The 143241-nt window shown below is 49.5% G+C and overlaps 3 long non-coding RNA genes and 2 pseudogenes across 12 annotated transcripts; 3 read left to right on the top strand and 2 right to left on the bottom strand.

Annotated features, from left to right (window-relative positions):
* Positions 1–49108: 49108 nt before the first annotated feature.
* On the bottom strand, positions 49109–53962 carry LOC133041710 (uncharacterized). Its single transcript, XR_009689300.1, has 3 exons — positions 53841–53962; positions 51654–52317; positions 49109–50497 (listed from the first exon to the last, which is right to left on the bottom strand). It is a non-coding gene; the product is annotated as an uncharacterized LOC133041710 (long non-coding RNA).
* LOC133041709 (uncharacterized) lies at positions 52063–97027 on the top strand. 9 transcript variants are annotated; one of them, XR_009689296.1, is made up of 7 exons: positions 52063–52191; positions 52418–52557; positions 54160–54176; positions 54376–54470; positions 89331–89425; positions 95821–96201; positions 96375–97027. It is a non-coding gene; the product is annotated as an uncharacterized LOC133041709 (long non-coding RNA). The 9 variants fall into 9 exon arrangements; XR_009689297.1 differs by lacking the exon at positions 54160–54176; XR_009689295.1 differs by lacking the exons at positions 52063–52191; positions 52418–52557 and having other exon boundaries at positions 54032–54176.
* Positions 97028–97965: 938 nt separating this feature from the next.
* LOC133040029 (ubiquitin carboxyl-terminal hydrolase 17-like protein 6) lies at positions 97966–105575 on the bottom strand (annotated as a pseudogene).
* A 3799-nt stretch (positions 105576–109374) lies between these two features.
* On the top strand, positions 109375–110198 carry LOC133040028 (small ribosomal subunit protein uS2-like; annotated as a pseudogene).
* A 2094-nt stretch (positions 110199–112292) lies between these two features.
* On the top strand, positions 112293–120677 carry LOC133041708 (uncharacterized). Of its 2 annotated transcripts, XR_009689290.1 has the most exons (5): positions 112293–112485; positions 114449–114465; positions 114665–114759; positions 116774–118076; positions 119024–120677. It is a non-coding gene; the product is annotated as an uncharacterized LOC133041708 (long non-coding RNA). The 2 variants fall into 2 exon arrangements; XR_009689289.1 differs by having other exon boundaries at positions 114449–114759.
* Positions 120678–143241: the final 22564 nt, after the last annotated feature.

The following is a 143241-nucleotide window of genomic DNA, read 5'->3' as shown; positions in this document are numbered from 1 at the left end:
TAGAAACAGCATTCTTTTCTCAGTGCTGCACATAATCTTCCTTGTTGCAGAAACAGCAAATCTAAACCTCTCCTATTCTGTAACATTACTTCAGCCAAGGAGCTCAAGGATTCTTGGAGGTGCGAAATGGACTGTTCCCTTGGTTTTGCAACCCCAAGCGGCGCAATAAAAAGAGTCAATTTCCCCACATTTTTCATTTTGGTTCTGATCCCTTCTTCTCCCCCAGGCAGACACAGACAGGCACCTGTTCGTAGTACTGTGGGCCTTTTCACTCACAGTTACAGGTGAACAGACTGAAAGAGCCATGGGCAAAGAACTTGGTCAGTTGGTGGGGACCAAACCCATTACCGTCAGCCACCAGCACGCACAAATCAAAGGTCAGTACTGGCCACCATGTCCCTTTGGGGTCACGTTGGAGCTTGAATTAAGCATTTCTCCAGTCTCAGGATTGTAGATTACCCAAGTCAGGTTAGCTGGCTGATGGGGGTTGTGGCTGGTTCCTCCTGGGCCAACGAAAACTGTTATCAGCAGGAGAGTTAAGAGGGCTCCCGTCGTACGAGTTTCAGTTTCAAAAGATTTGACGGGTGAGGTCTTGCCTCCCATTCTGCTTGCATCTTCTCCTGTTCTTCTGGGGTGGCTTGCCGCACGTGATTGCAGTGAACCTAGGGCCCGATCCCGTCGACCTTAACAGCAGTAGGAGTGGTAAGGAGAACAACATAAGGGCCTTTCCATCTAGGTTCTAATGCTTTAGATTAGTGTCGTTTTACCCAAACCCAATCACCCGGGCCAATATTATGTGAGGAGATGGTCCCCTTGCTTGGACCCTCATGTATCAGTGTTTGCTGAAATTGTCCCAAGGTAGGGGGTGGTAGGCATTTTCCCTCGAATATAGGACACACAGGAGGGGGTCTTCTATACAGAATCTCAAAAGGGGTAAGATTCAGCTTATAAGGGGTGTTACGCGCTCAAAAGAGCGCGAAGGGAAGGAGGGTCACCCAGTCCCCGCCAGTCTCTATTGCCAACTTTGTCAGAGTTTCTTTTAGGGTCCGATGCATTCTCTCAACCTGTCCTGAGCTCTGGGGATTATATTCACAATGTAACTTCCATTTTGTCCCCAGAGCTTGGGCCAGCCCTTGTACAATCTGGCTCACAAAGGCAGGTCCGTTATCAGAGCCCATAGTCACTGGCAGCCTGTATCTAGGCACTATCGCTTCTAAGATCTCTTTAGCAACCACTGTTGCTGTCTCCCCCTTAGTGGGGAAGGCTTTTACCCACCCCGAGAAGGTATCTACCAGAACCAACAGATAGCGATACCCGTACTTGCCTGGTCTTACCTCAGTGAAATCTATCTCCCAGTGTTGCCCTGGCTCTTCCCCTCGGTACCTCGTTCCAGTGTGCTGCCTTTTCCCTGTCCTCATCAGCTGGCATGCTTTACAAGCCTGGATTATTTCTTGTACAGTTGCATTTTGTCGAGGGAACCTCAGGCAGGCTGTCTGGAGAAGAGTCAAGGTCTTTTTCTCTCCCAAGTGTGTAGTTGTGTGCAGATGTTCACATAGGTGACGGCCCAGGATGGCAGGCAATATCAGGTTGTTGTTTTGATCTCGGTACCATCCATCTTTGTTATCCTTCTGGAGGGTGGTATCCTCGTTGATCCAAATGAGGTCAGGGAGGGAATAGTTGGGGACTGGAGGCAGAGTCCCCGTACCAGGAGGTGGAAGTCCCATGGCTAATATGGGGGCGGCATAGTCCCGGCTGGCCGCTTTTAGTAGGGCCCGTCTGAGTGTCTGGAAAGCCTGTTTCATTGGCTCAGTCCAAGTCCAGTTTGGGGTCTCCTTACTTCCCTCATATAAGGGCCGGGCCTTCTCAGCAAACCCCATGATCCATAGTCTACAATATCCAACAGTCTCTAAAAACTCTCTCACCTGGCGGGGGGTCTTGGGCTCTGGTACCTGCAATATTGTTTCCTTCATGGCCTGAGTTAGCCACCTTTGCCCCTGCCTGATCTTATACCCCAAATAGGTGACCTCTTGCCGGGATATTTGCACCTTCTTTGTGCTAGCATGATATCCCAAGGTGCCTAGAGCCTGTAAGAGGTCACCGGTGGCATGGCTGCATGCCTCCTCTGTGGTTCCAGCCAACATAAGGTCATCCACATATTGCAGCAGGATGACCTTTGGGTGGCGAGTCCAATATTCATAGAGGTCTTTACTCAAAGCCTCGTTAAACAAGGTAGGGGAGTTTTTGAACCCTTGTGGGAGGCGGGTCCAAGTTAGTTGTACTACCGGTTGGCCTTCCCCCTCAGTCCACTCAAAGGCAAATATTTCCTGGCTCTGGGCCACCAGGGGTAGGCTGAAAATAAGCATCTTTCAAGTCCAACACAGTGTACCAAGTGTACTCAGGCAGCAGACTGCTCAGGAGGGTATACGGGTTGGAGACAGTAGGGTGTATGTCACTCACCCGCTTGTTGACTTCTCATAGGTCCTGGACAGGTCTGTAATCCGTATTCCCCAGCTTCTTCACCGGTAGTAAGGGGGTGTTCCAAGGGGATTGGCACCGCTTGAGAATTCCGGCATCCATGAGCCATCGAATGTGGGGAGTGATCCCCCACCGAGCCTCCTGGCTCATAGGATATTGCTTCACCCTCACAGGAGTCACCTCGGGTTTTAGTTTGATGACGACCGGATGTCTCTGTTTAGCTAGTCCCATTCCTGCCATTTCTGCCCATGCCAACGGGTATTTGTGGACCCACGGTTGTATATCTGGTGCTATAACCTCTGAGGGCTTAGGCACAAAAAGTCTGTATTCATCTCTTAAAGCTAGAGACAAGACATGTATCGGCTGTCCAAGTCCATCCGTGACTGACATTCCCCCAGGGTCAAAATGGATCTGAGCATTAACTTTAGTCAACAAGTCCCGTCCAAGTAGAGGGGCAGGGCATTCTGGTATCACCAAAAACGAATGGGACACCTGATGGGTCCCCAAATTTACTTTCCGTTCTGTGGTCCAACAATATCTTTTTTGTCCCCGTGGCTCCCTGCACCAAGCTGGTTTTCTTAGACATTGGTCCCAGTTTTTGATTTAAAACAGAGTGTTGGGCGCCAGTGTCCACCATGAAGCCAACGGGTTTCCCCTCTACATGTATGGTTACCCAGGACTCGGGGAGGGGTGTCGAGTCTTGACTCCCCTAGTCACTGTCTTCCCCCGCATATAGAACTCAAGTTCCAGGGGAAATTCTTTCTCTGGGTTGTTCTTTTCTTCGGGTCCCTCTTAGGGCATTCATTTTTCCAGTGCCCCCGTTCTTTGCAGTAAGCACACTGATCTTTCTTTAGGGCCTGCCTTTTTGGTCTCTCTGTTTCTCCCGTCTGGGGGTCTCGAGGCTCCCTCAATTCTGTTCCGGCCTTCATCCCCGCAAAAAGAATCTTGGTTAGCTCTCTCTGGTTCTTCCGGTTTTCTTTTGCCCTATGTTCCCTATCCTCTTTCCTGATCTTCTCAGCTAGTTCCCTTTCCTCCCGACGAAGTCGTTCCTCCCTTTCTTCTGGGGTCTCCCTATTATTAAATACCTTTTCAGCTGCTTTCAGTAAGTCTTGTATTGTCTGCTCTCCTAACCCCTCTATCTTTTGTAATTTCCTCTTAATATCTGGGGCTGCCTGATTCACAAACACTAGTAGAACTGCAGTGCGTGATTCCTCAGCCTGGGGGTCCATGGGTGTATATTGCCTAAAGGCTTCCATTAGCCTCTCTAGGAAGGCTGACGGGCTCTCAGTGGGCTCTTGCCTTACTAAATTTACCTTTGCCAAATTTGTCGGCTTCCTAGCTGCGGCCCGCAGGCCAGCCATTACAGTCTGGCGGTACACTCGGAGACGCTCCCTACCTTCCACTCGCTCAAAATCCCAGTTAGGCCGCAACAGAGGAAACCCCTCGTCCACGAGATGAGGCTGGGCGGTTAGGCTCCCGTCGACCCGCGGGACCCGTTTCCGTGCCTCTGCCAGGATTTGCTCCCATTCTTCCGTGTTGAAGAGCACCTGCAACAGCTGCTGGCAATCATCCCAGGTGGGGTTATGAGTGAACAAAATGGGAAAAGGGCCAGTATTGATAGGTTCACTCTCCGTCCGGGTTAGCTGGTCCCACCCGGACGGGGAGTGCCTGTACAGTAGATGAAGGTTCCCCATGATCCTGCTCACCCCTATTTCCTCTATTCTTTCTCCGGGGTCGGGATTCCCTTGTCCCTTCTGATTCATTGGGGGGGGGGGGGGGGGGCTCTTCCCCCCGGGGGAACCTGCAACGGAGGAGGGGCATATGGCGGGGGCCTAATTTCTGTCTCCAAGTCAATCAGGTTCTGGTCCGAGGATTCCTGCAAGACCGGTTTTGGGCCCTTATTCTTCTTGGCTTCCTCTGGGGCAGTGGGAGTTTTCCTAACCAGGGCCTGTACATTCGGAGAATCAGGGAGTTTGTGAACAAAAGGTTTTAACCATTCGGGCGGATCTTTTACTAGATCTTGCCAGACCATAACATATGGGACTTGGCTCGGGTAGCCCCAGGGATCAGGAGCCATAACTTTTTCTTTTTCACTGCCCGAATAATAGAAGGTTGAAAAGTTTCTTCTGAAGGCCATCCAACCTGGAAGGCGGGCCACTCTGCAGAGCAAAAGGTTATTAATTTACTCTTTGTAACCAGTAGCGACAGATCATACGCTCTAGCCCTGACATCCAAGAAATGATCAGTCATGAGAGAGAGTGAGGTAGATTTTCTTGCCCCATAGCGAGAGTCAGAAGAAAGTCACCGAGAATTACCACCAATAAATCCTATCGGGAGTGGTGGCGGCCAGGAGGTTGGGCTTGTGGTATGCTTTGTGGAACTATTTGAGTGCCTTAGTCATTGCACGGAAGTTTTCTTGCTGGGGGCGGGCACCCTAAGGGTTTCTAGCCCGTTCCATGACGCCTTTATCCTTTCACGGGAGTCTTCCAGTGGCAGGCGCCCTATCGGCTCTTAAGTGCCTGTCCCGTGCCCACACAGACGGGTTTTTATTTGGCCAGATTCTCGGTTTAGAATACGAGAAAAAAAGAAAGGAGTTTCACCCTCTCGGGCTCCCGTTACTGGGGCTGACTTGTTGGGAGGCCTTCAGAATCCGCCAGGGAGTAGCCCTGGCCGGGACTCGTCAGTTGCCCCGACAACTGTCTGCCTGTTCACTGAAACTCCCAGAAACAGAAATGAGCCTCCAAGGCTTTATAGGAAGAAGTAGACGACGACACACCAGAGAACAACGAGACAGGAGACAATGCCGGCAGTTATACAGAAAAACACACAGACAGACATACATCGGCCGACGACACAGATCCTCTGGAACAAGGGTCTCCTTACCGTATGGTGTCCACTGTTCTCCAGATTCGGGCTTAGGAGAGGAGGTCTCCTTCCCGCAGAGCTGGCTGCCTCCCAGCGCGCTCGCTGGCCGCGGCCTCACGCCAGGAGGAACAGCCAGTCCATTCCCTCATGGAAAGCTTTCCCTAACGCCAGACACCTTCCCGCTTCACAGCAGGGCCTCGGGTTTACTCTGGTCTTTTTCTGCGCCAGACACCTTCCCACTTCATAGCAGGGCCTCGGCTTTACTCTGGTCTTTTTCTAAACCTGCCTGAGCACCGGTGCTATTCCCTATCTTTTTTTCCCCTTTGTTCCAAAGAGCGTTCTTCCCCGGTCAAGGGATCCCGGACGAACCCCCAAATGTTCTGCCCGTAGTCCGAGTCCCCGGTCGGGAAAGAAGACTCCTCGAAACAATGCAACTCGCAATAGGGGAATTTATTACTGACTCAAGCCAGGGCCTCCCGCCCTCACCAGGTGTGTGAGGAAGAAAGGCCCCGAGCCCCAGTTCTCTCGGGTATTTATTAGGTCAAAATAAGCAGCAGGTAGTTGGCACAATCAGATTGGTTACACAGTGGGTAGTTGGCGCAAGCTGATAGGTTACACAGTTGCAAGGTAATTTTTGTTGGCCCAACGTGGGGCTTTCAGCTTTCCCCTGAGAGGTTCCCTTTTCTCTGGCTAGGCATCTGTTGATTGGCTGGCTCTAGGAGGCCTGATTATTATGTTACCCTGGGAAACCAGGCCTACTCCTAATCTAGGCTGCCTGCCATGGCGTTAGCCGTGACAGCCTCACAAAAGGACCTACACCTGGGGAGGCCCTTCTGGGTTACTGGTGTGGGTGCAATGTGGTCCCAAGGGTCCTCAGAAGTCAGAGAGGGAGTCAGGAGGGTCACAGCTGGCGAAGGAGACGTGCGGACACGAGCCACAACAGGACCGATGTGGTTGCTGGGCCCACAAGTGAGCAGTGCGGTGACCCCTAGAAAGAACAGACCCCGATCCTCCAGAAGGAACGCAACCCCGCCGACGCCTCGATGCACACACAGCGAGATCCATATTGGACCTCTTCATAGGGATGAGAAAATGAGCTTGTGCTCATTTGTTATACCAGCAATAAGAAATGAGCAGGCAGGGAAATGTATCTTTTTAAAGATATATGGGCCCCTACTGGTAGGAAGAATTTCTTCAAAATTTAACATTTTTTCTTTAAAAAATGTATCTTTTTAAAAGATACATGGCCGCCCTAGTGGTAAGAAGAATTTCTTTGTATCAGGGAGTTAGAATGAGGAAAGGTAATTCGATAATATGTATCCCCTGAAAAGCAATTCAGAAGCCACTCTCCTGAGAAAGAGGGAAGGGAAGATGTGCATAGATAAGAAAGCCCTCCCCATGGGCAGGAAGGGACTGCAGGCAGAGGTGCCTCAGGGAAACAGTGGGAGGGCTGTGTGCTGACTCTCTCACTTAGATCTGGAGATGCTCTGGAGACAGCTGAGCTGAGAGGGTGATGCCCAAGAGGGCTCCTGAGGCCTTGCACCTGCATCTTGACCACCAGCCAAGCACCGTCTGACAAAGATGAGCATCCAGAACCAGGGGGATCAGCACTGGAAGAAAACATTAACCAGGGGGAAAATGACCTGATATCACAATGTGTCCCATGTAAACTTAGTTTTCCATCTTTCTCTTCCTTCTGATACCTAGTTGAAAGTGACAGCAAAATGTTGTCAAATGCTGAAGTAAGAAGCCAGTCATTCTAAGTTAGTACATTTTTAGGAGAAGAAAGTTTAACATTACATCATTTTGTCCCTCAGGAAACCAGGGTGTTTCCAGTAACTTCTTTGTGAGTGTCTTATATATTATTTTCTGGTCTAGGGCCTATTGACATTTTATGACCTTAGTGAATGCAAAGCTGTTTTCCTGTAATCTGTTCTTTAATGAACACAAAGGTTAGTCCTTTTGCAGAAGTTATTAGTTGAATTTATCTAAAAGGTTTACAACACAGAGACTCTGCAGCTCTGGTGAGGCAGCCCCTGTTTAGCATTCCTGGTTAAAATGAACAATTCTAACCACTTTTAAAATAATATTTTCGGGTTACATTAATACGCATTTGCCAAGCAGGCTAGAATGCCATCAAAGGGGTCTAAATTGAAACACTCCTTTCATCCTGGATAATCTTATAGGATACCACCATCTGGGGGACATGTTGTTTAAAGTTCTAAGTTGATTCTGTTTGGAGAGAAATCGGGGAAGGCCTTCTACTTGTATTACAGAAATTAGGGAGTAGTTTAATATAGCAAGCATCAAAAAGAGAGAGATCATCCTTAAGGTGAGCGCTGGGGCAGCTTTTCGAAATTCCTGAAGTCCTGATCTGCCTTGCTTGTCAGGCCTTCTCCTCATGACCTTGTCATGGGTGGGATCTCGTGTGCTGGCTCCCGGCAGCTTACAGTTCCCACAACCCAATCCCCTGCAGAATCTCCCTTCTGGTTGTTCAGGTTGGCCTGCGGCCCTGCAACTTCGCGGGGAGGGCCTCTCCTCCACCGCAGCCTCCCGCTCTCGCCCGCCCTCGTCTGTTGCCGGGGCCGCTGCGCGTCGCCGCATCGCGCTGTTCGAGCCGGGCGCCCCCTCCGAGGCAGAGGCCCCGGGTGAGCTCGGGTGTTCGGGCGGCCGGTGCCGCTGCGGCCTGCCGGCGACGGCGACTCGTCCCGTGGACGCTCGAACCGGCTGTCGGGCGCCCCTGGTGGTGGCTTTCAGATTATCCCGTCCCTTCGGCGACCTTCACAAGGGCTGCGATTCAGCCGGCAGATACGGAGCAGAGCTCCACACTCCGGCAGCACTGGCGGCGGTAACCCCGGTGACGCAGAGGCCTGAGTAGATCTGCTCCTGCTGAAAATTGCTCCTGCAGGCTTGTGTGAGGCGCTCTGACGCTACAGGCCAAAGAGTGGGGCATGACGGTTGCTCTGGTCGACCAGTATTTCCCCACGCTTTTTCATCCGTGGGGGCTCCGGAGAGAACTGGGAGAGAGAGTCTTCACGACGGAGCTCCTGTGGCTCGGCGGTCGGCCACCTGTGTCGCTGTTAGGCGTGTTCATTTCCCCTCATCGATCTCCAGGCTCCGGGACTGGGCAAGCCCGACCAGGTGCGTGCTCGGAGAGCTCGTTAGCGTGTACGCCGGGGCCTCGTCTCCGCGGACTGGACGCGTCTTACTCCCGCTGGTTTTGAACGTACCGATTTGTGTGGCGAGAACGGGCTGTGACCCTCACAGCTGGAAAGCGGTCCGGGTGTTTCCTCCGCCCGCGGGGGCCCCCTCGGCTACTGCTTGTGGCCAGGAGTGAGTGATCGTGCCCGGTGAGGAGTTCTGTGTCACATTTTCCAGTTTTCCCGTCTCAGCTAGGAGTAGCAGCCGTGTGTCTCCATCTGCGGACGGGGCTGGGTTTCGCCAGCCTTTCCTGGATTCCGGGCGTCCTACCGCGGAGTTCGGCAAAGCCGGATGCTCGGAACAAAGCGGCACTGGGCTGCGTGCACGGCCGGCACCGCGGTCCCTGGGCTTGTCTCCAGGCCGCACATCCTCGCCCCCTGGGGTCCCAGGTTCGCACCAAAGCCGGGCGTCGTGGAAACTGCTCCACGACGGCCGCTATCGTGTCACCGAGCTCTGTGATAGTCCAAGGCCGGGCTGCACCTTCCCGTGGAGCCTGTGGCCCCTTGCGGGCCCGGAAGTTGTGTGAACACACACGGTTTTCACTGCAGGTGACAACACGGAATGTCGCGGGTGAATAGGGCGATCGCCCAAAGCACGGCTCGAGTCCTGCCCGGTCGCGGTGGTCAGAGGCGCCAAATATCTGAGGCCCAGAAAGCGACCTGTGCCGTCCGCTGAGGTACCAAAGAGACGCGAGCCTGGCGCGGTCTTTTGTGCCTGAAGAGCTTCTGAACTCGCGTTGATGAGAGAACGCGGGAGACATGTATATGCAATCTGCAGGGGACTCCGAGGAAATGAGTGAGGAGCGGGGGTACCGTGCCTTTGCATCCCTGCAGCGGCTTTGTCCTGGTGGCATTTAGGCTATTTGGTCGTAACCAGGTGATCACCGCTGAAAGGTCGACCAGATAGCTTGTGGCTTTGAAATTTGCCATATTGTGAATAATAGTTGCTAAGATATTGAAATTATAATTAACATTACTATTATTACTCAGCGTTACTCTATTACCATTGTCTGTAATTAATGATGAAGTTTACCCACAGAATAGCGAGCTGACTTGTTGAAATGACGAAAGAGGAGTTTTGGTATGTTTAAATATTTGTTCAAATGCAAAGAAAACTCTCCCTACAACCCACAAGGCCCTGCCCCATGCCCGGCAGCAGCAATAGGCCTTACGGCCAGGTGTTGGTGGGGGGACTGTTTCCTCCGGTATCCTTCCCAATTAGAAACAAACTGGGGGAGAGAAACGCGGTGGGGAGAAATACGTTCCTCTCAGCAATCCCATGGGTGCCCCTCTTCCCCTCAGCCTGCCTCCAGCTTCCCTACATCACAAGCCCTGAGAAGGACATGCCCTTCCTATTTTGCTATCACTCCTATGTGTACCCTTAGTCTCAGCCTGATGCAAGTGGTGCTGGCTGACCCCTTGCAATGCAAAGAGTAGCTACTAAATGCACTTACTGATCTGTATTTTAAAATCTTCCTAGACATGATAATAGAAGCATAATATCGAGTCAGGAATGTGTGACATTGTTAATGGATTTCCTTACTATTTGGACAATAAATACAGGGCTCCTTATAACTTTCCCATCCTAAAACTAAAGCTATTCAAGGAGGGGGACGAGGCTCAAGAAGCAAGTGATATATACAAATATCACATAAATAAATATGGCTAATTTGCTCTGTTGTAGGGCAGAAACCAACACAAAATGGTAAAACAATTTCCCACCAATGGTAAAACAATTTGCCACGAATTAAAAAAAAAAAAAAATTTAAAGAAAGAATACTAAAGCTATTTGAATACCTTTTGTATGCAAAGACATTTTCACATTACTTTTTTCACTTTCTTAGTAGAATTATGACAAGAATGGGGTTATTGATATCTTTTAAAAATTGCTCTCTAGAAATGTACCCAACGTATGTGTGTAATGCTCATTAGCCTTCATTTAATTGCCACATTTTGAAAAAAAGAAAAAATTAATGTAGAAGGAATTGGTTTATTTCTTGCTTGTGAGACCAGTGTTTTGTTTTTGTGTTTTTATTCACTATGGAATCACCTGTGTGTCCTTAGACTGATATTCAATAAAGGCTAAAAGAATCATCAGGCAGGTGTGGAAGTTTCTGAGTTGCTTTCTCTTTTCTGCTGTGCTGCCGCACAGATTATAGCCTCCCTGGCGTCCCAACTCACCAGTGTTCTCAATTCAGGCTTTTGCCAGATTGTTTATGGAGCCTACTACCTGCAGCTGTCAGGTTGACATGTGTGTTCACTTTCAGTCGAGGAACCTAGCCCTGGAACCCTATCTGCCTGCTGTTCAGGGTATGAGAAAAGTTGTTTCATGTATTTTGTTCAGCTTTCTCATTCCCAATGGTAGATGAAAGTCTAGACACTGTTCCTCTTAGCGTTGCAGGAAGGGGAACCCTTTCCAGGGCCCTACACTGGGTTCACACATGCTGACCCTTGCTGCATGGCATTCAGAGTGAACATCAGAAACTCGTGGGCATCTTCCTGCTGGTGTCTGTGCAAGCCCGGCAGCAGGTCCTTGTGGGGCCGGATCACCTCTCCCGAGTGAAGGAGGACTCGGGTCACGTGAGCTCACACGGCACTGAGCGTGCAAGAGGTGCTGGCCAGACAGAGGGTGACGTGCTGCTGGGACACCATCCAGCTGGCCAGGGGTGGCGTGTGGCTCAGACACTGCAGCGCTGCATTCACGTAGCAGGTGTTCCCCAGATTCTGAAGCCAAGCCCTGACCCCCCACGACCCCTCCAACTCAGGGCGACTTGGTGGCCAGGCGCCAGCCCTGCTGACCCAGGAGCCAAGTCACCCCGCTGGGGCCGCCCGACCACCGGCGACGGCCCCTCAGGGACAGGGTCCCCGAAGGGCATCCGCACCGTTGGCGCTGGGCCGACAAACATGCCCTCCGGGGAAGACATGGAAGGGAGATGGACACGCACCTCCCCCGTGCACAGAAGCAGCCCCCGGGTCTCTGCAACAAGGCCCACAAGTGTTTCCATCTCCTACCTGCCTCTGCACGCCGACGCCTCCTACCCGCAGATGGTGCTACTCTGAAAAGGGCCTGGGCCCCGCCCCCTCGGGCCTTTCATGGCTTTCCCACAGCCCCAACCCTGCAGACGCAAGCTCCTCATTGGCTGAGGCGTCCCAGGGCGTGCTCACTCCCACTCCCGACATCCCACCACAGACACTTTTCTCGGGGAATTCCCCATGACGAAGCCCCGCACGCACTTCCGATCTGGCCCTGGACCAAAGGGCTCAGGATGCCAATGATTCCCGGGGCCTTTGGCCTTCCAGACTTGCATGCTAGACAGTCACTGCAGGGCTTCCAAGTTCAGCACACACATGCGGGCTGGGGAGGAATTCCGTGGCCTCGCCCTTCAGATCCTAACACACTTGTGGGAACATATGTCTGCCCACCTACCCTCTCCCCTTGAGGGCTCTCCCCATCCCAGTCCCCTGCCTGAGGACAAACCCTCCTCGGACAACAAGAAACCCTTGCCTCAACTTTGCTCTCGACTGAGGTCCACTCCAATTTCTATGGTTTCTCACGAGCCACTCTTCTAGCGTTCAGGGTCCTAGCACCAAATGATGCCTCGAGTGAGGCACATATGCTTTTCTCCCTTCAGGGCCGTTGGTCATGGTCCAAAGCCAGCTCCTTCAGAAAGCCATAGGCTCGCTGCAAATTTGGATTCATTTCTTCAGCTCCTTTTCTACCTTAGTTGTCTTGTCCTTTATTTCTTTTTCTTTTCTTTTTTTTTTTTTTTTTTTGCGTATTCGTTCTTTTTTTTTTTTTTTCTGTATTTTCTATTCATTTTATTATTATTTTTTTGCTTGTTTTTATTCTCTGTTTCTACTTTATTTACACTAGTTGACTTCTAGTGACATGTTCCCAATGTAGGGTCTCAAAACGCACTATAACTTAAGGTATAAACAGATTTCCCTCCTGGAGGAGGATGACTGTTGCTTTCCTTCTTGGTGTGTGACATGTATGTTTGTTTGCTCTCCCGACCTGGATATTATGCTTGCCTTCCCACACTATGGGCATTCCACAGTCCATGGGGTTCCCATAGCTGATGTGGTGATTCCTTTGATCCTTACTAGGAAAAGACGGTCCTGACCCCATTTTCTTCCTTAGCCTATTGCACTCCTCCCACCTCCCGCTGCCCCATCCCATCCCAGGACCCTACTGCTTTGAGCTTTATGACGCACGTGCTCACACACTTGCTGTCCTTTTGCCTCCTTCCTATGGCACAGAGAAGCCAGATCAGCCAGTATTTGTCTCTCTTTTGCACGGATTTCCCCCAGCATCAGGCAACATTCCCATTCCCTCTGCCACGCCATTCCAATCACCGTTCTTCTCCTTCTTCAACTTCTTCACCTCCTTCTCCTTCTCCTTCTCCTTTTCTGCTCCTTCTTCTCCTTCAGAGGGTGTAGATGGGACAAGCAGTAAGTTCATTTGAGGCGATGGGGCAGAGGAAGATTGGTGGTGATCATGAGGGCGGTCTGTGTGTGGCTCGACTTCCTCGTCCAGGGCACGCTTGTTCGTGTTCTTGGGCGAAGATACTGCTCATCATTGTTTTTCCTCTCTGTGTGTGGTGGGCACGGTGCTTTGTAGGTAATCGAGTGGGGGTAAAAAGCCAGCAGAACGTTCTCTGTTCCTTGCTGAGCCGACTAGCGCGGTCTGGAGCCACAGTTGTCCCTCTCGGTCCGAGATGCTACATTGCTAATTCCAGGTCCACCGTTTGATGGAGGGTTTGGGGTTTGAATCCGGCAACCAGGAGAAAGAAATCAACCACAAGAGGGGATCGATAAGGGTGCTCCGGCGCCCCTGCACAAGGTCACGGGGTCACGAGGCAGGCGGGAAAGCAGCTAGGAGAGGACAGTTTCCCCACCGCCCCAGACACTTCAGAGGCCGGCGGCGTCTCATCGGGTCCAGCGGCGTTTGTCCAGAGCCAAGCTGGACGAGACAACTGACTGACACATAGGATGGGCAGATTCGGATGTCCAGTTGTCTTGCTCTCACAATCTAGGGCGGATTGGGCCTTTCCTCAGTGCAGGGAGGACCTTTGCTTTCAGAAAGCAACGGTTGCATGACCCATCTCCACGTAGGCACCTGTGACATGCTGGTGGAGAAGTTTCTTTGGGACTCCATGGGTCGCCTTTCTCTCCTTGGCCTTCGTGTTGGTGCCGGTGGTGCTGGTGCTGGTGCTTGTGGCACGCTGAATCGCTTCTCCCATTTGGCACTTGGAGGTTCTGCAGCACACGCCTTGCACCGTAAATGGAGCCCAGGCAACTCTGCACACGAGCATCCCGCCGGTGATGAGCACATCCCTTCGTCATTCCTGCCGGAGGTGCCTTTCCCAAGTAACACTACACCTCCCAAGGACATTGCACATATAGAGCCTGGTCACCCATCTTCTCCCCGGACCCTGCTCGACGTGTGGGGTGTTTTCGAGAGCCTGACCGGCCAGAAGGAGATGATTCACAGACCTGCACCCGCTCCTCCCTGCCCCCCGGAGGGCTCAGGAGATCGTCTCCTTGTTCCATTGGCTGTGGGCATACTGGGAGGCGTCTCCCTGCCGCATCACTCACCAGAGGCCAGCGGTGCGGCCAGAGAATGCAGACGGGGAAAGAAAGGCAAACCCACACCCAAAGTCCCGTCCAGAGAGGACTCTCCCACCCCCGCAGAAGTGCGAGGCCCTCGGATCGTGCTCAAACGCGGTCACGCACCCCATCCTCTCCAGGAACTTCCCAGCAGAGACAGCCCTCGAGAGCTCGGCTGCTCAGCGCGAATCAGGTGAACACCATGGCCCCGGGCACACTGCAGGCCCCGCCTTTTTCCAGGAGGCTGCACCAGCCACACCGCCAAGAGGAACTCGCTCGGCGCCGGAACACTTGGTGGGTCACACACGGCGTTCCGCAAGCAGAGTGTGCCTGGGCGTCTGCACGCAGGTGCCTCAGAGCCTACCTACCGCCACAGCCCCAGAGATGGCCGCGGCTTCTTGTTCTTCCTCTTGGTTGCTCGGGCCCTCCCGCTGGAACAAGGGCCGTTGTCAACGCTCGTGAGGCCCGGAGGCGGGCTGTCCGTGCTGGGACGGCCGGGCCGGTCGTGCTCCTCTTCAGGCAGCTTGCCATTTCTCCCTCTTCCGTGGTTGGACTGGTGAATCACGACTGCTCCGGCAGGCAGGGCTGACTGAATCTTCTGGAGGTCGAAGGCCGGCTTCGGCCGCTTGTGCTCTTGGAGGCGTCTCCACTGCTCTAAGCTGATTCCTTCGACCTCTGTGTGCCCCGGGGACACCTGCGACCCAGGAGCTCTGCCGCTGGCGTCTCCTGCAGGCTCCCCGGGGCCGCAGGGGTCAGGCTCCACGGGGTGTGTAGGGTCAGCCTTGAGGGGGCCGCTGCTCCTCCCCCAGCTCCCCCTTGCCACGCACCCTCCCGGGAGTAGAAGAGCATGTAGGCGCTCAGGCTCAGGGCAGCACTCTCGTCACAGGCGCTCACCTTGGCATCGTCCATCTTATACCACTGGCCGTTGCCCGCTCGCATGTAAGAAAAGTAGTGTCCTCGCTCACAGCTCCACCTGGAGTGCACCAGCACGGCATAGAGCACGTAGCCCAGTGGCCTGCCTTGCGCTCAGACGTGTAGGGCTGCAGGTCGAGGCACTGGGGAGAGCGCACTTCCTGAGCCCTTTTGGCCCCGCTCACCTGTGTGAACCGCTTCAGCACCAGCACCAGGACCTGGGACGTGCTGTGTAAAGTCAACCTCTTGGTGGCAGGCACCTTCCGGAGACAAACGCCACAGTCATAGGCGTTTTCAGAGTCCAGCTTCTCGGGCTTCAGAAGCTCTCTCAGAGCTTGCTCCACACTCTGAGCCGCCGTGATATCCATGCTGATGTCCAGGTAAGGATCGAACATGTCCGAGACTCCGAGGCTGTGGACACACTGGATCTGAGTCCTCCAAGTCTCGCCGAAGATCTGACGGATGAGGGTGGTGTCCTCGGCGGATGGCCCGACGGCTGAGATGCACTCAAGCACCCTTGCTTCATGGCATTCAGAGTGAACATCAGAAACTCGTGGGCATCTTCCTGCTGGTGTCTCTGGAAGCCCGCCAGCAGGTCCTTGCGGGACACGATCACCTCTCCCGGGTGAAGGAGGGCTCGGGTCACGTGAGCTCACACTGCACAGAGCGTGCAGGAGGTGCTGGCCGGACAGAGGGTGGCGTGCTGCTGGGACACCATCCAGCTGGCCAGGGGCGGCGTGTGGCTCAGACACTGCAGCGCTGCATTCACGTAGCAGGTGTTCCCCAGAATATGAAGCCCAGCCCCGAGCCCCCACGGTCCCCTCCAATTCAGGGCGACTTGGTGGCCAGGCACCAGCCCTGCTGACCCAAGAGCGAAGTCACCACTCTGGGGCCGCCCGACCGCCGGCCACGGCCCCTCACGGACACAGGGTTCCCAAAGGGTATCCACACCAGCGGCGCTGGGCCGACAACCTTGCCCTCCGGGGAAGACGTTGAAGGGAGAAGGACATTCACCTCCCGCGTGCGCAGAAGCAGCGCCCGGGTCTCTGCAAACAAGGCCCACGAGTCTTTCCGTCTCCTACCTGCCACTGCACAATGAAGCCTCCTTCCCTCAGAGGGTGCTTCACTGAGAAAGGGCCTGGGCCCCGCCCCCTCGGGCCTTTCATGGCTTTCGACGGCCCCACCCCCGCACGCGCAACATCCTCATTGGCTGAGGCGTCCCAGGGGGTGCTCACTCCCACTCCCGACATCCCACCACCGACACTTTTCTCCAGGAATTCCCCATGACGAACCCCCGCACGTACTTCCGATCTGGCCCTGGACCAAAGGGCTCATGATGCAATTGATTCCCGGGGCCTTTGGCCTTCCAGACTTGCATGCTAGACAGTCACTGCAGGGCTTCTAATTTCAGCACACACATGCGGGCTGGGGAGGAATTCCGTGGACTCGCCCTTCAGATCCTAACACACTTGTGGAAAGACATGTCTGCCCACCTACCCTCTCTCCTTGAGGGCTCTCCCCACCCCAGTCCCCTGCCTGAGGACAACCCATCCCCGGACAACAAGAAACCCTTGCCTCAACTTTGCTCTCGACTGAGGTCCACTCCAATTTCTATGGTTTCTCACGAGCCACTCTTCTAGCGTTTAGGGTCCTGGCACCAAAACATGCCGCGACTGTGGCACATATGTTTTTCTCCCTTCAGGGCCGTTGGTCATGGTCCAAAGCGAGCTCCTTTAGAAAGCCACAGGCTCGCTGAAACTTTGGATTCATTTCTTCAGCTCCTTTCCAACCTTAGTTGTCTTGTTTATTATTTCTTTCTTTTTTTGGGGGTTGGAGGGGTATTCGTTCATTTATTATTGGTTATTTTTTTTTGTATTCTCTGTTCATTTTATTTATTTATTTATTTTTTGCTTGATATTATTCTCTGTTTCTAGCTTAATTACACTAGTTGACTTTTAGAGTCATCTTTCCAATGTAGGGGCTCAAAACGCACTATAACTTAAGGTATAAAGAGATTTCCCTCCTGGAAGGGGATGACTGCTGGTTTCCTTCTTGTCGTGTGACATGTATGTTTGTTTGCTCTGCCGACCTGGATATTGTGCTTGCCTTCCAACACTACGGGCGATCCACAGTCCATGGGTTTCCCATAGCTGATGTGGTGATTCCTTTGATCCTTACTAGGAAAAGACGGTCGTGACCCCATTTTCTTCCTTAGCCTATTGCACCCCTCCCACCTCCCGCTGCCCCATCCCATCCCAGGACCCTACTGCTTTGTGCTTTATGACGCACGTGCTCACACACTTGCTGTCCTTTTGCCTCCTTCCTATGGCACAGAGAAGCCAGATCAGCCAGTATTTGTCTCTCTTTTGAACGGATTTCCCCCAGCATCAGTCGACATTCCCCTTCCCTCTGCCACGCCATTCCAATCACTGTTCTTCTCCTTCTTCTCCTTCTTCAACTTCTTCACCTCCTTCTCCTTCTCGTCCTCCTTCTTCTGCTCCTTCTTCTTCTTCTTCTACTTCTTCATCTACTTCAGAGTGTGTAGATGGGGCAAGCAGTAAGTTCATTTGAGGCAATGGGGCAGAGGAAGACTGGTGGGGATACTGAGGGTGGCCTGTGGGTGGCTCGACTTTCTCGTCCAGGGCACGCTTGTTCGTGTTCTTGGGCGAAAGTACTGCTCATCATTCTTTTTCCTCTCTGCGTGTGGTGGGCACGGTGCTTTGTAGGTAACCGTGGGGGGTGGGAGGGGGAAAGCCAGCGGAACGTTCTCTGTTCCTTGCCAAGCCGACTAGCACGGTCAGGAGCCACAGTTGTCCCTCTAGTCCAAGATGCTAAATCGCTAATTCCAGGTCCACCGTTTGATGGAGGGTTTTGGGTTTGAAGCTGGCAACCAAGAGAAAGAAAGAAACCACAAGAGGGGATTGATAAGGGTCCTCGGGCGCCCCTCCACCAGGTCACGGGATCACGAGGCAGGCGGGAAAGCAGCTAGGAGAGGACAGTTTCCCCACCGGCCCAGACACTTCAGAGGCGGACCGCGTCTCATGGCGTCCACCCGCTTTTGTCCGGGGCCAAGCTGGACGAGACAACTGACTGACAGGTAGGATGGGCAGAGTCGGATGTCCAGTTGTCTTGCTCTCCCAATCTAGGGCGGGCTTAGGTCTTTCCTCATTGTGGGGAGGACATTTGCTTTCAGAAAGCAATGATTGCATGACCCATCTCCACTTAGGCCCCTGTGCCATGCTGGTGGAGTAGTTTCTTTGGGACTCCATGGATCGCCTTTCTCGTCCTGGCCTTCATGTTGTTGCCTGTGGTGCTGCTGGTGGTGCTCGTGGCACAGTGAATCACTTGTCCCGTTTGGCACTTGGAAGTTCTGCAGCAGACTCCTTGCACTGGAAATGGAGCCCAGGCAACTCTGCGCACGAGCATCCCGCCGGTGATGAGCACATCCCTTCTTCATTCCTGCCGGAGGTGCCTTTCCCAAGTAACACTACACCTCCCAAGGACATTGCACATATAGAGCCTGGTCACCCATCTTCTCCCCGGACCCTGCTCGACGTGTGGGGTGTTTTCGAGAGCCTGACCGGCCAGAAGGAGATGATTCACAGACCTGCACCCGCTCCTCCCTGCCCCCCGGAGGGCTCAGGAGATCGTCTCCTTGTTCCGTTGGCTGTGGGCATACTGGGAGGCGTCTCCCTGCCGCATCACTCACCAGAGGCCAGCGGTGCGGCCAGAGAATGCAGACGGGGAAAGAAAGGCAAACCCACACCCAAAGTCCCGTCCAGAGAGGACTCTCCCACCCCCGCAGAAGTGCGAGGCCCTCGGATCGTGCTCAAACGCGGTCACGCACCCCATCCTCTCCAGGAACTTCCCAGCAGAGACAGCCCTCGAGAGCTCGGCTGCTCAGCGCGAATCAGGTGAACACCATGGCCCCGGGCACACTGCAGGCCCCGCCTTTTTCCAGGAGGCTGCACCAGCCACACCGCCGAGAGGAACTCGCTCGGCGCCGGAACACTTGGTGGGTCACACACGGCGTTCCGCAAGCAGAGTGTGCCTGGGCGTCTGCACGCATGTGCCTCAGAGCCTACCTACCGCCACAGCCCCAGAGATGGCCGCAGCTTCTTGTTCTTCCTCTTGGTTGCTCGGGCCCTCCCGCTGGAACAAGGGCCGTTGTCAACGCTCGTGAGGCCCGGAGGCGGGCTGTCCGTGCTGGGACGGCCGGGCCGGTCGTGCTCCTCTTCAGGCAGCTTGCCATTTCTCCCTCTTCCGTGGTTGGACTGGTGAATCACGACTGCTCCGGCAGGCAGGGCTGACTGAATCTTCTGGAGGTCGAAGGCCGGCTTCGGCCGCTTGTGCTCTTGGAGGCGTCTCCACTGCTCTAAGCTGATTCCTTCGACGTCTGTGTGCCCCGGGGACACCTGCGACCCTGGAGCTCTGCCGTTGGCGTCTCCTGCAGGCTCCCCGGGGCCGCAGGGGTCAGGCTCCCCGGGGTGTGTAGGGTCAGCCTTGAGGGGGCCGCTGCCCCTCCCCCAGCTCCCCCTTGCCACGCACCCTCCCGCGAGTAGAAGAGCACGTAGGCGCTCTGGCTCAGGGCAGCCCTCTCGTCACAGGCGCTCACCTTGGCATCGTCCATCTTATACCACTGGCCGTTGCCCGCTCGCACGTAAGAAAAGTAGTGTCCTCGCTCACAGCTCCACCTGGAGTGCACCAGCACGGCATAGAGCACGTAGCCCATCGAGCACGTGGCCTGCCTTGCGCTCAGACGTGTAGGGCTGCAGGTCGAGGCACTGGGGAGAGCGCACTTCCTGAGCCCTTTTGGCCCCGCTCACCTGTGTCAACCGCTTCAGCACCAGCACCAGGACCTGGGACGTGCTGTGTAAAGTCAACCTCTTGGTGGCAGGCACCTTCCGGAGACAAACACCACAGTCATAGGCGTTTTCAGCGTCCAGCTTCTCGGGCTTCAGCAGCTCTCTCAGAGCTTGCTCCACACTCTGAGCCGCCGTGATATCCAGGCTGATGTCCAGGTAAGGATCGAACGTGTCCGAGACTCCGAGGCTGTGGACACACTGGATCTGAGTCCTCCAAGTCCCGCCGAAGATCTGACGGATGAGGGTGGTGTCCTCGGAGGGATGGCCCGATGGCTGAGATGCACTCAAGCACCCTTGCTTCATGGCATTCAGAGTGATCAGAAACTCGTGGGCATCTTCCTGCTGGTGTCTCTGGAAGCCCGCCAGCAGGTCCTTGCGGGACACGATCACCTCTCCCGGGTGAAGGAGGGCTCGGGTCACGTGAGCTCACACTGCACAGAGCGTGCAGGAGGTGCTGGCCGGACAGAGGGTGGCGTGCTGCTGGGACACCATCCAGCTGGCCAGGGGCGGCGTGTGGCTCAGACACTGCAGCGCTGCATTCACGTAGCAGGTGTTCCCCAGAATATGAAGCCCAGCCCCGAGCCCCCACGGCCCCCTCCAATTCAGGGCGACTTGGTGGCCAGGCACCAGCCCTGCTGACCCATGAGCGAAGTCACCCCTCTGGGGCCGCCCGACCGCCGGCCACGGCCCCTCACGGACACAGGGTTCCCAAAGGGTATCCACACCAGCGGCGCTGGGCCGACAACCTTGCCCTCCGGGGAAGACGTTGAAGGGAGAAGGACATTCACCTCCCCCGTGGGCAGAAGCAGCCCCCGCGTCTCTGCAAACAAGGCCCACGAGTCTTTCCGTCTCCTACCTGCCTCTGCACAATGAAGCCTCCTTCCCTCAGAGGGTGCTTCACTGAGAAAGGGCCTGGGCCCCGCCCCCTCGGGCCTTTCATGGCTTTCGACGGCCCCACCCCCGCACGCACAACATCCTCATTGGCTGAGGCGTCCCAGGCCGTGCTCACTCCCACTCCCGACATCCCACCACAGACACTTTTCTCCGGGAATTCCCCATGACGAACCCCCGCACGTACTTCCGATCTGGCCCTGGACCAAAGGGCTCAGGATGCCAATGATTCCCGGGGCCTTTGGCCTTCCAGACTTGCATGCTAGACAGTCACTGCAGGGCTTCCAAGTTCAGCACACACATGCGGGCTGGGGAGGAATTCCGTGGCCTCGCCCTTCAGATCCTAACACACTTGTGGAAACACATGTCTGCCCACCTACCCTCTCTCCTTGAGGGCTCTCCCCACCCCAGTCCCTTGCCTGAGGACAACCCCTCCCCGGACAACAAGAAACCCTTGCCTCAACTTTGCTCTCGACTGAGGTCCACTCCAATTTCTATGGTTTCTCACGAGCCACTCTTCTAGCGTTCAGGGTCCTGGCACCAAAACATGCCGCGACTGTGACACATATGATTTTCTCCCTTCAGGGCCGTTGGTCATGGTCCAAAGCGAGCTCCTTTAGAAAGCCACAGGCTCACTGAAACTTTGGATTCATTTCTTCAGCTCCTTTCCAACCTTAGTTGCCTTGTTTATTTTTTCTTTCTTTTTTTGGGGGTTGGAGGGGTATTCGTTCATTTATTATTGGTTATTTTTTTTGTATTCTCTGTTCATTTTATTTATTTATTTATTTTTTGCTTGATATTATTCTCTGTTTCTACCTTAATTACACTAGTTGACTTTTAGAGTCATCTTTCCAATGTAGGGGCTCAAAACGCACTATAACTTAAGGTATAAAGAGATTTCCCTCCTGGAAGGGGATGACTGCTGGTTTCCTTCTTGTCGTGTGACATGTATGTTTGTTTGCTCTGCCGACCTGGATATTGTGCTTGCCTTCCAACACTACGAGCGATCCACAGTCCGTGGGTTTCCCATAGCTGATGTGGTGATTCCTTTGATCCTTACTAGGAAAAGACGGTCGTGACCCCATTTTCTTCCTTAGCCTATTGCACCCCTCCCACCTCCCGCTGCCCCATCCCATCCCAGGACCCTACTGCTTTGTGCTTTATGACGCACGTGCTCACACACTTGCTGTCCTTTTGCCTCCTTCCTATGGCACAGAGAAGCCAGATCAGCCAGTATTTGTCTCTCTTTTGAACGGATTTCCCCCAGCATCAGTCGACATTCCCCTTCCCTCTGCCACGCCATTCCAATCACTGTTCTTCTCCTTCTTCTCCTTCTTCAACTTCTTCACCTCCTTCTCCTTCTCGTCCTCCTTCTTCTGCTCCTTCTTCTTCTTCTTCTACTTCTTCATCTACTTCAGAGTGTGTAGATGGGGCAAGCAGTAAGTTCATTTGAGGCAATGGGGCAGAGGAAGACTGGTGGGGATACTGAGGGTGGCCTGTGGGTGGCTCGACTTTCTCGTCCAGGGCACGATTGTTCGTGTTCTTGGGCGAAAATACTACTCATCATTCTTTTTCCTCTCTGCGTGTGGTGGGCACGGTGCTTTATAGGTAACCGTGGGGGGTGGGGGGGGGGGGCGGGGAAAGCCAGCAGAACGTTCTCTGTTCCTTGCCAAGCCGACTAGCACGGTCAGGAGCCACAGTTGTCCCTCTAGGTCCGAGATGCTAAATCGCTAATTCCAGGTCCACCGTTTGATGGAGGGTTTTGGGTTTGAAGCTGGCAACCAAGAGAAAGAAAGAAACCACAAGAGGGGATTGATAAGGGTCCTCGGGCGCCCCTCCACCAGGTCACGGGATCACGAGGCAGGCGGGAAAGCAGCTAGGAGAGGACAGTTTCCCCACCGGCCCAGACACTTCAGAGGCGGGCCGCGTCTCGTGGCGTCCACCCGCTTTTGTCCGGGGCCAAGCTGGACGAGACAACTGACTGACAGGTAGGATGGGCAGAGTCGGATGTCCAGTTGTCTTGCTCTCCCAATCTAGGGCGGGCTTAGGTCTTTCCTCAGTGTGGAGAGGACCTTTGCTTTCAGAAAGCAATGGTTGCATGACCCATCTCCACTTAGGCCCCTGTGCCATGCTGGTGGAGTAGTTTCTTTGGGACTCCATGGATCGCCTTTCTCGTCCTGGCCTTCATGTTGTTGCCTGTGGTGCTGCTGGTGGTGCTCGTGGCACAGTGAATCACTTGTCCCGTTTGGCACTTGGAAGTTCTGCAGCAGACTCCTTGCACTGGAAATGGAGCCCAGGCAACTCTGCGCACAAGCATCCCGCCGGTGATGAGCACATCCCTTCTTCATTCCTGCCGGAGGTGCCTTTCCCAAGTAACACTACACCTCCCAAGGACATTGCACATATAGAGCCTGGTCACCCATCTTCTCCCCGGACCCTGCTCGACGTGTGGGGTGTTTTCGAGAGCCTGACCGGCCAGAAGGAGATGATTCACAGACCTGCACCCGCTCCTCCCTGCCCCCCGGAGGGCTCAGGAGATCGTCTCCTTGTTCCGTTTGCTGTGGGCATACTGGGAGGCGTCTCCCTGCCGCATCACTCACCAGAGGCCAGCGGTGCGGCCAGAGAATGCAGACGGGGAAAGAAAGGCAAACCCACACCCAAAGTCCCGTCCAGAGAGGACTCTCCCACCCCCGCCGAAGTGCGAGGCCCTCGGATCGTGCTCAAACGCGGTCACGCACCCCATCCTCTCCAGGAACTTCCCAGCAGAGACAGCCCTCGAGAGCTCGGCTGCTCAGCGCGAATCAGGTGAACACCATGGCCCCGGGCACACTGCAGGCCCCGCCTTTTTCCAGGAGGCTGCACCAGCCACACCGCCGAGAGGAACTCGCTCGGCGCCGGAACACTTGGTGGGTCACACACGGCGTTCCGCAAGCAGAGTGTGCCTGGGCGTCTGCACGCATGTGCCTCAGAGCCTACCTACCGCCACAGCCCCAGAGATGGCCGCGGCTTCTTGTTCTTCCTCTTGGTTGCTCGGGCCCTCCCGCTGGAACAAGGGCCGTTGTCAACGCTCGTGAGGCCCGGAGGCGGGCTGTCCGTGCTGGGACGGCCGGGCCGGTCGTGCTCCTCTTCAGGCAGCTTGCCATTTCTCCCTCTTCCGTGGTTGGACTGGTGAATCACGACTGCTCCGGCAGGCAGGGCTGACTGAATCTTCTGGAGGTCGAAGGCCGGCTTCGGCCGCTTGTGCTCTTGGAGGCGTCTCCACTGCTCTAAGCTGATTCCTTCGACGTCTGTGTGCCCCGGGGACACCTGCGACCCTGGAGCTCTGCCGTTGGCGTCTCCTGCAGGCTCCCCGGGGCCGCAGGGGTCAGGCTCCCCGGGGTGTGTAGGGTCAGCCTTGAGGGGGCCGCTGCCCCTCCCCCAGCTCCCCCTTGCCACGCACCCTCCCGCGAGTAGAAGAGCACGTAGGCGCTCTGGCTCAGGGCAGCCCTCTCGTCACAGGCGCTCACCTTGGCATCGTCCATCTTATACCACTGGCCGTTGCCCGCTCGCACGTAAGAAAAGTAGTGTCCTCGCTCACAGCTCCACCTGGAGTGCACCAGCACGGCATAGAGCACGTAGCCCATCGAGCACGTGGCCTGCCTTGCGCTCAGACGTGTAGGGCTGCAGGTCGAGGCACTGGGGAGAGCGCACTTCCTGAGCCCTTTTGGCCCCGCTCACCTGTGTCAACCGCTTCAGCACCAGCACCAGGACCTGGGACGTGCTGTGTAAAGTCAACCTCTTGGTGGCAGGCACCTTCCGGAGACAAACACCACAGTCATAGGCGTTTTCAGCGTCCAGCTTCTCGGGCTTCAGCAGCTCTCTCAGAGCTTGCTCCACACTCTGAGCCGCCGTGATATCCAGGCTGATGTCCAGGTAAGGATCGAACGTGTCCGAGACTCCGAGGCTGTGGACACACTGGATCTGAGTCCTCCAAGTCCCGCCGAAGATCTGACGGATGAGGGTGGTGTCCTCGGAGGGATGGCCCGACGGCTGAGATGCACTCAAGCACCCTTGCTTCATGGCATTCAGAGTGATCAGAAACTCGTGGGCATCTTCCTGCTGGTGTCTCTGGAAGCCCGCCAGCAGGTCCTTGCGGGACACGATCACCTCTCCCGGGTGAAGGAGGGCTCGGGTCACGTGAGCTCACACTGCACAGAGCGTGCAGGAGGTGCTGGCCGGACAGAGGGTGGCGTGCTGCTGGGACACCATCCAGCTGGCCAGGGGCGGCGTGTGGCTCAGACACTGCAGCGCTGCATTCACGTAGCAGGTGTTCCCCAGAATATGAAGCCCAGCCCCGAGCCCCCACGGCCCCCTCCAATTCAGGGCGACTTGGTGGCCAGGCACCAGCCCTGCTGACCCATGAGCGAAGTCACCCCTCTGGGGCCGCCCGACCTCCGGCCACGGCCCCTCACGGACACAGGGTTCCCAAAGGGTATCCACACCAGCGGCGCTGGGCCGACAACCTTGCCCTCCGGGGAAGACGTTGAAGGGAGAAGGACATTCACCTCCCCCGTGGGCAGAAGCAGCCCCCGCGTCTCTGCAAACAAGGCCCACGAGTCTTTCCGTCTCCTACCTGCCTCTGCACAATGAAGCCTCCTTCCCTCAGAGGGTGCTTCACTGAGAAAGGGCCTGGGCCCCGCCCCCTCGGGCCTTTCATGGCTTTCGACGGCCCCACCCCCGCACGCACAACATCCTCATTGGCTGAGGCGTCCCAGGCCGTGCTCACTCCCACTCCCGACATCCCACCACAGACACTTTTCTCCGGGAATTCCCCATGACGAACCCCCGCACGTACTTCCGATCTGGCCCTGGACCAAAGGGCTCAGGATGCCAATGATTCCCGGGGCCTTTGGCCTTCCAGACTTGCATGCTAGACAGTCACTGCAGGGCTTCCAAGTTCAGCACACACATGCGGGCTGGGGAGGAATTCCGTGGCCTCGCCCTTCAGATCCTAACACACTTGTGGAAACACATGTCTGCCCACCTACCCTCTCTCCTTGAGGGCTCTCCCCACCCCAGTCCCTTGCCTGAGGACAACCCCTCCCCGGACAACAAGAAACCCTTGCCTCAACTTTGCTCTCGACTGAGGTCCACTCCAATTTCTATGGTTTCTCACGAGCCACTCTTCTAGCGTTCAGGGTCCTGGCACCAAAACATGCCGCGACTGTGACACATATGATTTTCTCCCTTCAGGGCCGTTGGTCATGGTCCAAAGCGAGCTCCTTTAGAAAGCCACAGGCTCACTGAAACTTTGGATTCATTTCTTCAGCTCCTTTCCAACCTTAGTTGCCTTGTTTATTTTTTCTTTCTTTTTTTGGGGGTTGGAGGGGTATTCGTTCATTTATTATTGGTTATTTTTTTTTGTATTCTCTGTTCATTTTATTTATTTATTTATTTTTTGCTTGATATTATTCTCTGTTTCTACCTTAATTACACTAGTTGACTTTTAGAGTCATCTTTCCAATGTAGGGGCTCAAAACGCACTATAACTTAAGGTATAAAGAGATTTCCCTGCTGGAAGGGGATGACTGCTGGTTTCCTTCTTGTCGTGTGACATGTATGTTTGTTTGCTCTGCCGACCTGGATATTGTGCTTGCCTTCCAACACTACGAGCGATCCACAGTCCGTGGGTTTCCCATAGCTGATGTGGTGATTCCTTTGATCCTTACTAGGAAAAGACGGTCGTGACCCCATTTTCTTCCTTAGCCTATTGCACCCCTCCCACCTCCCGCTGCCCCATCCCATCCCAGGACCCTACTGCTTTGTGCTTTATGACGCACGTGCTCACACACTTGCTGTCCTTTTGCCTCCTTCCTATGGCACAGAGAAGCCAGATCAGCCAGTATTTGTCTCTCTTTTGAACGGATTTCCCCCAGCATCAGTCGACATTCCCCTTCCCTCTGCCACGCCATTCCAATCACTGTTCTTCTCCTTCTTCTCCTTCTTCAACTTCTTCACCTCCTTCTCCTTCTCGTCCTCCTTCTTCTGCTCCTTCTTCTTCTTCTTCTACTTCTTCATCTACTTCAGAGTGTGTAGATGGGGCAAGCAGTAAGTTCATTTGAGGCAATGGGGCAGAGGAAGACTGGTGGGGATACTGAGGGTGGCCTGTGGGTGGCTCGACTTTCTCGTCCAGGGCACGATTGTTCGTGTTCTTGGGCGAAAATACTACTCATCATTCTTTTTCCTCTCTGCGTGTGGTGGGCACGGTGCTTTATAGGTAACCGTGGGGGGTGGGGGGGGGGGCGGGGAAAGCCAGCAGAACGTTCTCTGTTCCTTGCCAAGCCGACTAGCACGGTCAGGAGCCACAGTTGTCCCTCTAGGTCCGAGATGCTAAATCGCTAATTCCAGGTCCACCGTTTGATGGAGGGTTTTGGGTTTGAAGCTGGCAACCAAGAGAAAGAAAGAAACCACAAGAGGGGATTGATAAGGGTCCTCGGGCGCCCCTCCACCAGGTCACGGGATCACGAGGCAGGCGGGAAAGCAGCTAGGAGAGGACAGTTTCCCCACCGGCCCAGACACTTCAGAGGCGGGCCGCGTCTCGTGGCGTCCACCCGCTTTTGTCCGGGGCCAAGCTGGACGAGACAACTGACTGACAGGTAGGATGGGCAGAGTCGGATGTCCAGTTGTCTTGCTCTCCCAATCTAGGGCGGGCTTAGGTCTTTCCTCAGTGTGGAGAGGACCTTTGCTTTCAGAAAGCAATGGTTGCATGACCCATCTCCACTTAGGCCCCTGTGCCATGCTGGTGGAGTAGTTTCTTTGGGACTCCATGGATCGCCTTTCTCGTCCTGGCCTTCATGTTGTTGCCTGTGGTGCTGCTGGTGGTGCTCGTGGCACAGTGAATCACTTGTCCCGTTTGGCACTTGGAAGTTCTGCAGCAGACTCCTTGCACTGGAAATGGAGCCCAGGCAACTCTGCGCACAAGCATCCCGCCGGTGATGAGCACATCCCTTCTTCATTCCTGCCGGAGGTGCCTTTCCCAAGTAACACTACACCTCCCAAGGACATTGCACATATAGAGCCTGGTCACCCATCTTCTCCCCGGACCCTGCTCGACGTGTGGGGTGTTTTCGAGAGCCTGACCGGCCAGAAGGAGATGATTCACAGACCTGCACCCGCTCCTCCCTGCCCCGCGGAGGGCTCAGGAGATCGTCTCCTTGTTCCGTTGGCTGTGGGCATACTGGGAGGCGTCTCCCTGCCGCATCACTCACCAGAGGCCAGCGGTGCGGCCAGAGAATGCAGACGGGGAAAGAAAGGCAAACCCACACCCAAAGTCCCGTCCAGAGAGGACTCTCCCACCCCCGCCGAAGTGCGAGGCCCTCGGATCGTGCTCAAACGCGGTCACGCACCCCATCCTCTCCAGGAACTTCCCAGCAGAGACAGCCCTCGAGAGCTCGGCTGCTCAGCGCGAATCAGGTGAACACCATGGCCCCGGGCACACTGCAGGCCCCGCCTTTTTCCAGGAGGCTGCACCAGCCACACCGCCGAGAGGAACTCGCTCGGCGCCGGAACACTTGGTGGGTCACACACGGCGTTCCGCAAGCAGAGTGTGCCTGGGCGTCTGCACGCATGTGCCTCAGAGCCTACCTACCGCGACAGCCCCAGAGATGGCCGCGGCTTCTTGTTCTTCCTCTTGGTTGCTCGGGCCCTCCCGCTGGAACAAGGGCCGTTGTCAACGCTCGTGAGGCCCGGAGGCGGGCTGTCCGTGCTGGGACGGCCGGGCCGGTCGTGCTCCTCTTCAGGCAGCTTGCCATTTCTCCCTCTTCCGAGGTTGGACTGGTGAATCACGACTGCTCCGGCAGGCAGGGCTGACTGAATCTTCTGGAGGTCGAAGGCCGGCTTCGGCCGCTTGTGCTCTTGGAGGCGTCTCCACTGCTCTAAGCTGATTCCTTCGAACTCTGTGTGCCCCGGGAACACCTGCGACCCAGGAGCTCTGCCACTGGCGTCTCCCGCAGGCTCCCCGGGGCCGGAGGGGTCAGGCTCCCCGGGGTGTGTGGGGTCAGCCGTGAGGGGGGCCGCTGCCCCTCCCCCAGCTCCCCCTTGCCACGCACCCTCCCGGGAGTAGAAGAGCATGTAGGCGCTCTGGCTCAGGGCAGCCCTCTCGTCACAGGCGCTCACCTTGGCATCGTCCATCTTATACCACTGGCCGTTGCCCGCTCGCACGTAAGAAAAGTTGTGTCCTCGCTCACAGCTCCACCTGGAGTGCACCAGCACGGCATAGAGCACGTAGCCCAGTGGCCTGCCTTGCGCTCAGACGTGTAGGGCTGCAGGTCGAGGCACTGGGGAGAGCGCACTTCCTGAGCCCTTTTGGCCCCGCTCACCTGTGTCAACCGCTTCAGCACCAGCACCAGGATCTGGGACGTGCTGTGTAAAGTCAACCTCTTGGTGGCAGGCACCTTCCGGAGACAAACGCCACAGTCATAGGCGTTTTCAGCGTCCAGCTTCTCGGGCTTCAGCAGCTCTCTCAGAGCTTGCTCCACACTCTGAGCCGCCGTGATATCCAGGCTGATGTCCAGGTAAGGATCGAACGTGTCCGAGACTCCGAGGCTGTGGACACACTGGATCTGAGTCCTCCAAGTCCCGCCGAAGATCTGACGGATGAGGGTGGTGTCCTCGGAGGGATGGCCCGACGGCTGAGATGCACTCAAGCACCCTTGCTTCATGGCATTCAGAGTGAACATCAGAAACTCGTGGGCATCTTCCTGCTGGTGTCTGTGGAAGCCCGCCAGCAGGTCCTTGCGGGACCCGATCACCTCTCCCGGGTGAAGGAGGGCTCGGGTCACGTGAGCTCACACGGCACAGAGCGTGCAGGAGGTGCTGGCCGGACAGAGGGTGGCGTGCTGCTGGGACACCATCCAGCTGGCCAGGGGCGGCGTGTGGCTCAGACACTGCAGCGCTGCATTCACGTAGCAGGTGTTCCCCAGAATATGAAGCCCAGCCCCGAGCCCCCACGGCCCCCTCCAATTCAGGGCGACTTGGTGGCCAGGCACCAGCCCTGCTGACCCATGAGCGAAGTCACCCCTCTGGGGCCGCCCGACCGCCGGCCACGGCCCCTCACGGACACAGGGTTCCCAAAGGGTATCCACACCAGCGACGCTGGGCCGACAACCTTGCCCTCCGGGGAAGACGTTGAAGGGAGAAGGACATTCACCTCCCCCGTGGGCAGAAGCAGCCCCCGCGGCTCTGCAAACAAGGCCCACGAGTCTTTCCGTCTCCTACCTGCCTCTGCACAACGAAGCCTCCTTCCCTCAGAGGGTGCTTCACTGAGAAAGGGCCTGGGCCCCGCCCCCTCGGGCCTTTCATGGCTTTCCCACGGCCCCACCCCCGCACGCGCAACATCCTCATTGGCTGAGGCGTCCCAGGGCGTGCTCACTCCCACTCCCGACATCCCACCACCGACACTTTTCTCCGGGAATTCCCCATGACGAACCCCCGCACGTACTTCCGATCTGGCCCTGGACCAAAGGGCTCAGGATGCAAATGATTCCCGGGGCCTTTGGCCTTCCAGACTTGCCTGCTAGACAGTCACTGCAGGGCTTCCAAGTTCAGCACACACATGCGGGCTGGGGAGGAATTCCGTGGCCTCGCCCTTCAGATCCTAACACACTTGTGGAAACACATGTCTGCCCACCTACCCTCTCTCCTTGAGGGCTCTCCCCACCCCAGTCCCCTGCCTGAGGACAACCCCTCCCCGGACAACAAGAAACCCTTGCCTCAACTTTGCTCTCGACTGAGGTCCACTCCAATTTCTATGGTTTCTCACGAGCCACTCTTCTAGCGTTCAGGGTCCTGGCACAAAAACATGCCGCGACTGTGGCACATATGCTTTTCTCCCTTCAGGGCCGTTGGTCATCGTCCAAAGCGAGCTCCTTTAGAAAGCCACAGGCTCGCTGAAACTTTGGGTTCATTTCTTCAGCTCCTTTCCAACCTTAGTTGTCTTGTTTATTATTTCCCTCTTTATTTGGGGGGATATTCGTTCATTTATTATTGGTTATTTTTTTTTGGATTCTCTGTTCATTTTATTTATTTATTTATTTTTTTGCTTGATATTATTCTCTGTTTCTACCTTAATTACACTAGTTGACTTTTAGAGTCATCTTTCCAATGGAGGGGCTCAAAACGCACTATAACTTAAGGTATAAAGAGATTTCCCTGCTGGAAGGGGATGACTGCTGGTTTCCTTCTTGTCGTGTGACATGTATGTTTGTTTGCTCTGCCGACCTGGATATTGTGCTTGCCTTCCAACACTACGGGCGATCCACAGTCCATGGGTTTCCCATAGTTGATGTGGTGATTCCTTTGATCCTTACTAGGAAAAGACGGTCGTGACCCCATTTTCTTCCTTAGCCTATTGCACCCCTCCCACCTCCCGCTGCCCCATCCCATCCCAGCACCCTACTGCTTTGTGCTTTATGACGCACGTGCTCACACACTTGCTGTCCTTTTGCCTCCTTCCTATGGCACAGAGAAGCCAGATCAGCCAGTTTTGTCTCTCTTTTGAACGGATTTCCCCCAGCATCAGGCGACATTCCCCTTCCCTCTGCCACGCCCTTCCAATCACTGTTCTTCTCCTTCTTCTCCTTCTTCAACTTCTTCACCTCCTTCTCCTTCTCTTCCTCCTTCTTCTGCTCCTTCTTCTTCTTCTTCTTCTTCATCTTCTTCAGAGTGTGTAGATGGGGCAAGCAGTAAGTTCATTTGAGGCGATGGGGCAGAGGAAGACTGGTGGGGATACTGAGGGTGGCCTGTGGGTGGCTCGACTTTCTCGTCCAGGGCACGCTTGTTCGTGTTCTTGGGAGAAAGTACTGCTCATCATTCTTTTTCCTCTCTGCGTGTGGTGGGCACGGTGCTTTGTAGGTAACCGTGTGTGTGTGTGGGGGGGGGGGGGGTGGGGGGGGAAGGCCAGCGGAACGTTCTCTGTTCCTTGCCAAGCCGACTAGCACGGTCAGGAGCCACAGTTGTCCCTCTAGGTCCAAGATGCTAAATCGCTAATTCCAGGTCCACCGTTTGATGGAGGGTTTTGGGTTTGAAGCCGGCAACCAAGAGAAAGAAAGAAACCGCAAGAGGGGATTGATAAGGGTCCTCGGGCGCCCCTCCACCAGGTCACGGGATCACGAGGCAGGCGGGAAAGCAGCTAGGAGAGGACAGTTTCCCCACCGGCCCAGACACTTCAGAGGCGGGCCGCGTCTCATGGCGTCCACCCGCTTTTGTCCGGGGCCAAGCTGGATGAGACAACTGACTGAAGGTAGGATGGGCAGAGTCGGATGTCCAGTTGTCTTGCTCTCCCAATCTAGGGCGGGCTTGGGTCTTTCCTCAGTGTGGGGAGGACCTTTGCTTTCAGAAAGCAATGGTTGCATGACCCATCTCCACTTAGGCCCCTGTGCCATGCTGGTGGAGTAGTTTCTTTGGGACTCCATGGATCGCCTTTCTCGTCCTGGCCTTCATGTTGTTGCCTGTGGTGCTGCTGGTGGTGCTCGTGGCACAGTGAATCACTTGTCCCGTTTGGCACTTGGAAGTTCTGCAGCAGACTCCTTGCACTGGAAATGGAGCCCAGGCAACGCTGCGCACGAGCATCCCGCCGGTGATGAGCACATCCCTTCGTCATTCCTGAAGGAGGTGCCTTTCCCAAGTAACACTACACCTCCCAAGGACATTCCACATATAGGGCCTGGTCACCCATCTTCTCCCCGGACCCTGCTCGACGTGTGGGGTGTTTTCGAGAGCCTGACCGGCCAGAAGGAGATGATTCGCAGACCTGCACCCGCTCCTCCCTGCCCCCCGGAGGGCTCAGGAGATCGTCTCCTTGTTCCGTTGGCTGTGGGCATACTGGGAGGCGTCTCCCTGCCGCATCACTCACCAGAGGCCAGCGGTGCGGCCAGAGAATGCAGACGGGGAAAGAAAGGCAAACCCACACCCAAAGTCCCGTCCAGAGAGGACTCTCCCACCCCCGCAGAAGTGCGAGGCCCTCGGATCGTGCTCAAATGCGGTCACGCACCGCATCCTCTCCAGGAACTTCCCAGCAGAGACAGCCCTCGAGAGCTCTGCTGCTCAGCGCGAATCAGGTGAACACCATGGCCCCGGGCACACTGCAGGCCCCGCCTTTTTCCAGGAGGCTGCACCAGCCACACCGCCGAGAGGAACTCGCTCGGTGCCGGAACACTTGGTGGGTCACACACGGCGTTCCGCAAGCAGAGTGTGCCTGGGCGTCTGCACGCAGGTGCCTCAGAGCCTACCTACCGCCACAGCCCCAGAGATGGCCGCGGCTTCTTGTTCTTCCTCTTGGTTGCTCGGGCCCTCCCGCTGGAACAAGGGCCGTTGTCAACGCTCGTGAGGCCCGGAGGCGGGCTGTCCGTGCTGGGACGGCCGGGCCGGTCGTGCTCCTCTTCAGGCAGCTTGCCATTTCTCCCTCTTCCGTGGTTGGACTGGTGAATCACGACTGCTCCGGCAGGCAGGGCTGACTGAATCTTCTGGAGGTCGAAGGCCGGCTTCGGCCGCTTGTGCTCTTGGAGGAGTCTCCACTGCTCTAAGCTGATTCCTTCGACCTCTGTGTGCCCCGGGGACACCTGCGACCCAGGAGCTCTTCCGCTGGCGTCTCCTGCAGGCTCCCCGGGGCCGGAGGGGTCAGGCTCCCCGGGGTGTGTGGGGTCGGCCGTGAGGGGGGCCGCTGCCCCTCCCCCAGCTCCCCCTTGCCACGCACCCTCCCGGGAGTAGAAGAGCACGTAGGCGCTCTGGCTCAGGGCAGCCCTCTCGTCACAGGCGCTCACCTTGGCATCGTCCATCTTATACCACTGGCCGTTGCCCGCTCGCACGTAATAAAAGTAGTGTCCTCGCTTACAGCTCCAGCCGGAGTGCACCAGCACGGCATAGAGCACGTAGCACATAGAGCACGTGGCCTGCCTTCTGCTCAGACGTGTAGGGCTGCAGGTCGAGGCACTGGGGAGAGCGCACTTCCTGAGCCCTTTTGGCCCCGCTCACCTGTGTCAACCGCTTCAGCACCAGCACCAGGACCTGGGACGTGCTGTGTAAAGTCAACCTCTTGGTGGCAGGAACCTTCCGGAGACAAACGCCACAGTCATAGGCGTTTTCAGCGTCCAGCTTCTCGGGCTTCAGCAGCTCTCTCAGAGCTTGCTCCACACTCTGAGCCGCCGTGATATCCAGGCTGATGTCCAGGTAAGGATCGAACGTGTCCGAGCCTCCGAGGCTGTGGACACACTGGATCTCAGTCCTCCAAGTCCCGCCGAAGATCTGACGGATGAGGGTGGTGTCCTCGGAGGGATGGCCCGACGGCTGAGATGCACTCAAGCACCCTTGCTTCATGGCATTCAGAGTGAACATCAGAAACTCGTGGGCATCTTCCTGCTGGTGTCTGTGGAAGCCCGCCAGCAGGTCCTTGCGGGACCCGATCACCTCTCCCGGGTGAAGGAGGGCTCGGGTCACGTGAGCTCACACTGCACAGAGCGTGCAGGAGGTGCTGGCCGGACAGAGGGTGGCGTGCTGCTGGGACACCATCCAGCTGGCCAGGGGCGGCGTGTGGCTCAGACACTGCAGCGCTGCATTCACGTAGCAGGTGTTCCCCAGAATATGAAGCCCAGCCCCGACCCCCCACGGCCCCGTCCAATTCAGGGCGACTTGGTGGCCAGGCACCAGCCCTGCTGACCCATGAGCGAAGTCACCCCTCTGGGGCCGCCCGACCGCCGGCCACAGCCCCTCACGGACACAGGGTTCCCAAAGGGTATCCACACCAGCGACGCTGGGCCGACAACCTTGCCCTCCGGGGAAGACGTTGAAGGGAGAAGGACATTCACCTCCCCCGTGGGCAGAAGCAGCCCCCGCGGCTCTGCAAACAAGGCCCACGAGTCTTTCCGTCTCCTACCTGCCTCTGCACAACGAAGCCTCCTTCCCTCAGAGGGTGCTTCACTGAGAAAGGGCCTGGGCCCCGCCCCCTCGGGCCTTTCATGGCTTTCCCACGGCCCCACCCCCGCACGCGCAACATCCTCATTGGCTGAGGCGTCCCAGGGCGTGCTCACTCCCACTCCCGACATCCCACCACCGACACTTTTCTCCGGGAATTCCCCATGACGAACCCCCGCACGTACTTCCGATCTGGCCCTGGACCGAAGGGCTCAGGATGCAAATGATTCCCGGGGCCTTTGGCCTTCCAGACTTGCCTGCTAGACAGTCACTGCAGGGCTTCCAAGTTCAGCACACACATGCGGGCTGGGGAGGAATTCCGTGGCCTCGCCCTTCAGATCCTAACACACTTGTGGAAACACATGTCTGCCCACCTACCCTCTCTCCTTGAGGGCTCTCCCCACCCCAGTCCCCTGCCTGAGGACAACCCCTCCCCGGACAACAAGAAACCCTTGCCTCAACTTTGCTCTCGACTGAGGTCCACTCCAATTTCTATGGTTTCTCACGAGCCACTCTTCTAGCGTTCAGGGTCCTGGCACAAAAACATGCCGCGACTGTGGCACATATGCTTTTCTCCCTTCAGGGCCGTTGGTCATCGTCCAAAGCGAGCTCCTTTAGAAAGCCACAGGCTCGCTGAAACTTTGGGTTCATTTCTTCAGCTCCTTTCCAACCTTAGTTGTCTTGTTTATTATTTCCTTCTTTATTTGGGGGGGTATTCGTTCATTTATTATTGGTTATTTTTTTTGGATTCTCTGTTCATTTTATTTATTTATTTATTTTTTTGCTTGATATTATTCTCTGTTTCTACCTTAATTACACTAGTTGACTTTTAGAGTCATCTTTCCAATGTAGGGGCTCAAAACGCACTATAACTTAAGGTATAAAGAGATTTCCCTCCTGGAAGGGGATGACTGCTGGTTTCCTTCTTGTCGTGTGACATGTATGTTTGTTTGCTCTGCCGACCTGGATATTGTGCTTGCCTTCCAACACTACGGGCGATCCACAGTCCATGGGTTTCCCATAGTTGATGTGGTGATTCCTTTGATCCTTACTAGGAAAAGACGGTCGTGACCCCATTTTCTTCCTTAGCCTATTGCACCCCTCCCTCCTCCCGCTGCCCCATCCCATCCCAGGACCCTACTGCTTTGTGCTTTATGACGCACGTGCTCACACACTTGCTGTCCTTTTGCCTCCTTCCTATGGCACAGAGAAGCCAGATCAGCCAGTTTTGTCTCTCTTTTGAACGGATTTCCCCCAGCATCAGGCGACATTCCCCTTCCCTCTGCCACGCCATTCCAATCACTGTTCTTCTCCTTCTTCTCCTTCTTCACCTTCTTCACCTCCTTCTCCTTCTCTTCCTCCTTCTTCTGCTCCTTCTTCTTCTTCTTCTTCTTCATCTTCTTCAGAGTGTGTAGATGGGGCAAGCAGTAAGTTCATTTGAGGCGATGGGGCAGAGGAAGACTGGTGGGGATACTGAGGGTGGCCTGTGGGTGGCTCGACTTTCTCGTCCAGGGCACGCTTGTTCGTGTTCTTGGGCGAAAGTACTGCTCATCATTCTTTTTCCTCTCTGCGTGTGGTGGGCACAGTGCTTTGTAGGTAACCGTGGGGGGTGGGGGTGGGGGGGAAAGCCAGCGGAACGTTCTCTGTTCCTTCCCAAGCCAACTAGCACGGTCAGGAGCCACAGTTGTCCCTCTAGGTCCGAGATGCTAAATCGCTAATTCCAGGTCCACCGTTTGATGGAGGGTTTTGGGTTTGAAGCTGGCAACCAAGAGAAAGAAAGAAACCGCAAGAGGGGATTGATAAGGGTCCTCGGGCGCCCCTCCACCACGTCACGGGATCACGAGGGAGGCGGGAAAGCAGCTAGGACAGGACAGTTTCCCCACCGGCCCAGACTCTTCAGAGGCCGGCCGCGTATCCTGGCGTCCACCCGCTTTTGTCCGGGGCCAAGCTGGACGAGACAACTGACTGACAGGTAGGATGGGCAGAGTCGGATGTCCAGTTGTCTTGCTCTCCCAATCTAGGGCGGGCTTAGGTCTTTCCTCAGTGTGGGGAGGACCTTTGCTTTCAGAAAGCAATGGTTGCATGACCCATCTCCACTTAGGCCCCTGTGCCATGCTGGTGGAGTAGTTTCTTTGGGACTCCATGGATCGCCTTTCTCGTCCTGGCCTTCATGTTGTTGCCTGTGGTGCTGCTGGTGGTGCTCGTGGCACAGTGAATCACTTGTCCCGTTTGGCACTTGGAAGTTCTGCAGCAGACTCCTTGCACTGGAAATGGAGCCCAGGCAACTCTGCGCACAAGCATCCCGCCGGTGATGAGCACATCCCTTCGTCATTCCTGCAGGAGGTGCCTTTCCCAAGTAACACTACACCTCCCAAGGACATTCCACATACAGAGCCTGGTCACTCATCTTCTCCCCGGACCCTGCTCGACGTGTGGGGTGTTTTCGAGAGCCTGACCGGCCAGAAGGAGATGATTCGCAGACCTGCACCCGCTCCTCCCTGCCCCCCGGAGGGCTCAGGAGATCGTCTCCTTGTTCCGTTGGCTGTGGGCATACTGGGAGGCGTCTCCCTGCCGCATCACTCACCAGAGGCCAGCGGTGCGGCCAGAGAATGCAGACGGGGAAAGAAAGGCAAACCCACACCCAAAGTCCCGTCCAGAGAGGACTCTCCCACCCCCGCAGAAGTGCGAGGCCCTCGGATCGTGCTCAAACGCGGTCACGCACCCCATCCTCTCCAGGAACTTCCCAGCAGAGACAGCCCTCGAGAGCTCGGCTGCTCAGCGCGAATCAGGTGAACACCATGGCCCCGGGCACACTGCAGGCCCCGCCTTTTTCCAGGAGGCTGCACCAGCCACACCGCCGAGAGGAACTCGCTCGGCGCCGGAACACTTGGTGGGTCACACACGGCGTTCCGCAAGCAGAGTGTGCCTGGGCGTCTGCACGCATGTGCCTCAGAGCCTACCTACCGCCACAGCCCCAGAGATGGCCGCGGCTTCTTGTTCTTCCTCTTGGTTGCTCGGGCCCTCCCGCTGGAACAAGGGCCGTTGTCAACGCTCGTGAGGCCCGGAGGCGGGCTGTCCGTGCTGGGACGGCCGGGCCGGTCGTGCTCCTGTTCAGGCAGCTTGCCATTTCTCCCTCTTCCCTGGTTGGACTGGTGAATCACAACTGCTCCGGCAGGCAGGGCTGGCTGAATCTTCTGCAGGTCGAAGGCCGGCTTCGGACGCTTGTGCTCTTGGAGGCGTCTTCACTGCTCTAAGGTGATTCCTTCGACCTCTGTGTCCCCCGGGGACACCTGCGACCCAGGAGCTCTGCCGCTGGCGTCTCCCGCAGGCTCCCCGGGGCCGGAGGGGTCAGGCTCCCCGGGGTGTGTGGGGTCAGCCGTGAGGGGGGCCGCTGCCCCTCCCCCAGCTCCCCCTTGCCACGCACCCTCCCGGGAGTAGCAGAGCACGTAGGCGCTCTGGCTCAGGGCAGCCCTCTCGTCACAGGCGCTCACCTTGGCATCGTCCATCTTATACCACTGGCCGTTGCCCGCTCGCACGTAAGAAAAGTAGTGTCCTCGCTCACAGCTCCACCCGGAGTGCACCAGCACGGCATAGAGCACGTAGCCCATAGAGCACGTGGCCTGCCTTCCGCTCAGACGTGTAGGGCTGCAGGTCGAGGCACTGGGGAGAGCGCACTTCCTGAGCCCTTTTGGCCCCGCTCACCTGTGTGAACCGCTTCAACACCAACACCAGGACCTGGGACGTGCTGTGTAAAGTCAACCTCTTGGTGGCAGGCACCTTCCGGAGACAAACGCCACAGTCATAGGCGTTTTCAGCGTCCAGCTTCTTGGGCTTCAGCAGCTCTCTCAGAGCTTGCTCCACACTCTGAGCCGCCGTGATATCCATGCTGATGTCCAGGTAAGGATCGAACATATCCGAGACTCCGAGGCTGTGGACACACTGGATCTGAGTCCTCCAAGTCCCGCCGAAGATCTGACGGATGAGGGTGGTGTCCTCGGAGGGATGGCCCGACGGCTGAGATGCACTCAAGCACCCTTGCTTCATGGCATTCAGAGTGAACATCAGAAACTCGTGGGCATCTTCCTGCTGGTGTCTGTGGAAGCCCGCCAGCAGGTCCTTGCGGGACCCGATCACCTCTCCCGAGTGAAGGAGGGCTCGGGTCACGTGAGCTCACACGGCACTGAGCGTGCAGGAGGTGCTGGCCGGACAGAGGGTGGCGTGCTGCTGGGACACCATCCAGCTGGCCAGGGGCGGCGTGTGGCTCAGACACTGCAGCGCTGCATTCACGTAGCAGGTGTTCCCCAGAATATGAAGCCCAGCCCCGACCCCCCACGGCCCCGTCCAATTCAGGGCGACTTGGTGGCCAGGCACCAGCCCTGCTGACCCATGAGCGAAGTCACCCCTCTGGGGCCGCCCGACCTCCGGCCACGGCCCCTCACGGACACAGGGTTCCCAAAGGGTATCCACACCAGCGACGCTGGGCCGACAACCTTGCCCTCCGGGGAAGACGTTGAAGGGAGAAGGACATTCACCTCCCCCGTGGGCAGAAGCAGCCCCCGCGGCTCTGCAAACAAGGCCCACGAGTCTTTCCGTCTCCTACCTGCCTCTGCACAACGAAGCCTCCTTCCCTCAGAGGGTGCTTCACTGAGAAAGGGCCTGGGCCCCGCCCCCTCGGGCCTTTCATGGCTTTCCCACGGCCCCACCCCCGCACGCGCAACATCCTCATTGGCTGAGGCGTCCCAGGGCGTGCTCACTCCCACTCCCGACATCCCACCACCGACACTTTTCTCCGGGAATTCCCCATGACGAACCCTCGCACGTACTTCCGATCTGGCCCTGGACCAAAGGGCTCAGGATGCAAATGATTCCCGGGGCCTTTGGCCTTCCAGACTTGCCTGCTAGACAGTCACTGCAGGGCTTCCAAGTTCAGCACACACATGCGGGCTGGGGAGGAATTCCGTGGCCTCGCCCTTCAGATCCTAACACACTTGTGGAAACACATGTCTGCCCACCTACCCTCTCTCCTTGAGGGCTCTCCCCACCCCAGTCCCCTGCCTGAGGACAACCCATCCCCGGACAACAAGAAACCCTTGCCTCAACTTTGCTCTCGACTGAGGTCCACTCCAATTTCTATGGTTTCTCACGAGCCACTCTTCTAGCGTTCAGGGTCCTGGCACCAAAACATGCCGCGACTGTGACACATATGATTTTCTCCCTTCAGGGCCGTTGGTCATGGTCCAAACCGAGCTCCTTTAGAAAGCCAAAGGCTCGCTGAAACTTTGGGTTCATGTCTTCAGCTCCTTTTCAACCTTAGTTGTCTTATTTATTATTTCTTTCTTTTTTTGGGGGGGTGGGTATTCGTTCATTTATTATTGGGTATTTTTTTTGGATTCTCTGTTCATTTTATTTATTTATTTATTTTTGCTTGATATTATTCTCTGTTTCTACCTTAATTACACTAGTTGACTTTTAGAGTCATCTTTCCAATGGAGGGGCTCAAAACGCACTATAACTTAAGGTATAAAGAGATTTCCCTCCTGGAAGGGGATGACTGCTGGTTTCCTTCTTGTCGTGTGACATGTATGTTTGTTTGCTCTGCCGACCTGGATATTGTGCTTGCCTTCCAACACTACGGGCGATCCACAGTCCATGGGTTTCCCATAGCTGATGTGGTGATTCCTTTGGTCCTTACTAGGAAAAGACGGTCATGACCCCATTTTCTTCCTTAGCCTATTGCACCCCTCCCACCTCCCGCTGCCCCATCCCATCCCAGGACCCTACTGCTTTGTGCTTTATGACGCACGTGCTCACACACTTGCTGTCCTTTTGCCTCCTTCCTATGGCACAGAGAAGCCAGATCAGCCAGTATTTGTCTCTCTTTTGCACGGATTTCCCCCAGCATCAGGCGACATTCCGCTTCCCTCTGCCACGCCATTCCAATCACTGTTCTTCTCCTTCTTCTCCTTCTTCAACTTCTTCACTTCCTTCTCCTTCTCTTCCTCCTTCTTCTGCTCCTTCTTCTTCATCTTCTTCAGAGTGTGTAGATGGGGCAAGCAGTAAGTTCATTTGAGGCGATGCGGCAGAGGAAGACTGGTGGGGATACTGAGGGTGGCCTGTGGGTGGCTCGACTTTCTCGTCCAGGGCACGCTTGTTCGTGTTCTTGGGCGAAAGTACTGCTCATCATTCTTTTTCCTCTCTGCGTGTGGTGGGCACAGTGCTTTGTAGGTACCCGTGTGTGTGGGGGGGGCGGGGAAGCCCAGCGGAACGTTCTCTGTTCCTTGCCAAGCCGACTAGCACGGTCAGGAGCCACAGTTGTCCCTCTAGGTCCAAGATGCTAAATCGCTAATTCCAGGTCCACCGTTTGATGGAGGGTTTTGGGTTTGAAGCTGGCAACCAAGAGAAAGAAAGAAACCGCAAGAGGAGATTGATAAGGGTCCTCGGGCGCCCCTCCACCAAGTCACGGGATCACGAGGCAGGCGGGAAAGCAGCTAGGAGAGGACAGTTTCCCCACCGGCCCAGACACTTCAGAGGCGGGCCGCATCTCATGGCGTCCACCCGCTTTTGTCCGGGGCCAAGCTGGATGAGACAACTGACTGAAGGTAGGATGGGCAGAGTCGGATGTCCAGTTGTCTTGCTCTCCCAATCTAGGGCGGGCTTGGGTCTTTCCTCAGTGTGGGGAGGACCTTTGCTTTCAGAAAGCAATGGTTGCATGACCCATCTCCACTTAGGCCCCTGTGCCATGCTGGTGGAGTAGTTTCTTTCGGACTCCATGGATCGCCTTTCTCGTCCTGGCCTTCATGTTGTTGCCTGTGGTGCTGCTGGTGGTGCTCGTGGCACAGTGAATCACTTGTCCCGTTTGGCACTTGGAAGTTCTGCAGCAGACTCCTTGCACTGGAAATGGAGCCCAGGCAACTCTGTGCACGAGCATCCCGCCGGTGATGAGCACATCCCTTCGTCATTCCTGCCGGAGGTGCCTTTCCCAAGTAACACTACACCTCCCAAGGACATTCCACATATAGGGCCTGGTCACCCATCTTCTCCCCAGACCCTGCTCGACGAGTGGGGTGTTTTCGAGAGCCTGACCGGCCAGAAGGAGATGATTTACAGACCTGCACCCGCTCCTCCCTGCCCCCCGAGGGCTCAGGAGATCGTCTCCTTGTTCCGTTGGCTGTGGGCATACTGGGAGGCGTCTCCCTGCCGCATCACTCACCAGAGGCCAGCGGTGCGGCCAGAGAATGCAGACGGGGAAAGAAAGGCAAACCCACACCCAAAGTCCCGTCCAGAGAGGACTCTCCCACCCCCGCAGAAGTGCGAGGCCCTCGGATCGTGCTCAAACGCGGTCACGCACCCCATCCTCTCCAGGAACTTCCCAGCAGAGACAGCCCTCGAGAGCTCGGCTGCTCAGCGCGAATCAGGTGAACACCATGGCCCCGGGCACACTGCAGGCCCCGCCTTTTTCCAGGAGGCTGCACCAGCCACACCGCCGAGAGGAACTCGCTCGGCGCCGGAACACTTGGTGGGTCACACACGGCGTTCCGCAAGCAGAGTGTGCCTGGGTGTCTGCACGCATGTGCCTCAGAGCCTACCTACCACAACAGCCCCAGAGATGGCCGCGGCTTCTTGTTCTTCCTCTTGGTTGCTCGGGCCCTCCCGCTGGAACAAGGGCCGTTGTCAACGCTCGTGAGGCCCGGAGGCGGGCTGTCCGTGCTGGGACGACCGGGCCGGTCGTGCTCCTGTTCAGGCAGCTTGCCATTTCTCCCTCTTCCCTGGTTGGACTGGTGAATCACAACTGCTCCGGCAGGCAGGGCTGGCTGAATCTTCTGCAGGTCGAAGGCCGGCTTCGGACGCTTGTGCTCTTGGAGGCGTCTCCACTGCTCTAAGGTGATTCCTTCGACCTCTGTGTCCCCCGGGGACACCTGCGACCCAGGAGCTCTGCCGCTGGCGTCTCCCGCAGGCTCCCCGGGGCCGGAGGGGTCAGGCTCCCCGGGGTGTGTGGGGTCAGCCGTGAGGGGGGCCCCTGCCCCTCCCCCAGCTCCCCCTTGCCACGCACCCTCCCGGGAGTAGCAGAGCACGTAGGCGCTCTGGCTCAGGGCAGCCCTCTCGTCACAGGCGCTCACCTTGGCATCGTCCATCTTATACCACTGGCCGTTGCCCGCTCGCACGTAAGAAAAGTAGTGTCATCGCTCACAGCTCCACCCGGAGTGCACCAGCACAGCATAGAGCACGTAGCCCATAGAGCACGTGGCCTGCCTTCCGCTCAGACGTGTAGGGCTGCAGGTCGAGGCACTGGGGAGAGCGCACTTCCTGATCCCTTTTGGCCCCGCTCACCTGTGTCAACCGCTTCAGCACCAACACCAGGACCTGGGACGTGCTGTGTAAAGTCAACCTCTTGGTGGCAGGCACCTTCCGGAGACAAACGCCACAGTCATAGGCGTTTTCAGCGTCCAGCTTCTCGGGCTTCAGCAGCTCTCTCAGAGCTTGCTCCACACTCTGAGCCGCCGTGATATCCATGCTGATGTCCAGGTAAGGATCGAACATATCCGAGACTCCGAGGCTGTGGACACACTGGATCTGAGTCCTCCAAGTCCCGCCGAAGATCTGACGGATGAGGGTGGTGTCCTCGGAGGGATGGCCCGATGGCTGAGATGCACTCAAGCACCCTTGCTTCATGGCATTCAGAGTGAACATCAGAAACTCGTGGGCATCTTCCTGCTGGTGTCTGTGGAAGCCCGCCAGCAGGTCCTTGCGGGACCCGATCACCTCTCCCGAGTGAAGGAGGGCTCGGGTCACGTGAGCTCACACGGCACAGAGCGTGCAGGAGGTGCTGGCCGGACAGAGGGTGGCGTGCTGCTGGGACACCATCCAGCTGGCCAGGGGCGGCGTGTGGCTCAGACACTGCAGCGCTGCATTCACGTAGCAGGTGTTCCCCAGAATATGAAGCCCAGCCCCGACCCCCCACGGCCCCGTCCAATTCAGGGCGACTTGGTGGCCAGGCACCAGCCCTGCTGACCCATGAGCGAAGTCACCCCTCTGGGGCCGCCCGACCGCCGGCCACGGCCCCTCACGGACACAGGGTTCCCAAAGGGTATCCACACCAGCGACGCTGGGCCGACAACCTTGCCCTCCGGGGAAGACGTTGAAGGGAGAAGGACATTCACCTCCCCCGTGGGCAGAAGCAGCCCCCGCGGCTCTGCAAACAAGGCCCACGAGTCTTTCCGTCTCCTACCTGCCTCTGCACAACGAAGCCTCCTTCCCTCAGAGGGTGCTTCACTGAGAAAGGGCCTGGGCCCCGCCCCCTCGGGCCTTTCATGGCTTTCCCACGGCCCCACCCCCGCACGCGCAACATCCTCATTGGCTGAGGCGTCCCAGGGCGTGCTCACTCCCACTCCCGACATCCCACCACCGACACTTTTCTCCGGGAATTCCCCATGACGAACCCTCGCACGTACTTCCGATCTGGCCCTGGACCAAAGGGCTCAGGATGCAAATGATTCCCGGGGCCTTTGGCCTTCCAGACTTGCCTGCTAGACAGTCACTGCAGGGCTTCCAAGTTCAGCACACACATGCGGGCTGGGGAGGAATTCCGTGGCCTCGCCCTTCAGATCCTAACACACTTGTGGAAACACATGTCTGCCCACCTACCCTCTCTCCTTGAGGGCTCTCCCCACCCCAGTCCCCTGCCTGAGGACAACCCCTCCCCGGACAACAAGAAACCCTTGCCTCAACTTTGCTCTCGACTGAGGTCCACTCCAATTTCTATGGTTTCTCACGAGCCACTCTTCTAGCGTTCAGGGTCCTGGCACCAAAACATGCCGCGACTGTGACACATATGATTTTCTCCCTTCAGGGCCGTTGGTCATGGTCCAAACCGAGCTCCTTTAGAAAGCCACAGGCTCGCTGAAACTTTGGGTTCATGTCTTCAGCTCCTTTCCAACCTTAGTTGTCTTGTTTATTATTTCTTTCTTTTTTTTTGGGGGGGGGGGGTATTCGTTCATTTATTATTGGTTATTTTTTTTGGATTCTCTGTTCATTTTATTTATTTATTTATTTGTGCTTGATATTATTCTCTGTTTCTACCTTAATTACACTAGTTGACTTTTAGAGTCATCTTTCCAATGGAGGGGCTCAAAACGCACTATAACTTAAGGTATAAAGAGATTTCCCTCCTGGAAGGGGATAACTGCTGGTTTCCTTCTTGTCGTGTGACATGTATGTTTGTTTGCTCTGCCGACCTGGATATTGTGCTTGCCTTCCAACACTACGGGCGATCCACAGTCCATGGGTTTCCCATAGCTGATGTGGTGATTCCTTTGATCCTTACTAGGAAAAGACGGTCCTGACCCCATTTTCTTCCTTAGCCTATTGCACCCCTCCCACCTCCCGCTGCCCCATCCCATCCCAGGACCCTACTGCTTTGTGCTTTATGACGCACGTGCTCACACACTTGCTGTCCTTTTGCCTCCTTCCTATGGCACAGAGAAGCCAGATCAGCCAGTATTTGTCTCTCTTTTGCACGGATTTCCCCCAGCATCAGGCGACATTCCGCTTCCCTCTGCCACGCCATTCCAATCACTGTTCTTCTCCTTCTTCTCCTTCTTCAACTTCTTCACCTCCTTCTCCTTCTCTTCCTCCTTCTTCTGCTCCTTCTTCTTCTTCTTCTTCATCTTCTTCAGAGTGTGTAGATGGGGCAAGCAGTAAGTTCATTTGAGGCGATGGGGCAGAGGAAGACTGGTGGGGATACTGAGGGTGGCCTGTGGGTGGCTCGACTTCCTCGTCCAGGGCACGCTTGTTCGTGTTCTTGGGCGAAGGTACTGCTCATCATTCTTTTTCCTCTCTGCGTGTGGTGGGCACGGTGCTTTGTAGGTAACCGTGCGGGGGGAAAAAGCCAGCGGAACGTTCTCTGTTCCTTGCCAAGCCGACTAGCACGGTCAGGAGCCACAGTTGTCCCTCTAGGTCCGAGTTGCTAAATCACTAATTCCAGGCCCACCGTTTCATGGAGGGTTTTTGGTTTGAAGCCGGCAACCAGAGTCCTAGCGTTCAGAGTCTAGCGTTCGGAGTCCTAGCACCAAAATATGCCACGACTGTGGCACATATGCTTTTCTCCCTTCAGGGCCGTTGGTTATGATCCAAAGCGAGCTCCTTCAGAAAGCCACAGGCTCGCTGCAACTTTGTATTCATTTCTTCAGCTCCTTTTCAATCTTAGTTGTCTTGTTCTTTATTTCTTCTTCTTCTTCTTTTTTTTTTTTTTCTCTAATTTCTGTTCATTTTATTCTTATTATTTTTGCTTTTTTTTTATTCTCTTTTTCTACTTTAATTACACTAGTTGACTTCTAGAGTCATCCTTCCAATATAGGGGCTTAAAATGCACTATCACTTAAGGTATAAACAGATTCCCCTCCTGGAGTAGGATGACTGTTGGTTTCCTTCTTGTTATGTGATAGGTAAGTTTGTTTGCTCTCCCATCTTGGACATTATGCTTGCCTTCCAGCACTACGGCCTGTCTCTGAAGAGGTGACATTTTAGATAGGCTCCAGGCCTCTTTCACACTTCCCCTTTCACCAGAGCCAGGCAGCTATGATGGCCGCTAGGACCACATGCACTAGTCAGTCCTGAACCTGAACACCAAGCTCACTGTTGCCTCCTGAGGAGTCACAGTAAATGACCCTGTACTGAATATCCCTCCCTCCCTCTCTGCGCAAGTCCGGTCCTGTCCTGTGTGGCCCAACACGTGGCCTGTCCGTCTATTTGGGAGCTGTAAGCCATTAACTCTCTTTTCAATGACAGTTGTCTCCTGATCTGTTTGCCTTATTATGTCTCAAATTTCCTATTAATACACTATATTTTAAAGTAGCCAAGAATCACAGCAGACTCTAGACAATTACATGTGGACAAGTGGAGAACGAAGGAGTATGACTTGATGCCATGTACTCGGTCAGTTTACTATTTTATTGTGTGTTAAGTGTGTTTTGTGTTTTCCTGCCTGGTTAGGTTCCTCTGGGTCAGCTGTGCTTTCATCCACCAGCTGTTTGTCCTCACAAAGTTACTTGCAAGCACAACTGAAATTCAGAATATGTTCAAATTGTTCCCTATATGGCAGGCATCTTAGAGCAAAACTTAATGCGGCACTGATAAGGAGTTCATGTCTTTCTCCAAGTTGGCTAAGAATGAGCATAGTAGTAGGGATGTAATGTTAGTCCCTCTGTTGTGTCCAGCTCTTTGTGACCCCTCCTTTGAGAGAAGCCTGGCAGGCTACAGACCCTGGGGTCCCAAAGAGTTGGACATGACTCTTTGAGATACTATATATTCTTTCAGATTCTTCCCCATTATTGATCATTGCAAGATATTGAGTATAGCTCCCTGCACTATACAGTAGGTCTTTGTTGTCCACCTAGTTTATATACAGTAGTGTGTGCATATTGATCCCAAACTCCTAATTTACCTCTCCCCACATCCCCCGTGATCCTCTTTGGTAACCATAAGCTTGCTTTCTATGTCTGTGAGTCTACTTCTGTCTTGTAAATAAGTTCATTTGTATCATTTTTCAATATTCCACAAATGTGATATCATACGATGTTTGTCTTTTTCTATCTGACTTACTTCACTTAATATGAAATCACCATATTCATCCATGTTGCTGTGAATGGCATTATTTCATTCACTTTTATGGCTGAGTAGTTTTCCATTGCACATATATTCCATGCCTTCTGGAGCAAGCACTTCTTAGAATTTACAACTTGACTTACTTTCAAAGAACAAAAACTGTGAGTAAACCTAAGTTTTTTAGAGATGGAGAATTTCTCTGCAAATACTCTTATATATTTATTAGTATTTAACAGATTAGGATTTTGAGGCCAAGAATAGCAGGTAAAATTGGTGTGTGCTTTTGTTTTATGTCACTTACGTCAAGTTCTGACAGCAGGGTTAAATTATATTCATAAAATACAGATTTCTTCTGTTCTTCTATTCTTGATTATCTAAAACTATGTGGTACTTTTGTAGCCAGTTGTTCTTTGCTTGCATAGCTTTTACATGATTTTCAGAAGTAATTCTCAAAAAATTTTTATTTGATAGCCTTCTTTGCTTATTTTTCTTTTGCTTTAGTTGCTTTAATTAATGGTCTTGACAGTTCATATTTTTCCAAAAAGTAGTCAATTTCTTGAATATTCTAAAATATTTGAAGCGTATATAAAGGGGTTTACATTCACTTTTTATGGGTGGGTATGAGATAATATGAAACATACATCAGACCTGCTGTCTGACACAGGACTCCTAAATGTCTTAAAGCTTCCTGGGTGATAGAAATGCTTTTGTTTTGTTTTATTTATATGTTTTCTGAAAGTGTTGATTTATTCTCTCTCTCTCTCCCTCTTTCTTTTCTTTTTCTTTTTTTTTTTTTTTTTTTTTTAGTTTCATCTCTAATACATGCATTTTTTGTGCCTTGGTTTAATGCCCCGCATATTCAAGGAGGTTTCTTCACTCTGGCTGATGAGGACTCTCAGTCCGACATGAACGTTGGACATTATTCAATGCATTAGAAATTTATACATTTTCCTGCAGTGGAATAACATAGGCTAAGGTTATGCATTACATTGTTTTTTGTGATGTCAAGATGTAATTGAATATTAGTGTTTAATCCAATGTGGACCAGTAAAGTGTCTTATAGTACCTCATCCATTCAGTGGACTGAATTACAGGAAATAGTGTCCCAAGAGAGAGTTTTCCCCAAGATATTGTCAGCTGAATATAAGCAAGATATAATAAAACATTGTGCACAGTACACTACTATTTATGTCTTTAAATGTGGTTGTGTGCTAAGACACTCAGTCATGTCTGACACTTTGTGACTCTGTGGACTGTAGGCCCACAGGCTTCTCTGCCCCATGGAGATTCTCCAGGCAAGAGTACTAGAGTGGGTTGCCATTTCCTTCACCAGAGGATCTTCCAGACCCAGGGATTGAACCCGAGTCTCTTCTGTCTCCTGCATTGGCTGGTGGGTTCTTTACCACTAGCACAACCATGTAGAATGAAGAAGAAACGATATTCATAGCTGCTTGTGTCTGCATAAATGGCATTCTGGGACATCTCTCCTGGTCCAGTGGCTAAGACTCTGCACTCTCATTGTAGGGGCCTCAGTTCAATCCCTTGTCAGGAAACTAGGCCCCACATGCCACAGCTAAGAGTTCCCATGGAAAAGGTCCCGCAGGCCACAGCTAAGACCTGGCACAGCCAAATAAATAATTTGTAAAAAATTCAAATCTCTGGAAAGATTCCTGGGAAATGAAACACCATGACTGACCATCAAAGCAGCAGAGCTTTCACAAGAAGGGAGGGGTAGGAGGAACAATGTAATATAAAATATTTTATATTTTTAGGTTCTTGAACCTTGTACATGTATTATAAGTTTCTCATAAATGTCAAAATATTATTTAAAAAAATGTTAAACCTCTAAAGAGTAAAGCTCATCGTGTTATTTCTACCAACTGAATGAAAGTCAAGTTTCTTTTATCAGAAAGATTATCTGGCTTCTCTAAAACATCTTCTCAGGCTTTTCCCACACTACCCAGACAGTGGTCCATATGGCACTGTCTGGATTCTTGTCATACCTTGAAGTGAATCTTTTACACTATTCTGGGTCCTTGATGCCCAGCAAATGCAGGGGGACATCATCACGTTCCTTGCAGCAGGAGCCCTTAGATGGCACCAGCCTTTACTTCCCAGTGGAGCAGTACATCTACAGAAGGAAAAGTGAGGGCGTCTACATTAGGAATCCAAAGAGAACCTGGGAGAAACTTCTGTCGGCAGCTCATGTCATTGTTGCCACTGAAAACCCAGCTCTGTCACCGTTGCTTCCTCCAGGAACCCTCGGCAGCGAGCTGTGCGGCAGTTTGCTGCCGCCGCTCCTGTGGTCGGCCGCTTCACTCCCGGAGCCTCCACTAACCAGACCCAGGCAGCTTCCAAGAGCCAAGATTCCTGTGAACTTCTCACCATCGGTCTGCGTGACAGACTCTCCTCTGCATTCTGGAGACGACCCATTCCCGGCACAAACGGAGCTCAGTCGGTGGGTCTGATGGCGGGTGCTCACCCGGGCAGTTCTGCCCGTGCGCAGCACCGTTTCCTGTGAACACTCGGGAGGTCGTGTCTGATCGCCACGTCTGCACATTCTGAAGAGATTAAAAGGGAAAGGCAGGTGGCAGTGAGCAGGCTCTGACCAAGGAGGACGTCACGGTGAATGGGTGACGTCAGCAACTGAGTGCAAGGCTGCTCCATCTGAGGTGGTGGCGGCCTAGTCCACAGGCGGGCAGGCGAGCTCGCTGCCCACTCTGCAGTGCCCCCGAGGGCTGGCCTGCAGCGCCCACTGCTCAGGCCACGGGGTGGGGAGGGACAACACGGAGTGGGCTTCGGCTGGTCTTGCACAGGCTCTTTTCTTGGGTGGGGCTGTGCTGGGTCCTTGCTGCTGCACGGGCTTTGCTCTGGTTGCGGTGAGCGGGGCGCACTGTCTGGTTGCGGGGCACGGCCTTCCTCTCACAGCGGCTTCTCCTGTCATGGGCTGCTGAAGTGGCAGAGCGTGGGCTCAGCATCTGTGGACCCCAGGCTCCAGACCACAGGCTCAATGATTGTGGTGCAAGGGCTTAGTTCCTCTGACGCACGTGGGATCCTCCTGGACCAGGATTGAAGTCATGTCCCCTGCATTGGCAGCATTCTTTACCATGAGCCATCATGGAAACCCCACAAACTCTTAAAATGGAAGTAGGTTGACAGAAAATAAACAGTTTATAAATAAATAAATATGTCTACTCATGAGAATGTTCTGTGACTTTTGATTTTTTCCTTTCACATAAGAGGAAAATTTCCTAATTCATAATTCATTATGTTCTTCCCTCAAACAACTTTAACCACTGCTAATTTTATTAGCTAAGCTCGATCCAATTTTTAAAATACTTTTCTACCACTTTCCCCTATACACTGTACATTGATTATGAATTGGGATAATATTTTACCATTGCTCAGTCACTCAGTCATGACCAATCTTCCTGACCCCATGGACTGCAGCACACCAGGCTTCCCTGTCCTTCACCATTGCCCAGAGAGTATATTTATATACTTCATACGGATAGGACAATCATTTGACTTCATACTTGAATTATTTCTCTGAATCTGACATATTAATACGCTAGTAAGATATAAAACACTTGACTGACTTCAGCATAATAAAAAATATTAGATCAGGTGACCATATCTTAAGACTGATTATCAAACCAGCAGCCATGTTGATGAGGAGCAGTGACACATGCCGGGACATTTTATGTGGTGAGAGAGTGGAGCGCTGTCCTTGGGGATTTAAAGGGCTGTTTGAAAACAGAGTAAAACTAGGCTCAGTGGTTGGACCTCATGGGAATCACTTCCCCAGGACACATGGGATGGAGTCCTGAGCATCTTGAGTGCCCCACAAGGTGGTCTGAAGTGATGGCCAGAGCACCCCTCTGTGTATCAGTGGAGATGGTAGTTGTATTGTGTGTCTGTACAAGTCTGTATAAGGTGATCTGGCATGCAGAAAAGTAAATTTGACTAAATGGCAGATGACCTCAGCTCTAATAATAAGATCTTTTCTTGAATCAATTTGTTTCTCCTCTCAGCTTCTCCATCCCAAAGGAGTTACTCTTCATGAGACCCATTCTCTTTTAATTCCATTCTTCAAAGCCTCAAACTTTGTAGCTTTCTTTCAGTATCTGTCCATGTTTATTCCTCAGACAAGATAAGCAAGAGTAAAATTTTCTCATTGGGCTTTAAAGATAAACAAATACCTTTAGAATTAGACTTTCTAAAAGTTCTAAATTCATTCCTGTTCTCACATTAGTATGTTCAATCCTAAGTCTGTAATGAGCATTTTTACCTGATTCAAACACAACTCTGGAGAGTAGATCGGTGGTGGGACTTCACAGACCACTGGAATCTTGAACTCTTGACAGTTAGATCTCTTTTTACAGAAATGTTAGCAGCCAATAGAACAAGGAGCATATAGTGCCAGAATACAAGGCTGACAGCAAGGAAAAGACAGTTTATTGATGACAGAAAAGATCTACCTTCTGACAAGCAGTCGCCTCTCACGGTGAGGCAAACCGGAAGTGCCTGCAGTCGCAGAGACGCGCGCGCAAGGGGCAGGACGCTTCAGCCACGTCCGTTATCAGCACAGCCGGAAGTGGGTCCTTACTTGACTGACTCATGCTTCCTGTCTCTTTAGCTCCCTCGAGCTTCGGGGCCGCTCTGCTGAGTTGGACTCCCCTTTGCTTTTCTAGATCTCCTTGGGGCCTTCTCACGACGCCAGGCAGCAGGCAGGAAGCAGCAGGCCGTTGGGCAGGGCTGCGCCTATAACTCGTCTGGCAGCCTTGTGGCTGGGATAGAGAGCTGAGCTTCCACCGTCCCTCTCAGGGGTGAGGCTGTGATGGGACCAGAGGTTGGAATGGGAAGATGGAAGGGCTGCCTTTGTTTTCTTTCACTCCCGGGCCAGGAGCTCTTAACCTGAGGGATTTGGAGAGCCCAGGGAGCCTGAGGCCGCCCTGAAGTGATGCATAAAATGAGTCAGTGCACAAGCTTTTGTTCAGATAAGATTAAATGCCCTGGATTCACCCCTTCAGAATATTTCATCATTGTTCCCAGTCTGTCCAGATCCTGTGCATTGGAGCAGAACACTGCTGCAGTGATTTCATCACACTTCCATTGCTACCAGTCCCTAGTAAACCCAGCTTTCAGAATCAAGAGAATCTGGTGGCTGACAAGGCTTAAAAACATCCTATGAGGTACCTAAAATCAACAGCATTTGATTGTACTCTACTGGAACATTTTATGGTCTAGTAGTTTGTTTTTCACTCGAGAGCAGCTGGGTCAAATTGTTTCCAAGCAAGAAAAACCAAACTTTATAAAGTCTAGGTGTCTGACCAGGGTTACAGGGCACAAACTAGTTTAGGACAGGGCCTAGGTCGACCTGAGATTCTGTCATTATCAGAAATTAAAGTAGCAAACAGCATTTGTGACACAAACACCAAAAGCATTTTATCCTGGATAATTTGGGTTGGGAAGATTCCCTAGATGCCGAGGTCCAGCCCTGGCAGAACCAGGAATACCCAAGGGATGAGTGGCATCGGCGAGGAAGAAGACAGACACACACAGAAGTTTGGGTAGAAGAGGTAGCTTTTTTTAATTTTTAGGATACCTCAGTTTGTAAAGAATGAACGTTACCTCCCCCTTAAGTCACCACATATTACATCCGATATAGTTTCGTGCATCTGTCAATATTTTTCTTTCCCATGTTTTTCCCCTATGCATTCATCTAGAAAGTTTCTGATTACAAAGTTTATTTTTAAATGTCCTGTACATAGTATTCTTGCCTCAATGGCCTAACATTTTCACTCTAACAAAAACAATGTCCTACAAATCTCAGGTACAGTGTAAATTCTTTGGACAATAAAACAATACATGGAAAGGGTCACAGTAACATGTTTGACATTTCTGAGAATAGTACCATGAGAAAAACCTGATATTTTTCTTTACCTGAAACCACAAAGTCTCAATTTACAATGATTAACTATTAAACAGCAAAAACACCTCTAAAGCAGCAAAACACCTCTATTAATAGTGAGATAATGGCAGTGAAGCTGGTTAATATAAATCTTCTATTGAAATCTATCTACCCCATTTCCTAACTCTACAAAAATACCCATAATATCATGTTGTTTAAAGAAAGGGAAACAATGAACAAATAGCAGCAAGGAAATAACAATAATGAAAACCCTCTCAACCAAGGAGCAAGTAAACTGATGCAGTACATCTACTTCTAAATCTAAATGCCTCTACTCTTTTCTATTCTAGAACATTATAATCTTTTAAGCAAGCAGCCAGACTATACCTCTGACCTTTTCTTTGCTGACTTGATGTTTATGGTCATGTCCTGAGCCAGAGCAATCATGAGCATTTCCAAAAAAGGCTTGGACTTTTCCAGGGAGGCCTTATTACTATATATTATATTTCCAAAAATTAATAGAAAGCCCAACAACAGTAAGACAGAAGGAAGAAAGGGACATACCGGGCCCCCGGGACAACCTCGAGGGGAAGAGCTGCTTGCAGATTCCTTTCTCATCCTGGCGGCTCCAGAGGGGACATATTGGGCCCCTGGGGCAGCCCCGTGTGAGAAAGAGCTGCCTTGCAGGTTCCTCTCTCATCCCGTGACCTTGTCACGGTTTGGGCACACCCCGGGGGCTCCCAACACCTAGAGAAGGGAATGGAAACTCACTCCAGCATTCTTGCCTGGAGAATTCCATGGGCAGAAGAGCCTGGCGGGATTACAGTCCAAGGGGTCACAAAGAGTCGGACATGACTGAGTGACTTTCACTTTCTTTTTGCAGTTTGGATCTACAAAAAGGTAAAGTCTTTTCTGTGGTTATTTGTAAATGCTTCCTATAGATTCAGTTAAATGGCTTTGTGTTCTGAAATTGTTCCCAAGACATTGATCTGGACTTCATACATGTATGTACAAAATGACTTTGTTTTCTGTGCAATGGTGGTAAAACAGTTAAAAAGCAAGCAAAGAAGCCAAAGCCGGTGAACTGTTTTTTAAACAGGCTGAAAGTGCCACCTACTGTCCACTCCGTAGAAATGCCCAAAGAATGTAGTCTGAGCCTTATGGACTGAGAGTCACAGGAACTAGGAATTTAAGGTAAGTTAAACTCACATCTAACTACACTTTCTACTTGTATGCTATTTATAATGAGTTATGTCATCATATTTATGCTCTCTCCTGAGCATTCTCAATATTTGCTTACAGAAAGTAAGATATTGAGAATCTTTGAACTGTGGCAGTTGTAAGAAACATTATCAGGCTATCATACGCTTTCCACAGGTCCAGATTATCCAACACCAAAATGCCTTTAGAATTCTGGAGCAAAAATGCTCTTTGCCACTTTAACTCCTAGTAAGGGCTGAGGCCCAGAGCTCCTTGAGTAGCAGCTCCTGCTGGGGACTCCATTGTATTTATTTTGCATGTGTTTAAGAGATGACAGAAAAAGAGAAAGCTCTAAAGTGGCAAAAACTTTAAGGTACACCACAACGGTGGTTTTAAATGTTGGTTTCAGTGTTTTGTTTTTAATGAAATAATCCATTGTAAGACAGGCCAAAATAACTTTTGAGAATAAAGTGTACATATTCTTCCCCTCAGAGATACTGGCAGCCAAATTAGTTAAGACATGTCTTTCCTATGGGCCTGGCATAAATTTTGACTTGCCTTGGACAGGTAACTGATTTCCAGGCTGATTTAAACCCAGCAAGTGTTCAAGAGATGTTCTAGTGACTGGAGGAGACAGCAGTGTGCAGCTCGCATTTCATTGATTGTGCTGCTCGTGTGCTCATTCTGTCATTAACCCTTCAGCCAATATTCAGTCTCTTCCACATAGCTTATCATTTGTTTGACTCTGAAATGCATTGGTTCGGTTTTTATGATAAGCTAGTTCTGTACAATCATATGTAAAGTGTTTATTTAATACAAACAACATACACTCTAGTTCAAGTTCATCCTGAATTAAAAGTACACAGAAAAAAACTGGATAATTTAGAGTAAAAGTAAAATTTCTCTTTCATCCCTATCAAGGTACCTATGGTTCATTTGTATATATTCCTCCAGCTTTTTAAAAAACATTTTCAAATATATATATATATATATATATATATATATATATATATATATATATATATATTACAGAGATAATGTAGTATCATGTTTTAGTTCAGTTAGACAAATAATGTGTGTTGTTTTACAACTTGCTTTTGTCATGTAACAGTATGACTTTGAGGTGTCACCATTTCCTGTTTGGGGGAATATAAAAATCTTTGTTTAGAACAATATGATTCTGCTCTAAGCAAACTAGGTTCATCTAGCATCCACATTCAGGGAGATGCAGAAATGTCTTTAGTTGCCCTGCACATCTCAGCATCTGGAAGGGAGGAATCTGAGAGCAAGGAAAGCCTCAGTAATAAACCCCAGGCACCCCGTTAACCCAGCTCTCAAGGAGGAGGGCGGGGCAAGGACAGCTCACTGGCTGGAGGGAGGTCTTGTGATGCCTGCGTCTCCAGCCTGGCTGGTAGCAGCCCAGAGAATCAGGAAGGGAAGGAAAGAGAGCCGGTAGAACAGTGGAGGGCAGTGAACGGGCCTGCTGGCAACAAAGGACAAAGGTCGCAGCAGAGACTGGGGAGGATGAGAGGGTCCCCGGGAGGAGCCGGAGGAGAGACACCTGGAGGAGGCTTCCTCCTGCTCAGCCTCCCCAGAAGGGGCCAATGGGCCGGGTGAGGGGTCACATCCGCTCCCCTCACTAAGACTGCAGTTCAGGTTGGTCTCGGGAGCACACTTCTTTCACTTGAGTGATTCAGTTGTGTCTCCCCTGTAATTTCAGGGTCTTCTCTGCCTGCCTTCCCCTCACTTTCCCTCTGGCCTCAGTCTTCATTTTTTTCTGGCAAACAAAATATAGTCAGTAGGAAGAGCTGACGATACAAAAGGCAAAGGCCTGCCTCTGAGGAGTAATATATACGCATATTGTTATGCTAATTTATTTATAATAATTTAATTTATTTTAACATAATGCTATATAAACATATGTATATATAATGCAAGTAAATATTAAATGTGATGCACTATTATTATTTTATTATAATAATATCTATAAACCAATAATATATGTTAATATTAATAACATGTAGGCTGATTTAGTTAACGACACCCCTGGTGAGAAGACTAACGAAGACTAAAGAAATCAGAAAAATTCAGAAATCTGAAGATCTTTGAGAACTCCATGCTCACGATGTAAATGGCGAGACGAGCGTGAAGGTTCTTAGCCAGGGCTCCTCACAGGCTTTTCCAGGCCCCTGTTACGGGTCAGCAGTGAACCGGGTAGCGAGTGTCGGGGCAAAGCCCCCAGGCTGAGGCCAGGCCGGGCCTCCCACCAGTCTCCTTCCTTCTGTCACTGCGCGTCACCTCCTCACTTACACTAGTGTAAGCGAGTGTTATCACTTCTCCTACAGAATGAAGGTGTGTGTTGCAGGAGAGCTGGAGCAAACTCACTGGTCACATAAATCTTAAAACTACAGCAAGAGGGAGATGGAGGGAGGGAGACAGATAAACAGACATCACGTGCCGTGGCTTCAGTCTATAGTGAAAAATTTATGAAAACAGAAAATGATATTAAAACAGGTTAGCCTTTAGCTTGTATTAAACAATTGATCAGTCACCTAAATATCATAGATTCTAAATCATAAACTAGGATTTTGAAACACTGTAGTTTTCTGTGTTACCAAAATGTACTTTTGAAGCCAATGTCCAAATCATCCAGTGTCTTCGTGAGTGTTTGGTCACGTGTTGTTGTCTTTTTAACTTTTGCCTTGTATTTGAGGTATAGCCCATTAGCAAACAGTGCTGTGATAGTTTCAAGTGAACACCAAAGGGAGCAATTCAGCCATACACATCCATGTGTCCTTTCTCCCCCAAACTCCCCTCCCATCAAGGCCGCTACATAGCTTGGAGATCCATGTGCCAAACAGTGAGTCCTTGTTGATTCTTAACCAAAGCGGACATCTGTTGCATCATCAGAGACCGTGTCAGAATGTTTCCCAGAGGTTAGAGAGGAGTTTCCTGGAAAATACTCAGCGCACCCCCTGTTGCCAGATGAAGGCTGTTTATATCTGGGTGCTAGTTTTGAGAGAGCTTGGTGAGCTGGACCAGCTCCTACAGAGATGGAAAGAGCTTGTCACCATCAACATTCCCCAGTAGGTTCAGCCTCCCCCGAATGCGCCCTGAGTCCTGACCGCTGAGCAGGCCAAGCCCGGTCCTCCCTCCGCCCCCAGCGCCTCCTCCGGCAAGAGCGCGGGCCGCAGGAGACAGAGGGACTGACCGCTCGTCCCCTCCTACCCCCCCACTCCCAGGCATGGACGAGCCCAGCTCCCTGCTCTGGTTGAAGGAGGAAGAAGGTCCAACAGCAGCCCCAGAAGAAGCGCAGAGGGGCCCCTCCATTCCCAGGACTGTGAGCTCATCGAGCAGGGCCGAGGGGACACGGGGTGGGGAGAAGCCTCAGCGCCAGACACTGTGGGAGCTTGTCTGCTGAACAGACTCAGGGACTGTCTGCTGGCTGTGGGATCTGGGGAACGGGAGAGGTTTGGATGGATTGGGGCTAGATGGGAGGGTTTCTCATGTCTAAAGCACAGGCTGTGTCTCTCTGGGCTGAAAATATTAACCTCTGAGCACTAGATCCCACCAAAAGCAGAGTATTGGTTAGAGGTGTCCTGAGACATGAGAGTTTCTCAGGGAGATGAGAGGAGATGCTAGGAGGATGTGAAATGCCTCGTAGAGCCTGAACCAAACACCCAGGCTTCTGACCCCAGTTTTGGGAGTAGCAGTTTCTTATGCATGTCTCTGGTAGCTCAGATGGTAAAGAATATGCCTGTAATGTAGGAGACCTGGGTTTGATCTCTGAGTCGAGAAGATCCCCTGGAGAAGGAAATGACAACCCACTCCAGTATCCTTGCCTGGAGAATCCCATGGACAGAGGAGCCTGGCGGGCTATAGTCCATGGGGTCGCAAAGCCTCAAACATGACTGAGAGCCCTTTCAGGTGAGGCAGCTGGTGTCCTCGGGCCTGATCAGGGAGGAGCCCAGCTGACTGTTGCTTCTGACAGCCCTGTCTGAGAGAACAGCCCAGACAGGTGCCCTGGGGAGTCAAGACACAGGCTGCTTAGTCAGCAAGACTGTGAGGGGGTGGAGTGTGCACCCCGCGGGCCCTCTCCACATCGCCCCCGTGTGACTGCAGTTCTGAGCTTTGGCCTGAATGCATCATAGACAAGGACCCTTCATAGTCTACCTATTATGAGGTAACAGCTAAAGGAATGTTGCCTATATGCTTATACATAAAGTTCCATCTCTGGGAACCCTGCATCCCAGGTAATGAGCACCAAGCTAAAATAGCTTTGTTCAGTTCACAGGAAACCTCCTGACCAGACTCTCCTGTGAGTCACAGCAGGGAGGCAGAAATGAACACATCCCCTCTGGAGGATGATTGGAATGAAGAAATATTTGACTTTCCTCCCCCCCTTCCCCCCAACACCTTTTTGTATAAATAGAAAAGAAGCCTGAATTCTATCTCAGGTAAGATGGGTCCTTGGTGCAAGAGTCCCGGGTTTCTGAATAAAGCTGCTGTCCTTGCCCCAACAACTCATCTCTCAGTTAATTGGCCTGTCATGAGGTGAGCACTACAAGCTTGGACTCAGTTACAGAAGAGCTGGCACTCTTGCTCTCTCAGGAAGAGTTCTGTTTTCATTCATCATGTATTTGAGTCCCGCTCAGAGCCAGGCCCTAGCTAACTGATCACTCACCCTTGGAGACCCAGCTCAGATCTCACCTGGTCCACAATGCCTTTCTCCATCCCCTGCTCTGCCCGCACCATTTTCTGCCTCACCCAGGGCCCCTCAAGTCTTTAACCACACTTTAATGAGCTCTCCAGCTTGTGAGCCCAGTGAGGACCTCGACAATGCAGTATGGGGCTCAGAAAATGTGATGATGATGAATGATCAAATCAATGAGGTGGTTAAACACAAACCAGGCTTAGGTCACATTCACCAAAGGTGTCATCTTCTTCTCCCTCTTTCCAGGGCCAGAGTTTCAGGGAGGCCTTTACCCAGAGCGCAAGGATCTTCTCTGACACTAACCTCATCTAAAACATTACCTGTCTGGATGGATTTTATTTTCAGTTTTATTTCTTTTTACACTTGATGTCACTTCATGACTATTCCACTGAATATTGAGTAACTGAATGATCACTTCTGTTGTGTCTGGGCCAAGCAAGCCCAATACAGGTTATGATATTGAGGAGGAGAAGGTCAGGGGAGCGGGGGGTGGGAAACCAATGGAAGCAGGCAGGTCCCATCCTTGTTCCCACAGCCCCACCACACACACTTGGTCCTTAACCAACCCGACTGTGATTACAAGGGGTCAGTTTGTCTCCTCGCTACATGGTCCATCCTTTAGAGACAGCTGTAGAGGTCACAAGACAAACCTAAGTTCTAAGGCCTCAGTGTGATCCAGGAGCAGTCGCTTGTGCCTTCAGAGGGTCAGTTTCTGACCCACAGTGATGCTCTCCCAGAGTCGAGGGTGAGTTGTGGCCAGCCCTGCTCACCATGAGACGCTGCAGCTCTTGCTCTGCCCTGAAACCCCTCCCTGCAGCCTGGCTGTATTTGAGGGGACGCCTGGAAAAAGCAAGGCTTGAGCGAGTAACAGAAAGTGGGTGCTTCAGGAGCAGAAGAGATACAGAGAAACTTGGTCTCACTGCGGCCACGTCCAACTGGTCCCAGCCTAACGCCGCTTGTCATTCACCCTGAGTGGACATGATCTCCTGGGAGCTCAGAGGACTCTCCTGAGAGCTGGGGATGTGGAGCTCTGGAGGGTGTGGCTGGCATAGCCCCCCACATGAGGCTGGGGCTCTGGGGCTCTGCAACTGGCCCAGGGACTGAAGCTGGGCCTGGCAGATTTGCAGTGTAGACTGTCAGGTGTCTGGCTGAAGCTGCTGGCATCCACGGTCACACCTCCCCACCAGTCTGACCGGTTTTGGCCCCAGCGGTTAAGTAGGGCTGGTCTGGCGAGCATGCGACTGAGACTTAGGAGCTCAGCATGGGAGGCTCTTCTACCCGCCTCTCCTGTCCTTCTCCTGGGTCTCTCTCTCCTTTGCCACCACTGCCCACCCCCCATGGAGTTCTCTTCTTAGGCCACCGTGGGGAGGCCTGTGTGGAGTCCTAATCAGGTGGGTGGTATGGAGGGTCCCGAGACGGGGTGTCATGGCTGAGCTGGTGTGCTGTGCTAGCTGGTGGCTCAGGGCCGGTGCAGCAAAGAGGGTCCCTGCACAAACACAGTTCTTAGTGACGTGGACTGAGCACATAACATTGCCATAATGGAAATTTTATATCCTGTGAGTTTTTCACAATTAAAAAGAAAAGAACCTGGTTGTGTGTGTGTGTGTGTGTATTATAATGGCCTAGAAAGGAAAATTCTCAAGTCAAACAGAGGAATGAATCATGTGCTAAGCCATAGGTGGGTCTCAAAGACATAGCACCACGTGTAAGAAACCAGCATACATGGCCACTGTTGTACAAATCCATGCACTTTAAATATGCAGAACAGGCAAATCATTAGGGACAAAAAGCACACAGATTGTCAGAAGATTGGGGAAGGTGGAAGGGGAAGTGACTGTTGAATAGATAGTGGCTTTCTTTGTGAGGAGATGAAATGCTCTGATTTAGGTAGTGGTGATAGTTGCACAACTTTGTAAACAGATGATAGATCATTCAGTTGTACATTTTACAGAATAAATTTTATGTGAATCAGATTTCAACTTAAATATTGTGATAGATAAAGGATTGTTGTTGTTGTAGTTGTTGTTTAAGATTTAACACAAGCAGCGTATATTGTCCTGACTTTTATTTGGTTCTCACTCTTCTAACATCTGTAGGCAAACACAAATCGCCCTAAAGAGAACGAGCACTGTTTATTGCACTCTTGCTCCATAATGTGAAGGAGTCAGTTACCACCCTTTTTGTTCAGCAGAGACTTGGGCATTGTGGTGGTTGTTGTTCAGTCACTTAGTTGGGACCAACTCTTTGTGATCCCATGGACTGCAGGACACCAGGCCTTTCTATCCTTTGCTATCTCCCAGAGTCAGGCATAGGCACGGGAAAGTTTTCTGGTAGAAAAAGGAAGCACATTGTGATCAGAGATTGTGATGCAGGAAAGCTGGGGGAGGACTGGATAGAAGATGGGCCTCCTCTATATGTGTTTGAAGGACATATTTGGTTTCCCCCTTTTGCTTCTAAATAGGAAGGATGATTAAAATAAGGAAGCTGTCAGTCAGTGATTAAAGTCTGACTCTCCCTGGGTCGGGAAGATACCCTGGACAAGGAAATGGCAACCCACTCCAGTATTCTTGCCTGGAGAATCCCATGGATGGAGGAGCCTGGTAGGCTACAGTCCATGATGTCGCAAAGAGTCGGACACTACTGAGAAACTTCAAGAAGAAGAAGAAGAATTGAGGTTTAATACTGCAGGGGTTCTGACTGGGCTTTCTGGGTTGGTTGCTACAGATTATGGATTAAGGCTTCACAGATTGGGCTGAGAAGTTCCTTGGCTCCAGGTGAATTGAGAAAATTCTCTATATTGAAGCTGTTGTCAAAAGCCAGAGCTAAGAGTGTTCCCAGAAAAAAAGATGATCCACACCTCCTGGCTCTCCACCCATATGCACCATATGTCAACTTCAATTATCCAAAGCAGGAGTGGTGGACACTTTCGTATTCTTATACTGACTATAAATGTCTGAAAGCAAAATTATGGGATTATATTTAATGTATATACATCTTGATGTATGTACATCTTGGTGACTCTAGTGGTAAAAGAACCCACCTGCCAATGCAGGAGTTGTAAGATATGCGGCTTTGATTCCTAGGTCAGGAAGATCCCCTGGAGGAGGGCACAGTAACCCATTCCAGTAGTCCTGCCTGGAGAATTCCATGGACAGAGGAAGCTGGTGGGCTACAGTCCATAGGGTCACACATAATCGGACATGACTGAAGTGACTTAGCATGCGGGCACAAATGTATATCTTGAAATTCTAAAACAATGCTTGAGAGAGCATGCTGAATGTTTCTTAAATAAACAAATGCATTTTTTATCTTTTCAAATATTAAAAAAATTTTTTCTATTTCAGAATTTGAAAGAATTTTTAGTTTATTTTTTATTCCATAATTCTGTAAGTTAAAGTTACTCACTATAGCGTATAAACAAGAAAATATCAGTTGCATGAACATCATACAATCTTACCTTTACTTGAACATAGGCTTTCAAATGTCAAGTGACTCTGCTTGTTGATTTCCTTTCAACAAAAGGATTCAGGGGCCATGGTACCTTTGAGTTATAGGTTTGTCATCAACAACCGGTGGTTTCAAATCTGGCCCTGGCACTGGGTCTGTTCCGCTCAGCTAGAAAGGGAAAAGGATGCCTTGTGGGACATTTTCAGAGGCCAGGCCTGTTCAGAGCCAATGGAAGTTCTACTCAATTTAGCTTGGCCAGAACTCATGGGCATGGCTGTCCCTGGGAACTGGGTGGCTACAACAAGAGTCTATTGCATGTTGAGTTGCAAAGAAGTGAGAAGCTTGGTGATTAGGACTCTACACTCTGTGTACAAATATTAATGTTAAAACAAATTTCTTTCTTATCCACATTTCATCTGATGAAAAATGTGACTCACTCTCTGATTCTACTAATTAATCCTGGGGAAAAGATCTGTGGGAAAAGACCAAGCATATCAAACAATGCTCTCTGAAAGGAAAAGTCACACTGATTCCCAAGAGTAAAGCTGGAAAATGTCCAAGATTAAAGCTATCCAAAAGATTTTAAAAGATATGATGAATGTGTCTAGAAATATTTAAATATGAGCTGCCCTTGGTGCAATAGAATGGGAAAGACTAGAGATCTCTTCAAGAAAATTAGAGATACCGAGGGAACATTTCATGCAAAGATGGGCTCAATAAAGGACAGAAATGGTATGGACCTAACAGAAGCAGAAGATATTAAGAAGAGGCAGCAAGAGTACAAAGAAGAATTGTAGAAAAAAGATCTTCATGACCCAGATAATCACCATGGCGTGATCACTCACCTAGACCCAGATATCCTGAACTGTGAAGTCAAGTGGGCCTTAGGAAGCATCACTATGAACAAAGCTAGTGGCGGTGATGGAATTCCAGTTGAGCTGTTTCAAATCCTAAAAGATGATGCTGTGAAAGTGCTGCACTCAACATTCCAGCAAATTTGGAAAACTCAGCAGTGGCCACAGGACTGGGAAAGGTCCGCTTTCATTCCAATCCCAAAAAAGGCAATGCCAAAGAATGCTCAAACTGCCACACAATTGCACTCATCTCACTCACTAGCAAAGTAATGCTCAAAATTCTCCAAGCCAGGTTTCAATAGTACATGAACCATGAACTTCCAGACAGTCAAGCTGGATTTAGAAAAGGCAGAGGAACCAGAGATCAACTTGCCGACATCTGTTGGGTTATCGAAAAAGCAAGAGAGTTCCAGAAAAACAGCTGTTTCTGCTTTATTGACTACGCTGAAGCCTTTGACTGTGTGGATCACAACAACCTGGAAAATTCTTCAAGAGATGGGAATATCAGATCACCTTACTGCCTCCCGAGAAATCTGTAGGCAGGTCAGGAAGCAACAGTTAGAACTGGACATGGAACAACAGTCTGGCTCCAAATCGGGAAAGGAGTACATCAAGGCTGTATATTGTCACCCTGCTTATTTAACTTCTATGCAGAGTACATCATGCAAAGTGCAGGGCTTTTGCATGACTTAAAGATGAGTAAATAATTATTTATTTGTAAATATACTTTTTTTTTTTTTCTTTTTGCTGAGTGCATCATGCAAAATGTCGGGCTTTTGAATAACTGAAAGATGAGTAAATAATTATTTATATATTAAAATTGAGATAAAATACACATAACCTAAAATTTAGCCTCTTAGCCACTTTAAGTGGCCGGTTCAGCTGTGACCTGTACATTCACATTAATGTGTAACCCAGCTCCAGAACTCTTCTTGCAATACTCAAACTCTGCACCCACTGACCCAGTCCCCATTTCCCTATTCCCAGCCTCTGCCCACCACTATTCCACCTTCTGTGTCTATGAATTTCTCTACTTTGAAGTACTCTAGGTACCACATGGGCTTCCCTTGTGGCTCAGCTAGTAAAGAATCCCCCTGCAATGTGGCTGATGTGGGTTCGACCCTGGGTTAGGAAGCTCCCCTGGAGAAGGGAAAGGCTACCCACTCCAGTATTCTGGCCTGGAGAATTCAGGCCATGGGGTCTCAAAGAGTTGGACATGACTGAGAGGATTTCGCTCCCTGGGTATTTTATATAAGTGGACATAAATGTTTACCCTTTTGTGTCTGGCTTATTTCATTTAGCATGATGTTCTCAAAGTTCATCCATGCTGTAGCCTGTGCCAAAGTTCCCTTTATGTTTTCAGTCTGAGCAATATTCCAGGTTATGCAGTCTGTTTATGCAGTCATCTGTTACTGGACACCTGGGTTCCTTCCACCTGTGGGCTATTGTGCATCACACAGCTATGAACCTTGCTGCACAAATATCTGTTCGAACTTCTGCTTTCAGTTCTTTTGAATATACACCCAGAGGTGGAATTCCTGGATCATGTGGTAACTTTAGTTCCAGTTTTTTAAGGACTGGCCATGGTGCTTTCCACAGTGGCTGTACTATACTATATTGTCAGCAACTCTGCACAAGATTCCGTTTTCACCTACATTCTCACCAACACATCTTATTTCTGTTTTTGATCATTGCTACCCTAATGGGTAAGAAGTGGTATCTCATTGTGAGTTTTATTTGCATTGAGCATTCTTCTCTGTGCTTGTTGGCCATTTGTATATCTCCTTAGAGAAATGTCTATTGAAGTAAGTCCTTTCAGATCTTCTGTGGATATTATATTTAAGTTGTAGTGAGAACATTCAACAGTAGTCTAGTGAGATGTACACTCTGAACAAATTTCTAAGTGTAGAACACAGTGTCATTGGGGCTTCCCTGGTGGTCAGTGGTGAAGAATCTGCCTGCCGGTACAGGAGACTTCAGTTCAGTCCCTGGATTGGCAAGACACCCTGGAGAAGGAAGTGGCAACCCAACCCAGTATTTTTGCCTGGGAAATCCCATCACAGAGGATCCTGGTGGGCTATGGTCCACGGGGTCACAGAGTTAGACATGACTGAGTGACTACACAACAACAAAGTGTCATTAGTTATAGACAAAGTATATACAGCACATCTCCAGAAAGTGTGTATCTTGCAGAACTGAAACGTCTTACCTGGTGAACAGCAGCTCCCCATTTTCCTTCTCCTGCCCCCGGCAACCACAATTCTACACACTGCATCGATGAGTTTGACTATTTTATTCATCGTATACATTATACAGGATTTCTCTTTCTGCCTCTGGCTTTGTTCACTTAGCATAATGTCCTTCCTGGTTCATACATGTCCCTGCAAAGAGCAGGGTTGACTTCTTTTTGAAAACTGAATAATCTTTCAGTATATGTGTGTATGAAGTGAAATGAAGTGAAAGTCACTCAGACGCATCCAACTCTTTAAGACCCCATGGACTATACAGTCCATCGAATACTCCAAGCCAGAATACTGGAATGGGTAGCTGTTTCCTTCTACAGGGGATCTTCCCAAGGCACGAATTGAACCCAAATCTCCTACATTGCAGGTGGATTCTTTACCAACTGATCCACAAGGGAAGCCCAAGAATACTGGAGTGGGTAGCTTTTCCCTTCTCCTGTGGATCTTCCCAACACAGGGATCGAGCTGGGGTGTCCTGCATTGCAGGTGGATTATTTACCAACTGAGCTATCAGGGAATATGTGTGTATACACCTTATCTTTGTGCATTCATCTGTCAATGGACAACTTGGTTATTGTGAATAATGGTAAAGTCATTGGCCCATTATTTTAGGTCAGTTTGGTCACTTGTTTATTTCAATTTCTAATGATCAAGCTTTTAAACACTTTCATAGCGTTTGTGATGATCATAACTGGGTTACAGTAATGTAATTCATGTTAGTTTTAAAATGCAGCCTTAGTTGGGGAGCTGATGGAGAGTAGCATCTGGGGAAACACTGGACAGAGATTAGAGCTCAAGTCTTTCCTCCTGCAGGGACTGACTTCTCTGAGCTTCCCTTCATCCCCAAACAACGAGGGTCCTCAGCATCTGGAGGAGCTGCTCTCCATGTTCCTACAGTCCTGCCTCCTCCTTCTCCTCCTCCAGGACTGGTCTGAAGGGCTTCCTCCCTCCAGGTCTCTGCCTCCTGAGTTCAATCTGGGCTCCTGTCACTGGCGCTCTTGGTGGGCTCCTGACAGCCCTCTGGCTACAGCCTCTCTACCTCACGTTATCTTTCTCCCTGTGATAACTCATCTGCTTTAACTGGTTCTCTACTAGTAGCATCTGAGTGGCTTGTATCTCCCTTGGAAGGAGAGTGGCATCCACAGCCAGGCTCTGACGGTCTTTCACTCTCTCCCCTGCCCCCTTCCTTGGCCAGCCTTCACCCGCTGTGTCCACCTCACAGTCCACGCCGCCTCTGACATCACCCAGGAGTTTAGATGAATGCTCTGCCTTCACATCTGCCTTTTTAGGGGGTCTTCCTCTCTCTGTTGCACCTACCGCTGGCCCCTGGCTCCGGGTTCCTGGCTGCTGAACTGCATTTCTCCGAGGCCTTGGCTTGAAAACCACCGCTCTGCTGATTTCCTGTGACTCCCTCAGGCTGTGCCGTCACTCCTTGTCTTTCTTCTGGCCCTGTGTGGCTTTTCTCGGTGAGCACCTGCCACAAGCTGGGGCACTTATGTCTTGCCTGATGCCCCTCTGAGGCCCAGGGCTTGCTGAGGGCCGGAATCCAGTCTCCATGACTCGCTCAGGCCCAGAGGTGCTCACTGTTCACCTGCTCAGAGACTGAGGCCTGCAGCTCCCCCGTCAGGCTTGCAGGGCCATCTGGGTCTCATCTCAGGCCCTGTCCATGCTGTGGGGGAGCAGCTTTCGCTCTAGGAAGGCCCCCTCCCCATCTCCCCATCTCCCAGCAGAGCCCCTCGCTCTCCGGTGCACCCACCCCGGCTCCCTCTCCCGGTCACTCTCCAGGGTCTGCTGCCGCTGGGGCTTTGGGGGCCCAGGTTCACCGTGTGCAGAGCTCACCAGCCCTGCCTTCCAGGGGCTTCCAAGCCGGGGAGGGACAGAGAAGGGACCGACAGATGGAAATGCCCTGTGCCGCTTCACACAGACCCCGTGTACAGGCCACCCAGACTTCGGAGTGAGGACAGGCTCCAGGACTTGCCCCCCTGCCAGCCTGCCAGCGGAGAAGGTGGGCAGGAAGAGGGCAGTCCTCTCGGGGTGTCAGGGGCCAGCTGCGCCCCGAGCCCCACGGCACCTTCATCTGTGGAGACGGCCTCGGCCAGAGCCTCCCCACGGGCTCCAGGGGGCTGCTCAGGGCCCAGAGGTCACACACCTCTTCTCTTTAAATAACTTTTTTTGTTCATTTATTTTGGCTGTGCCGAGCCTTCACTACCGTGGGGGCTTTTCTCCAGCGGTGGGACACGGGCTTCTCTTCGCGGCGGCTTCTCCTGCTGCAGAGACAGGCTCCGGGAGGCACGGGCGGCAGGAGTCGCGGCTCCGCGCTCTACCGGCGCGACAGTCGCGGTGCGCGGCCTTAGCTGCTCCGGCGTGTGGAGGCTTCCTGGGCCGGACCTGTCTCCTGCGTTGGCAGGCAGATTCTTTACCGCTGAGTCCTGCCCGAGGTCACACACTTCCGACATCTGCCAGCTTTGTTGGGGCCCAAGGACTGTTGAAGCATCAAGGGACCGTGAGAAACACCCCAGAGCGGCCGGGCCGCTCATCTTACCCCCGTGGACGCTGACCCCAGCGAAGCGCGGGGATGCTGTCCCTCGGCGCGTGGCCCAGCCCGAGCCCGGGGCCCTCACTCCACGCCCAGGGTCTCTCCTGAGCCCACCGCTTCCTCCCCCAGGTCAGAGGAGAACACGGGGGCCCACACCAGGCCTCTCAGGACCCGCGGCCCTCGGGAGGCGTGTCTGAGGGTCTTGGGGGTCAGACAGAGCCTTTATCAGAGGAGCTGAGAGTGCGAGGAGCTCGGCTGGCTCCTCTCCTGTGGCCCATCTGTGTCTTCTGCAGGCTCACTTTCTACTCCTCACGGGGACCAAGAACTTATAGATTCCCAGGGAAGTCCCTGCCATATTTTAACAAGTGTAGTAAAGGGTCCTTCCTATGTCATTTATGTTTTACTTGCCACCAGGGCTTTGGAGAAGCAGTGACACACTCAGTCAAGCCCTCATGTAATTGTAGACACTTCTAAGAAGGGTTCCTGCTGAGCCCTCCAAGATTAGTTCAAGATAAAACTTGAAAATAAATAAATAAAAGATTAGACGCAATCCAATCAAAAAAAAAAAAAAAAGATAAAACTTGAAAAAAACTCCCAGGCAATTGAACCACTTGAGCTGTGGCATAAAATCATTTTGTTTTAATCTAGTTTATTTATTGTGGATAGCATTCCAAAATAATAATTAAAAAATCGTAGTGTTATTTTAGCCTTTCTTTCTGAAGGTCTTTGCTAGTGGGCTCCATGTGTCTGCAGAGGTCGGTATATGAACATGAAACCACATCATTTCTAGACTGATGAAAGTTGCCATCTTCCTCTTCTCTGCACAAGGAATCGCCACCTCAGCTCACCCCGCAGCTGTTCACACTGTCAGGAATGAAGGCCAAAAAAAACCCTGTTCTGTACTCATCATAATTGTAACGGAATCCCTTAGAAACCAGCCCAGTTAATCTCCACCCTCAGGAGCTTTAACACCTTGCTACTCAAAGTGCAGCCAGGAATCTGTAGGAATTGGCATTTCCTGGGAGCTTATGAGAAATGCAGAACCCCAGGCCTATCCCATCTGCTGTATCCAAGTCTGTACGTACCCTTTCCATTGATGAGAGGAAGGAAGACTGTAGACCCTGATGCAAAGCTCAGTGCTTAATCTTTCTCAGCAATTGTGAGAGTGCATATCGTCCTTCCACCTTTTTCTTGTTTTTATTAATTGATGCATACTTTTATTTTATGTTAGCTTTCTGTGTGCAACATAATGATTCCTTATCTGTATATATTCTGACATTATCACCATGATAAGTCCATCTCATGCCCATCATCTTACATAGCTAAAATTTCCATGTGTGTTATGAAGACTTTTTAGATCCACTCTTTTAGGAAATTTAAGTGCACAAAATAAATAGTATTATTAGCTATAGTTGCCATGCTACACATGATGACCCCATGAGTTACTTTTCTATAATTGTGAGTCTGTTCCTCTGACCACCTCCGCCCACTCCTCACATCACTACAGCCCACCCTTTGAAACCACCAATCTGTGTCCTGTATTGATGACCTTGGTGCTCTGTTTTTTACTTATTTATTTATTTTAAGATGCCACGTGTAAGTTAGATCACCCTTTTTCTGTCGGCCTACAGGGCTAGTGCAGGTCTTAGGAGGTCCTGGATCAGTTACCCTCCGAACATTCCATGTGGAGTCTTGGGGCTGCCTGTGAGAATGATCATTCAGTGGATGGTAAACTCGCTGAGATAGGAATATGATCCCCTCCCACCACCTGTCATGGGGCAGATTCCCCCAGCCCTAGTGTGTGGCTCTGGGGCATTTCCACTCCACATCAGAAAAGGGTGTGGTCATTCAGTAATGACTCTGTTTCCAACAATGGTGATAACGGACATCACCTTTGATTAAACACGGCATTAATTAGAGCAACTGTTTGGAAACACAAGTTCACACTTGAACCTCTCCCCTTATAGTATCCAACATCTGGCAGGAAAACAACTCCCTGAGAGACTTTCCCCAGATTTTAGCCACAGAGTCAGCTGACCATGTGTTCTATAGCACTTTACAGAAGGTTGTTTTCACATTAAACCACAAGAGTGGGTTTGAATCTGCCCTAATCTTAGGTGATGCAGAACTGACTTCTGTAACTCAGGAAACATTAATTGTGATCTTGGAATCTACAGAGAGATATGAATGAGAATCCACTCATATAAAAAGCCACAAGCAAATTTTAATTGCAAGTATAGCTGGCAGAGTTTTACCCTGTATGTTCCCCATTTCAGAGGATGTTGAAAGCTTTGAATAAAGTGACATTCCCATGGAGAGGATCCCTTGTGTTTCTAGAGTACAAGTTTTAACCTGCTTGATTAGTCCCCTTGGAGGGTCATCTATCCCTTTCCAGTGTCTATATTTAACAAAAGATAAAAACTGCCATAAGTTAAGTTCTCCATTGGCCAAATGTGGCTAGTTCCTAGACCTTCAGAGATAACACTTGGTTCTTTGGCTATAGTAATTTAGTACCCAGGAAATTATCTGGCCAAGTGCATGACTATGTGATTGTGGTGGCTATTCTTTGAATTGTGTAACTTGAAGAAGATCACAGAAATTATGTAGATTATTTTATGTGTGTACTTATCTGCAACCAAACTGCTGTCCCTTTTAACTTTTTTATCCACAGCCTAATCTTGAATCTCAAGTCACTGAGTACAACCAATGTTCAACCAAATATCCAGGAGCAAATGGAACAGGCTTGGGAGTAAGCCCAAAGATTAATACATGTCAGAGCTGATGAATGTTAGAGATTACCTAGGTCAATCTCCAAATCCTCCAAAGATGTGTGGCATCTCCAGATCATCGCAGAGCCAGGCCCTTTCCAGCACACCCCTGTCACTCATCCTTCAATCATCCATTCAATAGTGACAGAATCAACTCATGTCAGGTGCCAGCAAAGGACCATGAGCAAGACATAGCCCTGCTTTCGCCGCGGGGCAGGCGACTCGCACGGAGGGCCCGGGGCCGGGCGCGATCCGGAGTGCCCTCCCCACAGGAGCTCTGGGCCCCTGGCCGCCGCAGCGGACGCAGGAACCTAGCAGCCGGGTGCACCCCAAGCAGCCGGGAGGCGGCGAGGAGAGAGCCGGGCGGCCTCCGGGCCCCGGAGACGGTCCCAATCCCCCGCGGGCCGGGAAGGAGGACCCGGGGGCCCTGCCGTCAGCACAGCGGCTCCTCTGCCGGGCTAAGGACTTCCGATCTAACGGGCTTGGCCCCGAGGGAAGAAACTGCACCAGCTGCCCGCACGCGGCCACCGACGGGGCCGCGTGTCCCCCGCCCGCTCGCCTCCCCGGGCCCGACCTGGGGCCTCGGCCGCCTCCGCGGGAAAGTGCGGGCGGAGGACCGGGAGAACCGGTGCGCGGCCTGTCCCCGAGCTCGGTCGCGGGGCCCAGGGCTCAGACTTGCCGGGCCTCCCCCGCAGAGGACCCCAGCGGGAAGCTCCGGGGCTGGGGATCACCGAGGGGCGGGGTGGGAATAGTCCCCTGGGCTCTGGGCTCAGCGGTGGTGCTCCGTTTCTCACGTGCTTCTTGATCTCAGCGTCCCGGACCGCCCTCTGCAGTCCCTGCCAGGCTGCTGTTAAAACGTTGTGCTTTTGTGTTGAATGGACGCTACAGATCAGGACACGCAGTAACTAGGAGTTAAAGATGGTGGGGCACTTGCACAAATAGGTGGTGAGAAGCCTCAGCATCTCAGGGACCCCCACACCCGCAGCCACATCCTGCCCACCCACCTCCCGCCCTAGTGTCTGGGGCTCCTCCTGCCTGAACCCTCGGCAGGCCTTGCTGTTTGGTGGATTCTGGGCCTGCGGTCACTGGCACCTCTCCGGGCTCAGCCCCATCTGTGCGCACCCCACACACCCTCCCCGACCTCATGTTTCAGGACATGGCCCTGACAGGTGTCATCCAAATACAGTCTGATCATTGTTTCTTGCTGGTGAAAAATTAGGAAAGCATTCTTCTAGGCCTGTTTCTTCTGACCCGCATTATGACCCAATTGTTTTATTACCTGTATATCATATTTTAGTAGTTGATTATACTCTGAGCTGTTGTGAAGTTACTTTGCAATTGTTTAAAGTAATTTTCTTTCAAGTTGTGCAGAACGAATACTGTGATCAACAGCTCCCCTCCCCCCAAAAGATGTCCGGGTCCTAATCCCCAGAACCTGTGACTGTGTTAGCTCACATGGCAAAAGGGACGTGTGTGGGTGTGGTTACAGAAAGGACCTACACCTGGGGAGGCCCTTCTGGGTTACTGGTGTGGGTGCAATGTGGCCCCAAGGGTCCTCAGAAGTCAGAGCGGGAGTCAGGAGGGTCACAGCTGGCGAAGGAGATGTGCGGACATGAGCCACAGCGGGCCTCAAGTGGTTGCTGGGCCCACAAGTGAGCAGTGCGGTGACCCCTAGAAAGAACAGACCCCGATCCTCCAGAAGGAACGCAACCCCGCCGACGCCTCGATGCACGCACAGCGAGATCCATATTGGACCTCTTCATAGAGATGAGAAAAGGAGCTTGTGCTCATTTGTTATACCAGCAATAAGAAATGAGCAGGCAGGGAAATGTATCTTTTTAAAGATACATGGGCCCCTACTGGTAGGAAGAATTTCTTCAAAATTTAACACCTTTTCTTTAAAAAATGTATCTTTTTAAAAGATACATGGCCCCCATAGTGGTGGGAAGAATTTTTTTGTATCAGGGAGTTAGAATGAGGAAAGGTAATTCGATAATATGTATCCTCTGAAAAGCAATTCACAAGCCACTCTCCTGAGAGAGAGGGAAGGGAAGATGTGGGTAAATAGGAAAGGCCCTCCCCCTGGGCAGGAAGGGACTGCAGGCAAAGGCACCTCAGGGAAACAGTGGCAGGGCTGTGTTTTAATGATCTCACTTAGATCTGGAGATGCTCTGGAGACAGCTGAGCTGAGAGGGTGATGCCCAAGGGGGCTCCTGGGGCTTTGCACCTGCATCTTGACCACCAGCCAAGCACCATCTGACAAAGATGAGCATGCAGAAACAGGGGGGATCGCCACTGGAAGAAAACAACATTAGCCAGGGGAAAAATGACGTGATATCACAAAGTGTTCCATGTAGTTAGTTTTCCAGCTTTCTCTTCCTTCTGATACCTAGTTGAAAGTGACAGCAATATGTTGTCAAATGCTGAAGTAGGAAGCCGGTCATTTTCAGCCCCCAAGCCTGTGCTTGTGTGAGTCGGGGTGAATGCATTTAGAAACAGGGATGCTGGGCGGATGGACACAAGCTGGCTCTGAGTTACACAAACTTCCACCTCCTTTGGCTACCCTGTCTACTTGTGTGATTTTGGACAGGACACCTACTGTCTTTAATTACCTGTTTCTTTACTTCTAGAGCAGAAATGACAATCCTATTGCATCATAGAGCTGTGTGGGAAATTACATGAGGTAAGACATATATTGGCACTTATATGAGGGTAGCTCAGTTTGGTTCAGTCACTCAGTCATGTCTAACTCTCTGTGACCCCATGGACACCAGGCCTCCCTGTCCATCACCAACTCCTGGAGCTTACTCACACTCATGTCCATCAAGTCAGTGATGCCACTGAATCACCTCATTGCCTGTCATCCCCTTCTCCTGCCTTCAATCTTTCCAAGCATCAGGGTCTTTTCCAATGAGTCCGTTCGTCACATCTGTGAGGGTAGCTAGCAGAGTGAGGGTTTCCTCGCATACTGAGGGTAGCTAGCAACCCCCCAAATCCCAGGGAATGACTCATGATACTGAGCACAGAGTGAGCATGCTTAGCATCCTTTGGATTCTGGTCCTGTTTGGATTCTTTCCATCTCTCTGGCCTGTTTCTACTTCTGTATCCCCCCTGATTCAAAAAGACCTTATTACTCTCAACTTTAAAAATCTACTTCTCACTGTACAAGGTTGGAGGAGTTGGTGAGAAGCAGCCTTTCTCTGTGCCCACACTGAGCCCTTTGAATTCCAGAAACAAGGTTCTGAGGCAGCTGACGAAACTCAGACTTCAGCACTTTCAGAAACCCAGCCAATGTTGCAAAGCAAGTGAGAGTGACCACGGTTCAGATGCAGATGGCCCTGTCCTGGCCTCAGACCCACGGGAGGTCCACTTCCCAGTCTACTCAGACCCCTCAGCAGTTGCTTTCATGTTGCTTTTGAAGTGACTTTATAGACTTCTTGGGCTTCCCTGGAGGCTCAGCTGTAATAAATCTGCCTGCAGTGCAGGAGATATGGGTTCCATCCCTGAGTCAGGAAGATCCCCTGGAGAAGGAAATGGCAACCCACTCCAGTGTTCTTGCCTGGGAAATCCATGGACAGAGGAGCCTGAAGGGCTACAGTCCATGGGTTCACAAAGAGTCAGACACGACTTAGCGACTAAACCACCACCACATTATTATCAAAGCAATCTATATTTTATCATAGCAAACTTTCAAAAATATTGGTAACTATGAAAGACGACATTTAAATTTACCTGCATACAGCTCAGAAAATCTACTATCAGAGATGATCTTGCTTCATATCTTGGTTTATGTCCTTTCCAATTTAAACATTTCCATGGTGTGAAAGTTGCTATACTTTGTTTAACCAAATCCTTATGTTGAGAATAAAGATTATTTCTCATTTTAGAGAACATATTCTAATAGTCAAAATATTTACCTAATTACTTGGTATAAATCCCCAGAAGTGAGGCTTAAAATTTCCATGCCAAACATAAATCATTTTTACAGCTCTTTGATCTATATGTACCCTCAAAGGTCCAAACAAGAAGGAATGTTGAATACTTAGATCTGCTGAGGATGAGAGCTACAATCTTTGTTAAATGTGTATGCTATTATTTTATGAGGCTCTTGTCTCTTAATGGAAGACAAAATAATACCTCAAGCTTAACTTGTTGAAGAAAGTTGACTTTTTTTTTTCTGTTTTCTAACAAACATTTGTATTTCTTTATATGAACATTTCAGCTTATAGGTCTTGCCAAACTTTTTGCTAGATTACTTGTTTTATTACATACTTGTAGGAGCTATGTATTGGTAATGTCAAGCTTTTATCAAATGTATTATAGTTTTGAATTTGTAATTTTCCTTTTATTTTTTGACATGTAAGAGTTTAGCAATGTTGTAGTAAAACCCATGAAGACTTTTCTATGTAGTTTGGCATTCAATGTAATGCTTATATATTAGTTTTCTGGGGCTGCCATGACCAAGTAGCATATCCCCAGAAGCTTGAATGGCAGACATTTGCTTTCTTACAGCTCCAGAGGCTGGACATCCAAGATCATAGTGTGGTTGGGGTTGATTCTCCTGAGGACTTGCTTCTTGACTTGCAGACAACCACTTTCTCTGCATCCTCACTTCACCCTTCCTCTTTGTGCACCCATCCCTGGGGTTTCTTTCTGTGTTCAACTTTCTTTTCTTACAGGGACAAGAGTCATATTGGATTAGGGCACAGCTTAAAGGCCTCAATTTATTTATCTCTTTAAAAACTCTGTCTGCAAATACAGTCACATTCTGAGTCTCTGCAGGTTAGAACTTCAACACATCTACCTGGGGGGACAAAACCCAGTTCATCAGAGTTAATCAAGATCTTCCCTATCTCAAGCTTGCATATGTATTTATATTTTATTATCAAGGTCTTCCCCATCTCAAGATTGCATACATATTTATACTTTATTCTTAAGGTTAATGCTATCAAATTTTATATTAAATGCCACTTGGAATTTATTTTGATGTGTGGCACAAATCTTACTGAGGAATAGATTATACAAAGAAAGCCTTGTAGGTAATAAAAGCACATAATTTGCAGAATAATAGTAAAGCAAACTCTCATGTTCTCAACACCCACTTTCATTAAAAAAGATTCTAATTTTTCCGTATATCTCAATTCTATGACACTCCCTGCCTTTAATTTGAGATTTGCACATGCACATGAGTTCCTAAACAGCACACAGGCTTTTCCTCTTTTGGCCCTTTATGTAAGTAGAATCACAGTGATTATCCTTTTGTGACATAATATTTCTTTTGTCTGTGGTATCGGTTTCTGAGATTCATTTGTTCATATGCAAGCCATTGAATTACTTTTACTGCTATATAGTAGCCCATACTTTAAATGTACCAAAATCTATCCATTCTATTGTTGCCGGATATTGGAATTGTTTACAGCTCTTTGCTGTTAAGAATATGGTTCACACATATCTATTTTATCAGATGGATGGGAATTAATGAAACTGAGGGTGTTCACTTGTCCAGCTATGCTATGTCACTACAGTTGACATTCTGATTGACAATGAATGACAACTTCTTCTGCTCCACATCTGAGCCAGCTTTTTCATAGTCACTCATAAATGTTTGCTCAACTGCGAGCTGTGAGATAGTGTTTTGTTGCAATTTTAATTAGTATTTAATTTATCACAAATGAAATTGATCACTTTTTTTCATTTATTTTTATTAGTTGGAGGCTAATTACTTTACAATATTATAGTGGTTTTTGTCATACATTGACATGAATTAGCCATGGATTTACACGTATTCCCCATCCCGATCCCCCTCCCACCTCCCTCTCTACCTGATCCCTCTGGGTCTTCCCAGTGCACCAGGTCCGAGCACTTGTCTCGTGCATCCAACCTGGGCTGGTGATCTCCTTCACCATAGATAATATACATGTTTCGATGCTATTCTCTTGAAACATCCCACCCTCACCTTCTCCCACAGGGTCCAAAAGTCTGTTCTGTACATCTGTGTCTCTTTTTCTGTGTTCCATATAGGGTTATCATTACCATCTTTCTAAATTCCATATATATGTGTTAGCATGCTGTAATGTTCTTTATCTTTCTGACTTACTTCACTCTGTATAATGGGCTCCAGTTTCATCCATCTCATTAGAACTGATCCAAATGAATTCTTTTTAATGGCTGAGTAATATTCCATGGTGTATATGTACCACAGCTTCCTTATCCATTCATCTGCTGATGGGGATCTAGGTTGCTTCCATGTCCTGGCTATTATAAACAGTGCTGCGATGAACATTGGGGTGCATGTGTCTCTTTCAGATCTGGTTTCCTCAGTGTGTATGCCCAGAAGTGGGATTGCTGGGTCATATGGCAGTTCTATTTCCAGTTTTTTAAGAAATCTCCACACTGTTTTCCATAGCGGCTGTACTAGTTTGCATTCCCACCAACAGTGTAAGAGGGTTCCCTTTTCTCCACACCCTCTCCAGCATTTATTGCTTGGAGACTTTTGGATAGCAGCCATCCTGACTGGCATGTAATGGTACCTCATTGTGGTTTTGATTTGCATTTCTCTGATAATGAGTGATGTTGAGCATCTTTTCATGTGTTTTTTAGCCATCTGTATGTCTTCTTTGGAGAAATGTCTGTTTAGTTCTTTGGCCCATTTTTTGATTGGGTCATTTATTTTTCTGGATTTGAGCTGCAGGAGTTGCTTGTATATTTTTGAGATTAATCCTTTGTCTGTTGCTTCATTTGCTATTATTTTCTCCCAATCTGAGGGCTGTCTTTTCACCTTGCTTATAGTTTCCTTTGTTGTGCAAAAGCTTTTAAGTTTCATTAGGCCTCATTTGTTTATTTTTGCTTTTGTTTCTAATATTCTGGGATGTGGGTCATAGAGGATCCTGCTGTGATTTATGTCAGAGAGTGTTTTGCCTATATTCTCCTCTAGGAGTTTTATAATTTCTGGTCTTACATTTAGATCTTTAATCCATTTTGAATTTATTTTTTGTGTATGGCGTTAGAAAGTGTTCTAGTTTCATTCTTTTACAAGTGGTTGACCAGTTTTCCCAGCACCACTTGTTAAAGTGGTTGTCTTTTTTCCATTGTATATCCTTGCCTCCTTTGTCAAAGAGAAGGTGTCCATAGGTTCGTGGATTTATCTCTGGGCTTTCTATTCTGTTCCATTGATCTATATTTCTGTTTTTGTGCCAGTACCATACCGTCTTGATGACTGTGGCTTTGTAGTAGAGTCTGAAGTCAGGCAGGTTGATTCCTCCAGTTCCATTCTTCTTCTCAAGATTACATTGGCTATTCGAGGTTTTTTTGTATTTCCATTCAAATTGTGAAATTATTTGTTCTAGTTCTGTGAAAAATACCGTTGGTAGCTTGATAGGGATTGCATTGAATCTATAGATTGCTTTGGGTCGTATAGTCATTTTCACAATATTGATTCTTCCAATCCATGAACATGGTATATTTCTCCATCTGTTTGTGTCCTCTTTGACTTCTTTCATCAGTGTTTTATAGTTTTCGATGTATATGTCTTTTGTTTCTTTAGGTAAATATACTCCTAAGTATTTTATTCTTTTTGTTGCAATGGTGAATGGTACTGTTTCCTTAATTTCTCTTTCTGTTTTCTCATTGTTAGTGTATAGGAATGCAAGGGATTTCTGTGTGTTAATTTTATATCTGATCACATTTTAAATGTTCGTTGGAATTCCATGTTTCACCTTCCATGCAATGACTGTTAATGTGTTTTTGACATCTACTTTTTAGAAATGTTTACTGGTGAAAGGTCTTTACACTTGTTGCACATGTCACTTTCCACTCCCTGGCTTTTGTTTTCCTCATTTTATGATATCTTTTGATGAGCAGCAGTTGTTACTTGTAACATGGTCATATTTATCCATCTTTTGCTCACCAGTTTTTTGGCATTTTAAAGAAGTTCTTCATCTCCCATGCATCATAATAGCATTCTGTTATATATGCTTCAAAAGGTTTCATGTTTTTGTCTTTCAAATTTAATGTTCAATTTATTAATGCCTTCAATTTAAGTTTCAATTTACCTGCAGTTTATATTCATGCCTTGTCTCTGAAGAAAAACAGTTTATTTTCCAGCAAAGCCTGTGGGGAGAAGATACCACCCTACCCTCTCCCCACATCTCCTTCCACCCACAGCCCCATCCCTAGAGGATGTCAGAGATACAAAAAATAAGACAGAGAGAGAGAGAGCAGGACAGTGGACAGAGGAAGATGGAGCTGATGCTTTCCATGTGTGGTGTGAAACTCTCTCCAAGGAGGGAGCATTTAAGTAAAGGCCTGAAGCCAGTGAAGGAGTGAGCTGTCTATCCCTGGAAGAGAAACGTGTTTCAGGGGGATCACAGAGAAAAGGGAGATGCTCTGTGCCTGGAGAGTGCATGGAGATTTCAAGGAAATGCACAGGGTCCCATGTGGTCTGAGCACCTGAGAGGAGAAGAGGGGAAATGAGGTTCATTTTCACAAATTTTCTTGTTCTTCACACTAGCTGCCTCCACCTCCAGGTAAAAAAAGTCTCACTTTTAAAGACTCACCTGAGCCTCCCCTCCACTATGAGACTGTCAGGGCTTCCAGACTGCTGGGTGGGGCGAGTGGACTCTCCACTGCCCTGTGATGGGGGTTACTGTCTGTATTACCAGCAGAGAATAGGTTTCTCAAAGACAGATTTTGTTCTTTATCACTAGTGATAAAAATGTCCAGTAAATATTGGATGAATTTATCAATGAATCCAAAAAGGAATGATGCTAACATTTTCTTCCACCTTCACCATGGCCCATTAGAAACTGGGTATAGTAGGAACACTGGGCTTCTGTTAAAATAATCTAGTAATTGTTAGGTCAGTCTTTAACCTTGTAGGTAGGTCCTAGGGATGAGACTCAGGCCAAAACTTCCCACCCTCTCCCCTCACTGAGAGTTAGTGACTGGTCAGCCCTTCTCTCTGTGTTCGCCCCAGTGGGTGTCAAGGTCTGCAGGCTCCATGGGCTGACCGTCCACCTGGCTTGGCTCTCCGTGTCCATCCCAGATTCACAAGTGCCCGCCTGGTACAAGGACGAAGAACTTGGAGTCATTACCTGTTGTGAGTCACAGCCCTGGGGCCCCGGCTGATTTGTGTTTGCTTCTGGCAACAAGAGCGTCCGCCTGCCCCTGAACAGAGGGGCTGGCCACGCCACCCTGGTCAGCTTCCTGCACAAACAGCCTCCTGTCGTTTCTCCTTGACTCAGCCTGTCCCTCTGCCTTACTGGGACATCCTGCCTATCACAGCCACTGCTGTTCCTAACTCTGAATGAGGAAGTGGGTAAGTTCTTTTGACACAAAGAATCCCGGGTGGGGAGTTATGTAGCCAGCCCTGGCCTTAGCACCCCAGGATGATCAGTGACCTAGCCCGCACTGCCTGCAGTCGATTCGTTCTGCCTGAGACAGAGGAGGAGAGGGCGGACTTGGGGTGGGTCCTGAAGGTATGTACTGAGTCAGAGCTGCTGAGGTCAGGCCTGGTTTTCCTGGTTGGGATTCTGAACCATCACTGAAAGACCGCAACCTTCCCCACAGTCTGGGGCTCAGGAAGCCCAGCCAGCCTGCGGGCCCTCTGCTGCCCCCGGGGTGAGCCCACAGACAGCTGCTCTGGGCTCCATGGGTTGCTCTCCTCTTGGGGTTTTCTGGTGGTTTTGGTTCATTGCTACCCTCACTTCTCCTTGGACTATTCAGCAGAAGTGATGTATACCTGTTCCCTGAGACGCTGAACACTAACTAGGAATTCCTCCTTTTCTGTGACCTGGAGTTTTGTAAGCACTCTAAATGTCTAACAAAATCAGGTACAAAATGTCAGAAGAAGATGAAAATAAAGAGAAATGAAATGTCATTTTTTTTTTTTTTCTGGACTCAGTCTTTTAAAAATTTAACTAGTTAATTCATTTCTTTTGGCTGCTCTGGGCCGTCACTGCTGCACACCAGCTTTCGGCAGTGTGGCCTTCATGGCCTGCAGAGGCGCCTCTTCACTGCGGTGCCTGGCTTCTCTCTGTCGTGGCTTCTCTCGTTGTGGAGCGCCTGCTCCAGGGTGTGCACACTTCAGTAGTCGAGTGCCGGGAGCCGGCACATGTGATCCCACCCATGACAAGGCCATGAGGGAGAAAACCTGACAGGCAAGGCGGATCATGTTTTCAGGGGTTTCGAAAAGGCCAGCTCACGAGATCCCACCCATGACAAGGCCATGAGGGAGAAAACCTGACAGGCAAGGCAGATCAGGTTTTCAGGGATTCCGAAAAGCTGCCCAGGGTGCTCACCTTAAAGATGATATCTGTCTTTCTGATGCTTGCTTCAATAGACTACTCCTTAATTTCTGTGACACAGGCAGAAGGCCTTCCCCTATCTCTTCCCAAATAAGAATCGATTTAAAACTTTAATCACTAAGTTTCCTGGGTGGTGGTATTTTATGAGATTATCCAGGGTGAGAGGAGTGTTTTAATTTAAACTCCTTTGCTGGCATTTTAGTTTGTATGGCAAATGCGTTTATGCCCTTGGTACTAATCTGCATGATTGCTTATAATACCCTAATCACAAAATAACATAAAGAACCTGATCATACAAAGGCCCTAACAGACATAGAGCCCTTCGGGGGGTGAGGAAGCCCTATTAGAAAACAGAAGAAAAATTATTCTAAAAGTAGCTATTGGGTTAACATTTGCTTGCTGTGTTTTTGCTCTTAATGTGCTAAGGTTGTGTTATAGAAGCCATTGTTAATATAGTTACAGATGTAGAAAAATAAGAGCTTAGCCCTAGTGTGGTAACAATGAGATGGTTGTTAATTGTCACCCAGGAGTGCTAGGCAGAGGCTGCCTGCCTCACCAAAGTCACAGAGTCAGTGTGGGGTAAACTTCTTAGATAAACTCAGCTGACAACTTCTGCAGAAGGATTAATTTTTATGTTAACAAGGTTATACTTCTATTCTGTACTGCTGCCATATGAGACTGCTACCTTTCAGTTAAGGTCACCACAGAAATGGAAAATAGGTTTACATTCACCTGACCTGCATAAAATGTTAATGGGCCCCAAGGCCAGAAGATAATGTACAAGACCCTCATAAACAAAGAAGTATGCAGGAAACACCCTGGTTTCATGAAGAACAAGCTGATGTAATGTTAAACTATCTTCCCCTTAGAGATGTACTAACTTAGGGTATAAAAGCCACGGTAAAAAAAAATAAAGCATTGCCAGACCCTGCCAGACTCAGCTGCACCCCCCCCCCCCCGGTCTGGTCTCTTTCTCTCTCTCTCCCCCTCACAGACTTGGCCCTATCAAGGCTGGTCTCATGTGTCTTCTCTCGCCAATGACATTCATCCCGAGGGTACCCCCTGGATCCTGCTGAGGCTGGACCCTGGCAGTCGGGGTGCACAGGCTTCATTGCTCTGTGGCGTGTGGGATCTTCCCAGATCAGAGATCAAACCTGTGTCCCCTGCATTGGCCGGTGGATTCTTAACCACTGCACCACCAGGGAAGTCCCTGGACTCAATCTTTCTGAAAGAACTCAATTTAGTTTCAGAAGGGAAGTATAGCAGTGACAAGTGAGGCCAATGGTGGTTGGGTAACCTTTCAAGAACTACTCTAAAGGAAGTCCTAGGATGGCTGGAAATAGTACTCATGGTAAAACAAACAAAAAAGAAGCCAGGCCCAGAATTAGCGCTACTGGGGGAGAGGATGAGGCGGTGCTGGGCCTCTGGACACCCTCTTTTCTTTCACATCAGCTCCTGCCCACAGATATCATTTAGGATGATAACGCTCAGCCAGGGGGAGACTTGGCAGAAGATTAGTTGGGGAGGGAACCCAAGTTCTCACCACATTAGCGACAGCTTCTCATTCTCCTGTGGCCATCAGATCATCTGAGGTGTTTATTTCAAGGGCTGAACTTATGGTTCAGGCCTGAGCTATCTTATGAAGACAAGAGAGTAGGTGGCACTTGTACTCAGAGGAAGCACACCCTTCTGGGAAAATGGGAAACCTGGAGATGAGCAGGGTGAAATGGAGAGCATCAAGTAAATGTCAGAATATGCTTTGAGTGGGCACATAAATTTGTTCAGAAGAACGTAATTAGCTTAAATTTTTTCCTTAAAGACAAATACTTTCCTATACAAAATTTATGAAATGAAGACTGTTTCTGCCAATAATATTTAGTAGGGCAGAAATCTATGTAGTATTTCACCAATGTCTCTGAAGGTGTCAACTAAATTTCACCCCAAATTAAACTTCTTCTGTATTTGATGAGCATGTCTGCTCTGTGGGGGACTTATGATGTACATACTTCTGCTTCTTTCCTGTGCAAGGGGGTTTACGAGCTTTTCTGTGCAACCAGAGTGCTTGATCTTCCACCAAGACATGACTCCTTAGATTGTTTCACCTGCCAGTGAAAAGATTCAGAGTGGCTTGGCCACATATCTGAGGCCATGGATGACAGAACGAAGGTTAAGGCTCCAAAGTTGCCGGATTCCCATACTGGGGGGAGTCAAGATGACTGAAGGCAGTTGCATCCAGAGGGTCAGGGGAGGGCACAGCAGGAAGGACAGGGGACTCTAAACCACTTCGGTGGGTATTGGAGGACAAAGTTGGATGCATTTGATCAAGAATTAGTTATGGAAATGTTTGAGAGTGGTGTTTGTTCTGTGGACTCAAGATTCCCCAAGTGATCATTCTGAGGGTTTCCTGGGATTTGATGTAAATCCTAGAAATTGAATGTTAATTAAATAACTCTGAACAAATAGGTCTAATCAGAATATAACAGCTCATGACGTTCATTTTTTTCTGTGTAAAATGGAAATATTACTACCCTGTTTATGTGGGGAGTAGCCCATAGTGCTTTGACCCCAGAGAGAGGAGGGGTCACCATATTTCTGCATGCCTGTGGTTTGGTAGGAGCCCCCCCCCCACCCCCACCCCCCACCCCCCCCCCACCCCCCCGCCAGGTGAGTGGTTGGGGACTCATGCCTGGGGTATCTAGCAGGGCTCTGGAGGCTTGGCTCTCATGACTGCTTTCCATCTCCTCAGCTTTATCTGGTCAGTTTCAGCTGTCCTGCATGAGGATGCTGAGGAGGATGGTGGTGGCTGAGTCTTGACATTGAAACAATGAGAGGGACTTGCTCTCATTCCTGGTTTGATCTGTGTCTTGCCAAAATGTCTGGTTTCTCCTTCCAGCCGGGATCCTCTAACAGCACCCAGGAAATATTAATGCCAGTACCATCCACCACTCTGTTAGGCATATGGCAGCTCAGGGACTGATATGGAAACAGCCTCTTTCTATCATTCACACCCACTTGTTACAGCATCCGTAAAGGCTGTGACTTTAAAGGACAGATGGGAGAAGTTTCTATTAAAAGAAAAGAAAAATGCATCCCTCAGGCTCACTGGAGAAAAATCCCCTGATTTACTGTGTGAATGGCTACCATAGCCTCAGGTGTGTAGTGAGCATAGATGACAGTGATGAGTGTGAAAGAAGTCTCCAAACCAGAAGAACAGGCATGTCGTCGGGTGAGCCCAGTGTGACAGAAGCTGGGGCAGAGGTGTTCATGGGCAAGAAGGAGTAGTGAGGGGTTATTTAATTTTCCTAATTAAAAAAAATTAAGCTTTTATAGACTATACTTGAACATTTTGGAAGCTACAAAAAAGATAAAATTTTCTCACTACCTTCTTCACAATAACTCAATATCTCTCTGTGTTCTTTAAACTTTGTTCAAATTTGAAAATTCAATGCAATATGTGCAGATTCTTACTTCTTAATGGTGACTGTGTATTGAGGAGAAAGGGTAGAGTGGACCAAATAGAGTGCAGGGCACTGGACAGCAAACTACAGACTAGGGAGCTCCAAGCCCGCACTCCCCTAGGGTGAAATCAGTAAAACAACCAGGGTCTGTCAACTCAGAAGACCCGAGAAATAGCAACAATGATCTCTTTTCTGCTCCCACCATTGCCAGCCCTAGCAGGAGTACAGATTAGCTCCTGGGGTATGTTTGTACGTGTGTGTGCGTGTGTGTGTGTGTGTGTGTGTGTGTGTGTGTGCACGCACGCATGCATGCGCACGTGCATGCGTGTGTGCGTGTTCTTTGTATTTCTTCCTGCCACATAAGTGAGCCTGGATGCTTCAAGTCAGCAATGGCCATGCCATGCAAAGAGCACAGTGAAAAGGGTAGTGTCTTTGGGAGTTGAGTGTGCACACAGAGTTTGTATAATGGGTCCAGGTGCAAAGTTCCAGTTGTTCCCATGGTTCATCCCTGCTTTGTGAGGGAAATGGTCTTCCCTTGGGATTTCAGCTCAAAGCTTATGGAGAGAAGGACTACACAGGCGTATGTTAGAGCCAGCAGCTCTGGGCATGGATGATTGGGCAAACCAAGTGAATTGCTACAGGCTCCTGATGTGAAGGAAGAGCTGTGGACATAGGGATCCCAGGCCTGCAGAGTCAGAGTTCTGATTGCCTGCAGGGGCTCTAGGTGTTAGTGGAGCAGAGGGGTGCAGGGGCTGAGATGCCAGCTGCCTGTCCCAAGACTATAGTAGGAGGGAGCAGAAAAGCCCGTAGCGTGGTCCATCTTTGTTTCTGGCACGTCTTTCTGTCCAGACACCAGGGTATAGGAAAAACTTGATTCTTGCTTTTTAAAGAAGCTATTCTGTAAATATTCTAACTCTTTACTTTTCTACTTCATTTTTTAAAAAGGTAAATGCATATATATACCACTGGAAGTGCTAAAATCGTTTTCATTTAAGTTTGCCCTCGATGTCTTTCCAAGTCAATACCTATAGATCTAACTTATTTAAATAACAACAATAAACCGAAAAGCAAATTGATAGTCTTGTGTTATGTGAATGCTCTGACAATTTACTTAACTGGTCTCTTGCCATGTTTTCTAAATATTCTGTTATTAACTAATGCTGATATCAACATACTTAATATACATGTAGTCGCATTAATGTTTCCGCACACCCATTTCTTGTCATCTGACTTTGCTTGGTAAAGACTGAAAGACCGATTAGGTAGTCAATTTTTCAGTCGTTTCCTTTATGGCTTCTGAGCCTTGTCTTTTTATACTTTAGTAACATCTCATCTCTGAAGTTACAGAGTAAAATGTTTTTCGTGGTTTCTTTCTTTCTGTTTTACTTTCACTGAGCTTACAGCTCACACAGCCCAGCCACGGGCAGAATCTCCCTTGCCCAGGTTGGCCTGGGCCGTACAATCTCGAGGGGAGCTCTTCTCCGCCGCGGCCTCCCGCTCTCCGTCCGCCCTTGTCTGCCGCCTGGGGCGCTCTGTGTCGCGCTGTCCCGAGCGGGGAGCCCCCTCCGAGGCAGAGGCCCCGGGCGAGCTCGGGCGTTCGGGCGGCCTGTGCCGCTGCGGCCTGCCGGCGACGGCAACTCGTCCCGGACGCTCGAACTGGTTGTCGGGCGCCCCCGGCGACCGCTTTGTGTTTTTTTCCTTCGGCGGCCTTCATTAGGGCTGCGATTCAGCCGGTGAACGCAGCACAGAGCTCCAGATGCCGGCAGCACTGGCAGTGATAACCCCGGTGCTGCGGGGGTCTTGGCACGCCTGCTCTTGCTGAAGATTGGATCTGCAGTTCCTTGTAAGGTGGCCTGGCGCTGAGTCTATGGGGGGGGTGGGTGTTTACTGCCGATCACTCGGGTCGACCAGCATCTCCCCGAGTCCCTCCATCCGCGGGGCCTCGGAGCGGGCAGGGAGATGGTCTTCCGTGCTGGAGTGCTTGTTGCTAGCCGGCCAGGTTCCTGGGTCACCCTTGGAGGCGTTCGTCTCCCCTCCTCAGTCCTCCTGCTCCAAGCTCCGTGGCTTGACCAGCGCCCGAGTCCGTGCTCGGGGGGCTCGTTAGTGTGTGTGCCGGAACCCCGTTTCAGGGCTAATACTTGTCTTGCTCCTGGTGGATCTGAAGGGGAGATTTACGTGGCGAGGACGGTCGGTGTGTCTAGGAGCTGGAGAGCGTTTCGGACGTTTTCTCTGCCCGCGGGGGCCGCCTGGGCTATGTCTCGCGGCCAGAAGAAAGTGAACGTGCCCCGCGCGTTCTGAGTCCACATTTTCCGTTTGCCTCGCCTGGGAGTGGCCGTGTGTCTACGTTGGCGGACGGCCCTGAGTTCCCGCCGGTTGTCCTTAGATCCCGGTCGTCCTCCCCTGGAGTAAAGACGGGCCCGGACGGCAGAACAAGGACACGCTGGGCTGCGGGCTGGGGCGTCACCGCGTTGCCTGTTCTCGGGTCTCCCCGCCCCGTGGGGCCCATATACTCACCAGGGCCTAGGGGCGGGGTAGACTGCGTCTTTGTGGGAACCGCCTGTGGTCCCTTCTGTTCCCCTTAGGGGCTCGGCGGTTATGTAGACCCTACACACGGGTTTCTCACCGCGGCTGACAACAGGGAACGTGGTGGGCGAGCAAGGAGGACCCCAGTGCGCGCCTTCCGTCTTGTACGGGTGCGGTGGTGGAAGCTCCAAATGTTTCAGACGCAGGGAGCGGGAGGGGGCCGTCCGGTGAGAGTCGAGGGGAGACGCGATCCTGGCGTTAACTTTAGTCCTGGAAAAGCCTCTGAAAACGAGTGGATGGGAGGACGCTTGGGGAGAGGAATGCAGCCTGCGGTGAAATAGGAGGAAATGAGTGAGGAGCGGGGTTGCTGTGCCGTTTCTGCCCTCAGATATGCGCTTATACTACTGGCGTTTATGCTGTTTCGTTGTAGCTGGATGGTCACCACAGACAGGTCGACCAGACGGCCAGACAACTTTGAGGTTTTTGTACATTGATTATGTGTGTGTTTAATTGGAGTACTGAAATATATAATAATGAAAATTACTATTACATGTTACATTACTGTAATTATTACCGTTGTCTGTAATTATAAAGTTTATCCACAGAATAGCTGCTCAGTTGAAGATGACCAAAGAGGGAGTTTCAGTATGTCTAAATATTGGTTTAAAAGCAGAGGAAACTCTCTACAACCCACGCGGCCTGCTCCATGCCCTGGAGCAACCATTCTGGAAGTCCAGACGCCTAAACTCTGCAGCATGAGGCCTCAAGGTCTGGTCTTGGTCAGTGACTCTTTTCTCCTGTATCCTTTCCAATTAGAAACAAATCGCTGGGAATATGTTCCTTTAAGCAATCCCATGGGCACCCCTCTTCCTGTCCAGGCTGCCTCCAGCTTCCCTACATCACAAGCTTTGAGCAGGATGTGCCTTCCTGTTTGGCTACCACTCCTATGCGGACCCCTAGTCGCAGCCTAATGCAAGTGTTGTGGCTGATCCCTTGCAATGCAAAGAGTAGCTGCTAAATGCACTTACTGATCTGTATTTTTAAATCTTCATAAACATGATAATGGAAGCATAATATTGAGTCAGGAACATGTGTGACATTGTGAATGATTTCCTTACTATTTAGACATTAAATATAGGGCTCCTTATAACTTTTCCATCCTGAAACTAAAGCTATTCAAGGAGGGGAGAGTGGCTCAAGAAGCAAGTGATATACAAATACATACATATATATATATATATATATATATATAATTATGGCTAATTTGCATTGTTGTAGGGAAAGCAACACAAACTGGTAAAACAATTTCCCACCAATTAAAAAAAAAATTTTAAGAAAGATATTACAGCTATTCGAATGCCTTTTGTATGCAAAGACATATTTCCACACTACTTTTTTCACTTTTTTAGTAGAATTCTATAATTGGAATGACAAGAGGTTTATTGACATCTTGAAAAAATTGCTTTCTAGAAACATATCCATTTATTTATGTGTGTACTGCTCACTAACCTTCATTTAATTGCCATATTTTGAAAGAAAATTAATGTAGAAGGAATTGTTATATTTTTTGCTTGTGAGACCAATGTTTTATGTTTTTGTGTTTTTATTCATTATGGAATGACCTGTGTGTCCTCAGATTGATATTCGATAAAGACCTAAAGGGATCATCAGGCAACTGCGAAACTTTCTGAGTAGCTCCCTCCTTTTTAATACCCTGCCACACAGATAGGCCTCCCAACTCACCAGTGTTCTCAATTCAGATTTTAGCAGGAATGTTTATGGGCCCCTTGCCCTGTAGTTGCAGCGTAAAAACTGCCTGAAGGCAGAGAGCTGCGGAGTCATCAGGTTGACATGTGTGTTCAGCTTCACTCCAGGAACCTAGCCCTGGAACCCTAACACTGCCTGCTGTTCAGGGTGTGAGAACAGTTGTTTAATGTATTTTGTTCAACTTTCTAATTCCCAATTGTAGGTGAGGCAGTCTAGACACTGTTCCTCTTATTGTTGCAGGAAAGGAACCCTTTCCAGGGCCCTAGAGTGGGCTCACAATGCTGACAAAGCAAGAGACTTGATTGGGAAGAGGTACTCAGGAGGATAGCAGCAGGGTAAGTTGGTGATGGACAGGGAGGCCTGGCGTGCCGCGGTTCATGGGGTCGCAAAGAGTCAGACACGACTGTGCAACTGAACTGAACTGAAACTGAAAGGAAACCCAAGGGGACTCTGCCACCTGACTTGCAGTCTCAGGTTTTACAGTGATGGGTTGGTTTCCAGGTTGTCTCTGGCCAAGCATTCTGACTCAAGGCTCACTTCAAGTATTTTGTTCAGCTTTCTAATTACCAGTAGTAGGTGAGGAAGTCCAGACAGTGTGTATTTGGAAGAAGAAATCACATTTTAAGAGAAAATTATACTTTTGAATCAATAGTTTAAAATCACCTAGTCACACGTGCTTCAAGTTGTCTTTTGTTTCATATTCTTTGTTTTGCTCATGAACATGTTAAAATAAAAGGAAATATCAGGAGACACACTTACATGGCTTTTTCCCCCCTAGAAGAACGTTATGCCAATAAATCCTGGGTAGGTCTTAGGAGTCTCTGAATTTCAATCCTTCAGGTACTATCAAGTCACTGAGGCAGTTTTTGCCCCTGTTTTTCATAATAAGATCTGCTGGTCTAATAAGTCACACTAAATTTTCTACAGGTTATATTGTGGATAACTTTTTTTTTTCCCTGAATCCCCGTGTCCATCTTCTTTTTCAGCCACTAGCAGTTCATTCTGCTACAAGTGTGCAGTTCACTATCTCTGGATTGGCTTGAGGTGGCCACCTGTGTGACACTTGGCAGCTCACTTCTCATTTCTAATCCATGGATTTGAATTAAAGGGACTTTGAAGCTCTTGCATTCATTACTCAATAAATACTTATCAACTGAGAATTGTAATCACTGGAGGCACATTAATAAATGAATAGATAGGGACCCTGACCTCATGTGACTTTCTGGAGTACACAGACTCTTATAAATAAAAATTTTAATTGGGGGGAAAGTTTTGATTAGCATTATAAAGAAAAAACTGAGCTTTCCAGGTGACTCAGTGGTAAAGAATCCACCTGCCAAGCAGGAGACATGGGTTCAATCTCTGGGTCAGGAAGATCCCCTGGAGAAGGAAATGGCAACCCACTCCACTATTCCTGCCTGGGAACTCCCATGGATAGAGGATCCTGGCAGGCTGCAGTCCATGGGGTCGCAAGAGTCAGACATGACTTAGTGACTAAACAACAATGATGGAAAAAATCAGGATCACATGGGATGGTAAAGGGGAAACACCAGCATTAGATGGGGTGGTCCAAGAATGCTCATCTGAGAGGTGAATATCTGAGCTGCCAACCAGATGAGCAGAAAACAGCAACCACTTTAAGCTCTAGGACAACGGCATTCTAGGCAGAGGGAAGAGCAAATACAAAGGCCCTGAGATGGGCACCAACTTGGAGGGTAGAAACACATGTTGGCTCAGTTGACATGAGTGAGGCATACATGGTGAAGGGGAGGAGGGAGGAGGGAGGAGGGAGGAGGGCGGAGGGCGGGGGGCGGGGAAGAGTCAGGGCCTAGCTCAGTGCTGGCAGCCTGTGATCCTGGGATTCCCATCTGAGATTGTATTTCTATGTTCCTTAAAAGAGCATCTTAACAAAATCTCAACTTGAACATGAATGGGTTTTACCTACCAATTTTTATCTCTCTTTCTGTATCCTATGGTCTGATTCTGCCCTTAGCTGGTCATGAAGCAACTTGCCAGGATTGATTAATGACTTCTAACCCCCCTTTCCATTTACCCCCACACTTCTGCGGCATGTGCTTCTGTGACACGTCCTGTGGCCATGACGCTCTCCTTCCTTTCGGAACGCTTGCTGCTGCCTTCCTGCTTCTCCGCTGCGTCCTTCCCTGTGTGTCTCTCCCTGGCGCTCACAGCAGGTTCACAGCAGACTCACTCACATGCTCTTCCCTTTGGAGTCCCCCGCTCCCATTTCAGCTGTGATATTTGGATACAAATTCCCAAGGATTTATCTCCAACCAAGACTCCTGCTCCCATGTCTGGGCTCTGTAGAATCTTCACCTGAATAAAAACCTAATACACCGTTCCTTCTCCCCAGTTACATCCCTTACAGGCCCTCCCTCTCTCCTGGGCACCAGGCCCCCTGGTTCAAATCCATGACCCATTTCTCTACACTCGAGTTATCTGGCCACACTGGCTCCAGCCCTAATGGAGTGAGTTGAGCAGTGATGGACCCAGAGAAGAGTGGAGACAACAGGCATGTACCCAGTGAGGTTGTAACCACACTGAGAATAAAGGGCAGTGCTGATGAAAGGGAAGACTGTAGGGGGTTTCTGAAGGTTAGAACACGTTGGAAAGCAGTTTTAAACACAGGTGCAGGAGTGCTGTGATAGAGAAGTTGCAGTTTAAAGAGAAAGGCTCATTGCTGGCTCAGAAGGATCTTACTGGTAGCATCTTATCAAATGCTCTCTCAGTTACAAATACTCCAGGTTACAAATCCTTTAGAAATATATCCTACACTTTTGCTAGCAGCAGAGTAACACAGGTAAAGTTATACATTGCAGCATTGTTTGTAATGTAAACAGATTGTTGCATATCCGTGTTCATCCCAATGTGGATGGGCCAAGTGTGTTATAATAGTACATCATCCATTCAGTGCACTTCCGTTCAGGAGATTATGTCCTGAGAGAGGACAGTTTCCAAGGTGTTGTCAAACAAATAAAAGCAGCATGTAACAAAACACCATGCTTAATATACCACTATTTGTGTTTTTAATCATGGAATGAAGGAGAAATATATTTTTGTGTTTGCTTATAAGGAACTCTAGGAGGATCCATAAGAAACAAAATACTACCTGTGGAGGGCAGATGGCCCTGGACAAACAGGCTAAATGATAGGAGGCACAAATTAAAGCAAAGTATATTTTCAGTATCTTGAATCATGTACCTGTATTATAACCTCTTTGGAATTTTCAATACATTGAATTTTTTAAAACCGCCCAAGAATAAAATGCATTTTACTGTTTTTATTTTACTATATTATTTTACTATTTTTACCAACTGAATGAATTTCCAGTTTGTTTTACCACAGCTGTGGTTTGCCTACTCTAAAATGTCTATTCATTAGTCTTTTCTGGTGGTTTTGATGTTTTTATTTTAACTTTGGTAAGAACCAAAGAAAAAAAAATTTCTCAACACGCTAGGTAATTTGTCCTTTTCTCTTTTCCTCCTTTCAGATACTTTATAAACTTTGTGGGTTTTGGCACTATTTTCATAACTTTTATTTGCAAGAAAGATGATAAGGCTATGGTAGTTTGCTAGGGTTGCCAGAATAAAATACCACAGACTGAGGCTTAAATAACAGAATTTCATCTAGGTTAGAGTACTCCCTTCTTCTTCTATTTTGTCTTATCAGCAGTTATGTTTCCTCATTTGTTACTGATTTTAGTTGTCTTTTTTCTTAGTCAATATAGCTAAAGATCTGTTGCTTTTGTTAACCTATTTGAGGTAACTTTTGTTTAAAATTGATTTCCTTGGTTTTCCTCTTCTGTATATTTATCTGAGAGCTAGTCTTTAGTATTTTCATTCCTCCTTCTAGCTTTGAGTTTGGTTTGATCTCCCTTTTCTACCTGGGTGTAAAGATAGGTTGCTTATTTGAACTTTCTTTTTAATGTATGCATTAACAGCTTTACATTTCATTGTTGGTGATGTTTTTGCAGAACCCATACATTTTGGTATGTTCTGTTTATATTTTCATTTGTCTCCAGGTATTTTCTAAGTTCTTTTTTGTTATTATTATTTGCCTACTGGTTATTTAAGAGTGTATTTAATCTTCACATACTTGTGGATTTTCCCACTTTTCCTTCTACTATTAATTTTTAGTTTCATTGCATTGTGACAGGAAAAAGTTCCTGTGTGTGATTTGAGTCTATTTATGGTAGACTTGTTTTCTGGCCTAACATGTGGTCAATTTTGGAGAATGTTCCCCGTGCACTTGTGCAAAGTATGGAATCTGTCTGTCTCTGCCCGGGTCACACGGTGCCCTAGCTGCACGGTTCTCAGGGGTCACCTCTCACTGTCGGGCGCGACTGTTGGGTCGGTCGGCCATTTTCATGCATTAATCACACGGGGAGATCACTGGGACAAAAGGGACACCGTTCTGTCAGCCGGTGACTCTCAATACCCCATGGCAGGGAGGCTAAGAGTGGGCTCTGGTACATCCCGGGAGCCTCTCTCAGACTCACCCCTTGGCTACATTCTCAGAACCTGGAAAATTTAGCCCTGCAAAAGGCCTGGCCCCAATACAAACTCAGTTCAGTTCAGTCACTCAGTCGTAGCCGACTCTTTATGACCCCATGAACCGCAGCACACCAGGTCTCCGTGCCCATCACCAATTCCTGGAGCTTGCTCACACTCATGCCCATCGAGTTGGTGATGCCATCCAACCATCTCATCTTCTGTCGTCCCCTTCTCCTCCTGCCTTCAATCTTTCCCAGCATCAGGGTCTTTTCAAATGAGTCAGCTCTTCCCATCAGGTGCCAAAGTATTGGCGTTTCAGCTTCAACATTAGTCCTTCCAATGAACACCCAGGCCTGATCTCCTTTAGGATGGACTGGTTGGATCTCCTTGCAGTTCAAAGGACTCTCAAGAGTCTTCTCCAACACCACAGTTCAAAAGCATCAATTCTTCAGTGCTCAGCTTTCTTTATAGTCCAACTCTATGTTCACTCTTACAGTCTCCTCTTTGACCACTTCCAATTTGCCTTGATTTATGGACCTAACATTCCAGGTTCCTATGCAATATTGCTCTTTACAGCATCAAACCTTGCTTCTATGACTGGCCCCATCCACAACTGGGTGTTGTTTTTGCTTTGGCTCCATCCCTTCATTCTTTCTGGAGTTATTTTTCCACTGATCTCCAGTAGCATATCGGGCACCTACCAACCTGGGGAGCTCATCTTTAACGTCCTCTTTTTGCCTTTTCATACTGTTCATGGGGTCTCAACGAAAGAATCCTGAAGTTGTTTGCCATTCCTTCTCCAGTGGACCACATTCTGTCAGACCTCTCCACCATGACCCGTCCGTCTTGGGTGGCCCCACACGGCATGGCTTAGTTTCATTGAGTTAGATGAGGCTGTGGTCCGTGTGACCAGATTGGCTAGTTGTCTGTGATTGTGGTTTCAGTCTGTCTGCCCTCTGATGCCCTCTCTCAGAGCCTACTGTCTTACTTGGGTTTCTCTTACCTTGGACGTGGGGTATCTCTTCATGGCTGCTCCAGCAAAGCATAGCCGCTGCTCCTTACCTTGGATGTGGGGTAGGTCCTCTGGGCCAAACTCCTGCGCTGTCAATGCTGCGGTGCTCCTGTGCCATGGGGGAACCCCCAAAAATGGCCTCTGAAAGGCACACTAGCTGTGGCCAAAAGCAGTGAGAGAACTCCTAATTTCCTTACGTTCAGCCCTCCATGGCCCTCAGTCGGAATCTGGATTTCAGGGACTCATGCCGCATGTCTTCCTGTTGCCTCCCTGTCTCCTGGCCCCCTCTCTCTCCATCAGGTTTCCTAGACGACCCCTACTCGACCTCTCATACCCACATGATAAGTTTTCTTAGAATGAGGTTTTCAAAAACAGATTATGAATTTCTTTGCCTATAAGTGATTTATATATTTTTTAAAAATCTTTTGTTACTTTGGTAAAGTAAATAAGCATTATTTAAGATTATGGAGCATGTAAAAGCTCATTCTGCTTCCACATAAAAATAACCCCTCACTGTTAGACTTTTGCTATTCTGATGTCCTTAAAACATGACAACAATCTACTCCTAAAATGGGGAATTAAAAATGCGGGAACAGTAGCTGTAAATCAAAGAGTCAGGGCTATGGGAAATCCAAGGCAGCCGCTTGGCTTTTCCTGGCTCCCTGACAAACCTCATTTTTATTTAATGGGTTAACGCCTTCCCTGGCTACCGGGTTAATGCCCTCACAATGACAAAAAAAAAGAAAAATTATGTTTCACTTAATATTAAGTTCTAGTTTTGTTAGTTAAGGTCTGTGTTTACTACGACTCACTTCTGAGATAGTTCTTTGTTGTTATGTTATATTGCTAAAAGATTTAATTAATTAAGTTATTAAAAAGGACACTCTAAGTTTGTTTTGAAAGCTTATCTCAGTAACTAATCTTTGGATAAAGGTCAGATCCTCCACGATGTACAACCAGAAGATTGACACCTGACTATAATCATTTAACAATGTCAGATGACCTGGGGTATACTGGGCTCTACCTAATGAAATTTCTTGACTTAAATTCTGGCTTGTGACCTTACTAATATGGCTAGCTATATTATTTTCCATGTTGCTTGTTTCAGAAGATTGTTTCTTATATTTCTAAATGTGTGAATGACCTGTGATAAAATGCTGACATGCAGTTCCATATGAGATCAATGACTGTAATAATGTAATTCTAGATATGGGAAGAAGCAACAAGAGGGAATATTCTCCTGGGCCAAGAGTCTAGTGAGACAGGTATGGTCCAGAGACTTGCTACTTGCAAGGTCTGGTCTAGTAACAGCACAGAGTGGCCTGTCAATGGAATCTTCATTAGACCTGGGACACAAAGGCCATGAAATGCCCCCAAAGCATGGTCAAATATGTGGCTGTGAAGAGACCGTGTTGACTGGAAGTTGGCACTTACCTGCTGTCTCTACAAAGATTTCATCATGACCACTGCAAGCTGCTGACCTTCAACCCCCCTTGAAAGGAGTTCAGGATGGAGATAAGAAATAAGGCACTCTGTGCTCTGGGAAAAACCCAGAAGAACTGGCCTTCGGAGAGTCAGATGCTTTCAGGTAAAGATTTTTATGAGCCCAAATTCTTGCATCTTCTTATACCTAGAGAAACACTAATGTCATGAACCAATGTCTAGTCCTGGTTCTCCTGGCTAGCTCCTCGGGAGCTTTTCTACTTCTCTTAATCTTTGGGCCATGTATTTTTAACTTTCTGTTAAATTTGTTTATTCTAGAATACAACAAATCTCCAAGTGATAGTTTGACAAGAATATTCCTGGCCAACACCCAGACAATGCTGGAACAAGCCGCCTTATCATTCCATGGACTCTCATCTCCCTCCATAAAGGCACAACACCCCTGTACAGCCTGAAGAAGTCAGAGTGGTCATCGCGCCTTTTCCCCTGAGACTGGGTTCCCAAATGCCTGAGAAGGGAAATAGTTAGATAGTTAGACGTGAGCAGGGTATCAAAAGGGGTCAAAGAATTGGCCCTAAAAATAAAGAGAGGGATGAAAGTAGTGACCCAAGGACCGAAGAGCAGATAAAACCAAGGGGGAACGGAATGCAGGAATGGAAAACCAGACCCTTCTCATCCTTCCCTCCCCCATGTTGTAACTATTAACAGATTTCAGGTCCTCCTGAGCAATATAACCTGTCTCCCTTCCTACCCCATAGGGAGAAGGTCTTTGCCTCACTCTCCGCCCTCCCCCTTCCCCCCAGGAGATGTGCCTCATCCAATCAGCAAATGACCGGCAAGACCCCTATCCTGCTCCCTGTACCCTGGGTATAAAATTGGAATAAGGACCCCTGTTCAACGATGGTTCTCTCTTGAGCTGGCCCACAGTTCCAATGGTGTCTCCCACTCCAATAAACTTCATTTCCCTCTCACTCTGTCTCATGTCAGGAAATTCTTTTCCAACCGGGGCCCAGACCATGACAATTTTCCTTACTGTTGTTACAAAATACTGATTAAATTTTCCTATCTAAATAGGAATGTCTGATTTACTTAAAGGGATGACTGTAGCTGACACAGGAAACCCCACGAAGATATTAGTGGATTTCTCAGAAGAAAACTACATGCCAGGAGGCAGTAAAATGAAATATTCAGAAGGCAGAGCAATAAAAATTGCCAACCAGGAAAACTCTATTCACCAAACTTATCCTTCAAATATGATGGGAAAGTAAAGGCTTTCTTAAAGAAAAGCTGAGGGAGTCCATTACCACCAGACCTGCCTTGCAAAGAATACTGGAGAAGTTCAAGCAGAAGAAAAAAGATGCAAAGTAACACATGAACACACACAAGAGTATATAACACACTAGGTGAGGTAAAAATACATAGATTTAGTTAATTCCAATTACTTAGAACAACGGTATATTAACAACTTCAAGTATAAAGTTTCAAGGAAAGGATGATTAAAAGTAACTACATCTAATATACCTTATTAACAAACACACAGCATAAAAGAGAGAACTGTGACATCAGAACATTCAGAGGAAGAGTTAAATGGTGGAGCAACTTTATTGGCTAATAAAGAGAGGCTGCAATCAGCACAAGACAAACTGTTTTAGGTATAAAATTTTAATGTAAGCTTCATGGTAACCAGAGTAAAAGTCTAGAGTAGATGCAAGAAATATAGAAAGGGGAAACAATACCATGATGAAAAGCCACCATTTACAAAAGTAGGGAGAAACAAAGGGAAAAGGAATCAATGGAGACAAAAAGCAACCAGAAAGCAATCATTCAGATGGCAGGAGTCAGTTCTTACATATCAATATCCAGTCTAAATCCAAATAGAGTGGGTTCACCAATAAAAAGACATAGATGATTAAAAAAAAAAAAAAAAACTATATGTGATCTACAAGAAACTCACTTCAGCTTTAGGGATACAAAGGTTCAAAGGGAGGGAATACATAAAGGTATTTCATAGGAATAAAAACAGAAAGAAAGGGGGCATAGTAATTCTTATATCAGACAAAATAGACTTTAAGAAAAAAGAATAACAAACATCAAAGGAGGCCATTATATGACAAAGGAGTTAATACACCAAAAAGTATACATACATGGACACGTGCACACACCCACACACATATACATATGCAAATATATAAAACAACATTGGATCACCTAAGTATTTTAAGCAAATAATAACAGATCTATATGAAAAAAAAATAGACAACATTACAAAAATGTAAGGGTTTTCAACATCTCACTCTTAGCAATGGCTAGATCATCCAAACAGAAAATCAAGAATGACATGTTGGAATTAAACCAAACTTTAGACCAAATTGAATTAAGAGACATATATAGAACATTCCATCCAACGAAACCAGAATACACATTTTCTCAGGTCTACATAAAACATCCTCCATGGATAGATGTGATAGACAAGACATAAGCAAGTCTAAGCAGATGTCGTTGTTGCAGATGTTGTTGTTGTAAGTCACTTAGTTGTGTCTGACTCTTTGCGACCCCGTGGACTGTAGCCCACCAGGATTCTCTGTCCGTGAGTTTTTCCAGGCAAGAATCCTGTGGTGGGTTGTCATTTCCTTCTCCAGGGGATCTTCCTGACTTGTTGCAGGAAGGGGGACCCCATCCAGGGCCTGAAAGTGGGCTCTTGTCTAACATTCGGAAACGAATTGTCTGAGGAGACACATGTGCTGACGAAGGAAGAGATTTTACTGGGAAAGGGCGCCCGGGTGGAGAGTAGGTGGTAAGAGAACCCAGGAGAACTGATCTGCTGTGTGGCTCTCAGTCTCGGTTTTATGGTGACGGGATTAGTTTCCAGGTTGTCTTTAGCCAATCATCTGACTCAGAGTCCTTCCTGGTGGTGCACGCATTGCTCAGCCAAGATGGATGTCAGAGAGGAGGATTCTGGGAGGTGGTCAGACACGTGGTGTCTCCTTTTGACCTTTCCTGAACTCTTCCGGTTGGTGGGGGCTTATTAGTTCAGTGTTCCTTACCAGGACCTCCTGTCATAAAACAACTCATGCAAATGGTTACTAGGCTGCCTGGCCAGGGTGGGTGGTTTCAGTCAGTGTGCTTCCCCGAACAGACCCAGGGATCAAACCTGAATCTCTTGCATTGGCAGGTGGATTTTTTACTATCTGAGCCACCACAGAAGCCCCCTAAGAAGTATATATTACAAATAATTTTATTCCTTTAAAGACAGTGAAGTCCTTGCTTAAAAATTATGCACAACCTAAAAGTTTAGAGTTATGTTTTATATAGCAGGAATTTTTAGGACTTCAAGACAGGGAGGCAGCACCTCAAGAAAACATAAGGGAACTGCTGTGAGGTGAGAGAGGAGCCAGGTTATATAGAAGTTTTGCAACAAAGGGCAAGTAGTCAGAACATCAAAGATTCTTGTTAATTAAAAGAAAACCAGATATCTCAGATGAATGAATTTAGCATTTTTCTATGTATGGGAAGATACAAGAATCTGGGCTCACTGAAATCATTCCTTTGATATGCATCTCATGCTTTGATATGCAGCTGCTTGGGGCCAGGATTCTGTGTTTATGTTCTGGAAGGAATAGCAGTCTTTTTATTTATTTATTGACTTGGTTGTGCCAGGACTTATCTGTGGCACATGGGATATTTTAGTTGTGGCAAGTGGGATCTAATTCCCTAACCAGGGATGGAACCTGGGCCCCCTGCACTGGGAGCACAGTCTTAGTCTTGAAGTAGGATCTTATTTCCCCTTCTAGGAAATGAACCACCATGAAGGATTTTAGCACTTTTCTAGAGATGAGGAGACACTAGAGTTGGCCTTGTAAACTGGATTCCTGAAAATATCTCTCTGAAGACTTGTTCCACCAGTTTTTCCCACAGCACAGAGGGCTTCATTTCTGCTCTCCACCCTGAGCTCCTTTCAGGGGGTATTGTAAATCAGCAGCCACAGCAGCACATTATTTAATCCTTGTAGAGGTAGATGGCATGTGACCATTGCAAGTGCCATTTTGTGGTTGACAAACCTAACAGTGCATTTTAATGCATCTCTGTTTTATTTTTTCAATATTTTCTCTACTACTTCCATGTGATATCTATGTCAACTACAAATTGACACTTGTGAAGAGCATTTGCCAGAGGCTGAACTACAACAGGGGAGAAGGAAGTGGCAACCCACTCCAGTATTCTTGCCTAGAGAAATCCTTGGACAGAGCAGCCTGGTGGGCTGCCATCTATGTGGTCGCACAGAGGTGAACACGACTGAAGCGACTTAGCATGCCTGCATGCATTGGAGAAAGAAATGGCAAGCGACTCCAGTGTTCAGGTCTGGAGAATCACAGGGACAGAGGAGCCTGGTGGGCTGCCGTCTATGGGGTCGCACAGAGTTGGACATGACTGAAGCGAATTAGCAGCAGCAGCAGGACTACAACGGAATTTGCCAGCTGGTTCGGCAGAGATTGAACACTGTGCCGCTGAAGTGGACGGCCTTCAACATCCGCTGAGGGAAATTCGGGGTAGAGAACAAAGCACTCTGAGTTCCGGGGAAACTGGTGGAACTGGTCTTTTAGAGAGTCAGATATTTTCAGGAACTGATTTCTTGATCCTAATTCTTACATTTCTTCATATCTAGAAAATCACTAAATCCCTTCATGGTGACATCAACTCCTCATGACCAGCAGAAAACCTTTTGTAAAATAAGTGCTTGATTGCACTGAACTCCCCTTCACCAAAGGCTTATATAGTGACCTTCCCCCACTGCCTCTTTGGAGCAATCTCTCAGAGGTATCTGAGGTACTGTCTCCTGGGCTGCAGTCCTCATTTTGCCCCAAATAAAATTTAGCTTGGCAACTATCATACTGTGCATATCTCCAATTTGTTCATCAAGATCACTACTCTTTCCCATTTTATTGCTTTCCTCTATTTCTTTGCACTGTTCAGTTAAGATTCTCTTATCTCTCCTTTCTATTCTTTGGAACTCTAGATTCAGATGGGTATATCTTTCCTTTTCTCCATTGCCTTTCACTTCTGGTCTTTTCTCAGTTCTTTGTAGGGCCTCCTCTGACAATCAATACTTTCTTGGGGGGAGAGTTTTGGTCACTGTCTCCTGTAAAATTTTAAGAATATCCATCTATAGTACTTCACACACTCTATCAGACCTAAATGCGTTGAACTTACTTGTTTCCTCCACTGTATAAACACAAGGGATTTTATTACATCATACATAAACACTTCAGTCAATGTAGCTCTGCAACTGAGTTCCACTCCAATTTCTATGGTTTCTCACCAGCCACGTTTCTAGCGTTCAGGGTCCTAGCACCAAAAGATGCCGCGAGTGTGGCACATATGCTTTTCGCCCTTCAGGGCCATTGGTCACGGTCCAAAGCGAGCTCCTTCAGAAAGGCATAAGCTTGCTTCAACTTTGGATTCATTTAATCCAGCTCCTTTTCAATCTTAGTTGTCTTTTTCTTTCTCTTTTCTTTCTTTTTTTTTTTTTTTTTTTTTTTCTGCTTCGTTCATTTTTAATATTTTTTGTGTGTGTGTATTTTATGTTCATTTTATTTATTTATTTATTGCTTGCTTTCATTCTCTTTTTCTATTGTATTTACACTAGTTGACTTCCAGAGTCATCTTTCCAATTCAGGGTCTCAAAACGCACTATAACTTAAGGTATAAACAGACTTCCCTCCTGGAGAATGACTGTTGGTTTCCTTCTTGGTGTGTGACATGTATGTTTGCTTGCTCTCCCGACCTGGACATCATGCTTGCCTTCCAGCACTACGGGCTTTCCACAGTCCATGGTTTCCCATAGCTAAAGTGTTGATTTCGTAGATCCTTACTAGGAAAAGACAGCCCTGACCCCGCTTTCTTCCTTAGCCTATTGCACCCCTCCCACCTTCTGCGGCCCCAACGTCTCCCAGGACCCTACTGCTTTGTACTTTATGACGCACGTGCTCACAATTTTCCTGCCCTTTTGCCTCCTTCCCATGGCATAGAGAAGCCATATCAGCCAGTATTTGTCTCTCTTTTGCACGGATTTTCCCCAGCATCAGGCGACATTCCCATTCCCTCTGCCACGCCATTCCAATCACCATTCTTCTCCTTCTTCACCTTCTTCACCACCTTCACCTCCTTCTCCTTCTCCTCTGTCTTCTTCTCCTTCTCCTTCTTCTTCTTCCTCTTCTTCTTCCTCTTCTTCTTCTTCAGAGGGTGTGGATGGGGCAAGCAGCAAGTCCATTTGATGCGATGGGGTGGAGAAAGATTGGTGGTGATAAGGAGGGCCGCCTGTGGGTGGCTCGACTTCCTCATCCAGGGCACCCTTGATCGTGTTCTTGGGGGAAGATACTGCTCATCACCCTTTTTCCTGTCTGTGTGTGGAGGGCATGGTGCATTGTAGGTAACCGTGTGGGGGTGAAAAGCCAGCATAATTTTCTCTGTTCTTTACCAAGCAGACTATCGGGGTCAGGAGCCACATTTCGCCCTCTAGGTCTGAGATGCTCAATCGCAAATTGCAGGTCCACCGTTTGATGGACGGTTTTGGGTTTGAAGCCGGCAACCAAGAGAAAGAAAAAACTGCTAGACGTGATCGATATGGGTCCTCGGGCGCCCCTCCATCAGGTCATGGGATCATGAGGCAGGCGGGAAAGCAGCTAGGAGAGGACAGATTCCCCACTGCCCCAGACACTTCAGAGGCCGGCCACGTCTCGTCGCGTCCAGTGGCGTTTGTCTGGAGCCACGCTGGACGAGACAACTGACTGACAGATAGGATGGGAAGAGTCGGATGTCCAGTTGTCTTGCTCTCACAATCTAGGGCAGCCTTGGGTCTTTCCTCAGTGCAGGGAGGACCTTTGCTTGCAGAAAGGAACGGTTGCATGACCCATGTCCAGTTAGGCACCTGTGCCATGCAGGTGGAGAAGTTTCTGTGGGACTCGTTGGGTTGCCTTTCTCGCCTTGGCCTTCGTGTTGGTGCCGGTGGTGCTGGTGGTGGTGCTCGTGGCACGCTGAATCGCTTCTCCCGTTTGGCACTTGGAGGTTGTGCAGCATGCTCCTTGCACAGGAAATGGAGCCCCAGGCAATTCTGCGCAGGAGTGTCCCACCGGTGACGAACAGATCCCCACATAATTCCTGCCGTATGTCCCTTTCCCAAGTAGCACTACGCCTCCCAAGGACATTCCACCCATAGAGCCTGGTCGCCCATCTTCTCCCCGGACCCTGCTCGATATTTGGGGCGTTTTGGAGAGCCTGACCGGCTGGAAGGAGACAATTCAGGGACATGCACCCGCTCCTCCCTGCCCCCGCAGGGCTCAGGAGATCGTCTCCTTGCTCAGCTGGCTGTGGGCGTACTGGGAGGCATCTCCCTGCCGCGTCACTCACCAGAGGCCAGTGGTGCGGCCAGAGAAGGCAGACGGGGAAAGAAAGGTCAACCCACACCCAAAGTCCCATCCAGAGAGGACCCTCCCAGCCCCGCAAAAGTGTGAGGACCTCGGACCGTGCTCAGACCCAGTCACACACCCCATCCTCTCCAGTAACTTCCCATCAGAGCCAGCCCTCGAGAGCTCGGCCGCTCAGCGCGATCCAGGTGAACACCGTGACCCCGGGCACACTGCAGGCCCCGCCTTTTTCCAGGAGGCTGCACCAGCCACACCGCCGAGAGGAACTCGCTCCTCGCTGGAATACTTGGTGGGTCACCCAGGCGGTGCCGCACGCAGAGTGTGCCTGGGCGTCTGCACGCATGTGCCTCAGAGCCTACCTACCGCCACAGCCCCAGAGATGGCCGCGGCTTCTTGTTCTTCCTCTTGGTCGCTCGGGCCCTCCCACTGGCACAAGGGCCGTTGCCAACGCTCGTCAGGCCCGGAGGCGGGCTGTCCATGCAGGGACGGCCAAGCCGGTCGTGCTCCTCTTCAGGCAGCTTGCCGTTTCTCCCTCCTCCGTGTGTGGATTGGTGAATCACGACTGCGCCGGCAGGCAGGCAGGGCCGACTGGAACTTCCGGAGGTCGAAGGCCTCCTTCGGCCGCTTGTGCTCTTGGAGGCGTCTCCACTGCTCTAAGCTGATTCCTTCGAACTCTGTGTCCCCCAGGGACACCTGCGACCCAGGAGCTCTGCCGCTGGCGTCTCCCGCAGGCTCCCCGGGGTGTGTGGGATCAGCTGTGAGGGGGGCCGCTGCCCCTCCCCCAGCACCACCTTTCCACACACCCTCCCGGGAGTAGAAGAGCACGTAGGCGCTCTGGCTCAGGGCAGCCCTCTCGTCACAGGCGCTCACCTTGGCATCGTCCATCTTATACCACTAGCCGTTGCCCACTCGCACGTAAGAAAAGTAGTGTCCTCGCTCACAGCTCCACCCGAAGTGCACCAGCACGGCAGAGAGCACGTAGCCCAGTGGCCCTGCCTTCCGCTCAGACGTGTAGGGCTGCAGGTCGAGGCACTGGGGAGAGCGCACTTCCTGAGGCCCTTTGGCCCCGCTCACCTGTGTGAACCGCTTCAGCACCAGCACCAGGACCTGGGACGTGCTGTGCAAAGTCAGCCTCTTGGTGGCAGGCACCTTCCGGACACAAACGCCACAGTCATAGGCGTTTTCAGCGTCCAGCTTCTCAGGCTTCAGCAGCTCTCTCAGAGCTTGCTCCACACTCTGAGCCGCCGTGATATCCAGGCTGATGTCCAGATAAGGGTCGAACGTGTCTGCAACACTGAGGCAGTGGACGCACTGGATCTGAGACCTCCTAGTTCCGCCGAAGACCTGACGGATGAGGGTGGTGTCCTCGGAGGGATGGCCCGACGGCTGGGATGCACTCAAGCACCCTTGCTGCATGGCATTCAGACTGAACATCAGAAACTCGTGGGCATCTTCCTGCCGGTGTCTGTGGAAGCCCGCCAGCAGGTCCTTGCGGGGCCGGATCACCTCTCCCTGGTGAAGGAGGGCTCGGGTCACGTGAGCTCGCACGGCACAGAGCGTGCAGGAGGTGCTGGCCGGACAGAGGCTGGCGTGCTGCTGGGACACCATCCAGCTGGCCAGGGGCGGCGTGTGGCTCAGACACTGCAGCGCTGCATTCACGTAGCAGGTGTTCCCCAGAATATGAAGCCCAGCCCCGACCCCCCACGGCCCCGTCCAATTCAGGGCGACTCGGTGGCCAGGCACCAGCCCTGCTGACCCAGGAGCCAAGTCACCCCGCTGGGGCCGCCCGACTGCTGGCTACAGCCACTCAGGGACAGAGGGTCCCCGAAGGGCATCCACACCAGTGGCGCTGGGCCGACAACCTTGCCCTCCGGGGAAGACGTCGAAGGGAGACGGACACACACCATCCCCGTGCGCCGAAGCAGCCCCCGGGTCTCTGCAAACAAGGCCCACGAGTGTTTCCATCTCCTACCTGCCTCTGCACGACGACGCCTCCTTCCCTCAGATGGTGCTTCTCTGAAAAAGGGCCTGGGCCCTGCCCCCTCGGGCCTGTGATGGCTTTCCCACAGCCCCACCCCCGCACGCGCAAGCTCCCCATTGTCTGAGGCATCCGAGAGGGTGCTCACTCCCACTCCCAACATCCCACCACCGATACTTTTCTCGGGGAATTCCCCATGACGAAGCCCCACATGCACTTCCGATCTGGCCCTGGACCAAAGGGCTCAGGATGCAAATGATTCGGGGGGCCTTTGGCCTTCCAGACTTGCCTGCTGGAGAGTCACTGCAGGGCTTCCAAGTTCAGCACACACATGCGGGCTGGGGAGGAATTCCGTGGGCTCACCCTTCAGATCCTAACACACTTGTGGAAACAAATATCTGCCCACGTATCCTCTCCCTTTGAGGGGTCTCACCACCCCAGACCCCTGCCTGAGGACAACCCCTCCCCGGACAACAAGAAACCCTTGCCTCAACTTTGCTCTCGACTGAGGTCCACTCCATTTTCTATGGTTTCTCACTAGCCACTCTGCTGGCGTTCAGGGTCCTAGCACCAATAGATGCTGGGAGTGTGGCTCATGTGCTTTTCTCCATTCCGGGTCGTTAGTCATGGTCCAAAGCGAGCTCCTTCAGAAAGCCATAGGCTCGCTCCAACTTTGGATTCATTGCTTCAGCTCCTTTTCAATCTTAGTTGTCTTTATCTTTCTTTCTTCTTCTCTTTCTTTTTTTTTTTCTTTTGCTATTTCATTTATTTTTATTTTTATTTTTTGTATTTTCTGTTCATTTTATTTTATTTTATTTGCTTGTTTTCATTCTATTTTTCCATTTGATTACACTAGTAGACTTCTAGAGTCATCTTTCTAATTTAGGTCTCAAAATTCACTATAACTTAAGGTATAAAGAGATTTCCCTCCTGGAGGAGGATGACTGTTTGTTTCCTTCTTGGTGTGTGACAGGTATGTTTGTTTGCTCTCCCGTCTTGGACATTATGCTTGCCTTCCAGCACTATGGGCGTATCTCTGAGGAGGTGACATTTTAGCTGTGCTCCGGGCCTCAGTCCCCCTTCCCTTGTCACCAGAGCCAGACACCAAGGATGGCTGCTAGAACCACACACACTAGTCAGTCCTGAACCTGAACACCAGATCACTGTTGCCTCCTGAGGAGTCACAGTAAAGGCCCCTGTACTGAATTCCCCTCCCTCCCTCTCTGGACAAGTCCGATCCTTTCCCGTGTGACCCAATGGCGTGGCCTGTCCCTCCTCTTGGGAGCTGTAATCCATCAACTCTCTTTTCAATGACAGTTGTCTCCTGATCTGTTTGCCTTATTATGTCTCAATTTCCTATTAATACACTCTATTTTAAAGTAGCCAAGAATCACAGCAGACTGTAGACAATTACATGTGGACAGCTGGAGAATGAAGGAGTATGACTGCTGCAATGTCCTCGGTCAGTTTACTATTTGATTGTGTGTTAAGTGTGTTTTGTGTTTTCCTGCCTGGTTAGGATCCTCTGGATCACCTGTGCTTTCATCCACCAGCTGTTTGTCCTCACAAAGTTACTTGCAAGCACAACTGAAATTCAGAATATGTTCAAATTGTTCCCTATATGGCAGGCATCTTAGAGCAAAATTTAATGCGGCACTGATAAGGAGTTCATGTCTTTCTCCAAGTTGGCTAAGAATGAGCATAGTAGTAGGGATGTAATGTTAGTCCCTCTGTTGTGTCCAGCTCTTTGTGACCTCTCCTTTGAGAGAAGCCTGGCAGGCTACAGACCCTGGGGTCCCAAAGAGTTGGACATGACTCTTTGAGAGACTATATATTCTTTCAGATTCTTTCCCATTATAGATCATTGCAAGATATTGAGTATAGCTCCCTGCACTATACAGTAGGTCTTTGTTGTCCACCTAGTTTATATACAGTAGTGTGTGCATATTGATCCCAAACTCCTAATTTACCTCTCCCCACATCCCCCGTGATCCTCTTTGGTAACCATAAGCTTGTTTTCTATGTCTGTGAGTCTACTTCTGTCTTGTAAATAAGTTCATTTGTATCATTTTTTCAATATTCCACAAATGTGATATCATACGATGTTTGTCTTTTTCTATCTGACTTACTTCGCTTAATATGAAATCACCATATTCATCCATGTTGCTGCGAATGGCATTATTTCATTCACTTTCATGGCTGAGCAGTTTTCCATTGTACATATATTCCACGTCTTCTGGAGCAAGCACTTCTTAGAATATACAACTTGACTTACTTTAAAAGAACAAAACTTGTGAGTAAACCTAAGTTTTTTAGAGATGGAGAATTTCTCTGTAAATGTTCATATATCATTTATTAGTATTTAATAGATTAGGATTTTGAGGCCAAGAATAGTAGGTGAAATTGGTGTGTGCTTTTGTTTTAGGTCACTTACATCAAGTTCTGACAGCAGGGTTAAATTATATTCACAAAATACAGATGTCTTCTGTTCTTCTATTCTTGATTCTCTAAAACTATGTGGTACTTTTGTAGCCAGTTGTTCTTTGCTTGCATAGCTTTTACATGATTTTCAGAAGTAATTCTCGAAAACTTTTACTTTATAGCCTTCCTTGCTCATTTTTCTTTTGCTTTAGTTGCTTTAATTAATGGTCTTGACAAGTCATATTTTTCCAAAAAGTAGTCAATTTCTTGAATATTCTAAAATATTTGAAGTGTATATAAAGGGGTTTACATTCATTTTTTTTGAGTGGGTATAAGATAATATGAAATATACATCAGACCTGCTCTCTGACACAGAACTCCTAAATGTCTTAAAGGTTCCTGGGTGATAGAAATGCTTTTGTTTTGTTTTATTTATATGTTTTCTGAAAGTGTTAATTTATTTTTTTCCTGGTAGGCAATGGTTACTTGCATAACACACACTTTTCAGGATTATTGCTAAGGTTTGTTAGTACAAGTCTATGTTCCCTTTATTTTAAGGCTTGTGATTAGTTTCATATCTCTCTCTCTCTCCCTCTTTCTTTTTTTTCTTTTTTTTTTAGTTTCAGCTCTAATACATGCATTTTTTGTGCCTTGGCTGAATGCCCCACATATTCAAGGAGGTTTCTTCACTCTAGCTGGTGGGGATTCTCAGTCCCACATGATCGTTGGACATTATTCAATGCATTAGAAATTTATACATTTTCCTGCAGTGGAATAACATAGGCTAAGGTTATGCATTACATTGTTTTTTGTGATGTCAAGATGTAACTGAATATTAGTGTTTATTCCAATGTGGACCAGTAAAGTGTGTTATAGTACCTCATCCATTCAGTGGACTGAATTGCAGAAAATAGTGTCCCAAGAGAGAGTTTTCCCCAAGATATTGTCAGCTGAATATAAGCACGATATAATAAAATATTGTGCACAGTATACTACCATTTATGTCTTTAAATGTGGTTGTGTGCTAAGTCATTCAGTCATATCTGACACTTTGTGACTCTGTGGACTGTAGGCCCACAGGCTTCTCTGCCCCATGGAGATTCTCCAGGCAAGAGTACTAGAGTGGATTGCCATTTCCTTCACCAGAGGATCTTCCAGACCCAGGGATTGATCCCGAGTCTCTTCTGTCTCCTGCATTGGCAGGTGGGATCTTTACCACTAGCACCACCATGTAGAATGAAGAAGAAACAGATATTCATTGCTTGTGTCTGCATAAATGGCATTCTGGGACATCTCTCCTGGTCCAGTGGCTAAGACTCTGCACTCTCATTGTAGGGGCCTCAGTTCAATCCCTTGTCAGGAAACTAGACCCCACATGCCACAGCTAAGAGTTCCCATGGAAAATGTCCCACAGGCCACAACTAAGACCTGGCACAGCCAAATAAATAATTTGTAAAAAATTCAAGTCTCTGGAAAGATTCCTGGGAAATGAAACACCATGACTGACTGTGAAAGGAGGAAAAACGTAATATAAAATATTTTATATTTTTAGGTTCTTGAACCTTGTACATGTATTATAAATTTCTCATAAATGTCAAAACATTATAAAAAATGTTAAAGCTCTAAAGAGTAAAGCTCATAGTGTTATTTCTAACAACTGAATGAAAGTCAAGTTTGTTTTATCAGAAAGATTATATCTGGCTTCTCTAAAACATCTTCTCAGGCTTTTTCCACACTCCCCAGACAGTGGTCCATATGGCACTGTCTGGATTCTTGTCATAACTTGAAGAGAATCTTTTACACTTTCTGGGTCCTTGATGTCCGGCAAATGAAGGGGGACATCATCACGTTCTTTGCAGCAGGAGCCCACTTAGGTGGCACCAACCTTTACTTCCCAGTGGCGCAGTACATCTACAGAAGGAAAAGTGAGGGCGTCTACATTAGGAATCAAAGAGAACCTGGGAGAAACTTCTGTCGACAGCTCATGCCATTGTTGCCACTGAAAACCCAGCTCTGTCACCGTTGCTTCCTCCAGGAACCCTCGGCAGCGAGCTGTACGGCAGTTTGCTGCCGCCGCTCCTGTGGTCGGCCATTTCACTCCTGGAGCCTCCACTAACCAGACCCAGGCAGCGTCCAGGAGCCAAGACTCCTGTGAACTTCTCACCATCGGTCTACGTGACAGACTCTCCTCTGCATTCTGGAGACGACCCATTCCCGGCACAAAGGGAGCTCAGTCGGTGGGTCTGATGGCGGATGCTCACCCGGGCAGCTCTGCCCGTGCGCGGCACCGTTTCCTGTGAACACTCGGGAGGTCGTGTCTGATCGCCACGTCTGCACATTCTGAAAAGATTAAAAGGGAAAGGCAGGTGGCAGTGAGCAGGCTCTGACCAAGGAGGACGTCACGGTGAATGGGTGACGTCAGCAACTGAGTGCAACGCTGCTCCATCTGAGGTGGTGGCCTAGTCCACAGGCGGGCAGGCGAGCTCGCTGCCCACTCCGCAGTGCCCCCGAGGGCTGGCCTGCAGCGCCCACTGCTCAGGCCACGGGGTGGGGAGGGACAACACGGAGTGGGCTTCGGCTGGTCTTGCACAGGCTCTTTTCTTGGGTGGGGCTGTGCTGGGTCCTTGCTGCTGCACGGGCTTTGCTCTGGTTGCGGTGAGCGGGGCGCACTGTCTGGTTGCGGGGCACGGCCTTCCTCTCGCAGCGGCTTCTCCTGTCATGGGCTGCCGAAGTGGCAGAGCGTGGGCTCAGCATCTGTGGACCCCAGGCTCTAGAGCACAGGCTCAATGACTGTGGTGCAAGAGCTTAGTTCCTCTAACGCACGTGGGATTCTCCTGGACCAGGAATTGAACTCATGTCTCCTGCATTGGCAGGAATCTTTACCATGAGCCATCATGGAAACCCCACAAACTCGTAAAATGGAAGTAGGTTGACAGAAAATAAACAGTTTATAAATAAATAAATATGTCTACTCTTGAGAAGGTTCTGTGACCGTTGATTTTTTCTTTTCACATAAGAGGAAAATTTCCTAATTCATAATTCATTATGTTCTTCCCTCAAACAACATTTACCACTGCTAATTTTACTAGCTAAGCTCGATCCAATTTTTAAAATACTTTTCTCCCACTTTCCCCTATGCACTGTACATTCATTATGAACTGAGATAATATTTTATCATTGCTCAGTCACTCAGTCATGTCCAACTCTTCCTGACCCCATGAACTGCAGCACACTGGGCTTCCCTGTCCTTCACCATCTCCCAGAGACTATACTTATATACTTCATGTGGATAGGATAATCATTTGACTTCATAATTGAATTATTTCTCTGAATCTGACGTATTAATACGCTAGTAAGATATAAAACACTTGACTGACTTCAGCATAATAAAGAATATTAGAATCAGGTGACCATATCTTAAGACTGATTATCAAACCAGCAGCCATGTTGATGAGGAGCAGTGACACATGCCGGGACATTTTATGTGGTGAGAGAGTGGAGCACTGTCCTCAGGGATTTAAAGGGCTGTTTGAAAACAGAGTAAAACTAGGCTCAGCGGTTGGACCTCATGGGAGTCACTTCCCCAGGACACATAGGAGGGAGTCCTGAGCATCTTGAGTGCCCCACAAGGTGGTCTGAAGTGGTGGCCAGGGCACCCCTCTGTGTATCAGTGGAGATGGTAGTTGTATTGTGTGTCTGTACAAGTCTGTATAAGTCTGATCTGGCATGCAGAAAAGTAAATTTGACTAAATGGCAGATGACCTCAGCTCTAATAATAAGATCTTTTCTTGAATCAATTTGTTTCTCCTCTCAGCTCTTCATCCCAAAGGAGTTACTCTACATGAGACCCATTCTCTTTTAATTCCATTCTTCAAAGCCTCAAACTTTGTAGCTTTTTTTCAGTATCTGTCCATGGTTATTCCTCAGACAAGATAAGCAAGAGTAAAATTTTCTCATTGGGCTTTAAAGATAAACAAATACCTTTAAAATTAGACATTCTAAAACTTCTAAATTCATTCATGTTCTCACATTAGTATGTTCAATCCTAAGTCTGTAATGAGCATTTTTACCTGATTCAAACACAACTCTGGAGAGTAGATTGGTGGTGGGACTTCACAGACCACTGGAATCTTGAACTCTTGACAGTTAGATCTCCTTTTACAGAAATGTTAGCAGCCAATAGAACAAGGAGCATATAGTGCCAGCTTACAGGGCTGACAGCAAGGAAAAGACAGTTTATTGATGACAGAAAAGATCTACCTTCTGACAAGCAGTCGCCTCTCACGGTGGGGCAAACCGGAAGTGCCTGCAGACGCAGAGACGCGCGCGCAAGGGGCAGGACGCTTCAGCCACGTCCGTTATCAGCACAGCCGGAAGTGGGTCCTTACTTGACTGACTCGTGCTTCCTGTCTCTTTAGCTCCCTCCTGCTTCCCGGCCGCTGTGCTGAGTTGGACTCCCCTTTGCTTTTCCTAGATCTCCTTGGGGCCTTCTCACAACGCCCGGCAGCAGGCAGGAAGCAGCAGGCCGTTGGGCAGGGCTGCGCCTGTAACTCGCCTGGCAGCCGTGCGGCTGGGACAGCGTGCTGAGCGTCCACCGTCCCTCTCAGGGGTGAGGCTGTGATGGGACCAGAGGTTGGAATGGGAAGATGGAAGGGCTGCCTTTATTTTCTTTCACTCCCGGGCCAGGAGCTCTTAACCTGAGGGATTTGGAGAGCCCAGGGAGCCTGTGGCCACCCTGAAGTGATGCATAAAATGCGTCGGTGCACAAGCTTTTGTTCAGATAAGATTAAATGCCCTGGATTCACCCCTTCAGAATATTTTATCATTGTTCCTAGTCTGTCCAGATCCTGTGCATTGGAGCAGAACACTGCTGCAGTGATTTCATCACACTTCCATTGCTACCAGTCCCTAGTAAACCCAGCTTTCAGAATCAAGAGAATCTGGTGGCTGACAAGGCTTAAAAACATCCTATGAAGTACCTAGAATCAACAGCATTTGATTGTACTCTACTGAAACATTTTAAGGTCTAGTAGTTTGCTTTTCACTTTTGAGCTCGGTCAAATTGTTTCCAAACAAGAGAAACCAAACTTTATAAAGTCTATGTGTCTGACCAGGGTTACAGGGCACAAACTAGTTTAGAACAGGGCCTAGGTTGACCTGAGATTCTGTCATTATCAGAAATTAAAGTAGCAATGAGCATTTGCAACACAAACACCAAAAGCATTTTATTACTGGATAATTTGGATTGGGAAGATTCCCTAGATGCCGAGGTCCAGCCCCGACACGACCAGGAATACCCAAGGGATGAGTGGCATCGGCGAGGAAGAAGACAGACACACACAGAAGGTTGAGTAGAAGAGGTAGCTTTTTTTTATTTTTAGGATAGCTCAGTTTGTACAGAATGAACATTTCCTCTCCCCTAAGTCACCACATATTACATCCGATATAGTTTCATGCATCTGTCAATATTTTTCTTTCCCATGTTTTTCCCCTATGCATTCATCTAGAATGTTTCTGATTACAGGGTTTATTTTTTAAAATCCCGTACATAGTCTTCTTGCCTCAATGGCCTAACATTTTCACTCTAACAAAAACAATGTCCTACAAATCTCAGGTACAGTGTAAATTCTTTGGACAATAAAACAATACATGGGAAGGGTCACAGTAACATGTTTGACATTTCTGAGAATAGTACCATGAGAAAAACCTGATATTTTTCTTTACCTGAAACCACAAAGTCTCAATTTACAATGATTAACTATTAAACAGCAAAAACACCTCTAAAGCAGCAAAACACCTCTATTAATAGTGAGATAATGGCAGTGAAGCTGGTTAATATAAATCTCTTGACATCTATGTACCCCATTTCCTAACTCTACAAAAATGCCCATAATATCATGTTGTTTAAAGAAAGGGAAACAATAAACAAATAGCAGCAAGGAAATAGCAATAATGAAAACCCTCTCAACCAAGGAGCAAGTAAACTGATGCAGTACATCTACTTCTAAATCTAAATGCCTCTACTCTTTTCTATTCTAGAACATTATAATCTTTTAAGCAAGCAGCCAGACTATACCTCTGACCTTTTCTTTGCTGACTTGATGTTTATGGTCATGTCCTGAGCCAGAGCAATCATGAGCATTTCCAAAAAAGGCTTGGACTTTTCCAGGGAGGCCTTATTACTATATATTATATTTCCAAAAATTAATAGAAAGCCCAACAACAGTAAGACAGAAGGAAGAAAGGGACATACCGGGCCCCCGGGACAACCTCGAGGGGAAGAGCTGCTTGCAGATTCCTTTCTCATCCTGGCGGCTCCAGAGGGGACATATTGGGCCCCTGGGGCAGCCCCGTGTGAGAAAGAGCTGCCTTGCAGGTTCCTCTCTCATCCCGTGACCTTGTCACGGTTTGGGCACACCCTGGTGGCTCCCAACACCTAGAGAAGGGAATGGAAACTCACTCCAGCATTCTTGCCTGGAGAATTCCATGGGCAGAGGAGCCTGGCGGGATTACAGTCCAAGGGGTCACAAAGAGTCGGACATGACTGAGTGACTTTCACTTTCTTTTTGCAGTTTGGATCTACAAAAAGGTAAAGTCTTTTCTGTGGTTATTTGTAAATGCTTCCTACAGATTCAGTTAAATGGCTTTGTGTTCTGAAATTGCTCCCAAGACATTGATCTGGACTTCATACACGTATGTACAAAATGACTTTGTTTTCTGTGCAATGGTGGTAAAACAGTTAAAAAGCAAGCAAAGAAGCCAAAGCCGGTGAACTGTTTTTTAAACAGGCTGAAAGTGCCACCTACGGTCCACTCCGTAGAAATGCCCAAAGAATGTAGTCTGAGCCTTATGGACTGAGAGTCACAGGAACTAGGAATTTAAGGTAAGTTAGACTCACATCTAACTACACTTTCTACTTATATGCTATTTATAACGAGTTATGTCATCATATTTATGCTCTCTCCTGAGCATTCTCAATATTTGCTTACAGAAAGTAAGATATTGAAAATCTTTGAACTGTGGCAGTTGTAAGAAACATTATCAGGCTATCATACGCTTTCCACAGGTTCAGATTATCCAACACCAAAATGCCTTTAGAATTCTGGAGCAAAAATGCTCTTTGCCACTTTAACTCCTAGTAAGGGCTGAGGCCCAGAGCTCCTTGAGTGGCAGCTCCTGCTGGGGACTCCACTGTATATATTTTGCATGTGTTTAAGAGATGACAGAAAAAGAGAAAGCTCTAAAATGGCAAAAGCTTTAAGGTACACCAAAACGGTGGTTTTCAATGTTAGTTTGAGTGTTTTGTTTTTAATGAAATAATCCATTGTCAGACAGGCCAAAATAACTTTTGAGAATAAAGTGTACATATTCTTCCCCTCAGAGATATTGGCAGCCAAATTAGTTAAGACAATTCTTTAATATGGGCCTGGCATTAATTCTGGCTTGCCTTGGACAGGTAACTGATTTCCAGGCTGACTTAAGCCCAGCAAGTGTTCAAGGGATGTTCTAGTGACTGGAGGAGACAGCAGTGTGCAGCCCGCATTTCATTGATTGTGCTGCTTGTGTGCTCATTCTGTCATTAACCCTTCAGCCAATATTCAATCTCTTCCACATAGCTTATCATTTGTTTGACTCTGAAATATATTGGTTCGGTTTTTATGATAAGCTAGTCCTGTACAATCATATGTAAAGTGTTTATTTAATACAAACAACATACACTCTAGTTCAAGTTCATCCTGAATTAAAAGTACACAGAAAAAAACTGGATAATTTAGAGTAAAAGTAAAATTTCTCTTTCATCCCTATCAAGGTGCCTGTGGTTCATTTGTATATATTCCTCCAGCTTTTTAAAAAACATTTTCATATATATATATATATATATATATATATATATATATTTACACAGATAACGTAGTATCATGTTTTAGTTCAGTTAGACAAATAATGTGTGTTGTTTTACAACTTGCTTTTGTCATGTAACAGTATGACTTTGAGGTGTCACCATTTCCTGTTTGGGGGAATATAAAAATCTTTGTTTAGAACAATATGATTCTGCTCTAAGCAAACTAGGTTCGTCTAGCATCCACATTCAGGGAGATGCAGAAATGTCTTTAGTTGCCCTGCACATCTCAGCATCTGGAAGGGAGGAATCTGAGAGCAAGGAAAGCCTCAGTAATAAACCCCAGGCACCCCGTTAACCCAGCTCTCAAGGAGGAGGGCGGGGCAAGGACAGCTCACTGGCTGGAGGGAGGTCTTGTGATGCCTGCGTCTCCAGCCTGGCTGGTAGCAGCCCAGAGAATCAGGAAGGGAAGGAAAGAGAGCCGGTAGAACAGTGGAGGGCAGTGAACGGGCCTGCTGGCAACAAAGGACAAAGGTCGCAGCAGAGACTGGGGAGGATGAGAGGGTCCCCGGGAGGAGCCGGAGGAGAGACACCTGGAGGAGGCTTCCTCCTGCTCAGCCTCCCCAGAAGGGGCCAATGGGCCGGGTGAGGGGTCACATCCGCTCCCCTCACTAAGACTGCAGTTCAGGTTGGTCTCGGGAGCACACTTCTTTCACTTGAGTGATTCAGTTGTGTCTCCCCTGTAATTTCAGGGTCTTCTCTGCCTGCCTTCCCCTCACTTTCCCTCTGGCCTCAGTCTTCATTGTTTTCTGGCAAACAAAATATAGTCAGTAGGAAGAGCTGACGATACAAAAGGCAAAGGCCTGCCTCTGAGGAGTAATATATACTCATATTGTTATGCTAGTTTATTTATATTTATTAATTTAATTTATTTTAACATAATGCTATATAAACATGTATATATAATGCAAGTAAATATTAAATGTGATGTATTATTATTTTATTATAATAATATCTATAAACTAATAATATATATGTTAAAATTAATAATATATAGGCTGATTTAGTTAACGACACCCCTGGTGAGAAGACTAATGAAGACAAAAGAAATCAGAAATCTGAAGATCTTTGGGAACTCCGTGCTCATGATGTAAATGGCGAGACGTGCATGAAGGTTCTTAGCCAGGGGTCCTCACAGGATTTTCCAGGCCCTGTTACAGGTCAACAGGGAACCAGGTAGTGAGTGTCGGGGCAAAGCCCCCAGGCTGAGGCCAGGCCGGGTCTCCCGCCAGTCTCCTTCCTTCCGTGCACCACGAGTGCAAGCGAGTGTTATCACTTCTCCTACAGAATGAAGGTGTGTGTTGCAGGAAAGCTGGAGTGAACTCTCTAGTGACATAAATTTAAAACTACAGCAAGAGGGAGATGGAGGGAGGGAGACAGATAAACAGATATGATGTGCCCTGGCTTTAGTCTATAGTGCAAAATTTATGAAAACAGAAAATGATATTAAAACCGGTTAGTCTTCAGTATTTTTATTGGTGCCTGTATTAAACAATTGATCAGTCATCTAAATATCATAGATTCTAAATCATAAACTAGGATTTTAAAACACTGTGGTTTTCTGTGTTACCAAAATGTACTTTTGAAGCCAATGTCCAAATCATCCAGTGTCTTCTTTTCCTGAGTGTTTGGTCACGTGTTGTTGTCTTTTTAACTTTTGTTTTATATTTGAGGTAGAGCCCTTTAGCAAAGAGTGCTGTGATAGTTTCAAGTGAACACTAAAGGGAGCAATTCAGCCATACACATCCATGTGTCCTTTCTCCCCCAAACTCCCCTCCCATCGAGGCCGCTACATGACATGGAGATCCATGTGCCAAACAGTGAGTCCTCGTTGATTCTTAACCAAATCGGACCTCTGTTGCATCATCAGAGACCGTATCAGAATGTTTCCCAGAGGTTAGAGAGGAGTTTCCTGGAAAATACTCAGCGCACCCCCTGTTGCCAGATGAAGGCTGTTTATATCTGGGTGCTAGTTTTGAGAGAGCTTGGTGAGCTGGACCAGCTCCTACAGAGATGGAAAGAGCTTGTCACCATCAACATTCCCCAGTAGGTTCAGCCTCCCCCGAATGCGCCCTGAGTCCTGACCGCTGAGCAGGCCAAGCCCGGTCCTCCCTCCGCCCCCAGCGCCTCCTCCGGCAAGAGCGCGGGCCGCAGGAGACAGAGGGACTGACCGCTCGTCCCCTCCTACCCCCCCACTCCCAGGCATGGACGAGCCCAGCTCCCTGCTCTGGTTGAAGGAGGAAGAAGGTCCAACAGCAGCCCCAGAAGAAGCGCAGAGGGGCCCCTCCATTCCCAGGACTGTGAGCTCATCGAGCAGGGCTGATGGGACACGGGGGCGGGAGGAGCCTCAGCGCCAGACACTGTGGGAGCTTGTCTGCTGAACAGACTCAGGGACTGTCTGCTGGCTGTGGGATCTGGGGAACGGGAGAGGTTTGGATGGATTGGGGCTAGATGGGAGGGTTTCTCATGTCTAAAGCACAGGCTGTGTCTCTCTGGGCTGAAAATATTAACCTCTGAGCACTAGATCCCACCAAAAGCAGAGTATTGGTTAGAGGTGTCCTGAGACATGAGAGTTTCTCAGGGAGATGAGAGGAGATGCTAGGAGGATGTGAAATGCCTCGTAGAGCCTGAACCAAACACCCAGGCTTCTGACCCCAGTTTTGGGAGTAGCAGTTTCTTATGCATGTCTCTGGTAGCTCAGATGGTAAAGAATATGCCTGTAATGTAGGAGACCTGGGTTTGATCTCTGAGTCGAGAAGATCCCCTGGAGAAGGAAATGACAACCCACTCCAGTATCCTTGCCTGGAGAATCCCATGGACAGAGGAGCCTGGCGGGCTATAGTCCATGGGGTCGCAAAGCCTCAAACATGACTGAGAGCCCTTTCAGGTGAGGCAGCTGGTGTCCTCGGGCCTGATCAGGGAGGAGCCCAGCTGACTGTTGCTTCTGACAGCCCTGTCTGAGAGAACAGCCCAGACAGGTGCCCTGGGGAGTCAAGACACAGGCTGCTTAGTCAGCAAGACTGTGAGGGGGTGGAGTGTGCACCCCGCGGGCCCTCTCCACATCGCCCCCGTGTGACTGCAGTTCTGAGCTTTGGCCTGAATGCATCATAGACAAGGACCCTTCATAGTCTACCTATTATGAGGTAACAGCTAAAGGAATGTTGCCTATATGCTTATACATAAAGTTCCATCTCTGGGAACCCTGCATCCCAGGTAATGAGCACCAAGCTAAAATAGCTTTGTTCAGTTCACAGGAAACCTCCTGACCAGACTCTCCTGTGAGTCACAGCAGGGAGGCAGAAATGAACACATCCCCTCTGGAGGATGATTGGAATGAAGAAATATTTGACTTTCCTCCCCCCCTTCCCCCCAACACCTTTTTGTATAAATAGAAAAGAAGCCTGAATTCTATCTCAGGTAAGATGGGTCCTTGGTGCAAGAGTCCCGGGTTTCTGAATAAAGCTGCTGTCCTTGCCCCAACAACTCATCTCTCAGTTAATTGGCCTGTCATGAGGTGAGCACTACAAGCTTGGACTCAGTTACAGAAGAGCTGGCACTCTTGCTCTCTCAGGAAGAGTTCTGTTTTCATTCATCATGTATTTGAGTCCCGCTCAGAGCCAGGCCCTAGCTAACTGATCACTCACCCTTGGAGACCCAGCTCAGATCTCACCTGGTCCACAATGCCTTTCTCCATCCCCTGCTCTGCCTGCACCATTTTCTGCCTCACTAAGGACCACTCAAGTCTTTAACTACACTTCAATGAGCTCTCCAGCTTGTAAGCCCTGTGACGACCTCGAAGATGCAGAATGGGGCTCAGAAAATGTGACGATGATGAATGACCAAATCAATGAGCTGGTTAAACACAAACCAGGCTTAGGTCACATTCACCAAAGGTGTCATCTTCTTCTCCCTCCTTCCAGGGCCAGAGTTTCAGGGGAACCTTTACACAGAGCCCAAGAATCTTCTCTGACACGAACCTCATCTAAAACATTACCTGTCTGAATAGATTTTATTTTCAGTTTTATTTCTTTTTACACTTGATGTCACTTCATGACTATTCCACTGAATATTGAGTAACTGAATGATCACTTCCATTTTGTCTGGGCCAAGCAAGCCCAATACAGGTTATGATATTGAGGAGGAGAAGGTCAGGGGAGTGGGGGGTGGGAAACCAATGGAAGCAGGCAGGTCCCATCCCCGTTCCCACAGCCCCACCACACCCACTTGGTCCTTAACCAATCTGACTATGTTTACGAGGGATCAGTTTGTCTCCTCGCTAGATGGTCCATCCTTTAGAGACAGCTGTAGAGGTCACAAGACAAACCTAAGTTCTAAGAGCCCTGTGTGATCCAGGAGCAGTCGCTTGTGCCTTCAGAGGGTCAGTTTCTGACCCACAGTGATGCTCTCCCAGAGTCGAGGGTGAGTTGTGGCCAGCCCTGCTCACCATGAGACGCTGCAGCTCTTGCTCTGCCCTGAAACCCCTCCCTGCAGCCTGGCTGTATTTGAGGGGACGCCTGGAAAAAGCAAGGCTTGAGCGAGTAACAGAAAGTGGGTGCTTCAGGAGCAGAAGAGATACAGAGAAACTTGGTCTCACTGCGGCCACGTCCAACTGGTCCCAGCCTAACGCCGCTTGTCATTCACCCTGAGTGGACATGATCTCCTGGGAGCTCAGAGGACTCTCCTGAGAGCTGGGGATGTGGAGCTCTGGAGGGTGTGGCTGGCATAGCCCCCCACATGAGGCTGGGGCTCTGGGGCTCTGCAACTGGCCGGGGACTGAAGCTGGCCTGGCAGGTTTGCAGTGTAGACTGTCGGGTGTCTGGCTGAAGCTGCTGGCGTCCACGGTCACACTTCCCCCACCCGTCTGACCGGTTCTGGCCCCAGCAGTTAAGAACGGCTGGTCTGGCGCGCATATGACTGAGACTTGGGAGCTCAGCATGGGAGGTTCTTCCACCTGCCTCTCCTGTCCTTCTCCTGGGTATCTCTCTCCTTCACCACCACTGCCCACCCCATGGAGTTCTCTTCTTAGGCCGCCATGGGGAGGCCTGTGTTGGGTCCTAATCAGGTGGGTGGTATGGAGGGTCCCGAGACGGGGTGTCATGGCTGGGCTGGTGTGCTGTGCTAGCTGGTGGCTCAGGGCCGGTGCAGCAAAGAGGGTCCCTGCACAAACACAGTTCTTAGTGACGTGGACTGAGCACATAACATTGCCATAATGGTGATTTTATATTCTGTGAGTTTTTCACAATTAAAAAGAAAAGAACTTGGTTGTGTGTGTGTGTGTGTGTGTGTGTGTGTGTATTATAATTGCCTAGAAAGGAAAATTCTCAAGTCAAACAGAGGAATGAATCATGTGCTAAGCCATAGGTGGGTCTCAAAGACATAGCACCACGTGTAAGAAACCAGCATACATGGCCACTGTTGTACAAATCCATGCACTTTAAATATGCAGAACAGGCAAGCACACAGATTGTCAGAAGTTGGGGGAAGGTGGAAGGGGAAGTGACTGTTGAATGGATAGTGGCTTTCTTTGTGAGGAGATGAAATGCTCTGATTTAGGTAGTGGTGATAGTTGCACAACTTTGTAAACAGATGATAGATCATTCAGTTGTACATTTTACAGAATAAATTTTATGTGAATTAGATTTCAACTTAAATATTGTGATAGATAAAGGATTTTTTTTTTTTTTTTAAGATTTAACACAAGCACCACATGTTGTCCTGACTTTTATTTGGTTCTCACTCTTCTAACATCTGTAGGCAAACAAAAATCACCCTAAAGAGAACGAGCACTGTTTATTGCACTCTTGCTCCATAATGTGAAGGACTCAGTTACCACCCCTTTTGTTCGGCAGAGACTCGGGCATTGTGCTTGCTTTGTTCAGTCACTAAGTTGGGTCCAACTCTTTGTGATCCCATGGACTGCAGGACACCAGGCCTTTCTCTCCTTTGCTATCTCCCAGAGTCAGGCATAGGCATGGGAAAGTTTTCTGGTAGAAAAAAGGAAGCACATTGTGATCAGAGATCGTGATGCAGGAAAACTGGGGGAGGACTGGATAGAAGATGGGCCTCCTCTATGTGTGTTTGAAGGACATATTTGGTTTCCCCCTTTTGCTTCTAAATAGGAAGGATGATTAAAATAAGGAAGCTGTCAGTATTAAAGTCTGACTATCCCTGGCTCTGGAAGATCCCCTAGAGAAGGAAATGGCAACCCACTCCAGCATTCTTGCCTGGAGAATCCCATGGACGGAGGAGCCTGGTAGGCTACAGTCCATGGCATCACAAAGAGTCAGACACTATTGAGCGACCTCAAGAAGAAGAAGAAGAAGAATTGAGGTTTAATACTGCAGGGGTTCTGACTGGGCTTTCTGGGTTGGTTGCTACAGATTATGGATTAAGGCTTCACAGATTGGGCTGAGAAGTTCCTTGGCTCCAGTTGGATTTAGAAAATTCTGTATATTGAAACTGTTGTCAAAAGCCAGAACTAAGAGTGTTCCCAGAAAAAAAGATGATCCACACCTCCTGCCTCTCCACCCATATCCACCACACGTCAACTTCAATTATCCAAAGCAGGAGTGGTGGCCACTTTTGTATTTTTATACTGACTATAAAATGTCTGAAAGCAAAATTATGGGATTATATTTAATGTATATACATCTTGGTGTATGTACATCTTGGTGACTCTAGTGGTAAAAGAACCCACCTGCTAATGCAGGAGTTGTAGGATATACGGGTTTGATTCCTAGGTCAGGAAGATCCCCTGGAGGAGGGCACAGTAACCCATTCCAGTACCTTGCCTGGAGAATCCCATGGACAGAGGAAGCTGGTGGGCTACAGTCCATAGGGTCACACATAATCAGACATGACTGAAGTGACTTAGCATGCGGGCACAAATGTACATCTTGAAATTCTAAAACAATGCTTGAGAGAACATGCTGAATGTTTCTTAAATAAATAAATGTATTTTTTATCTTTTCAAATATTCAAAAAACTATTTTCTAATTCAGAATTTGAAAGAATTTTTAGTTTATTTTTTAATCCATAATTCTGTAAGTTATAGTTACTCACTGTAGCATATAAACAAGAAAATATCAGCTGCATGAACATCATAAAATCTTACCTTTACTTGAACATAGGCTTTCAAATGTCAAGTGACTCTGCTTGTTGATTTCCTTTCAACAAAAGGATTCAGCGGCCATGGTACCTTTGAGTTATAGGTTTGTCATCAACAACCGGTGGTTTCAAATCTGGCCCTGGCACTGGGTCTGTTCTGCTCAGCTAGAAATGGGAAAGGATGCCTTGTGGGACATTTTCAGAGGCCAGGCCTATTCAGAACCAATGGAAGTTCTACTCAATTTAACTTGGCCAGAACTCATGGGCATAGCTGTCCCTGGGATCTGGGTGGCTACAACAAGAGTCTATTGCATGTTGAGTTGCAAAGATGTGAGAAGCTTGGTGATTAGGACTCTACACTCTGTGTACAAATATTAATGTTAAAACAAATTTCTTTCTTATCCACATTTCATCTGATGAAAAAGGTGACTCACTATCTGATTCTACTAATTAACCCTGGGGAAGAGATCTGTGGGGAAAGACCAAGCATATCAAACAATGCTCTCTGAAAGGAAAAGTCACACTGATTCCCAAGAGTAAAGCTGGAAAATGTCCAAGATTAAAGCTATCCAAAAGATTTTAAAAGATATGATGAATGTGTTTAGAAATATTTAAATATGAGCTGCCCTTGGTGCAATAGAATGGGGAAAGACTAGAGATCTCTTCAAGAAAATTAGAGATACCGAGGGAACATTTCATGCAAAGATAGGCTCAATAAAGGGCAGAAATGGTATGGACCTAACAGAAGCAGAAGATATTAAGAAGAGGCAGCAAGAGTACAAAGAAGAATTGTAGAAAAAAGATCTTCATGACCCAGATAATCACGATGGTGTGATCACTCACCTAGACCCAGATGTCCTGAACTGTGAAGTCAAGTGGGCCTTAGGAAGCATCACTATGAACAAAGCTAGTGGCGGTGATGGAATTCCAGTTGAGCTGTTTCAAATCCTAAAAGATGATGCTGTGAAAGTGCTGCACTCAACATTCCAGCAAATTTGGAAAACTCAGCAGTGGCCACAGGACTGGGAAAGGTCCGCTTTCATTCCAATCCCAAAAAAGGCAATGCCAAAGAATGCTCAAACTGCCACACAATTGCACTCATCTCACTCACTAGCAAAGTAATGCTCAAAATTCTCCAAGCCAGGTTTCAATAGTACATGAACCATGAACTTCCAGACAGTCAAGCTGGATTTAGAAAAGGCAGAGGAACCAGAGATCAACTTGCCGACATCTGTTGGGTTATCGAAAAAGCAAGAGAGTTCCAGAAAAACAGCTGTTTCTGCCTTATTGACTACGCCGAAGTCTTTGACTTGGTGGATCACAACAACCTGGAAAATTCTTCAAGAGATGGGAATATCAGATCACCTTACTGCCTCCCGAGAAATCTGTATGCAGGTCAGGAAGCAACAGTTAGAACTGGACATGGAACAACAGTCTGGCTCCAAATCAGGAAAGGAGTACATCAAGGCTGTATATTGTCACCCTGCTTATTTAACTTCTATGCAGAGTACATCATGCAAAGTGCAGGGCTTTTGCATAACTTAAAGATGAGTAAATAATTATTTATTTGTAAATATACTTTTTTTTTTTCTTTTTGCTGAGTGCATCATGCAAAATGCCTGGCTTTTGAATAACTGAAAGATGAGTAAATAATTGTTTATATATTAAGATTGAGATAAAATACACATAACCTAAAATTTAGCCTCTTAGCCACTTTAAGTGGCCACTTCAGCTGTGACATGTACATTCACATTAATGTGTAACCCAGCTCCAGAACTCTTCTTGCAAAACTCAAACTCTGCACCCACTGACCCAGTCCCCATTTCCCTATTCCCAGCCTCTGCCCACCGCTATTCCACCTTCTGTGTCTATGAATTTGACTACTTTGAGTCATTAAGTACTCTAGGTACCTCATGGGCTTCCCTTGTGGCTCAGCTAGTAAAGAATCCCCCTGCAATGTGGCCGATGTGGGTTCGACCCTGGGTTAGGAAGCTCCCCTGGAGAAGGGAAAGCTTACCCACTCCACTATTCTGGCCTGAAGAATTCAGGCCATGGGGTCTCAAAGAGTCGGACATGACTGAGAGACTTTCCCTCCCTGGGTACCTTTTATAAATGAACGTTAAGTGTTTGCCCTTTTGTGTCTGGCTTATTTCATTTAGCATGATGTCCTCAAAGTTCATCCATGCTGTAGCCTGTGCCAGAGTTCCCTTTATGTTTTCAGTCTGAGCAATATTCCAGGTTATGCATACTCCACTTTCTGTTTACCCAGTCATCTGTTACTGGACTCTTGGGTTCCTTCCACCTGTGGGCTATTGTGCATCACGCAGCAATGAACCTTGCTGCACAAATATCTGTTCGAACTTCTGCTTTCAGTTCTTTTGAATATACACCCAGAGGTGGAATTCCTGGATCATGTGGTAACTTTAGTTCCAATTTTTTTAAGGACTGGCCATGGTGCTTTCCACAGTGGCTGTACTATACTATATTGTCAGCAACTCTGCACAAGATTCAATTTTCACCTACATTCTCACCAACATATCTTATTTCTGTCTTTTGATAATTGCTACCCTAATGGGTAAGAAGTGGTATCTCATTGTGAGTTTTATTTGCATTGAGCATTCTTCTCTGTGCTTGTTGGCCATTTGTATATCTCCTTAGAGAAATGTCTATTGAAGTAAGTCCTTTCAGATCTTCTGTGGATATTATATTTAAGTTGTAGTGAGAACATTCAACAGTAGTCTAGTGAGATGTACACTCTGAACAAATTTCTAAGTGTAGAACACAGTGTCATTGGGGCTTCCCTGGTGGTCAGTGGTGAAGAATCTGCCTGCCGGTACAGGAGACTTCAGTTCAGTCCCTGGATTGGCAAGACACCCTGGAGAAGGAAGTGGCAACCCAACCCAGTATTTTTGCCTGGGAAATCCCATCACAGAGGATCCTGGTGGGCTATGGTCCATGGGGTCACAGAGTCGGACATGACTGAGTGACTACACAACAACAAAGTGTCATTAGTTATAGACAAAGTATATACAGCACATCTCCAGAAGGTGTGTACCTTGCAGTACTGAAACATCTTACCTGGTGAACAGCAGCTCCCCATTTTCCTTCTCCTGCCCCCGGCAACCACAATTCTACACCCTGCATCGATGAGTTTGACTATTTTATTCATCGTATACATTATACAGGATTTCTCTTTCTGCCTCTGGCTTTGTTCACTTAGCATAATGTCCTTCCTGGTTCATACATGTCCCTGCAAAGAGCAGGGTTGACTTCTTTTTGAAAACTGAATAATCTTTCAGTATATGTGTGTATGAAGTGAAATGAAGTGAAAGTCACTCAGACGTATCCAACTCTTTAAGACCCCACGGACTATACAGTTCATGGAATGCTCCAGGCCAGAATACTGGAGTGGGTAGCTGTTTCCTTCTCCAGGGGATCTTCCCAACCCAGGGATTGAACCCAGGTCTCCTACATTGCAGGTGGATTCTTAACCAACTGAGCCACAAGGGAAGCCCAAGAATACTGGAGTGGGTAGCCTTTCCCTTCTCCAGTGGATCTTCCCAACACAGGGATCGAGCTGGGGTCTCCTGCATTGCAGGTGGATTATTTACCAACTGAGCTATCAGGGAATATGTGTGTATACACCTTATCTTTGTGCATTCATCTGTCAATGGACAACTTGGTTATTGTGAATAGTGGTGCAGTCATTTGCCCATTATTGTAGCTCGGTTTGGTCACTTGTTTATTTCAATTTTTATTGATCAAACTTTTAAACATTTTCATAGATTTTGTGATGATGATAACTGGGTTATAGTAATGTAATCCGTGTTAGTTTTAAAACACAGCCTTCATTGGGGAACTGACGGAGAGTAGCATCTGGGGAAACACTGGACAGAGATTAGAGCTCAAGACTTTCCTCCTGCAGGGACTGACTTCTCTGAGCTTCCCTTCATCCCCAAACAACGAGGGTCCTCAGCATCTGTAGGAGCTGCTCTCCATGTTTCTCCTGTCCTGCCTCCTCCTTCTCCTCCTCCAGGACTGCTCTGACAGGCTTCCTCCCTCCAGCTCTCCACCTCCTGAGTTCAGTCTGGGCTCCTCTCACTGGTGGTTTTGCTGGGCTCCTGACCACCCTCTGGCTGCAGCCTCTCTGCCTCCCGTTAGCTTTCTCCCTGTGATAACTCATCTGCTTTAACTGGTTCTCTACTCATAGCATCTGAGTGACTCGTATGTCCCTTGGAAGGAGAGCGGCATCCACAGCCAGGCTCTGACGGTCTTTCACTCTCCCCTGACCCCTTCCTCGGCCAGCCTTCACCCCCTGCATCCAACCCGCAGTCCACGCCGCCTTTGACATCACCCAGGAGTTTAGATGAATGCTCTGCCTTCACATCTGCCTTTTTAGGGGGTCTTTCTCTCTCTGCTGCACCTACCGCTGGCCCCTGGCACCTGGTTCCTGGCTGCTGAACTGCATTTCTCCGAGGCCTTGGCTTGAAAACCACTGCTCTGCTGATTCCCTCTGACTCCCTCAGTCTGTGCCGTCACTCCTTGTCTTTCTTCTGGCCCTGTGTGGCTTTTCTCGGTGAGCACCTGCCACAAGCTGGGGCACTTATGTCTTGCCTGACGCCCCTCTGAGGCCCAGGGCTTCCTGAGGGCCGGAATCCAGTCTCCACGACTCGCTCAGGCCCAGAGGTGCTCACTGTTCACCTGCTCAGAGACTGAGGCCTGCGGCTCCCACATCAGGACTGCAGGGCCATCTGGGTCTCATCTCAGGCCCTGTCCATGCTGTGGGGGAGCAGCTTTTGCTCTAGGAAGCCCCCGTCCCCGTCTCCCCATCTCCCAGCAGAGCCCCTCGCCCTCTGGTGCACCCACCCCGGCTCCCTCTCCCGGTCACTCTTCAGGGTCTGCTGCCGCTGGGTCTTTGGCGGCCCAGGATCACCGTATGCACAGTTCACCAGCCCTGCCTTCCAGGGGCTTCCAAGCCGGGGAGGGACAGAGAAGGGACGGACAGACGGAAATGCCCTGTGCCGATTCACACAGACCCCGTGTACAGGCCGCACAGACTTTGGAGCGAGGACAGGCTCCATGACTTGCCACCCTGCCAGCCTGCCAGCGGAGAAGGTGGGCAGGAAGAGGGCAGTCCTCTCGGGGTGTCAGGGGCCAGCTGCGCCCCGAGCCCCACGGCACCTTCGTCTCTGGAGACGGCCTCGGCCAGAGCCTCCCCACGGGCTCCAGGGGGCTGCTCAGGGCCCAGAGGCCACACACCTCTTCTCTTTAAATAATATTTTTTGTTCATTTATTTTGGCTGTGCCGAGCCTTCACTACCGTGGGGGCTTTTCTCCAGCGGTGGGACACGGGCTTCTCTTCGCGGCGGCTTCTCCTGCTGCAGAGACAGGCTCCGGGAGGCACGGGCGGCAGGAGTCGCGGCTCCGCGCTCTACCGGCGCGACAGTCGCGGTGCGCGGCCTTAGCTGCTCCGGCGTGTGGAGGCTTCCTGGGCCGGACCTGTCTCCTGCGTTGGCAGGCAGATTCTTTACCGCTGAGTCCTGCCCGAGGTCACACACTTCCGACATCTGCCAGCTTTGTTGGGGCCCAAGGACTGTTGAAGCATCAAGGGACCGTGAGAAACACCCCAGAGCGGCCGGGCCGCTCATCTTACCCCCGTGGACGCTGACCCCAGCGAAGCGCGGGGATGCTGTCCCTCGGCGCGTGGCCCAGCCCGAGCCCGGGGCCCTCACTCCACGCCCAGGGTCTCTCCTGAGCCCACCGCTTCCTCCCCCAGGTCAGAGGAGAACACGGGGGCCCACACCAGGCCTCTCAGGACCCGCGGCCCTCGGGAGGCGTGTCTGAGGGTCTTGGGGGTCAGACAGAGCCTTTATCAGAGGAGCTGAGAGTGCGAGGAGCTCGGCTGGCTCCTCTCCTGTGGCCCATCTGCGTCTTCTGCAGGCTCACTTTCTACTCCTCACGGGGACCAAGAACTTATAGATTCCCAGGGAAGTCCCTGCCATATTTTAACAAGTGTAGTAAAGGGTCCTTCCTATGTCATTTATGTTTTATTTGCCACCAGAGCTTTGGACAAGCAGTGACACACTCAGGCAAGCCCTCATGTAATTGCAGACACTTCTAAGAAGGGTTCCTGCTGAGCCCTCCAAGATTAGTTCAAGATAAAACTTGAAAATAAATAAATAAAAGATTAGACGCAATCCAATTTAAAAAAAAAAGATAAAACTTGAAAAAAAACTCCCAGGTAATTGAACCACTTGAGCTGTGGCATAAAATCATTTTGTTTTAATCTAGTTTATTTATTGTGGATAGCATTCCAAAATAATAATTAAAAAATCATAGTGTTATTTTAGCCTTTATTGCTGAAGGTCTTTGCTGGTGGGCTCCATGTGTCTGCAGAGGTCAGTATATGAACATGAAACCACATCATTTCTAGTCTGATGAAAGTTGCCATCTTCCTCTTCTCTGCACAAGGAATCGCCACCTCAGCTCACCCTGCAGCTGTCCACACTGCCAGGAATGGAGGCCAAAAAAGCCCCTGTGCTGTACTCATCATAATTGTAACTGGATCCCTTAGAAACCAGCCCAGTTAATCTCCACCCTCAGGAGCTTTAACACCTTGCTAGTCAAAGTGCAGCCAGGGATCTGCAGGAATTGGCATTTCCTGGGAGCTTATGAGAAATGCAGAACCCCAGGCCTATCCCATCTGCTGTATCCAAGTCTGTATGTACCCTTTCCATTGATGAGAGGAAGGAAGACTGCAGACTCTGATGCAAAGCTCAATGCTTTATCTTTCTCAGCAATTGTGAGAGCGCATATCATCCTTCCACCATTTTCGAGTTTTTATTAATTGATGCATAGTTGACTTTTATCTTTATACTAGCTTTCTGTGTGCAACATAATGATTCCTTATCTATATATATTCTGAAATGATCACCATGATAAGTCCATCTCATGTCCATCATCTTACATAGCTACAACTTTCGTGTGTGTGATGAAGACTTTTTAGATCCACTCTTTTAGGAAATTTAAGTGCACAAAATAAATAGTATTATTAGCTATAGTTGCCATGCTACACATGATGACCCCATGAGTTACTTTTCTATAATTGTGAGTCTGTTCCTCTGACCACCTCCGCCCACTCCTCACATCACCACAGCCCACCCTTTGAAACCACCAATCTGTGTCCTGTATTGATGACCTTGGTGCTCTGTTTTTTACTTATTTATTTATTTTAAGATGCCACGTGTAAGTTAGATCACCCTTTTTCTGTCGGCCTGCAGGACTAGTGCAGGTCTTAGGAGGTCCTGGATCAGTTACCCTCTGAACATTCCATGTGGAGTCTTGGGGCTGCCTGTGAGAATGATCATTCAGTGGATGGTAAACTCGCTGAGATAGGAATGTGATTTCCTCCCACCGCCTGTCATGGGGCAGATTCTCCCAGCCCTAGTGTGCGGCTCTGGGGCATTTCCACTCCACATCAGAAAAGGGTGTGGTCATTCAGTAATGACTCTGTTTCCAACAATGGTGATAACGGACATCACCTTTGATAAGCACTGCATTAATTAGAGCAACTGTTTGGAAACACAAATCCATACTTGAACCTCTCCCCTTGTAGTATCAAACATCTGGCAGGAAAACAACTCCCTAAGAGACTTTCCCCAGATTTTAGCCACAGAGTCAGCTGACCATGTGTTCTATAGCACTTTACAGAAGGTTGTTTTTACATTAAACCACAAGAGTGGGTTTGAATCTGCCCTAATCCTAGGTGATGCAGAACTGACTTCTGTAATTCAGGAAACATTAATTGTGATCTTGAAATCTACAGAGAGATATGAATGAGAATCCACTCATATAAAAAGCCACAAGCAAATTTTAATTGCAAGTATAGCTGGCAGAGTTTTACCCTGTATGTTCCCCATTTCAGAGGATGTTGAAAGCTTTGAATAAAGTGACATTCCCATGGAGAGGATCCCTTGTGTTTCTAGAGTACAAGTTTTAACCTGCTTGATTAGTCCCCTTGGAGGGTCATCTATCACTTTCCAGTGTCTATATTTAGCAAAAGATGAAAACTGCCATAAGTTAAGTTCTCCATTGGCCAAATGTGGCTAGTTCCTAGACCTTCAGAGATAACACTTGGTTCTTTGGCTATAGTAATTTAGTACCCAGGAAACTATCTGGCCAAGTGCATGACTGTGTGATTGTGGTGACTATTCTCTGAATGGTGTAACTTAAAGAAGATCACAGAAATTATGTAGATTATTTTATGTGTGTACTTATCTGCAACCAAACTGCTGTCCCTTTTAACTTTTTTATCCACAGCCTAATCTTGAATCTCAAGTCACTGAGTACAACCAATGTTCAACCAAATATCCAAGAGCAAATGGAACAGGCTTGGGGGTAAGCCCAAAGATTAATACATGTCAGAGCTGATGAATGTTAGAGATTACCTAGGTCAATCTCCAAATCCTCTGAAGATGTATGGCACCTCCAGATCATCGCAGAGCCAGGCCCTTTATAACACACCCTTGGCACCCATCCTTCAATCATCCATTCAATAGTGACTGAGAATCAACTCATGTCAGGTGCCAGCAAAGGACCATGAGCAAGACAGAGCCCTGCTTTCATGAAGTTTTTGGTCCAGCAGGAAATCACATAAGAACTGACAATCTGATGAATGTTGCCGAGGGTGAATGCAGGTGGTCTGGGAGCTGATGGTTTAGGGAAGACTCCCCTAAACAAGGGGTATTAGACATGAATGTGAAATAATGGGGAGCTGGTAGAACAAGGGGTAGGGAGAAGAGTTCCCCAGCCAGGAGGAACAGCATAGATAAAGTCTTGAATCGGGGGGAAATGTATAGTGTCAGGCACTAAAAGTCCAGAATGGCTGGAAGATTACAGTGAGGAGAAACATAGGGGACCTTTATGGAAGTTCCTGGAATCTTGGGCCTGGAGGTAGTGAGAAACTATTGAAATTTTTTAAGGAGGATGTGATGTTTTCTTTCTTTTCTTTTAAGTAACACATTCTGCTGTAGGAAGGATAGATTAGAAGGATGCAGAAAGACCCTTTGGGGGCAGGGGACAGGCAGAGGTGGAAAATTTGACAAATCAAGGTAGAAAAGGATGGGAGATTCAATTAAGGAGTGACAGTTGAGACAGAAAGTAGAGTAAACATCATTCTGAGAACTTGATTCAACTTGACGATTCTCCTGAGAGGTTTTCCTGGTGGGTCAGATGGTAAAGAATAAGGGAGACCTGGGTTTGATCCCTGGGTTGGGAAGATCTCCTGGAGGAGGAAGTGATAACCCACTCCAGTATTCTTGCCTGGAAAATTCCATGGACAGAGGTTCCTGGAGGGATACAGTCCATGGAGTCACAAAGAGACACAACTTAGCAACTGAGTAGCATCTGAGTACACAGTTCTCTAACTGAGATTAATGAGAGTGACGTAACCAGTTTTACACCCACCTAGAGGAGATTTGTCTCAAAGAACAAAATTCACAGTGTAACTGTTTCTAAAGTATAGCTCTCAGCATATGTGTTTAAAAAAAAAAAAAAAAAAAACTACCATATTTTTAGAGCGGCAGTTGGCAAACTTCTGTAAAGATCCAGAAAGTAAATATTTTAGCTTTGCCGTGTATCATCTGTTGCATCTACTCAGTTCAGTCATTGTATCCAAGAAGCACCACAGATAAAAGGTATATAAAAGAGCCTGTCTCAATAAAGCATTACTTATAGACAAGAAAATGTGAATGAAAAAAATTTTCATGCTGCAAATATTACTTTTAAGAATTATTTTCAACCATTTAAAGATATAAAAACCAGTTTTAGCTTTCAGGTCCTACCAGCACATTCTGGGAGCAGAATTTGGTCCATGGGATGTAAGATGCATGCCCTATTCTATCCAGTTATAGCGGAATCTCCCACCCATAGAGATCACCATTCCAAAACAGAGTGATTGTACTAGCCATGTGCTGAAACTATGAAACTTATTATCAAAAATCAAACACCATACTACCAAAAGCTGCCTGAGGTGTGAGGGGGCAAAGTCCTTCCCCAGGGATGCTCTGTCCACCGCCCCCTCCCCTGCTCATGCGTGGCCACCTTGTTACTGCCAAAATCTCGCCTTTCTCTACCCACCACATTAAAAAATATGGAGACGGAATTTTGGAGGAAGTAGATGGCTTTACTTCTCAGCTGGCCAAGGGGGGCACACAGTGGGCTAGCACACCAGCAGCAGGGCCCTGTCCCCACCTGGGGTAACTGAGAGACTGTATACAACCTGGGTCTCCTGGGTCCGTCAGCCTGCCACCTTCCTTCCAAAGTACAAACAGCTCTAAGGGGTGACTTGCTACAAGAGGGTGCAGGGAGAGCAAAAATGTGGTACAGGATGAAAATTACATAGAATTAGGGGACTTCTGGTTACAGACACTGCAGGTTAGTAACACTTAAAACTAGGAGAGATTAACTCTTTGACGACCAGTCATGTTTCTTCTCTAGTCTCTTCGCTGTTTACTTTCCTTGTTCTCAGGAGAGGAAAAGCTTCATTTCTATTTTTGCTGCAACAACCTCATCTGTGTGACCTCAGCCTCCAGCAGGGGGTGAAGCTGCCCTGTCCGGTACCCTCTTTCCTGCTGTGCGCTGGGCACCCATCGAGTTTTGAGCAGCAGTTATTCTCTGGGCACAGTTCCTCACCCATCAAGTCACCGGTATCTAGTGAGCCTCCTAGAGGGACAGAAGCCGCCTTTCCAGCCCCAGCCCTGGAGCCGGAGTCCAGCCCTGGAGCTGACTCTCTGACGGCTGATGACCAGCCATGTCGGCAGTGTTCTGTGCTCCGTGCACCCAAAGGGAGTCGGGACTGAGACCTGCCCTTCAGGCTCACCGCCAACAGTGTGGGTGACGGTGGTGTTTCAAATCACCCACCATCTTATTTTGGCAGCGGAAAGAATGCCTTCTACAAAACATTTATAAAGAATATTTCTTCGGCCCAGGGTGGGAGATCTGGGCCCTTTCACATCAGAGACATGGATCAAAGAATCGGCGCGCCTGCAATTGACCCCAAGTCGTAGTTTCGGGGCCGCCCCTGCGCTCTGCGGGCAGACGGTGAAGCGGCCTCGCGCGGTGTATCCCGGCTCTCGGGCTGCAGACGGGGCGGCCGGTGAGGCCAGGAGCGGAGGCGGCTCCGTGTCCCCGCCCGACGGCGCATCCGGCGGCCGCGTCTCCCCGACCGGGGCTGCCGCTCGGCCGGCCGCTCCGGGAAGCCGCGCCCGCGAGCCAGGCGACTCGCACTGAGAGCACGGGGCCGGGCGGGATCCGGAGTCTTGTCCCCGCAGGAGCTCTGGGCCCCTGGCCGCCTCGGCGGGCGCGGGAACCCGGCAGCCGGCTGCGCCCCGAGAAGCCGGGAGGAGGCGAGGAGAGAGCCGGGCGGCCTACGGGCCGCGGAGACGGGTCCCAATTCCCCGCGGACCGGGAAGGAGGATGACCCGGGGGCCCCGCCGGCGGCACAGCGGCTCCTCTGCCGGGCTAAGGACTTCCGATCATACGGGCTCGGCACCGCGGAGAGAAACTGCACCCGCTCCCCGCACGCGGCCACCGACGGGGCCGCGTGTCCCCCGCCCGCTCGCCTCCCCGGGCCCGACCTGGGGCCTCGGCCGCCTCCGCGGGAACGTGCGGGCGGAGGACCAGGAGAATCGGTGCGCGGCCTGTCCCCGAGCTCGGTCGCGGGGCCCAGGGCTCAGATGTGCGGGTGCCCGGGCCTTCCCAGCAGAGGACCCCAGCGGGAAGCTCCGGGGCTGGGAATCACCGAGGGGCGGGGCGGAAGGAGTCCCCCCGGGCTCCGGGCTCAGCGGCGGTGCTCCTTTTCTCAGGAGCTTCTTGATCTCAGCGGCCCGGACCGCCCTCTTCAGTCCCTGCCAGGCTGCTGTTAAAACGTTGTGCTTTTGTGTTGAATGGACGCTACAGATCAGGACATCCCACGGTAACTGAGAGTTAAAGACGATGGGACACTTGCACAAATAGGTGGTGAGAAGCCTCAGCATCTCAGGGACCCCCACACCGGTAGCCACATCCTGCCCACCCAGCTCCCGCCCTAGTGTCTGGGGCTCCTCCTGCCTGAACCCTCAGAAGGCCTCACTGTCCCGTGGATTCTGGGCCTGCGGTCACTGGAACCCTCGGGGCTCAGCCCTGTCTGTGCGCACCCCACACACCCTCCCCGACCTCATGTTTCAGGACACGGCCCTGACAGGTGTCATCCAAATACAGTCTGATCATTGTTTCTTGCTGGTGAAAAATTAGGAAAGCATTCTTCTAGGCCTGTTTCTTCTGACCCGCATTATGACCCAATTGTTTTATTATCTGTATATCATATTTTAGTAGTTGATTATACTCTGAGCTGTTGTGAAGTTGCTTTGCAATTGTTTAAAGTAATTTTCTTTCAAGTTGTGCAGAATGAGTAGGGTGATCAACAGCTCCCTCCCCCCAAAAGATGTCCGGGTCCTAATCCCCAGAACCTGTGACTGTGTTAGCTCACATGGCAAAAGGCACGTGTGTGGGTGTGGTTACAGAAAGGTGTTCTGCCCCTAGTCCGAGTCCCCGGTCGGGAAAGAAGACTCCTCGAAACAATGCAACTCGCAATAGGGGAATTTATTACTGACTCGAGCCAGGGCCTCCCGCCCTCACCAGGTGTGTGAGGATGAAAGGCCCCGAGCCCCAGTTCTCTTGAGTATTTATTAGGTCAAAATAAGCAGCAGGTAGTTGGCGCAATCAGATTGGTTACACAGTGGGTAGTTGGCGCAAGCTGATAGGTTACACAGTTGCAAGGTAATTTTTGTTGGCCCAATGTGAGGCTTTCAGCTTTCCCCTGAGAGGTTCCCTTTTCTCTGGCTAGGCATCTGTTGATTGGCTGGCTCTAGGAGGCCTGATTATTATGTTACCCTGGGAAACCAGGCCTACTCCTAATCTAGGCTGCCTGCCATGGCGTTAGCCGTGACAGCCTCACATTTCCCCCCTGTCTGTTGTTCAAGTAGAGGAATCTTCCTCTTTACTCTGTGAAATTGACTGATATTGTTGTCTCAATACCTTAATTTGGATGATATTTAGGCGCTCCCTAATAAATGAGACCAGATGGTTTAAAATGCATGGACCAAAAGTCAGTAACAATATTAATACTATGAGTGGACCCAGGAGGGTGGAAATCAAAGTGGTCAACCAGGGGGAGCGCTGAAACCAAGATTTAAACCAGCCTTGTTGGGCTTCTCGTTCTCTCTTCCACTGGGCTAGTCCCTCTCTTACGTTTTAGAGAGATTTTTGTACCACCCCTGAATATAGAAACAGCATTCTTTTCTCAGTGCTGCACATAATCTTCCTTGTTGCAGAAACAGCAAATCTAAACCTCTCCTATTCTGTAACATTACTTCAGCCAAGGAGCTCAAGGATTCTTGGAGGTGCGAAATGGACTGTTCCCTTGGTTTTGCAACCCCAAGCGGCGCAATAAAAAGAGTCAATTTCCCCACATTTTTCATTTTGGTTCTGATCCCTTCTTCTCCCCCAGGCAGACACAGACAGGCACCTGTTCGTAGTACTGTGGGCCTTTTCACTCACAGTTACAGGTGAACAGACTGAAAGAGCCATGGGCAAAGAACTTGGTCAGTTGGTGGGGACCAAACCCATTACCGTCAGCCACCAGCACGCACAAATCAAAGGTCAGTACTGGCCACCATGTCCCTTTGGGGTCACGTTGGAGCTTGAATTAAGCATTTCTCCAGTCTCAGGATTGTAGATTACCCAAGTCAGGTTAGCTGGCTGATGGGGGTTGTGGCTGGTTCCTCCTGGGCCAACGAAAACTGTTATCAGCAGGAGAGTTAAGAGGGCTCCCGTCGTACGAGTTTCAGTTTCAAAAGATTTGACGGGTGAGGTCTTGCCTCCCATTCTGCTTGCATCTTCTCCTGTTCTTCTGGGGTGGCTTGCCGCACGTGATTGCAGTGAACCTAGGGCCCGATCCCGTCGACCTTAACAGCAGTAGGAGTGGTAAGGAGAACAACATAAGGGCCTTTCCATCTAGGTTCTAATGCTTTAGATTAGTGTCGTTTTACCCAAACCCAATCACCCGGGCCAATATTATGTGAGGAGATGGTCCCCTTGCTTGGACCCTCATGTATCAGTGTTTGCTGAAATTGTCCCAAGGTAGGGGGTGGTAGGCATTTTCCCTCGAATATAGGACACACAGGAGGGGGTCTTCTATACAGAATCTCAAAAGGGGTAAGATTCAGCTTATAAGGGGTGTTACGCGCTCAAAAGAGCGCGAAGGGAAGGAGGGTCACCCAGTCCCCGCCAGTCTCTATTGCCAACTTTGTCAGAGTTTCTTTTAGGGTCCGATGCATTCTCTCAACCTGTCCTGAGCTCTGGGGATTATATTCACAATGTAACTTCCATTTTGTCCCCAGAGCTTGGGCCAGCCCTTGTACAATCTGGCTCACAAAGGCAGGTCCGTTATCAGAGCCCATAGTCACTGGCAGCCTGTATCTAGGCACTATCGCTTCTAAGATCTCTTTAGCAACCACTGTTGCTGTCTCCCCCTTAGTGGGGAAGGCTTTTACCCACCCCGAGAAGGTATCTACCAGAACCAACAGATAGCGATACCCGTACTTGCCTGGTCTTACCTCAGTGAAATCTATCTCCCAGTGTTGCCCTGGCTCTTCCCCTCGGTACCTCGTTCCAGTGTGCTGCCTTTTCCCTGTCCTCATCAGCTGGCATGCTTTACAAGCCTGGATTATTTCTTGTACAGTTGCATTTTGTCGAGGGAACCTCAGGCAGGCTGTCTGGAGAAGAGTCAAGGTCTTTTTCTCTCCCAAGTGTGTAGTTGTGTGCAGATGTTCACATAGGTGACGGCCCAGGATGGCAGGCAATATCAGGTTGTTGTTTTGATCTCGGTACCATCCATCTTTGTTATCCTTCTGGAGGGTGGTATCCTCGTTGATCCAAATGAGGTCAGGGAGGGAATAGTTGGGGACTGGAGGCAGAGTCCCCGTACCAGGAGGTGGAAGTCCCATGGCTAATATGGGGGCGGCATAGTCCCGGCTGGCCGCTTTTAGTAGGGCCCGTCTGAGTGTCTGGAAAGCCTGTTTCATTGGCTCAGTCCAAGTCCAGTTTGGGGTCTCCTTACTTCCCTCATATAAGGGCCGGGCCTTCTCAGCAAACCCCATGATCCATAGTCTACAATATCCAACAGTCTCTAAAAACTCTCTCACCTGGCGGGGGGTCTTGGGCTCTGGTACCTGCAATATTGTTTCCTTCATGGCCTGAGTTAGCCACCTTTGCCCCTGCCTGATCTTATACCCCAAATAGGTGACCTCTTGCCGGGATATTTGCACCTTCTTTGTGCTAGCATGATATCCCAAGGTGCCTAGAGCCTGTAAGAGGTCACCGGTGGCATGGCTGCATGCCTCCTCTGTGGTTCCAGCCAACATAAGGTCATCCACATATTGCAGCAGGATGACCTTTGGGTGGCGAGTCCAATATTCATAGAGGTCTTTACTCAAAGCCTCGTTAAACAAGGTAGGGGAGTTTTTGAACCCTTGTGGGAGGCGGGTCCAAGTTAGTTGTACTACCGGTTGGCCTTCCCCCTCAGTCCACTCAAAGGCAAATATTTCCTGGCTCTGGGCCACCAGGGGTAGGCTGAAAATAAGCATCTTTCAAGTCCAACACAGTGTACCAAGTGTACTCAGGCAGCAGACTGCTCAGGAGGGTATACGGGTTGGAGACAGTAGGGTGTATGTCACTCACCCGCTTGTTGACTTCTCATAGGTCCTGGACAGGTCTGTAATCCGTATTCCCCAGCTTCTTCACCGGTAGTAAGGGGGTGTTCCAAGGGGATTGGCACCGCTTGAGAATTCCGGCATCCATGAGCCATCGAATGTGGGGAGTGATCCCCCACCGAGCCTCCTGGCTCATAGGATATTGCTTCACCCTCACAGGAGTCACCTCGGGTTTTAGTTTGATGACGACCGGATGTCTCTGTTTAGCTAGTCCCATTCCTGCCATTTCTGCCCATGCCAACGGGTATTTGTGGACCCACGGTTGTATATCTGGTGCTATAACCTCTGAGGGCTTAGGCACAAAAAGTCTGTATTCATCTCTTAAAGCTAGAGACAAGACATGTATCGGCTGTCCAAGTCCATCCGTGACTGACATTCCCCCAGGGTCAAAATGGATCTGAGCATTAACTTTAGTCAACAAGTCCCGTCCAAGTAGAGGGGCAGGGCATTCTGGTATCACCAAAAACGAATGGGACACCTGATGGGTCCCCAAATTTACTTTCCGTTCTGTGGTCCAACAATATCTTTTTTGTCCCCGTGGCTCCCTGCACCAAGCTGGTTTTCTTAGACATTGGTCCCAGTTTTTGATTTAAAACAGAGTGTTGGGCGCCAGTGTCCACCATGAAGCCAACGGGTTTCCCCTCTACATGTATGGTTACCCAGGACTCGGGGAGGGGTGTCGAGTCTTGACTCCCCTAGTCACTGTCTTCCCCCGCATATAGAACTCAAGTTCCAGGGGAAATTCTTTCTCTGGGTTGTTCTTTTCTTCGGGTCCCTCTTAGGGCATTCATTTTTCCAGTGCCCCCGTTCTTTGCAGTAAGCACACTGATCTTTCTTTAGGGCCTGCCTTTTTGGTCTCTCTGTTTCTCCCGTCTGGGGGTCTCGAGGCTCCCTCAATTCTGTTCCGGCCTTCATCCCCGCAAAAAGAATCTTGGTTAGCTCTCTCTGGTTCTTCCGGTTTTCTTTTGCCCTATGTTCCCTATCCTCTTTCCTGATCTTCTCAGCTAGTTCCCTTTCCTCCCGACGAAGTCGTTCCTCCCTTTCTTCTGGGGTCTCCCTATTATTAAATACCTTTTCAGCTGCTTTCAGTAAGTCTTGTATTGTCTGCTCTCCTAACCCCTCTATCTTTTGTAATTTCCTCTTAATATCTGGGGCTGCCTGATTCACAAACACTAGTAGAACTGCAGTGCGTGATTCCTCAGCCTGGGGGTCCATGGGTGTATATTGCCTAAAGGCTTCCATTAGCCTCTCTAGGAAGGCTGACGGGCTCTCAGTGGGCTCTTGCCTTACTAAATTTACCTTTGCCAAATTTGTCGGCTTCCTAGCTGCGGCCCGCAGGCCAGCCATTACAGTCTGGCGGTACACTCGGAGACGCTCCCTACCTTCCACTCGCTCAAAATCCCAGTTAGGCCGCAACAGAGGAAACCCCTCGTCCACGAGATGAGGCTGGGCGGTTAGGCTCCCGTCGACCCGCGGGACCCGTTTCCGTGCCTCTGCCAGGATTTGCTCCCATTCTTCCGTGTTGAAGAGCACCTGCAACAGCTGCTGGCAATCATCCCAGGTGGGGTTATGAGTGAACAAAATGGGAAAAGGGCCAGTATTGATAGGTTCACTCTCCGTCCGGGTTAGCTGGTCCCACCCGGACGGGGAGTGCCTGTACAGTAGATGAAGGTTCCCCATGATCCTGCTCACCCCTATTTCCTCTATTCTTTCTCCGGGGTCGGGATTCCCTTGTCCCTTCTGATTCATTGGGGGGGGGGGGGGGGGGCTCTTCCCCCCGGGGGAACCTGCAACGGAGGAGGGGCATATGGCGGGGGCCTAATTTCTGTCTCCAAGTCAATCAGGTTCTGGTCCGAGGATTCCTGCAAGACCGGTTTTGGGCCCTTATTCTTCTTGGCTTCCTCTGGGGCAGTGGGAGTTTTCCTAACCAGGGCCTGTACATTCGGAGAATCAGGGAGTTTGTGAACAAAAGGTTTTAACCATTCGGGCGGATCTTTTACTAGATCTTGCCAGACCATAACATATGGGACTTGGCTCGGGTAGCCCCAGGGATCAGGAGCCATAACTTTTTCTTTTTCACTGCCCGAATAATAGAAGGTTGAAAAGTTTCTTCTGAAGGCCATCCAACCTGGAAGGCGGGCCACTCTGCAGAGCAAAAGGTTATTAATTTACTCTTTGTAACCAGTAGCGACAGATCATACGCTCTAGCCCTGACATCCAAGAAATGATCAGTCATGAGAGAGAGTGAGGTAGATTTTCTTGCCCCATAGCGAGAGTCAGAAGAAAGTCACCGAGAATTACCACCAATAAATCCTATCGGGAGTGGTGGCGGCCAGGAGGTTGGGCTTGTGGTATGCTTTGTGGAACTATTTGAGTGCCTTAGTCATTGCACGGAAGTTTTCTTGCTGGGGGCGGGCACCCTAAGGGTTTCTAGCCCGTTCCATGACGCCTTTATCCTTTCACGGGAGTCTTCCAGTGGCAGGCGCCCTATCGGCTCTTAAGTGCCTGTCCCGTGCCCACACAGACGGGTTTTTATTTGGCCAGATTCTCGGTTTAGAATACGAGAAAAAAAGAAAGGAGTTTCACCCTCTCGGGCTCCCGTTACTGGGGCTGACTTGTTGGGAGGCCTTCAGAATCCGCCAGGGAGTAGCCCTGGCCGGGACTCGTCAGTTGCCCCGACAACTGTCTGCCTGTTCACTGAAACTCCCAGAAACAGAAATGAGCCTCCAAGGCTTTATAGGAAGAAGTAGACGACGACACACCAGAGAACAACGAGACAGGAGACAATGCCGGCAGTTATACAGAAAAACACACAGACAGACATACATCGGCCGACGACACAGATCCTCTGGAACAAGGGTCTCCTTACCGTATGGTGTCCACTGTTCTCCAGATTCGGGCTTAGGAGAGGAGGTCTCCTTCCCGCAGAGCTGGCTGCCTCCCAGCGCGCTCGCTGGCCGCGGCCTCACGCCAGGAGGAACAGCCAGTCCATTCCCTCATGGAAAGCTTTCCCTAACGCCAGACACCTTCCCGCTTCACAGCAGGGCCTCGGGTTTACTCTGGTCTTTTTCTGCGCCAGACACCTTCCCACTTCATAGCAGGGCCTCGGCTTTACTCTGGTCTTTTTCTAAACCTGCCTGAGCACCGGTGCTATTCCCTATCTTTTTTTCCCCTTTGTTCCAAAGAGCGTTCTTCCCCGGTCAAGGGATCCCGGACGAACCCCCAAATGTTCTGCCCGTAGTCCGAGTCCCCGGTCGGGAAAGAAGACTCCTCGAAACAATGCAACTCGCAATAGGGGAATTTATTACTGACTCAAGCCAGGGCCTCCCGCCCTCACCAGGTGTGTGAGGAAGAAAGGCCCCGAGCCCCAGTTCTCTCGGGTATTTATTAGGTCAAAATAAGCAGCAGGTAGTTGGCACAATCAGATTGGTTACACAGTGGGTAGTTGGCGCAAGCTGATAGGTTACACAGTTGCAAGGTAATTTTTGTTGGCCCAACGTGGGGCTTTCAGCTTTCCCCTGAGAGGTTCCCTTTTCTCTGGCTAGGCATCTGTTGATTGGCTGGCTCTAGGAGGCCTGATTATTATGTTACCCTGGGAAACCAGGCCTACTCCTAATCTAGGCTGCCTGCCATGGCGTTAGCCGTGACAGCCTCACAAAAGGACCTACACCTGGGGAGGCCCTTCTGGGTTACTGGTGTGGGTGCAATGTGGTCCCAAGGGTCCTCAGAAGTCAGAGAGGGAGTCAGGAGGGTCACAGCTGGCGAAGGAGACGTGCGGACACGAGCCACAACAGGACCGATGTGGTTGCTGGGCCCACAAGTGAGCAGTGCGGTGACCCCTAGAAAGAACAGACCCCGATCCTCCAGAAGGAACGCAACCCCGCCGACGCCTCGATGCACACACAGCGAGATCCATATTGGACCTCTTCATAGGGATGAGAAAATGAGCTTGTGCTCATTTGTTATACCAGCAATAAGAAATGAGCAGGCAGGGAAATGTATCTTTTTAAAGATATATGGGCCCCTACTGGTAGGAAGAATTTCTTCAAAATTTAACATTTTTTCTTTAAAAAATGTATCTTTTTAAAAGATACATGGCCGCCCTAGTGGTAAGAAGAATTTCTTTGTATCAGGGAGTTAGAATGAGGAAAGGTAATTCGATAATATGTATCCCCTGAAAAGCAATTCAGAAGCCACTCTCCTGAGAAAGAGGGAAGGGAAGATGTGCATAGATAAGAAAGCCCTCCCCATGGGCAGGAAGGGACTGCAGGCAGAGGTGCCTCAGGGAAACAGTGGGAGGGCTGTGTGCTGACTCTCTCACTTAGATCTGGAGATGCTCTGGAGACAGCTGAGCTGAGAGGGTGATGCCCAAGAGGGCTCCTGAGGCCTTGCACCTGCATCTTGACCACCAGCCAAGCACCGTCTGACAAAGATGAGCATCCAGAACCAGGGGGATCAGCACTGGAAGAAAACATTAACCAGGGGGAAAATGACCTGATATCACAATGTGTCCCATGTAAACTTAGTTTTCCATCTTTCTCTTCCTTCTG

This window comes from Dama dama, chromosome 20, assembly GCF_033118175.1.
Source record: "Dama dama isolate Ldn47 chromosome 20, ASM3311817v1, whole genome shotgun sequence".
NCBI lineage: Eukaryota > Metazoa > Chordata > Mammalia > Artiodactyla > Cervidae > Dama > Dama dama.
Note: the sequence above shows the minus strand (reverse complement) of the source record. Positions and strands in the feature narration are given on the sequence as shown.